The sequence below is a fragment of the Patella vulgata genome, chromosome 1 (assembly GCF_932274485.2).
Source record: "Patella vulgata chromosome 1, xgPatVulg1.2, whole genome shotgun sequence".
Taxonomy (NCBI): domain Eukaryota; kingdom Metazoa; phylum Mollusca; class Gastropoda; family Patellidae; genus Patella; species Patella vulgata.
Genome location: NC_065879.2, coordinates 36,609,401 through 36,731,296, shown reverse-complemented (window position 1 = coordinate 36,731,296; position 121,896 = coordinate 36,609,401). Strand labels below are relative to the sequence as shown.

General features: G+C 36.2%; 10 protein-coding genes and 1 long non-coding RNA gene across 12 annotated transcripts; 2 read left to right on the top strand and 9 right to left on the bottom strand.

Annotated features, from left to right (window-relative positions):
* Positions 1 to 18,624: 18,624 nt before the first annotated feature.
* LOC126832032 (tubulin beta chain) lies at positions 18,625 to 39,867 on the top strand. Of its 2 annotated transcripts, XM_056103562.1 has the most exons (4): positions 18,625 to 18,715; positions 37,887 to 37,976; positions 38,231 to 38,695; positions 38,944 to 39,867. In XM_056103562.1, the coding sequence occupies exons 2-4, from the start codon at positions 37,920 to 37,922 to the stop codon at positions 39,760 to 39,762; spliced, it is 1,341 nt and encodes a 446-aa protein (XP_055959537.1). In that variant the 5' UTR covers positions 18,625 to 18,715; positions 37,887 to 37,919; the 3' UTR covers positions 39,763 to 39,867. The 2 variants fall into 2 exon arrangements, with proteins under 2 accessions (XP_055959537.1, XP_050418684.1); XM_050562727.1 differs by lacking the exon at positions 18,625 to 18,715 and having other exon boundaries at positions 37,812 to 37,976.
* Positions 39,868 to 46,509: 6,642 nt separating this feature from the next.
* Positions 46,510 to 48,417, top strand: LOC130013689 (tubulin beta chain-like). The gene is made up of 3 exons (XM_056102595.1): positions 46,510 to 46,566; positions 46,804 to 47,268; positions 47,599 to 48,417. Exons 1-3 carry the CDS (start codon positions 46,510 to 46,512, stop codon positions 48,415 to 48,417), a joined length of 1,341 nt encoding a protein of 446 aa, XP_055958570.1.
* Positions 48,418 to 51,370: 2,953 nt separating this feature from the next.
* On the bottom strand, positions 51,371 to 53,290 carry LOC126832090 (tubulin beta chain-like). The gene is made up of 3 exons (XM_050562779.1): positions 53,234 to 53,290; positions 52,401 to 52,865; positions 51,371 to 52,189 (listed from the first exon to the last, which is right to left on the bottom strand). The coding sequence occupies exons 1-3, from the start codon at positions 53,288 to 53,290 to the stop codon at positions 51,371 to 51,373; spliced, it is 1,341 nt and encodes a 446-aa protein (XP_050418736.1).
* Positions 53,291 to 57,903: 4,613 nt separating this feature from the next.
* LOC126832052 (tubulin beta chain-like) lies at positions 57,904 to 59,706 on the bottom strand. Its single transcript, XM_050562746.1, has 3 exons — positions 59,650 to 59,706; positions 58,939 to 59,403; positions 57,904 to 58,722 (listed from the first exon to the last, which is right to left on the bottom strand). The coding sequence occupies exons 1-3, from the start codon at positions 59,704 to 59,706 to the stop codon at positions 57,904 to 57,906; spliced, it is 1,341 nt and encodes a 446-aa protein (XP_050418703.1).
* A 4,857-nt stretch (positions 59,707 to 64,563) lies between these two features.
* Positions 64,564 to 66,412, bottom strand: LOC126832076 (tubulin beta chain-like). Its single transcript, XM_050562754.1, has 3 exons — positions 66,356 to 66,412; positions 65,643 to 66,107; positions 64,564 to 65,382 (listed from the first exon to the last, which is right to left on the bottom strand). The coding sequence occupies exons 1-3, from the start codon at positions 66,410 to 66,412 to the stop codon at positions 64,564 to 64,566; spliced, it is 1,341 nt and encodes a 446-aa protein (XP_050418711.1).
* Positions 66,413 to 71,063: 4,651 nt separating this feature from the next.
* LOC126832082 (tubulin beta chain-like) lies at positions 71,064 to 73,418 on the bottom strand. The gene is made up of 3 exons (XM_050562767.1): positions 73,362 to 73,418; positions 72,164 to 72,628; positions 71,064 to 71,882 (listed from the first exon to the last, which is right to left on the bottom strand). The coding sequence occupies exons 1-3, from the start codon at positions 73,416 to 73,418 to the stop codon at positions 71,064 to 71,066; spliced, it is 1,341 nt and encodes a 446-aa protein (XP_050418724.1).
* Positions 73,419 to 74,961: 1,543 nt separating this feature from the next.
* Positions 74,962 to 81,682, bottom strand: LOC126832151 (uncharacterized). Its single transcript, XR_007684566.2, has 8 exons — positions 81,525 to 81,682; positions 80,613 to 80,714; positions 79,131 to 79,217; positions 78,034 to 78,135; positions 77,491 to 77,574; positions 76,516 to 76,596; positions 75,823 to 75,906; positions 74,962 to 75,033 (listed from the first exon to the last, which is right to left on the bottom strand). It is a non-coding gene; the product is annotated as an uncharacterized LOC126832151 (long non-coding RNA).
* Positions 81,683 to 85,934: 4,252 nt separating this feature from the next.
* LOC126832100 (tubulin beta chain-like) lies at positions 85,935 to 87,903 on the bottom strand. The gene is made up of 4 exons (XM_050562789.1): positions 87,847 to 87,903; positions 87,457 to 87,563; positions 87,099 to 87,345; positions 85,935 to 86,753 (listed from the first exon to the last, which is right to left on the bottom strand). The coding sequence occupies exons 1-4, from the start codon at positions 87,901 to 87,903 to the stop codon at positions 85,935 to 85,937; spliced, it is 1,230 nt and encodes a 409-aa protein (XP_050418746.1).
* Positions 87,904 to 94,258: 6,355 nt separating this feature from the next.
* On the bottom strand, positions 94,259 to 96,496 carry LOC126810056 (tubulin beta chain-like). Its single transcript, XM_050535006.1, has 4 exons — positions 96,440 to 96,496; positions 96,018 to 96,124; positions 95,660 to 95,906; positions 94,259 to 95,077 (listed from the first exon to the last, which is right to left on the bottom strand). The coding sequence occupies exons 1-4, from the start codon at positions 96,494 to 96,496 to the stop codon at positions 94,259 to 94,261; spliced, it is 1,230 nt and encodes a 409-aa protein (XP_050390963.1).
* A 5,334-nt stretch (positions 96,497 to 101,830) lies between these two features.
* Positions 101,831 to 103,717, bottom strand: LOC126832061 (tubulin beta chain-like). Its single transcript, XM_050562747.2, has 3 exons — positions 103,661 to 103,717; positions 102,991 to 103,455; positions 101,831 to 102,649 (listed from the first exon to the last, which is right to left on the bottom strand). Exons 1-3 carry the CDS (start codon positions 103,715 to 103,717, stop codon positions 101,831 to 101,833), a joined length of 1,341 nt encoding a protein of 446 aa, XP_050418704.1.
* A 6,847-nt stretch (positions 103,718 to 110,564) lies between these two features.
* On the bottom strand, positions 110,565 to 112,545 carry LOC126832043 (tubulin beta chain-like). The gene is made up of 3 exons (XM_050562744.1): positions 112,489 to 112,545; positions 111,722 to 112,186; positions 110,565 to 111,383 (listed from the first exon to the last, which is right to left on the bottom strand). Exons 1-3 carry the CDS (start codon positions 112,543 to 112,545, stop codon positions 110,565 to 110,567), a joined length of 1,341 nt encoding a protein of 446 aa, XP_050418701.1.
* Positions 112,546 to 121,896: the final 9,351 nt, after the last annotated feature.

Below are 121,896 nucleotides of genomic sequence, written 5' to 3'. Positions count from 1 at the left end.
CAGCGCGTGCTATCGTTGCACGTTTCGTATTAACCAGTCTTACAATTGGAATGGCACCTGTGTTAATGTGATTTTGTATTTTGAAGTATCCCTCACAATATAATGTATAAAAGAACAGATATCTTTTTCTAGGTAGTGTACATTAATTTTCCAATGAATAGTTAGGTACCTAAGATATCGATTGTCCAACAAATGTACCAAATGAAATACATGTAGCAGCAGGCACGTACTACCTGTTGTGTATATTTTCTCTTAATCCGATTGGTTTCAATATCTGACCAATCACAGCTGGTAACCTTATCGGTATTTATATTGTTCGAATAATACATATACATATATTCAAATCGAAGTCCATAAATTTATAATAGTGAGTGCATCCGGGGAATGAGACATGAGTATGTCATGTACGCTATACTTCACACGTGATAATAGACCTACTATTTATAAAGTTCATGCGTTGTTAAACAGCCACGTTCTCTGTACGAATGAATGGCAGGTTGGGTTACTTGCTTCATATTTTAAAGGGTGTATGGCTCTATTCTTTGAAACCTTAAAATAGACGAAAATGGGTCTAAAAGCACATTTTAATGTAATTATCTGTGTAAATAATGTGTTTACATTTAATTTCTACAACATTTATTGTAATTTCTGATCAATTATGTTCGATGGAATACTTGAACAGCCCAAATTGAACGACAGTCGTTTAAGCCGGCTTTGTCAATTCTATACATTTTTTATTACTATTTTGTAGTTTGTAAATCAGTCTTTTTTTTAAATTACTTCTGCATTGTCTTGTTGGGTATGGTTTTCTTTGTTCTTTATAAATGACGCTCGAAATCATACAGTGCACGACGTCGTCTACTGATTTTAAATTTTTTACAGTGACTTAAATATTTCATGTTAGGGTAACATATTTTCACGGAATAGCAACATCAATATTGACTGAAATGGACCAATATTGAATTCTAATTCCTATTTTCAATTCAAAATATTATGGATCCCATTGAGTAGATTAAAGACGCTGTTAATAGTAACAGTAAAGTCTCACTGCGTCATTTTATTTTGTGCAATAGGAATATCGGTTCAAAAAAGATTCAGTACCATTCACTATTGAAATATCATCGATCTTTGTTGCTCGCCGCCAGAATCGATAGTTCTAATTAAGCGAGAGTGATGAAATTTGGTGTACAGTTTCATTACATACCTTGACTAAATTCAATAATGAGCATTTTCTGCTCAAAGTAAGCAAAGTGATAAAACAATTTGATTGGTCGAGACCTTGTAACACAATAACTGTCATTGAACTGAAGTCCAGAGTTTATTTAGCGCTGGTGTTTTTATTTTGTTTTCTGAATTAAATGTTAAATAATCCATCTCGTATTAGGTGGTTTAAGCCGCGAAAATTGTAAATGGCTTATCTTTAATAATTAAAATACAACCATAAATTGTAAATGTGATTTTGATAGCCATTAAATGGTAATATTACAGCCCCTACTCCACCCATCCCGCGCCCAATAAAGATAAATACAAAAGGAATTCAGTATTTTTAGCCATCGAATTTTAATGGAACTAAGGATATTCCCAGTGTGAATTTAATGTATGAGCGGAAAGAATTTAAAATCAGACCATTTCGATTTAATAATTTTTCTAGTGTAACAAGGCTCCATTATTTGGGGTTCACTATTCTTAATCTGCTCTAATGAATTAAAAGACAATGAATTTAGCCATTGAAGACATTGAAGATTTGAATTTTATTTTCTGCATTCTGCAAATAATTATTTTACTTAGGTGCGTTTTCATTTATATAAAAAAAAAAGTATTAATGGGCGGGATAGGTTCATCGGATAACCATATACCCACCTGCACTTTGCACAGTCACTGAAAGTACACAAAACAAATAGACTATGTTTTACATAACACGCCTTTTAGATCCTTTGCGTCTAAAATGGTAATGAAACATACAAACCGGATTTCTCAAACAACCGTTTTTCTTCGCCCAGTATTGACGTCACTATTTGTCACGCTGTATCGTTTGTATTGCCCTAAATTCCTTAGTGTTCCCCGCTTTTGTCCTATCTGTGTAAATACGTTAATCCTCGTCACCACCTTAAATGCATTTGTAAGTAAATAAAAATTGACAGAATTCTAACAATGTCCACTGGACACTTTCCACGTTGTATGAGGGGACCACGGTGTCTAAGTTGGTAAGACGCTGACTTGCTAACCTGGAGGTCGCGTGTTCGATCCCTACATTGGCCGAGAAAGTTCATCGGGATTTTCCGACGTAGTTTCCCCTTGTTAATGGTGCAGGATAAAGGGTCTGACAGGGACAGTTGTCTAGTCGTTCCGATTGGACGAAAAACCGAGGTCCCGTGCATACATTGGCGTGCACGTAAAAGATCCATTGGCAGATGGAAGTCGATAGGCCATAGTGCCGCTGAACGTGCAAAATTTCCCCCATAGCACACTATATGGCGTATGCCCGTCTTCATTATCCAAGTCGTAGCAGAACAGTAGGACGTTAAACCAAACCCCATTTCATTTCATTTTGTATGAATAGAAGACTTATATTTAGTGCAGAATACGCCTATTCTTTTCTTGTGAGTATTTCTTTCCAATATGTGGCCGAATATACATGCTGCATGGCAAATTCTCACTGAAAGAACCCCACATGGTTATCAAGAGATAAGAAGTTAATTAATCAAATGCCATTCTTGAAACGTATGTTGGAAAATTGGTGGTACAGCATAAATGGAGTATGTATCTATGCATCTTTCCGTGAAAATACGTGATCCTAACATCAAATATTTAAGACACAATGAACATTTTAAAATCAGTAGACGATGTCGTGCACTGTATGATCTCGAGTGCCATTTGTAATGAACAAAATGTTTGCATCATTTATTTTGAACAAGACCTACTGACCTACAATTTACCATTTTCTCAGGATATAAGTAACCAAAAGAACGAAACATTGAAATGCGCAAATTGTATTACCCCTACCCCATGAAAAATACAGGGTTCATCGATAAAAAGGAGAAAGCTAAATTTAACAACAGAAACTTTTTTACAAAAAAATTCAGACTCATTTTTTTAAAGTACTGTAATTTCTAAAAGATTACAGTGGCTAGATTACCATAGGCGTAGGAGCTCAAAGTAATTCAGGGGGGCATAAGAGAAAATTGCCCGAAATCAATAACGTTTTTTCGGGCATACATATCATAAGAGAGCTTCGGGCATATTTTCGGGCATGCAGCGGACAAGAAAAAGACGAGAAAATACTTTTCGGGCAGTGTGGATCTCATAGAAATAAGTTAGTTATATTTTTTCTCTAAACGTTAGTAGAAAAAAAAGGTCGCCGAATTTTTCATTGCCCGAAAATAAATTTTTTGGGGGGCGGGGGGCAAATGCCCCCCCTGCCCCCCCCTCCCGATTTCTACGCCTATGTAGATTACAACATTTTGTGGCCTGGATTTTTGGCTGGCCCAAAGGCACGTGCCTTATTTGCCTAATTGTTAATCCGGCACCACGTTAATAAACATTCGTCAATATTTATTATGATTATTGTAATTATCTCAAGCCTTCGTATCGTAATTGCGTTAAAGAGCACGTAAGACGAAAAACCATAATTGCGTGTACTTATAGCCAGTGGTTACTATGTGCACTTAACGGCCAGTTAACATCAATCTGATTAAAATTAAATCAGCAAATATAGACCTGCCCTAAAAACGACTTTGCCAATTATCGAAAACACTCTTAATCCCCCTAGACGCCAGTGACGTCACAGTGACCACATGCATATTAGGGATCTTTATTCCTTAATTATCTATATCGACCGGCGTGTGTATTCCTTAATCCCCCGATTAAATAACACAAATGACTACGTAATAATTTGATTTGTAACTTATTTCAATTTAATTTAAGATCCAATTTTGAATTTGTTTTATTATGTCCAGCCCTCTCTTCTCACGACAGCGATTTTAAAACTGTGTTATATGTTGCTTGGGCTGCAAAACCAATGATCGAAAAAGATGGCCATGCGATACAAGGCTTGAATGAAGATTTACAATGTGAATAGGTTTATGAAGCATATCCAAAGGATATATGCGAGCTGTTGATAAGTCATCAAGAAGATATGTATCCCGTTCATATTATGAACTTTGATTTTGAATCTTCTGATGAAGAAATAGGAATAAATTAACTTTTAAACATGTCTCTTGTTTTGTGTTTTATTTACATTTCCAGATCTCTTCAAAAGTACCATTATAATTTAATATTTTGAATGACTAAATTGGTACTGAACGAAAAAGCTAACGAGAAGCCACTTTTCAGGTCAATTTTCAACCAAGTCGTTTTTGTCCCCAAAAATACATTTTGCTCCGCCCCCAACCCAGCCCCTCACACCTCATACAATGGGAATCTTATACACATATTTAGAGATGTGCAGCGGAATAAAAAAGTAATGTTTTTACCAAGCTCTAAGAAAATCATCATTTAAATCAACGTGAACTCATTTCCCGCCAATTTTACCCACCCCACCCCCTTCCACACATGTAACCCCCACTCCACCCCACCTCCCCAAAAAATCAAAACATTCACTAGTATTTATAATACGTATTATAATTGCGTTAAACATTCGCCAGATACGTATTGTAATCACATTGACCATTCTCTAGTATTTATTAAACTGATAGTTAGCGGGGAATCGAAACCATGCCACTTGACTCAATGACAGACCTTCTGATTCAACGCGCGCACGTTAAACATTCGGCCACCCAACCCTCGGAAAAAAATAGGGGTGGGGGTTGTAAAGTTTACACAGCATAAACTGTGGAAGTTCATTTATATTCTTTAGCCGGGAGAGGAAACCGGATGACCTGGAGAGAACCAACGAGGTTAGGTAGACGACCTTACGCATGCCACCACACGACTTGACTCAATGACCTAACTTATTATCGAAATCAAACGCTTTAGATTAGTCAATGCCCCCCAACCCCCCGCCCGCACCGCCCTTCACCGACACCAACACCCCTAATTACTTAGGAGCCAGTTTGTCTTTTCATATCCCCCTTTATAGTAGATCTAAACTGTGAATTAATTTTTTTTTATGTTTGCTTTATGTGAATATGTGATATGTATGATATGTAGTGTAGTATTATTTATGAGTATACGTTTTAATTTATTCGCAATTTCCTGGTAGGTCCTGTCACGGCGGTAAACTAACTTAAAGTGTCCATATTGTCGTGAAATAAAGGGACTTTCTATTTATGATTTGGTGACGTTTCAAATTAGAAAATCCAATACCAATGTAGTAATTTAAACTGGGAAGGGAAAAGTTCCTTCTGTGTATTGTTCAGGATACTTTAATTTGTGTGTTAATTGTTCTACGTAGTTAAAATACAAATAATTTTAATCATCGATGTAAGTTATATTCTCCGTGAATTTTTGGACATTTCTAAAGATCTTTATTTTAACTCTTAAGAAAATACCATTTTAATTCATATTAACAAATTAAGTGAATCAATAAATGTATAATAATAGCACGAATGCGACAAGTGGAAATAAAAAATTTAAAATAGAAATAAGTATAACAGTTAAAAATTCATATCAGTAATTGAATACTAATAAACTGGAACCTTAATTAGAACAAATCAAGGGGGGGGGGGGTGTATGGCTGAATGGTTAGCGTGCGCGCGCTGTATCATAAAGTCTGTCATTGAGTCGACTGGCGTGGTTTCGAATCCCCGGTTGTACGTGGCAAGGAGTAGGGTCGCCTGTCCAACCTCGTGGGTTTTCTCCGGGTCCTCCGGTTTCCTTCCACTGCTAAAGACCCCTACGCGCAAGCGAATTATGTAAATGAAATTAAACCAAATGTTAGTCCCGAAATGACCTAGTTTGTGTCGAGTGGACGTTAAAAACCATTTCTAAAGAACAAATCAAAGGAAATCAAAGCACATAAATAGAAAATTAGAAGATTAGAAAATTTGTTGATTTCATTTATAAATATATTTAGTCAAAATACTATTCAAAAAAAGTGTGTATAATAAATGCTTCCAATTATGAGGTCCAATGTTTATGAATTTCATACTAAAGATCGATTGTAAGCCTGAATGAATACACAGACACGGAAGTAAGAAGTTGTTTTAATAATTCAAACAGCTTGACCGACTTTAAAAACAAAACTGCTAACTCCGATTGGTCGCTTAAGTCTTATCAATAATTCTCATTGCTATTATGGTAGCTTAATATAAAATTATGGAACAGGTGTGCAAGAAATGCGTAAATACTAAATAGTATTTATATTTTAAAAATCAAAATGGCATGACAAGAATTAATAAAACAATCATGATCTGTTTTGAATCGAATCGTGGGAAAAACTGTTTAATAATAATAATAATAATAATAATAACGAATTTATATTGCGCAACAATTCATCCCACTTGGGATGCTCTAGGCACATGAAAGTGTTCACATGGGTTAATTATAGTGCCTAAACAGCCAGGTTTTCACACTTAATTTGAAGATAGACAATGTTTCACATTTTTGAATGGAAGGTGGTAGCGAATTCCATAGAATTGATGCATTATACTGAAAAGTCCTTGAACCAAATTTCTTCATCTTATAAACCGGTATATCTAACAGTAATTGATTCTCAGATCTCAGTGACATTTTTGGTTGGTAGTGTGTCAAGAGATTCTGAAGATATCTCGGTGCTATTTTATTTAATGTTTTGTATGTCAGAGTTAAAATTTTAAAGTTAATTCTCTCGCGCACTCGTAGCCAGTGAATATTATTTAAGATGGGAGTGATGTGTGATTTTGATCTAGCTTTAGGCACAATTCGTGCAGCACGATTTTGGGTCATTTACAATTTGGAAATTTATTCATTAGTTAGTCCAGAAAGTACGGCATTACAGTAGTCAATTCTGGACAGCACGAATAATCGAGCCAGTGCAACGGCTGCACTTTCAGGTATAAAATGACGGACTGATCCTATTCTTCGAAGATGAAAATGGCAAATTTTGCAGATATTGTTTATGAGAGAGTTAAAACTAAGGTTTGAATCTTAGAAAACGCCAAGATTTTTCACAACATATCTGAATTTCCTGAGATTTCACAATGCAGGTATTAAGTCTCAGACCAGGTCCAATAAGGAGAAGCTCGCGATGTTTATCGTGATGTAGATACTTAAATACAATGCTAAATTTCCTTATTAATTACAACTACACATATGTATTTAAATTTATTCAGTAGGCTTAAATGTAAGATAATTAGCATATCTAAATGCAAGGGACTGGAAAAAATCACTAGATATTCTGTTTGTAAATTTACTGATCGATTTACTGATGAATTCACTTGTACATCAATAAGGAAAAGATGCATAATTTATTATTTTTAATTATTACATTCACTTCTCACTCTTCCATCAATAAATTTACTCACATACCCTTTACCATTTATTGAACCTTTTTGGGGTAAATTAAATTAAGGATGTGTCATTTGCATTTTTCGCAAAAATATCAAATATCTCACGGCTTAATCCGCGCTAATATGCACCCAAAACTATTATTTAACATTCAAGTAAAAAAACAAAATCGAAATACCCGGGTTGATTCAAATGAATTAACACAGACCTATTTTGTTCGCCCATAACAAAATGGCGGCGGGCTTATTACAAAGCGAGCAGCATAGATCGATGAAATTTCAATTCAATATATCTTTGTAAATACTGAACGGAATCGAATCATTTTCGGACCGATATTCCTATTAGAGACCCAACTTTCACAATATTATAGTTTTCCAGGGATTTCTATTACGTTAAAATGACGCAATGCGACTGTAACTAGTGACCCCGGCTTCAATAATTGCCTGGTACACCTGCTAGATCTGCTAGTATACTTACAGGTAAATTTCTGGGTATATTTTATATAAAGTAGTAAATTAATGGGTAAACTATAATTTAGTAACTTCAGTTTTACATAAATTAGTAACTTCAGTTTTACATAAATTAGTAACTCCAGTTTTACTTCAATTAGTAACTCGTGTTTTACTTCAATTAGTAACTCGTGTTTTACATAAATTAGTAACTTCAGTTTTATATAAATTAGTAACTTCTGTTTTATATAAATTAGTAAATTCTCTTTTATACCAATATTCGTAAATTTACCACGGCCCTAATATATTGACATCCCTCTACATTTCGTTAATTCAAGTTTCTAGTGATTACTAAATTATTATCAGGCGTGTCCCGTCAATAAGTAAACATACTGTTATATTTTCATCGGCATATCAGGGATTACTAAGTAAACATATTGATACGTAAATTATATTTATTCACGAATATTTCTCCGTTTCATGGAACAATTTTAAAAAAAAAAATATGTTCACAATGATTGGAAAGTACGATAATTCTATTTCATTGATTCGGAAATACATTGATCCGGCCTTAAATGCTAATACATGTTACTCTTAATAGTTCCGTTAATTAAAATGCATACCAAATTCAGGAATGGTGGATAAATTGAGTGAATATGAATTTATAATTTTCATTTGAAAATATCAAATGTGATCAATTTAGGACCAGCTTTGTGCCACAGACGAAGATCAAATAATAGGTTCAAGGATGTAGTATTCTATAATCTATAACAGGTATAAAGATGTAGTATTCTATTTTCTACAGCTATAATGATATAGTATTCTATAATAATGTTCAGAACTCTATTTTATATTTGTATTCGGTGTTTTGCAAAGGTTAAATTTTCTCAAAAATAAATGTCGGAGTACGTGTGAAATTTAAGCGCCAAAATATAGAGGAATGGTGTATTCACCTTGTCTCAAAATTCCAGCTCAAAATAATTAGTCGTTTGGTCGTGAACATCAAAACTGCTTATCCGAACACGTAACCCTTTTCAGATTTCGGGTAAATTTTTTTGTTGGGTGACCTAATAATCGATTCCCGTTCCTTGAAAGGTATATACAGTGCATGACCGATGTGCTGTACTTGATAACGAAAGATAAATTTTACCTACACATTATTTTTATAAAATAAAAGTATGGTTTTATCCAGACACCGCATAATATAGCTTGGGACACCGGTCTTCCATTTTCAGATGAAGGTAAATGAGTGCATGTATAACTGAGTCATAGCCTTACGTACTCGAGCTATACAAATCGAATTGGTGTTTATAATTAAGTGTAAATGACCTAATGGTCATGTGTAGTACGAGGTGGGTCATTTTCCAGGACTAAGCCCACTCTTTTTCGAAATTTTCTTTTAATGCGCGACAATGTATACAGTGGTGGACCCCATTTGTTCGTCCCATATTAGTGACTAATCAAATTTCCTTGTCATCACCCTGACCAATGAAAATCGGGCACGAAAAAGCGGTTCCCTCGAACCGGTAGAGAGATCCATTTCTGAAGGATATTCTCACAGTTACATACATCATCGTTGATAAATTATTAACTGCGTGTAATTACTTGTACCAACTTGTAATTCTGCTTAGCATATATATAATATTTTAACGAAGTAATCATTAATAATAATAATAAGTCCACATATAGTCGTGCTCATCGCGCTACAAAACACAAAAAAACAACACACAATCATTGTATTAATTGTTTTATTAGTTTGCTTAGTTTGTTTATTTATATCAAACGACAGCTTGTTTGTTCCAATCCAGAACCGAGCCAAAAGCGTTTTGTTTGATGTTTTATTTATTTGAACAGTTTCATATAACCCGTTGCTTTCATACAGGCAATGATTCAGGAAGCCACCATTCCGAATGTTTCATGGATCCTATGATGAGAATTACGATTGCCAAGAAATGGAACCAGGAAACGATTGAATACTTAAATAATAGTGGGTTTCTATGATTAATCATGTTAAATATTAAGTGTTTTTGTTCATTTCTCTGACAAAAATAATTATGGAAGCAGGAATGGGACCGGTGATATTATTTCCCCAACATACATACGAACATGAAAGACGGACGAAGCAATTAATTATTTATACCCTGTTTAAACGGGGAAAGTTTAATGAGTGTCATTGCGAATTCAAGTGTTATTGGATACATTAATTTGATATACAAATCAATAAAAAATTTAATTTCCCAGAACGGTTCTTTATGTTTTAATTGCAAAATGAATCATTATTATTACTAAGATTTACCTTTCACTTGGTTACTTTACTTTCTGCCGTTTTTTTTATTATTCCATATGTTGTGTGTGTGTGGAAGGGGGGGGGGGTCAAGAGGTGTACCGCGCTCGCTTTAGATCATAATGTCTGATATTGAGTCAAGTAGCGTAGTTGCGGCCCCAAGCTCGTACGTGACATGAAGTAAATTCGCCTACACAACCTTGTGTGTTGTTCAAGAGAAAAGCAATATGATTGTACAATAGGTCGCAATGTGGGTAGATGGGTAGGTAGACAGGATAGGAGATAATATGATATTTTAAAGAAAATATAATTCTTTTTTAAAAAAAACTTCTATCTGTGTCACATCAGACATAGTTGAGCTCACCCCAGATCCCTGACCCTTTTATTGTCTTGTGTGTCCGTATGTTTGTATCCTGTTTTGAATGGTTAATGGGTTGGGGTAAACATCCTCTTAATCTCTTTGACACTCACCTAATTGAATTAGACTGACCCTCTAAGGTGAGAATTTGCATTATCGATGGAATTAAAAAGAAAAGCGCTTTAGATTTAACTATACTGATTACCATGTGGTCTACAGACGAACGTGATTTGTTTATGTGACATGAGGTCATTTTGTCAGGTATTGCATGTCACACCAAATCCGTTTGGCTCTTTTGGGATTGATGACCGGGAGATTGAGAGAAAACATTAACCGGTAAAAAGAGAATCATTACACTCATGGTTAAACATATTCACATTTCAGCCTGGCATAGTGTTTGTTTACAGAAATAAAGCATACATTAAAATGAAATGGGGTTTAGCGCCCTACTGTTCTGCTCTGACTGGGTTAATGAAGACGGGCATACGCTATACAATACAGTGTCCTATGAGTGAGTGAAATTTTACCCGTACAGCGGCGCTATGGCCTACTCCAACTCCCAGGGAGTCTTTTCGTGCACGCCTATGTGTACACGGGACCTTGGTTTTTCGTCCCATCCGAACTGCACCATTGACAATGGGAAACCACGCCGGAAAAATCCCGATGAACTTTCTCGTTGAACACCGGGAGCGAAACCGCGGCCATCAAGGTTAGCTCACTTAGCCACATTGGCTCAATAAATTACATATTAACCCGAGCACGCACCTCTTCAAGCAGATAGTAAAATTACAATCGCACAAACTTTTACCGATCTATATTTCTCCCCAACCGTCCGCACTATATAACTCTTTTCTTGTAGCATTTAATCACGCAGTCCAAGCTGGGGGATTTATTATTTTGAATTTATTCATTAGTAATTTATTTATCATCATATATTGATATTGCCTGAAAAGTGAATTTATATTATTCATTTATAACATCGATTATCGTCAGCTATCAAATTCCCAAACAAAGTGAGATTATATTTTCTAGAAAGCTTAGACATCACTTCATCATGCACAACACTGGTTACTATATATAGCTAATGTGAACGACAGTATGAAATCAGGCTTCATTGAAGACCACTCAGCTAAATAGCTGGCCGATCATCATTTTTGATTTTGATTGATTTTGCTCATTCGGGATTGTTATAATTGTATTGCGTGCAAATGTTTGAAATAAATCTTCCAATACAGTGCTGAGATTTTTCAAATTACCATTTTTGGTTTTTAAGGATTTTATCTAATCTTCGTTCAAAATACTTTGCTCCCCACTGATTGAATTTCCGATAATTATGTAAGATTAGGGTTATTTTGAATATGAAATTATGCAACATTACTTGGATATCCACATGTATTTTCTAAGTAAGTAGTAAAACATTTAAAGCATATGGTCTAATGATTTAACACGTGCGCTTTAGATCTGTCATTGAGTAACGCCGTCCTGTTAGATTAGAATGCCTTGACCCAATCGATAAAATCAAAGATTAAGGATTCTGAAATCATTTAGCTAATCATTTAATACATATTTATTGCAGTCTGTTCCGGTATCGTTCCCGAGGGCAACCTAATAAATAACAGATAATACTTGTCTCATATTATACTTAATATTTGCTATTGTTACCTGATTATTGATATGATTCAGGAAAGTCCGTATACATTAAAGGTCGTTATAACCTTCATTAGGAATGTTTTTTTTTCATAATAGCTTACTTCAACCTGATTTAAAATACAATAAAAGTTCCAAACCAAAATCACATTTAGAGCTGGGTTAAATATTTGTTATTTCGAAAATATCACGGTACGCATATCACACATTCCGATTTAAGTTTTTTAAACGCGTGTACTAAATTCCTCACGCTCTGTTGATAATATTACAGCGCAATATATGATCCGTGTCCAAATAATTCTATTATTAGCTTTATTCATCCCATAGTATATACAAAGTCATGTTTGACATAAATTCCCGAGGTCTAAACACGCAATTAACAAGTTAGTCGTCTTTACATGTCTATGGACGAATAGCCACTATAGGTACATGTACATTATAAAAATACAAGGAAGTGAATTGTATTCATTCTGTTTACTGCTTTTTGAAGAAAAAAATGGGTCGCTGAATGTAGTTCAATCAAATGCGTATCCTGTATGACGTTAAGAGGTGGATTTTGATTGGCTGTGTTGTAAACACAAATAGAATAGTTTTCTCTCATTCACTGTTATCGTATATAAGATACTAGATTCGCTGTACGTTTCATTTTGTGACATTGAATACGTATTGTAAAAACACTCATGGCATATTCACTTATAGAAGCCATACGTAGAGGGGATACGGCTGAGGCCATAGCTCTCATACGAAGTAGTAGTAAAAGTGGCAATATTGACATACAAACTGTTAAGCGCGATGGAACTGCATTATTTTGGGCCTGTTGGAGGGGGGACATGGAACTTGTTTTACTTTTACTACAGTATGGCGCTGATGTTAATGCCAGGAATTGTTGGAATTCGACACCACTTCATGCAGCATGTGATAGTAACCATCCTGAAATTGCAAGGTATATATTATGCATTATTATAGTTTTCGAGCATTATTTACTTTTTTTGTTATTCGAGTATTGTCCCAATGAAATAATCTTTGGTTAAAAGATATTTAAATAATCAAACAAATCAGCTATATCGATATTGCTCTTTTAAGAAAGTAGACGAATAAATATGGCGGCACAGACTCCATAGAAAGTAATAATAGACTTCAAATGACCAACTTACCGTCAAATGTATATTTTAATAGTGGTGCCTCTGATAAGGTATGATCTAATAGTGGTACCTCTTATTCTGGAAGGTCGTACCTTTCACTGAAATAGAAGACATGTTCGCCCACAGAATAATTATATTATTTTGTGTTATTTTCAAAATAAGAATTCTAATTTTTTTCTTTTACAGACATCTTCTTCTTCACGGAGCAAATGCAGATTCCCAAACATTAACCGGTGACACACCGTGTCATTTGGCAGCATACAGAGGTTATGCTGCTGTTGTACAAGTATTAATAGAAAATGGCGCCAGTCTTTCAGTTTTAAATAGAAATCGAAGAACCAGTTTAGATGAAGCAACTTTAAGTGGAAATACAAATTTAGTCAATTATATAGAAGCTGTATGTGATATAAGTAAGTAAATTTTTTTGAAATGTGACATTTCTCCTTTCTATACCTTTCTTAGAATGTAAATAAACGGATGGGGACATGTACGTGATTCAGTGTACACATTGCTTGATTCAAATTACACGAAAGAATTCCTTTTTATTGCGATTCCTGTAGAAATGCTATGTCCAATTTGTTTTTGTTGAACGTTCGATATTTGATATTTTAAGATTGATGCATATGACATGAACCGTATATACGATACTGTATTACGACTTTATTTACATATAAATCTTACACCTGCTGAACTATAATATAAATACTATATCACCAGAACTATTTGAATTATACACTAGCCAGGCGATTGGGCTCGTAAACAAACTCAGTTGTTGTCAACTACTTGAATATGAAAAAAATATTTAAATATCGAGAATTATCGAAATATGTAATGTGTCTGGGTTTTATTTATTTTTCAAAATAACAGACACCGTTCTGGCGGTTCTTGTGAATCAAAGCCCACTTTGTCGAAATTCGGGCGTTTTTTGATAAGGAAGTTCTTAATCGATTGAATTTGAACCAATATTGACATATGTACGACAAATTTGTTAATTCAATAAGTGTCTATATACAGGCCCGCGTGAACGGCGTGATAAACAATAGCTATCAAATAACTTAACATTTTAGATTTTAAACCAGCACAGTACTAATTTTCATTGACGTAATTTTTCATTGACCCTATGCTGTCTTCCCACACCCATGCCTTCCTCCCACACCCATACCTTCCTCCCACACCCATGCGCACTCATACACATCTCTTTCAAAAATACCACTCTGTATAAGTTTGTATTTAACATATATAAGGGTTCGACTATCTCTTACTATACATGATAATTTAAAATGACACATTATTTGTTTATTTGAAAAAAAAAATCATTCTATGTGCACTGTAAAAATTAGCCATTTTGTATGTGGCCAAATTCCGTAGTTTAACTCCGTTTTTCTGTTAATCGATGGTTTATTGTGGAGAAAATGTGTTAAAAGTATGAATTGTTTCTTCAAATTACGCGTTTTATGTATTTCTATGGACCATTCAGTATTAAACAAGAAATTTCCGTGATATTTAGGGATGAAATGTTTTATTCCATTCTATAATAGACCTAATACTGTTACAGTTAAAATACGGAATTCGGTCACATAATAAATGGATAATTTTTACGGTGTATATGCATAGCAAGAGGGCGATTTTGATTCGTAACCCGGGCCTTATTCTTCCTAAGCTAAGTTTATACACAAATCAAATTCGTTGTCAAATTAGGTATACACATGTACTGGTTTTTGGCGAATAAAAATACAAAGGATATGGTTAAGTGGGAATATCATTTTTTTTCTTCAAATATCGTAGTATATAATAAGGAAGCTGTCATAATATTTGTGACCTATCTCAAGGACGCCATATTCTTCTTATGTGATAAAAACGTCATTTTGGCGTGACAAATATATTAATTAGTGTGACTATACAATACAAGTTATTGACCTCAGATTATTATCTCAGCTAATTTTGTTGTATTTTTAGACTTTGTTTATATCGTTTCTGCCTGACGGTTTTTATGAGCACCGAATTAAGCAAATAGAACAGAATAAGTATTCGGACATTGGTCAATCAAATTGCGACAATCATACCATTGACGCTCTTCAGACGGAAATGGGGTGGGTGGTGGCAGTGACTGAATGATTTAACGTGTCGCTTTAGATCGCAAGGTCTGTCATTGAGTCAAGTGGCGTGGTTTCGAGTCCTTGCTTGTGACAAGGTGGAGGGTCGCCTGTCCAACCTAGTGGGCTTTCTCCGGATCCTTCTTTTATTGAAATACATTTGAACCCTATGTTAGTCCCGAAATGGCCTAGTTTGTGTCGGGTGGACGTTAAACCTCATTTCTCTCCATCTATCTCTTTTATCGAATGTGGCGATAACAGGTTTGTTTTTATGCATAGTTTTATTCGCACAGGGAAATTTTGAGTATTTATTACTTTTCTGGGTCATAGGTCGTGATTATATTGTCATGATAATGTTACATACATAACCGAGTTTTTTTTATAATATAATAAATTGAAACCAACACGGATACATCCGTTTAATAGATTGTACGGATACATCCGTTTAATACATTGTGTTTTCCCGCATTAGGAAGAATTGGCATAATAAAGAATAAATAATAACGAACAAAAAGAACAGGCGTATTAAATAATAACCCACAATCACTCTTTTGTGACTGTCTATGAAAGATATAAAATAAATCTTGAAAATAAATACACAAATGAATAAATGCATAAACTGAAACATGTTGAAATATTTAAATAAATTTAAAATGATAATTCAAATGTAGTAATCTTTCGTGGAGAACTGGATGCATAACGTAAAACATGTTGATTTATTTTAATAGAATAAGGAATATACACAATAATGAAATGATGCAAATGCTCATCAATGTTATATGTATGTTGTTACTTTTATAATTATGGTGTTCATTTTATAAGACGTTCATTTTATATTTATGGTGTTCTTTTTATATTTATGGTGTTCTTTTTATATTTTCAGTTTCTTCTAAAGACCCGGTTACAGATACGAAGACGGTAACAGATGCAATAACATGCAGCCCCATAAGAACAATAAACAAATTTTCACCAGACGTGCGGTTTGAAAATCAGTTTATATATAACTCTTCAAATAATACATCACTTTATAATAATTTATCCATGGATACCACAAGCAATGTCTCCCAAAGTATACACTGGAATATAAGAGAATAGATTGAAATATAAGAGAATAGACTGGCGTATCAGAGAATAGACTGGAGTATCAGAGAATAGAATGGAATTATACCTGTAAATTATTTTCGAATTGAAACAGTGTTTGCTGTGAACATTTAAGCTTTCAGTAGTTTCCACGAAAGAAGATGTTTTTTTGATTGTTGTATATTAAAACCCCAAAACAATCAGCTTTAATGTAGAACTCAGTTTTAATGAATCACTGTTTTGAGCAGAGAACTCAATAATTTTGTAAAAACAATGTATATTCCTGAGGACGTTTTATATTGTTTTGGTAGCTATTATCACTCAAAAAGCACAAACACGAGTGCTAAAATGAATTACAAATAAAAAAAGATAAAAATAAATATTATTTATTATGAGGAAGTTGTGAAGATAAGATCTGTTAATCTAAGAATAAATACGGGTGCTAATATAATATTATAACTGGACTATGTATACTTCATAAAACAAAACAAAAAAACAACGCTGTGCAATAAATTATTTCTGTTAAAAACAAAATAATTCTAATTTGTAAAATAACACATATTCCAAAGCTGTGAATTTGATATTTTTACAGTAAATTGTAATATGATATTTGTAAAATAACATATATTTCAAAGCTGGGAATGTGATATTTTTGCAATAAATTGTAATTATGATATATATGCTATCGTATTATGTAATATTTCGATGTATAATATAATTAGTGACATGACAACTGGGTTTAGATATCATGAAAATACTGTGATAATGACATTGTTTATTTTTAAATTCTTGAAGGTTTTCTGTGATAAAGTTTGTTATTAAATTATTAAATATTATATGCTGTGTTTGTTATGATGACACTTCCTTGAGTAACTGAAGTTAACTATTTGATCTTCAAACTTAAACATACATTATGCAAGAGCTAAATCTGCCTATTGCAGGCCTTTCTTTAGGCTTGAAATGTTATCTAAATTATTCATCAGACATTTATGAACTTATCCAGGCCATAATCAACTCTTGATGGCATCGCTAGCCTGCCATGTTAATTGGATTAGATTCCGATTTGCTGTTCGACTTCCATTCATAATTAAATCAAAAAATGGATAATCGAGACTATGTTTTTATCCTACCGACTTTAGTAATGATGAATAAGACTAGCGCCAATATTCAATCGCTAAAATCTCGGTTCAGAGTGGATTCAATTTGACTGAAATTTTCAGCAACCCCCTTTACATTATGTAGTTTTTAACTATTATAGTGAGAACTGCCAGCTCTTTATCTAATCTTCCATAATGTATCTTTAAAGGTACTTGAAGAAAAAAGGGAGAGAGACGGTTAAATTTCCAATAACTGTATTCTGTAAAGAGGCATATATATATGTTTTTTGTATGAAAAAAAAGAGAGAGTTACAGTTCCAAAAAGTTCGACCAATCATGTGTATTTAAAGACAGATTATGGATTAACTGATTGGGGTGTGTGTGTTTGCGGGCGGGGGGGGGGGGGGGGGTCTGAATGTTGCGCTTTGACCTTTAGCTGGCCGGTCACCTCCGGCTTGCGCCGTGGTTTCAATCCCTTATGTGACGTGGTGTATTCTCAATCTCGTGCGATTTCTCCGTATACTCCAGCGCGTGCTAAAATAATAATGATAAATAGAATAAGACAACTTGTCTGCGACATCTCCCTTGGCAATCTGTTTCACAGAATATCACTGCGGATCAATGTGCTCCCGTGGTGGAAGCGGACGTTAGACACCACGAACAACATTCACTGATTAAGTCAAACTTAAAGACAGTCACATGCTTTTAGCGGAGTCTATGTGACTACTGTACCTATAATACTTTTAACCCCTATATAATATTTAAATGACATTTTTCGTGTGAACGACATTCTGCCTTCTCTTATTTCCAATACCAACCGCCAGGGGTTGTTTTGCCTGCACACCAACGGGTTATCCCCCCACCTGAACGACTAGACACTGTTACTTGTAAGTTCCTCTCCATCGGGACACAACCCCGAACAATCCAGATTCCTCTCATTGCTAAAGACCCATATGCGCAAGTGAATTATTGAATGAAACTGGAACCATATGTTAATTCCGGAATGATCTAAACCCTACAACAGATTTCTATGACATGTTCAGTAAATAACAAATAGATGACAAATTTACCGCGTTCATCACCAAGACTCTTTCTCATGTACAACGGAAAGTAAACGGAAAAGCATATTATTCACACCAGGTAAGATTTACGTAAAAAAAATAGAAGGGGGATATTATTATTATTATATAAAATATATTTTAAAGTTTACCTTGTCGACGGGTTTATATAGATAGAACCGAGTGTCAAACATAAACGATCTTCATAGATTAGATTATCTTTGAAGTGAATCAAAATTGTTTTTATCTTCACAAAAACATAAATCTACTGCAGGGACTTGGTGCCACCACCCTCCTCCCCTTCCCCCCGTAAAAAATAAAAGATGATAAATAAAAAAAAAATCATTAGATAGACAAGGATTTAATTATCATTAAAACCCGGAATTTAAATGACTTATCTAAATATACGAATTGGATTGGTAAGTATGTTTATACCACTTAAACGTCACTGCACGGAATCCACCATAGGTACGTTTTTTAAATTTGGAGGTTCCCAATGGAATTATAAAATGCCACTTCCTAGTCCAGGTTAGATACAATTTTGGGTTGACGAAATAGCGCAAAAATTCTTCCGTCAGTAGAACGGGTATGAACAGATGACATAAACTTGAGCAAACGACAATGTCAGATAAATTATGAATATCGTACCATTGTGCCTTGAAACATCTGACATCGGATGTTTGTCGTATATATTTTAAGCTGATTCTTGTCCCGGAACTGGGATTATAAGCGCTGGTGCAGAGGCGGCAACTTATTAAATCTTACATAAAAAGAGTAAATTGTTTGCGTCTCATCGAGGATGTGAAAATCAAAACTTGGGAAAGTCGTAAAATTATCTTGGCCCATTTCATAAATGTACTCAGTGACCGTATTATTGTTATTGTTACATACCCTAGAGTTACATATTTATTATGATAACAAGTTCATCCGTTTCATCGGCCAATCACCTACATTTTATAGACAAGCCCAGAAACCGAAGGTTGTATATGGGTCAGCGCTAGACAGCAACAGAAAAAGCATGTGATTAACATCACGTATTTTAGAATAATATCAGACGGGTTTAATATAGGCGATGCCTGTTCCCCAATCCCTATTCGGATAAAAATCTGAATAAGAATACTGCTTTATAAAACAAATTAAAAAAAACCCAACCAACAAACAATCGCTCCCAGGCATCTGATATCGTGAGAACCTTTTATAGAGTTACTAGGTACAGTTAAATAAGAGGTTCATGATCGAATACATGAGAAGGAATTAAGTCAGAGTTAATGTCAGTTGTTGATGATTGAACTATTATAAAAGGTCACTGATGTATGGAAGCCTATAACTACCATTCATAATTTCTACTTTTCGCCTTTTCAGAACAAGAAAGTCGAAAAGTCGAAAAGTAGAAGTTACGACAAAATGTGAGGCGACAATACGGTATACAAGCCAAAATCAACTCGAAAATAGGAAATTAAGAAATAACACACCGCGATAATAGCGCCCCCCGTTTTTTCTTAATTTCTACTTTTCGACTTGCATTTTGACTTGTATACCGTCTTGTCGACTTTCGACTTAGTCATATTTTTGTATTTATTGATGTCAGTAAGAAGGCGCCAACACGCTATACAAGCCAAAATGTAACTCGAAAAGTAGAAATTAGGAAATTAACACACTGCGCTATTAGCGACCTATGATCTGTCGTACTGTCGACTTTTCGACTTTTCGCCTAGGAAGTTGTTGTAGTCTCTGCCTTCCAGGTCACATTTGAATACGCGCATACAGACATTTTTGTTAACGGGAATTGCGCGTATTCAAATGTGACCTGGAAGGCAGAGACTACAACAACTTAACTATTAACACACTGCGCTATTAGCGACCTATGATCTGTCGTACTGTCGACTTTTCGACTTTTCTACTTTTCGCCTAGGAAGTTGTTGTAGTCTCTGCCTTCCAGGTCACATTTGAATACGCGCATACAGACATTTTTGTTAACGGGAATTGCGCGTATTCAAACGTGACCTGGAAGGCAGAGACTACAACAACTTCCTAGGCGAAAAGTAGAAAAGTCGAAAAGTCGACAGTACGACAGATCATAGGTCGCTAATAGCGCAGTGTGTTAATTTCCTAATTTCTACTTTTCGAGTTACATTTTGGCTTGTATAGCGTGTTGGCGCCTTCTTACTGACATCAATAAATACAAAAATATGACTAAGTTGAAAGTCGACAAGACGGTATACAAGCCAAAATGCAAGCCGGAAAGTAGAAATTAAGAAAAAACGGGGGGCGCTATTATCGCGGTGTGTTATTTCTTAATTTCCTATTTTCGAGTTGATTTTGGCTTGTATACCGTCTTGTCGCCTCACATTTTGTCGTAACTTTTACTTTTCGACTTTTCGACTTTCGTGTTCTGAAGAGGCGAAAAGTAGAAATTATGAATGGTAGTTATAGGCTTCCATACTGATGCAACTGGCAGATATATGATGAAAACAAACTTCGTAGATAAAATGTCACAGATGTTAATGTCAAATGTATGATGGAAATAAACTATCACTGGTGTTGCTGTCAGATAGCGTGATGATCGCGGATTTTGCTTGAAGGACAAGATCCGCTAGGTGGGCACAAAAACCCGATATGTATATCGTTGTGGGTGACCCAGTGGGATGGGTGGGGGTTATTAGTGGCTGATGCAATAATGAAAAACAGAATACCAATAGCGTTGAAAACTGTTGGGGATCCAACGGGATTGTTTTTTTTCTTTTCGATAGGGGTGTAAGAACTCAAAGGACATCATTGCGCCCCCTTCACTTAGCCTCTTGGGTAGTTAAATTGTCACTATATATATTAATGCATGCTAAATACAAACTGGATAAATAAACTGCCAGTAATTGACTGTCTGGCGTTCTGCATAATGGTTTAGATACTCCTGTCCACATATCTAACATTACAGTTCATTTTACACCAATGTATAGATTATGAATAAAAACCAATGCCTCGGATGGACGTCTTATCGAAATTTATTTGAATGAGTGAATGCAATAAATTGGGTTTAACGTCCTACTTTTCTGCACACTCCGGGATAATGAAGACGGACATAACTCCATACATTTTTGCCCGGACAGTAATTGAATTCCAACTGTCAATGGTTCTTTTACGTGCACACTGACAAGGGACACCACGCTGGATACCCCGAGGACTTTTCTCGACCAACACCGGGTTCGAACCCCGGAATCCTGGTAACGCGTGATTCAGCGCCTTACCCACTGAGCCACCTTGGCACTCGTTTGACATTTGAACATAAGAGCAGAGACAATGACTGTCAAGAAACAGTATCCCATATAAATACGTTAATACATAACAGATACTTAGAGATTTAGCAACTGTATTATTTTCACCCTCAATCCGATTAATCATTGTTGATAGCTATACTAATATGACGTCAAAGGGGATCAATAACGAGGTGAACTATAGGTCATCAGACGGTATGTTAATAACTTATATTAATCAATAAACGTTGAGCAGGAAGTAGTATAGTTTTATAGTATAGGTTTATTCCCACGAAGGCGCAGTTGACCGTAACGGATTCGTGGGAATCCAGCTCCTAGGGATTAAAAAAGAATTAAAATCATAACAATGGTGTTATAGATTGTTATGATAAAAATTTACACTTTCATAATCCCCAATGTAACTAACTAACCAACATTTTAGCATCATTCTTGGCATAAGAAATCAAAACATAACTACACTATGACAAAATTTAATTTAATTTCGCCAAATAAGACACCCTGTCTAAATACTCGACTTAAGTCAATTTCTTTTCCTCGTGTCTTCCTTTTAATTCCTTGAGCTGGCTTAGGATTTGAGCATATTTATATCTCTTCCTTGGTGGTTAATATTTTGTTTTTGTAAAAATGTGATCATTTCAAAAACATTCGGATGGGCTTTTCCAACTAGCTTCTTGATTCTTGCATGCTATCCTTCCAAAGTGTTGTTGGTTCAGAGTGAACATAAATTCATAAAATCTTTAACACCGTTACTTGGGTCCGAATAGCAACATACCTCTCTTCAAACGAAAGCCCACAAGTCGATATCTGCGCCTTGGTTTAAACAATATTTTATTTCTTTTCTATCATGATTAGATAAATATATAAATAAATGAATCATCTTCATGGTCATCATCATCGTCATCATCATTATCACCATCTAACATCAGTCATCGTCGCCAGCCAATTACCTTATCTATTCAAAGCGTTTGGTTAGTTTTAAATACTTGTGAACATTACTAAAAATCACTTCGTTGTACGAGTTACTTTCGTTGGGATCGCCATATAGGAACGTTTTTGTATTTATGGATTTAAATGGGAGGGTATTTAATGTTGAGATACGCCGAGACGAATAATTTGGGCAGTACAGAAAATAATGGTCGCTGTCTTCTTGAGTATGGCCACATCTGCATGTCGGGTTATGTGAAATAGGCATTAAAAATCTATGGACGTTTAGAGCACTTTTACAATTACGAAGTCTGGAATGTATAATCTGAAATTTACGTTCTCCATAGTAATAATATTTGGGTATTTTATGATCGTTCACGCTTATCTTAATTTTAAAATTTTGTATAGTGGAGGCGTTTTGCGTATCGTAAGAAAGGCTGTTCCAAAGGTCAACTGTTGGAGGCAAAAATGAGTTTTTATAATAATTAGTGTTAGAAGCTATATTTTTCAATTCATTCTTATTACGAACAGGGTAAGGATTTACTTCAGAAATTTTAGGTGGTACTAGAAGCCTTAAGAAAGGGGGAATCAATTTATTGACCATTTTATACAAGAATAAGCTTGTGCCTTATGCGTCTTGTTGATAGTGGGTTATATCCAGATTCATAGTAAAGTGCATTATGGGAAGTGCCTCGAACAAGATCTGTAATCATTCTCAATGCATCTAGATGGAGATTTTCTAATTTTAGGGACTCAAATTTGTTAAAGTTGTCTCAAATTTGTTAAAGTCGAATAAGGGCAAAATAAATGCATTGTAAATACTCTCTAAAGACTTACGAGAAATACGATATTTTAATCCACGGAGACAGTCAATAGAGCGTTTAACTTTAGATATTACATATTCAATGGTTATCCCACTGATAATTACTTTGTAAAATAAGACCAAGGTGTTTGTGGTACAGTGGACTCTGTCACATCCGACATCGTACGGGATCGTTACAATAATTCGGATCACACAGCGTTTCGGAATACCGAGCTTTCTCCAAAACCGGAAATACTGTAACTTCGAAAACCGGAAGTATTTTTATATTGTAGCTTCGAATCACCAGAATGCTATTCCCTTTATGAATGATAAACTTTTCTGTACGTTCAAAATTTTACTATATTAAATAATTAACAATAACAATGCATGCGTACAATATATTCATAAAATCGTTTACATGTAATATCAATGCATGCGTACAATATATTTATAAATATCAATGCATGTAATCGTTTAAAGTAGTTTGCTTAAGATTACCGGAAGCATATCGTAAGGCGGAGTCCTGGGCAACATCTTCTAACAAATGAATTGTTGCGATCATCTTTTCGTCCTTAATCTGTGCGAAGTGTTTAATGTCGTTGAGCATGCGTAGGAATTTTGAATAGGTCAAGTCTGTCGTTAATGTATATTCTTCATCGTCCCCGTCTTCAGTCAATTGTCCACTCTGTTACGTGTTCATTTATAATATGTCGTTCTATGTCCAGTTTTTCAAGCCAATCAAAGTAAACGGCACCTGTCATCCAAGCTTTGCGATTGGCCGACCAATTGACTGGCAGGTTTATCTTGTCCACTGCCTTAAAACATCTCGGGTTAACTGCTTTACCGATCAAAGTAATCAACACAGACCGGCTCTTGCGAGTTTTAATCTCACCGATAATTGATTGGTGATTACTTGTTAATCTTTTCTGGCTTCACACCCATTGTGTTTTAATATCACCGATAATTGGATGCTTCACACCCACCGTTTGAAGTACGGATTATACGGTGTCGATATACGGTGTATATCGATTCCTTAATTCTTACATTGTTAATATTTAATTCAAAAGAGGTTTGGAATTGTTTTCTAGAGAATGTCATGGAAACTGTTTTTAGGGGGTTAAATCTTACTTTCCATTTGGTCGACCAGCTGTTAATCAAATTCAGATCTAAATTTATTACATTTTCACATTCGCCTGGGTTTTCAATAGTTAGATACAACGACGTATCGTCTGCAAATAAACGTATATTAGAATTGATATTGTCAGTAATGTCATTGATATAAATAAGGAAAAGAAGTGGGCCCAAAACTGATCCTTGGGGAACACCTGCAGCTATATTATTTAAATTAGAGCTTTCACCTTTAATAACTACTGATTGTTTTCTATTCGTCAAATAATCTAATATAAGAGTAAAAGTTTACCTCGGATACCGATACAACTCAGTTTATGAATCAGTTTATGCCACACACGGTCGAACGCTTTACTAATATCACAAAATATGGCTTTTACTTCTTTACCGTTATCGAGAGCTGACGAAATATAATCATAAATGTCAATTAATTGATAAATAGTACAGTCATTTATTCTGAATCCCGATTGGAGAGGGCTTAATAAATGATTGGTTAATAGAAATATCTGCGCCTTCGTGGGAATACACCTTATAGTAGTCAATAACACCCCGCTTCTTTCTCACTACGTATAATGAAAACTTGAACAAATTCAAGCGATCGTTCCATTTCGGTGTCAGTATATATAATATCTTTATTTCCTCCAATTCTGAAGATTTTCAAAAATAATTACATAATAAATACATAATAAATACATACATACGATTATAGATATAAAAGATACGATTACAATTGAACAAAAATAAGTTAAACATGGTTTAATAATGTATTCAGATTATTAATTTGAATCACAAAAAATACTGGTCATTATTTAAAGGAGGGAATCTAACCTTCCGTAAAGCACCGAATACAAAGTGTAAAATACATTTCTGAACAGGGATCCACGGTGGCTAGGTGGGTAAGGCGCTGGCTCGCTAGCCCGGAGGTCGGGTGTTCGATCCCTGCATTGGCCGAGAAAGTTCATCCCGATTTTCCGACGTGGTTTCCCCTTGTCAGTGATGCAGGACGGAGGGCCTGACAAGGACAGCTGTTTAGTCCTTCGGATGAGACGAAAAACCGAGGTCCCGTGTAAACATTGGAATGCACGTAAAAGATCCCTTGGCAGTTGGAATTCGATATAAGAGTAGGCGATAGTGCCGCTGCCCGGGCAAAATTTCCCCCATAGCACACTGTATGGCGTATGTCCGTCTTCTTTAGCCCAGTATAGGAGCAGAACAGTAGGACGTTAAACCCCATTTCATTTCATTTCATTTCATTTCATTTCTGAACAAGAAGATATGCGTCTGATTTAAGTATCGTTTTGTACGGATCAAGGCTGAATATGAAAGACAAAAATTCTAGTTCATTTGCTAATAGTGATTCTAATTTCAAAAAGAATATCTTTTTTATGTTTTCAAACCAGTTGCAGAACATTAATGCGTGAACGACAATACAATAAAATACCTGACCACATCACAACAGTACCTGGCGATTATAACAGCTTATCCGGACAATAGAATGAACTTTATTGAATATAAGGCAACTGTGTTTATATTGGGGATGGGAACGCCAGAATGAAAATATCAGATGGGGAGAAAATTCTATTTGGACACATCGGAATAAGTCAAACGTTGGATCTTACTTTAGGCGAATATTCCACTGATCTATTTCGAATTGTTTAATAGCATTTTTAACGATTTTTGACAAACACATACGAATCTAGGAAGTTACTGATATACGGTAGTAAATTATATTTCTTGAGTGTACGGAATATATCAGGAATAAATCCTATATTAGTGGACTTGCAGGAGTACTAGTATTCAAGGATTCTGGTGATGACAAGGTGACGCGCTAAGTATCTAAGATCAAGATTTAGCAATTGACCAAAGAATAGCAACTTCTGGCGGTCGATATATGTATGACTCAATGGAGAACCAGCAGACTAAAACAAATATCAGTTCGTGTTCTACTATGAAGGTTTTGGATTCTTTGGGCGCGTTTACAGGCATATCTTTGATTTAGTTTAATGAATGTAGAACACCTACCATTAATCATCAAGTTATTAATCAATGTTAGACGTAAATAGTGGTCTAAACCGACAATTTGCAGTATATCAAATATAATTCCTCCATGATTAGTTATTACTACGTCACACAGTCACTCAGTAACTTTAAGACATTGGTTGAAATTATCCAACACCCACAATTCCTTTTGGCGAATCAAATGTATTTCGATCTTTTTAGTAAATGCTTGGCGTTTCGTTCTTAAGTATTTTAGGCACTCGATGATCTAAATGATCCTCCATAACGTTTTGTCCCTATGATTTTACAATTGAGAGAGAGAGAGAGAGAGAGAGAGAGAGATGGGTTTAACGTCCACTCCATACAAACTAGGTCATTCAAGGCTTACATATGGTTCAATTGTATTTCAATAATTCTCTTAGCAGTGAGAGGAAACCAGAAGACCCAGAGAAAACACACGAGGTTGTACTTGTCACGTACAACGGGGGAATTGAAACCACATCATTTGACTCAATGACAGACTTCATGATCCAATGCACACGCGTTAACCATTCGGCCACCCAAAAGTTTGACAGATTCGTGATATATTGTAGAAATTACTATACTGTTTATGGTCAAGAACAATATTTTCAGTCATAGCATTGGTTAACATAAATAGTTCATAGTTTTGACTATGAACCAGTACAACACGCAGAAAAGGAACCTACACCCGTACCTATTTTTCACGTGTGACCATAGCGCAGCTTCCTATATATGGATACTGTTGATATATTTGGGAATATGAATAAAATAAACATATAATAAGCATACAAGGATGCCAGAGAATACGTGCCCTACTTCATGCCCCCAGCACTAGGAAGTATTTACTCTGTGAAAATATAATTCTTACACGGATGGTGAATATATAACACGCAGGATTATTTACCCTGTTTTCATTTGAAAAAAATCAGGATCTTTTACCCAATTCTCCTTACAAAAATACCCAAGCGCACCAGGCTCTCTTACATAATGAAAACTATTTATAAAAGTGTTATTGTCCAACAAGATTTTTTATCCAATAGATTTGAAGAAAAACACATTATTCAGAAATATAAAATGTTTAATATAACACCTACTATGTAAGTCCTTGACATTGTTATCATTATACACAGAGAGATATTCGTTATTGAAAAAGTGTGTCATGATGGTGACGTCAGATCGACGGGTATTTCCCTACTGGTGTGCGTCATAAAATTAAAAGTCGTACACTAAACCTACTTGTCAACAAAATAATGTACTTTTGGGCGTTGCTAGTTTTGAATGTAAACATTATTGTTACATACACGTAGGGGGCTTTATTAAATATTCAAATAGCAAACTTTTGAAGAAAAAAAAAATATCTTATCGCCTTGTTTGATTATTTGAGTTCAACCAGTTTGCAGATCCACCAATGGATATCATATCGAGACGTTTATTGGTCCGACACTTTGTATAGCCTTCACCTTATTGGCCCGGTGCTTGATTCCGTCCTGTTCCAATCTCATCCTATCATCTATAACTATCTACTTTTACCAATATGTCATCATATTCTTCATCACACGTATGTCCATTCAAAACAATTCAGGTCAGTGAAAAATCCGCAACGGCTATATTTTAATATACCATGCACAACCGTGGATCTAACTGACCTTTTTATCTTTCTCGGAAGACGGATCTGATACCACTTGCCTTCGGGCTTATCTGAAAAGGAAGAGGGACTGGGGTGGGGGTGGGGGGTGTCGATCCCGTCAGTAACAGCACATATGCCCATTATCTCATTATCTAAGCTTACCAACTGAAAGACGCCGGTTCATATTTTGTATGATAAATTACACCTTATTTTTTTACATCATCGGTAGCCTATATATATATCAGAACTTTTGTTTTGTCAAATTTGAAGATAGATTCTGTTGTCGCGCCATCTAGAGTCCTTTGGGAGGTCTACTATTTTCAATTTAAATAATAACATACCACAAATTAATTTTACTATTTTGAGTTAACCAGCATGGCATTACAGGCCTCAATCGTTATAGGTAAAATGTCCGTCATGCCGTCTCCCGTTTATTAAAACTTTTTGGTAAATCAGATTTTAGCCTGACATCGTCCAATCAGGCGGGCGGCGTAATCTTAAAAGCTATCGTCTCGTTTCCCTAAAACCATGAAGTACACTGCATTCGTCTTTAGCTCCGCACAATTAAAGATGCATTATGTAAGAGCTAAATCTGCCTATTGCAGGTCGTTTTTCTGACTTTAAATCTTTTCTAAATTATCATTTAGACATTTATTTGTATGACAAGCCTAAATCAACCCTCTAGGACATCGGTTGACCGACATTTAAGTGGATTTAAAGACCCACACTAAACTGGATAATCAAGTCTTATTCTCGGTTATCCAGTACAGTTGCTATGATAATAAAAGATCTACGCTACATCTTCAAACAGTCATCTTCGCCAAGAATAAAGTAATTTGAATGAATATTTATATTTATTTTTCATTGTCCATTTTGAACTATTATAGCAAGAACGACAAGTTCTTTATCTAAACCTTAAATAATGTACCTTTACAAAATCTCGTATTAACCATACATTAATTAATAAGTTTTCAGTACTTTTGTGGTCTTCGATTCCAGATTGACCATACAGTTGCATCTGAGATGGGATGTTCAGATTAGATCCAATAGAAAACTGGAAACATGTCAGCCAGTATCGCTGACAAATAAATATAAACCTTAAATAATACACCTTTACAAAATCTTGTATTAACCATACATTGATTAATAAGTTTTCAGTACTTTTGAGTTCTTCAATTCCCTATTGAAAATACAGTTGCATCTGAGATGGGATGTTCAGATTAGATCCAATAGAAAACTGGAAACATGTCAGCCAGTATCGCTGACAAATAAATATATATTTTGTATAGTGCTTCACAAGTCGCTTAGTGAATGCTCACATGAAAAAAAAACCTAGCTGCACCTCACCTACCCACAGCCATCTCAGGTTAGATCAATTTGAAAAGGCCAACTAGATCACGAGATGTAAACAGGGCTAGCCCTAATCCCAACCCTAATCCTAACCCTGGATCTAGCCCTAGCCCTAAAGCTTACCCTAACCTTAATCTACAATCTCACCAACAATCACGTGTGCTAAACTTTCAACGACCTTGAGCAAAATTGAGATTAGCCTTAACAAATAGATCTAGCCCTACGTGTTAATTAACGGGGTATTTAAAACTAATTACAGTTTCGTCTTGTTGAGAATGATAACGTCTTCTCAAAATATTTTTAAAAGACGAATATGCAACACCCTTTCCCTATTGATGAGTGCATTATATTACAATTCTTAGCAAAAAATGTGTTTACGGTTTACGTGCATTTTCTGTTAGCCATTGATAATTATATTTTAAAAAAAACATTAAAAAAAACGTCCTTTACGCAAACTGCCTGACCTCTTACCACCGAGTGCATGTTCGTTACGCAATCGACAGACGTCAATAGAGTAATTTCATCCAATGAGATAACATGACAATGAACACACGCGTGCGACCGCAACCGTTACGGATGAATGTAGTACAGTAGTACCCATTTGTATAATAAGGTGGTAATAACCGAATCAACTATGTGACTAATGTGAGGTTTCTGCTTAAGCCAGTCCTTATACACACTCGACACAAACTAGGTCAATTATTCAAGACTAACATATTATAATTTCATAATTTGCTTGCGCGTAGGGGCCTGTAGCAGTGGGGCGAGGAACACCGGAGAAAACCCACGAGACTGGACAGGCTACCATACTCCTTGGCATCTAAACCATACGATTTGATTCAATGACAGACCTTGGTCTAACGCCCACGTGTCAAACGCTTTAGATCACATGAAAAAAACGGCTTACACAAAAAAAAAAAAAAAAAATCAAATGGCGGTCAACGTCTACTGTTCTGCTCCTACTTAGTCGAGGAGGCTGACTCCATATGGCCTGCTTAGCGGGAAAAAATTCCCACTAAAATGATTCCTGATTTTTCTGAAACTATAGGATGGGTAGTGTTCCAGAAAAATTCCCCCCGTTACAGCCATTTCTAGGTTTGGTATCCGAACTTTTGTGAAATTTCAGTTTTTCGGTCCCTGATTGGTCAATGGTACTATGTATGGTGTCGATATATAGGTTTTCGAGGTCGGAGAATGCGAAAATGGTGTTTATTTTGTCGTACGGTTACCATGGTAACCATATTTTCAGGTTTGATATCCGATTTTTGTGATTTTTTCATAATTATTTTGTAGTACATGTGAGGTGTCAAAATATAGGTTTTTAGGGGCACTGAGTCCGATTCTAAGGGTATTCTGTAGATAAGATGGCCCAATAGCCCATATTTGCCTTAATTTGGCCCAAAACTAGTAGAATGGAATCTAGTTATTGAATAGCTAAGACACTAATATGGACCTACTACCACTGGAAGATTACATAGGCCAAATTACAAAATAAAAATACAAAAAATACTCGCACCCAATTTATTCCTCCAAATCAATCTGTTCTGCATTTTTACAACTTTCCCCGTGGTAGCCCCCACACGCAGCAACACATTTCATCCCGTTCTTCTTACAAGTACAGTGATTTGTACCGCATAAATTTTTGGTCGATTTACATTTGCATCGAATAAAATTTAAAACATTATCTGGTGCAGGGGGAAGGTCAGTTGACACTGGCCTAAATTGGCCATCAACCACCTTCCATCCCCATAACAAAGGATCTAAGATAGTCTCGTTTAGTTTCTCCCAAACAATATTTTGCTGATGAACTCTCAGTGTATGATACTTAGCTGCACGTTCAGTAGGTGGCAAGCGGGCCGCATCGATAGTATTTTTATCACACATCATCTGATTGAATTTCATATGACGCTGAGAGTTCATCAGCAAATTATTGTTTGGGAGAAACTAAACGAGACTATCTTAGATCCTTTGTTTTTGGGATGGAAGGTGGTTGAAGGCCAATTTAGGCCAGTGCCAACTGACCTTCCCCCTGCACCAGATAATGTTTTAAATTTTATTCGATGCAAATGTAAATCGACCAAAAATTTATGCGGTACAAATCACTGTACTTGTAAGAAGAAAGGGATGAAATGTGTTGCTGCGTGTGGGGGCTGCCACGGGGAAAGTTGTAAAAATGCAGAACAGATTGATTTGGAGGAATAAATTGGATGCAAGTATTTTTTGTATTTTTATTTTGTAATTTGGCCTATGTAATCTTCCAGTGGTAGTAGGTCCATATTAGTGTCTTAGCTATTCAATAACTAGATTCCATTCTACTAGTTTTGGGCCAAATTAAGGCAAATATGGGCTATTGGGCCATCTTATCTACAGAATACCCTTAGAATCGGACTCAGTGCCCCTAAAAACCTATATTTTGACACCTCACATGTACTACAAAATAATTATGAAAAAAATCACAAAAATCGGATACCAAACCTGAAAATATGGTTACCATGGTAACTGTACGACAAAATAAACACCATTTTCGCATTCTCCGACCCCGAAAACCTATATATCGACACCATACAAAGTACCATTGACCAATCAGGGGCCCAAAAACTGAAATTTTACAAAAGTTCGGATACCAAACCTAAAAATGGCTGTAAATTTTTTTCCCCAAGGCCGATTAACGGGGGGAATTTTATTGGAACACTACCCATCCTATAGTTTCAGAAAAATCAGGAATCATTTTAGTGGGAATTTTTTCCCACAAAATATGCCATTCTCTCCGACTAACTGGGTTAATGAAGACGTGCATACGTATTTCAGGAGGTAAAGGGTTCGATAGAGTAGGGGCATATTGACCAAATATTCTATCACCATAAAATTTATTTTTAGTTGATAAAGTAGGCGTTTCACCGATACAAGTTCGTTTATTGTGTATGATTTTAGATTGGTTTTAAGTATAATTAATGGTGACGCGTAAGACTTTTCAAACAATACGCTGGGATTAACTGGAGGCAACATAATTACTCAATATGACACTTGAAGGATTGGGTTAGGCAAGATTGTTTTTATACGCCCACATTTTCATGTGGACGTATATTGTCGTCGTCCCTGTCCGTCCGTCCGTCCGTCCACAATTGTTTGTGAACAGTCTACAGGTCACAATTTTTATCCGATTTCAATGAAACTTGAAATATAGGTTTGTCGCCCTAAGATCTCGGTTCCTTTGGATATTGGCATCTATCGGACCGTAACTTCATGGATTATGGCCCCTGATTGTACGAAAAATCACGTTTTTGACTTTTTTTGGCTTGTGGACCCTATAGAGGTCATAATTTTTATACGATTTAAAAAAACCGTGTTAATATATCACCGTTACACCCTAAGGACGGCTGAGTTCGAATTTCGTGGAAATCGGCCCAAAACTGACAGACAAAATGGCCGCCGTTCGTTCTCAAATAGCGTAAAAATATGGTATATCAAGGTTGTGGACCCTATAGAGGTCACAATTTTTATCCGATTTTGTTGAAACTTGCAATGTAAGTTTATAACCAAAAGATCTCGGTTCCTTTCGATATTCGCGCATATCGGACGGTAACTTCCTGAATTATGGCCCCTGATTGTACGTAAAAACGCGTTTTTTGGCTTGTGGACCCTATAGAGGTCATAATTTTTATCCGATTTAAAAAACCGTATTATTGTATCACCGTTAAACCCTAAGGACGGTTGAGTTCGAATTTCGTGAAAATCGGCCCAAAACTGACAGACAAAATGGCCGCCGTTCGTTCTCAAATAGCGTAAGAATATGGTATATCAAGGTTGTGGACCCTATAGAGGTCACAATTTTTATCCGATTTTGTTGAAACTTGAAATGTAAGTTTATAACACAAAGATCTTGATTCCTTTCGATATTCGCGCATATCGGACTGTAACTTAATGAATTATGGCCCCTGATTGTACGCAAAAACGCGTTTTTTGGCTTGTGGACCCTATAGAGGTCATAATTTTTATCCGATTTAAAAAACCGTGTTAATATATCACCGTAACACCCTAAGGACGACTGAGTTCGAATTTCGTGAAAATCGGCCAAAAACTGACAGATAAAATGGCCGCCCTTCGTTCTCAAATAGCGTAAAAATATGGTATATCACAGGTTACAATTTTTATCCGATTTTGTTGAAACTTGAAATGTAAGTTTATAACCCAAAGATCTTGGTTCCTTTCGATATTCGTGCTTATAGGACCGTAACTTACTGAATTATGGCCCCTGATTGTACGAAAAATTGCGTTTTTAGCTTGTGGATCCTATAGAGGTCATAGTTTTTATCCGATTTAAAAAAAAACGTATTATTATATCACCCTAAGGACGACTGAGTTCAAATTTCGTGAAAATCGGCCCAAAACTGACAGACAAAATGGCGCCCCTCGTTCTCAAATTGCGTAAAAATATGGTATATCAAGGTTGTGGACCCTATAGAGGTCACAATTTTTATCCGATTTTGTTGAAACTTGAAATGTAAGTTTATAACTCAAAGATCTTGGTTCCTTTCGATATTTGCGCATATCGAATTGTAATTTCCTGAATTATGGCCCTTGATTGTAGGAAAAATCACTTTCGTTTTAGCTTGTTTTCTATCCATCTCTCGAAAATGTGGGCGTATCCTGCCTGGCAGCCGCTGATTAACCAATCAATGACCAAGCCTCTGGTTTTCTCTGGATGTTTTAAACATCCACCAATTGAATTCCTACAAAATAACTGGGCGTATTATTCGGAAATTCAAGCCTTTAAATTCGTGGACAATCGTTAAGTCTTCACTTGAATAAATTATACTTTTAACCCCAATATTGGAACTCTGATTTCTTTTCAAAGGGACAAAATCGCACGTTTATAATACTGTAGGACACAGGCTGCGCTTATTGACATCAGTATTTATGAGCCGACCATTGTATAGAAACATTTGTAAATTTTCATGGAGAGGTATTGAAAATCAGTATATTAAATGCCTCTCCATGAACACGGTAAATTTTTCTTCTTATATGAGCATGTGGATAATAAACAAATAAAATTTATGATAGTCATGGCAGCCCATAAATCTATACGATGATCTGCTCCTAAATAATATTATCTTTATAACCGTGGTCAGATCCCTGCAAAATTATACACGGCATATGACCGATCGTAAAAGTCCGATTTTGTCACAAAACGAAACATATAATGGATATGATCAGTGGTCATTTGAAGATAATCGTTGGTCATTGGTGGAAAGCCTCTGCCTTGGTTAGATTCTACTGATTTATAAACCTGTAAAGGTAAATCTCTTTGATCTTTGGGGTATATTCTATGCCCGGAATAACTTGCGGTCTGAAAGTCGGGCGGCTTTGGATATATACAGGGAAATTTGGGGTTATTCTTCTGAAAGTTTTTCTTTAAACCTGTACCGGGTTATTCTTCCAGGGTAGGTTTTTTTCCATAAAAAAACATGATATAAGGTTTTTCTTACGGGAATTCTGGTATATTCTCATCTTGCGTACATGTAAACATAGACGGTTTATAAGCAAGATAAAGTGCTGGGGAAGAAAGACTTCAGAAAAAAAACCTCGACAGAAAAACCTCGTCCTGCAAAATTATACACCAGTTACCCCCCTTCCCAAGGATGACTGTGAACGTGTCTTTTTACACATTTTCAGAGTACTAAGGCACCCTAGTGGATTGAATTCCAGTCAGTTTGTTTGTTCTGACATATAATTAGTGGAATGCCCTCCACAACCCCACCAAGCAATTCTATGTCAGACCTGCAAAGACGTAGCTACACACGTTTTAGGGTGGTGTAGTTTTAAACATTATGTAAAATGACCACTTTAAGATCACTCACAAGCTCCACGCGATTCATTCATTCCCTAACGAATGCAGGATTTTAAGTCGACCACTAGGCCTTGACCAATATCAAATAAGGTCACAACATTTTGAGCGTTTTCAAATTAGGGTAAAACAATTTGTCGAAATATGACAAATTTTGCCCCGAAACAACAATATTGTTTTCACTACACCGGGAGACTTCTGTCGCCTAGGTGTCCTCATAGACAAAATATAATTGAAAATTACTGACACCCACTCTTCACTATTTATGACAGAATTACGTATTCCAATTCAAACTGTTATGCTATGAGTTGAGAATTGTGAGTTTGAAGCTATGTTTACTTGCGCAAAGCCTCGAAGACGTATCAGTCGGGGCTGTGGACAAGACAGACGATCGCTAGAATATTACAGCTAGATTTCTGCGAGAGTTTCCGGTGTAGTTTCCCCTTGTCGGTGATGCAGAGAGGAGGGCCTAGTCGTTGGGATGGAACGAAAAAAAGAAGTCACGTGTTCATGTAACAGAACCCTTGAAAATTGGTTTCCCCTTAACAGAGGGCCTGAGAAGGAACTACATCTAGTCATTCGAATGGGACGAAAACAGAAGCACATTAAAGAACCCATGACAGTATTCGAAATAAGAGTCCGGGCAAAATTTCCCTCATAACACACTGCATGGCGGTATGCCCGTCGTCATTAGCCCGTTTGGCATTATCATATACTTTTTTCAAAGTTGATTCAAATTTGTAACTTATGGTCTTCGACCGATATTATTGCTATACACTTATTCTGCGGTGCATAAAAATTAGACTGTAAACCCCATTTCATTTCATTTCAGTAAAGGAATTAATTTAAAATGGTTTAGAAAATTATTAGTAGCCGCATTCCATCTAGCCATAAAATTGAAACGGCTACGAGTTGCTCCCCTTTGTCTCTTATTTCCCTTTTCATTCAAATACATAGAAAATAATTTCCCAGCCAATGCTTATTCAGATTTCCAGCCCGCCCTCCAGTTGATCGGATTGCTAAAATATCAGTGCACGTTAAAAATCCCTTTGCAGCTAGAATTCCGGGTAAAATTCTTCTCATATACACTGTATAGAAAAAAACCATAACCGTACACAAGCATCAGAATGACCCCAGTTAAAATTAAAATGTTGATGAGACGTAAAACCCCAGTCTTATATATTTGTTTATATTTTTTATTGTGTTATTGTGAATCTATGGTAATTAATTTTCTGACTGAAAATACAATTTGAAAGATAATGATAAATAATCTTGAAAAATAAAGAAATAAAACAAAAATCCCGACAAATCTGTCATTTAAGTAAATTATGAATGAGAATATATTTTTTTTTGGTTTTATTCGTTGCATAGGTCCTAAATCCCGATCGATTTACATCCTAAAATAACTGACGAAATATAACTGATTATTTATTACAAATCTTAGTTAATTAGTATTGACAGTTTGCTACGCGTGAACACAACTAACTACAACGGATATACATACGGGGTTTTCCCACTTAGCCGGCAGGCTTTGATGTCAAATTTTGCCGCTAATCCAGAGTTAATCCTAGAACAATGGTGTTATAAACTATAGTCCATATCTTTTTTAAGACTAAATATTTATTAAATAACATTAAATGATTTACACATATAAAAATGCATTACAATTTACACATTTAACTTTTATTAAATAGCATTATATAATTTATAAATAAATGCTTTATAACATAACAATCATTTTACAGCCCCACTATTTGTTCCCTACCGATTTACACTTAAAGAGCCATTTAATAACTGTGTTTTCAAATGTTCAATTCTTGTATCAAGTTGTCGATATTTCTTAACTCGAGGCCATTTGGTACCACCAAATAATATCTGTGAAATGGTGATTTCAACATAGGATTGTTCTTGTTTTATTAAGTTAATGAACTTGTAAATATTAGGATGGCATGCTGTCATTTTATTCAACTTAGAATGCCTACCTTCTACGTGGTTCTTGAGTGACTACTTTTAAACAGACTATAGTTCTAAGATCAATCAAAGGATTAACAGTCTGCCGGCTAAGTTGGAACACACCATACATACATGTATTTAGAATGTAAGCCTATTACAAATAATACGATTATCTCATTAGATTTGGTATTAATTACACAACGTATTATCACATTAATCGTTAGTTTTAACAACCGGCCAGTTTGTGTATGTTTACATAGAGACGGGTGACATGTTGTATATAAGTTAATACTGTACCTATCATTAACATTGACTTTCTGTCATCTATTCCTACAGTTTTCTTCACTGTTAACCCTTTAACTTTACATCATGAGAGAAATCGTTCATATGCAAACTGGCCAATGTGGCAACCAGATCGGAGCAAAGGTAAGTTAATAAGCGAATCTGTATGATAATTTCTTACCAAAGGTTAACTATAGGAATGGATTTTTGTAATACTAATATACAATGGAGTTCACAGAAATAATATATAAGAAGTGGAAAGAAGTGGAATCAGGTGTTTGAGTATATCCTGCCTGGTGCACGACATCTTCAAAATTTAACATTATTATTTGTAAAGATGTCGTAAGCGAATTGTTTTACACACACCTTTACATGTATGGTCCTTTTCTTTTTTTCAGTTCTGGGAAGTAATCTCTGATGAACATGGTATTGACCCAACTGGAACTTACCACGGTGATTCTGATCTTCAGTTGGAGAGAATCAATGTTTATTATAATGAAGCTACAGGAGGAAAATATGTACCCAGAGCTGTTCTCGTCGATTTGGAACCTGGTACCATGGATTCTGTACGATCAGGACCATTTGGTCAAATCTTCCGTCCAGATAATTTTGTCTTTGGTCAATCTGGTGCTGGTAACAACTGGGCTAAAGGTCATTATACCGAGGGAGCTGAACTGGTTGACTCCGTTCTAGATGTGGTTCGTAAAGAGGCCGAAAGCTGTGATTGTCTACAGGGATTTCAACTTACCCATTCCCTTGGTGGTGGAACTGGTTCTGGTATGGGAACCCTCCTGATCAGTAAAATCCGTGAAGAATATCCAGATAGAATCATGAACACCTTCTCTGTCTGTCCTTCACCTAAGGTAAGAATATCCTTAATTTCACATCCTTTATAACTTCATGTTTCTTTGAAGGTAAGAAGGTTAGTTCATTTTTAAACGTTTTAGTGAATTGTAATAAAATGCAAAAGGTACAAGATAAATTTGAGAAATATCGTTGTATCAGATCAGTTAAATGTGATATAATATAAAATATATTTCGAACATGTAAAATGTATAGAATGCCAGATCCATTTGAGAAACATTAAGATTGTTTTGCTCTGTAATTTCAGGTATCAGATACAGTTGTTGAACCATACAACGCTACACTCTCAGTTCATCAACTAGTAGAAAATACAGATGAGACCTACTGTATTGATAACGAGGCTCTCTATGATATCTGTTTCCGAACCTTGAAACTGACAACACCCACTTACGGTGACCTCAATCATTTGGTGTCAGCTACCATGTCTGGTGTGACCACCTGTCTACGATTCCCTGGTCAACTGAATGCTGATCTTCGTAAACTGGCTGTCAACATGGTACCATTCCCACGTCTACATTTCTTTATGCCAGGTTTCGCCCCACTCACATCTCGTGGTTCCCAACAGTACCGAGCTCTAACTGTACCAGAACTAACCCAACAGATGTTTGATGCCAAGAACATGATGGCTGCATGTGATCCTCGTCATGGTCGTTACCTGACAGTAGCCACAATGTTCAGAGGTCGTATGTCCATGAAAGAGGTCGATGAACAGATGTTGAACGTTCAAAATAAAAACAGCAGTTACTTTGTTGAATGGATTCCCAACAATATCAAAACAGCTGTTTGTGATATTCCACCAAGAGGCCTGAAGATGTCAGGAACATTTATTGGTAACAGTACAGCCATCCAGGAACTGTTTAAGAGAATATCGGAACAATTTACAGCCATGTTCAGAAGAAAAGCTTTCCTCCATTGGTATACTGGTGAAGGTATGGATGAGATGGAATTTACAGAAGCTGAATCTAACATGAATGATCTGGTATCTGAATATCAACAATACCAGGATGCTACAGCTGAAGAGGAAGGGGAATTTGATGAAGAAGAGGGCGAAGGAGAAGAAGCGTAAAGAAAACATTAACGAAATACTAATAATTTATTAAATTTTGTTATCAATCCTTTATTTTTGTTCTTCATGACATATACATATTACATGTATGTACATTATTGAATAAAACGGTATATACTTTGCTATATCACTCTTTGTATCAAAACCCTAAGATGTGTTCTATGGCATACCAATTTCTCACAAAACAGGTTTTGTTGAATGTTTGTTTTTGTCTCCCGTTACATCAGATTTCGAACGTATCAGCACAAATGTCAGATCACACTAGTATTTTGTTTTGTCATATTTTCGAACTGTTATAAACATTCGGGAATTGTCGTATGTTTTATGAACTCCTCCGCATTTTGGATGTCTGGTACGGACATTGTGCTAAGATATTTGCATAAAGGCATTTTGATTGGTCAAACGAATGTTAGGCGGTTTCAGATTGTTCACCTTGATAATCGAAGCTACATTATCGTGGAATCACCATATTGAAAGCCATACACAAGATCTTCATATGGGTGGTATATGATTACAGATATATGATTAGCAATCATTTCCCTTTTCGTACGTCAGGTTTTCTCCCACTGCTAAAGACCCCTACGCGCAAGCGAATTAATGAAATAAAATTGAACCAATGTTAGTCCCGAAATAACCTAGTTTGTGTCAAGTGGACGTTAAACCCCATCTCTCTCTCTCTCTCTCCTTTTCGGACGGGGAGGGGCGGTGGATGGTCGAATGGTTTGTGCCCGCGCGCTGTATCATAAGGTCTGTGTTTTCGATTTCCCGACTGTACGTGACAAGGAGTAGGGTCGCCTGTCCAATCTCGTGGATTTTCTCCGGGTCCTCCGGTTTCTTGCTACTGCTAAAGACCCCTACGTGGTAGCAGATTACTGAAATAAAATTGAACCAATGTTAGTCCCGAAATGACCTAGTTCGAGTAAACGTTAAACCCATCTGTCTCTCTCTCTCTCTCCCTCTCTCTCTTCAGACCTTTTGTTGACCGTTTTGTCTAGAACCGAAGAAGTGAGTTTACATTTTTGGGCAAGTTTTGGAGAATATTCATAATTTTGAGACAGCAGGAGTCGAAGGTAGAGACAACATTTAAGCTATCTCAAATAGATTTTAAAAAAAAATCGAAATATCAAGGTAAAACAATGCTACAAAGAACTTGCATGATATTAACACTAAAGTGAATGGTAGAAGAATTCCCAAATATCGAACTTGATATTCAGTGACAAAAAATTGCTGAGTATGTTTCGTGTGGCGCATGTTTATCAAGCTAAAATATCACATGATCTTGTGGCATTAACTTAACCGTCGCTTGTAAATTGGTTGTTTGCGCACACACACGTTTTTTGATGTGGCGGCTAATAATTGCCATGCACTAGAACCGTTCACGTCTTGAGAAAAGCATAAAACTTTGGACAGGAGTAGTATGATACCTACAGTACATACAAATTTCCAAAATGGTCACCAAAATAACCTACATGTATTTTCGTTCAATTGTCCAATTTCTCTGCATTTCGCACAGGAAATCAAGTGTCTATACCCACAGGTTCGGTTAAATTACAACCGCCATATCTGACTTTTCGATGACCGCCACGTTTTAGATCACAATTACCATTTTCTAAAGATGACAAACAGGAAATACAAGGGAAGACATCTATTTTTTTCACGGACCTGCGTCGATATTCTATTTTTTTAAAAAAAATTGTTCGGGTTCTAAATAATATTACTTGTTCCGTTCTATGTCCAAATTATATTTTTTCATACATGCCTGAAATGTTTCGTTGAATCAGTCTAAAAGGTAGATTTAAAAATGTTTTCCCAACTAAAAACTGTGTGATATGAAACTAATTCATCTCTCAAAAATTAGCTTGAAATTCCCTTCAAAACATTTTAATCGCAAGGAACTACCGTGACTTGATTGAGAGAGGGTCCATTTGCTCACATTTGACATAAAAATCGAAACCTAAGTAGATTCACGGATTATCATCTACCATTTTCTTTGTCTACCGTTTAATCACCGAATCTGCTTTAGATTAAAGTCTCTCACTGTTACCCAAACCGTTAGCCATTCGATTAACAAGCCGACACACAGTTACATTTTTGTCGCGGGCGCGTCCCATAAGGGTTTTTAAGTATTTTTCTAGTAAGGTTGAATGCTTATATACTTTTATTGGAAATAACTACCCTGCACGTACTTTTGTGGGAATGCAGCTTTAAAGGAGCTAAATCTCTAACTCAATATTTTCACTAATATTTGAAATTTTTCAATATTGGTCCATTTCAATCAATATTGATGTTGTTATGTTGCTGTGAAAGTATTGAAGACACTATCTAAAAGTCGGTACACGGTGCCATTCGTAATGAAAAAAGAAAGCATATCCTACATTGCAATGCCGACGTCTGATTTACAAGTGAATAATTCATTAGAAATTTCAATAATTTCTTTTTAAAATGAATGTAAATCACTTGATATACACTCATATTGCATAGAGCCGTGTGTCCTTAAAATACAAATCAAAGTATTGGGTTAATGAACGCCATCTCAAATCGTTCAAATGTGTCAAAAATGAAAAATATATACTATTTAATGTAATGACTATTGTTATTTGTGTAATTAAGCTAAGTATAAAGGATATCCACGAACAATGGACTGACTTGTATCAAAAAGACAGAAGAACTATTATTACTTTATTTATAACTTTAATGTAAACTTCAATGACATGTAGTTATAACTTAAAGATACATTATGCGAGATTTATTGAAAATTTCAGTCAAATTACTTTATTCTGAACAAAGTTATCACCATTGTAATTTTTGACTAGAAATAGGAGTCAACTCCCTCTTCACCGTCACCGAGAATGGCCGATCGTTTGATTGACAGGCGTTAACTCCACCTACATAATCTCGATTATCAAGTAACGTTTTCAATGGTTGTTGTACCGTTAGCCTATTCGGTTTGAGACGGGGTTGCAATTCAATTCGTAACATGAAAACTACAAATTAAAAAATAAGACTTTTAATATATATATAAGAAGCAAAAGTTTGAAAGGAATGGACCAAATCAATGACGCACAATACACCCGACTTCTTGTTAGTCTACGTGTACTCTTGTACTGTAACTGGTAGGCCTACGTAACTCCGAAGCAGACAAATACTACTAGGAAACACTGATCCAATGGGGCTGCAATTCAACCGGGGTGATGCTAGCAGCGATGTTTATCAATTTCCATAATTTTTCTGTAAACGCAAGTGACAAAAGAGCGTATAATACCGACATCCAAACTCTCATTTTAACCACAACTAAACATAATATCAAGGCCGTATATATCGAACTTTCAATCAAATTGACTGACATGCGGCCTCGCTTCGTACACTCTATCATTTAGCCTCGATCTAAAATTTCCGGGAGTGTGACTTCAACGTAACGGTGAATCTCCGCTTACGACGCCATTTAAAAATTTAATCAATCAATGAAATCCTGTTTAAATCCAAGCCGAATCCAAGCCATCCGTGGGTCTACAGAGTTGATTTTGTGCTTGTTGTGTAAATAAAGATCTAATTTATAATGTCAATGACATCTGAAGCCTAAATAAAGACTTGCAATAATCAGATTTAGCTCTTGCATAATGTACGTTTAACTAGGAACAATTATCGGACCAAGTGCTAATTGGTGTCATTTTGATCGTATATGACCATTGTACTCGATAGCTATCTTTTATTCTGACATGTTGCGGCTGCAACACAAAATAATTGCTATTTCTACTTGCCAAATAATAAATTTGATATGTACCAGGAAAGTGTATAAGTCTGTAGACTTATAGCGTGTATAGATCTATGCAGGTTCAGATTAAACTTGCATAGAGCCCTTGGTTAAAAATGTCATTGGGGCCTTGCATCAACAGTGAAAAGGGAGGCATATGGCATATTCTGGTTATTATGTCACACTCACACAAATGCAATCTGTAGGTCAAAACAGATAGATTTATTTGGCACAAACAATATACAAAATAATAAATGACAAAACATAATATATACAGCATAATAAATGAAAAAAAACCCAAACATATATGACAAAACATATTATACAAAACATAATAAATGACATACAGTTATGGTACACATCAATTTTTAGAACTTATCGGGGGGAAGAGGGGGGGGGGGCGTGTCCGGGGGCTTTAATGTTTGGGGCTCCTGGCTGCAGCCATGTCCCCCCTTTAATCAAGCCCAGAATCAATGTATACAGTTTATTTTAAATTGAAAGAATGCTGCATTTGATATTATAGTAGGTTAGAAATTTAATAATTTTGACTATGGGCTACTATAATGAGATCAGCTTGTTATTTAATTTTGGTAATTGATTTAAACAATATTTTATTCAAATAAGATAAGTGTTGTATACATATACAATTCTGAAGGTAAGGATTCAAAAACAAGCCAAGGCTTATATTAATTCGTCTCCTTATATATTAAGTATACTACAAATACAACTGTGATATATACACTTCTCATACAAATACATTTAACGGTACAATATTTAATATTCACACTAATCGTGCATGCAAGTAATTTAACAGTTAGTGTCACTTACATTGCCTTACTATTTCATAATACGCTTGCCTTGCATCATGTTTTGTGGACGTCAGATGTATATTAACCGAAAAGTAATTAATTTAGATGGTATTTTACGATGGTTATTGTAGTCTTTTAGATAAATGTATAAATGTGTGGACTGTATTGAAAATGTGCGTATTTATTTATAAGGTATTATTGCTATCACCATTGGTTAACGTTTGTAAGTTAATAAAAATATTTGGTAATGTATTTATAGTTTGGAATCTAACATTGGTAAATTTTGGACAATATAATAAATAATGTTCCGTATCCTCTATGTAGTGGCCACATGAACATGCTGGGTTGTCCGTTAAGTGCATGACGAATTTATGGTAGTTTAAGTTACTTTTATTGTGACGCAGTTTTGTATGGATTATTTGAGAAGAACGCTTTCCGGTGTAAAAATATTTAGGTACTAATTTATCATCATTGGTTAACTGTGCTTTAAAAAGTTTTATACTAGGGCATGCTTTCATATGCTCGGGTAAATTATTCCAGTCTTTTATTACGGACGGTAAAAAGGAGTTTTTATAAAACTTTGGTAATATAATTTTGGTAATTATATATATGTGGGAGCAAAATTAATATGAGCACTTGCTTTGAAAATAATATTTCAGTCTTAGGTCCCGGAACTTTACATTCTAATTCATCAACTCCAGGAAAAGGAAAATTAAAAATATTTAGTCTATAATTCCGGAAGTTACTTTTGATATAATTTCAGATATTTTCTGAGATTGCTAAACATAACTTCAAAACTACACATACTTGGATACGTGATTTCACATTTTAGTTGGTAATGAAATGGGGTGTAACGACCCCTTTTCTGCAACAAACGGGCTAATTGGGGGAGCCACGGTGGCTAAGTGGATAAGACGCTGGCTCGGTAGTCTGGAGGTCGCGGGTTCGCTCTCGTTGTTGGCCGAGAGAGTTTATCGGGACTATCCGGTGTAGTTTCCCCTTGCAGGACGGAGGGCCTGGCAAGGACAGCTGTCTAGTCGTTCGGGTGTTACGAAAAACCGAGGTCACAGGAACACATTGGCGTACACGTAAAAGATCCCTTGGCAGTTAAAATTCGATATAAGAATAGGTCGTAGCCCCGCTGCCCGGGAAAAATTTCCTTCACAGTACACTGTATGGCACAAACCCGTCTTCATTATACCAGTCGGAGCGGAACAGTCGGAGGTTAAAACCCATTCCATTTCACAATCGGGCTAATGAAGGCGGACAGATGCCATACACTGTGCTATCCGGGAATATTTTTTATAGACAGCTGTGGTAACACCTACCTTTCATCGAATTCCATCATTTAATAGTTTTTTTACGTGTAACGCAACATGTAAGCTCGCCGCTCTGCACCACTGACAGGGAAACCATACATCCTGTACAATTTGTGTGAGTTTATTTGATTTGATCTGGATTTATTTATATCGTGACGTTAATTTCCAACTTCTAAATTGCCAAAGGGCAACAAAACAACCATAGAGATGCATTGTGTAAGATTAAGAGAAAGTGCTAGCCAGTCTTGCTGTAATAGTTTAAAAACAAAAAATGAAAAAAAAAATTAGCGTATATATTTCAGTCGAATTACTTTATAAATGTTTCAAGTTTTGACAAGAAATACAGCCTAGATTGTCAAGTAACAATTATATGACAATACACGAAGTCTAAATTTTCCATTTCAACGTTAAACAAAGACATGACAGACATTGTCTAATTATAATCAATTAAATATCCCAGTCACCCTATGATTTAAAGAGTTGGTTATGGGCTTGTCATGTGAATATATGTCTCAATAATAATTTATATAACATTTGAAACCAGCAAAAAGACCTGGAATAGGAAGATTTAGTTTTAACATGATACATCTTTAATATTATAAATTATTACAACAAGAACAGTTTTCGTCGTATTTTCAAACACCGATCAATGGATTATCTGATTATTTGTGGCGAATACTCTGATTACATAATCACTTGATCGTTCATAAACTAGTATAATCAACGTGCTTGGTCACATAGCGGCGAGTCGCCATAGAGACGAGTGTTATATTGTATATGTATATAAGTTAATACCGTACCTATCATTAACATTCACTTTCTGTCATCTACTTCTACAGTTGTGTCTTTAACCCTTTAACCTTACAACATGAGAGAAATCGTTCATATGCAAACAGGGCAATGTGGCAACCAGATCGGAGCTAAAGTGAGTATCAAGTTTTATTTTGCAAGTACTTATATATTTATGTTCCACATGTATGTTAAGTGGACAACGTGAAAACATTTCAGCGACCTCTAGACATTTAATTTCATAATTATGTGAACAGATTGATTTAGTAACGACTTTACACAAGTGGTATCAGGTGTTCTAGAATAGCCAGAATACCCTATACAGAGGCGTAAAGAAAAATATTTAACACATACTCTTTTTACTTCTTTTCAGTTCTGGGAAGTAATCTCTGATGAGCATGGTATTGACCCAACTGGAACATATCACGGTGATTCTGATCTTCAGTTGGAGAGAATCAACGTTTATTATAATGAAGCTACAGGAGGAAAATATGTACCAAGAGCTGTTCTCGTTGATTTGGAACCCGGTACCATGGATTCTGTACGATCAGGACCATTTGGTCAGATCTTCCGCCCAGATAATTTTGTCTTCGGTCAAAGTGGTGCTGGTAACAACTGGGCTAAAGGTCATTATACCGAGGGAGCTGAATTGGTCGACTCTGTTCTAGATGTGGTTCGTAAAGAAGCTGAAAGCTGTGATTGTCTACAGGGATTCCAACTGACCCATTCCCTGGGTGGTGGAACTGGTTCTGGTATGGGAACTCTGCTCATCAGTAAAATCCGTGAAGAATATCCAGATAGAATCATGAACACCTTCTCTGTTTGTCCTTCGCCCAAGGTAAGTTATGTTTTTGAGTTTATACATCATTGTCAAGATCATTTGATGAATCTTAATATTATAACAATTTAGTAGTCGAGGTAATTTTATATAATTCCAATCAAGATACATGAACCAACATTATAAAATCCTTTTAGTGAATTTTTTTTAATGACCAATTATCAATTACACACCCTTAAATTATTTATGTTTCTTTCCACTGAATATAATTATAATTCTATAGTGTGTGTGCTAAACCATTGTTAGATGTCTAATATGTACTGCATTATGTCCTGATGTATTACTGTTACTCCAAGTTTAATGGGTATTTGTTTTATTCTGTCATTTCAGGTATCAGATACAGTTGTTGAACCATACAACGCTACACTCTCAGTTCATCAACTAGTAGAAAATACAGATGAGACCTACTGTATTGATAACGAAGCTCTCTATGATATCTGCTTCAGAACCTTGAAGCTGACCACACCCACTTACGGTGACCTCAACCATTTGGTGTCAGCTACCATGTCTGGAGTGACCACCTGTCTACGATTCCCTGGTCAACTGAATGCCGATCTCCGTAAACTGGCTGTCAACATGGTACCATTCCCACGTCTACATTTCTTTATGCCGGGATTCGCCCCTCTTACATCCCGTGGTTCCCAACAGTACCGAGCTCTAACTGTCCCAGAACTCACCCAGCAAATGTTTGATGCCAAGAACATGATGGCTGCCTGTGATCCTCGCCATGGTCGTTACCTGACTGTAGCGACCATGTTCAGAGGTCGTATGTCCATGAAGGAAGTGGACGAACAGATGCTGAACGTTCAGAATAAAAACAGCAGTTACTTTGTTGAATGGATTCCCAACAATGTCAAAACAGCTGTCTGTGATATTCCACCAAGAGGTCTGAAGATGTCAGGAACATTTATTGGTAACAGTACCGCCATCCAGGAACTGTTTAAGAGAATATCGGAACAGTTTACAGCCATGTTCAGAAGAAAAGCTTTCCTCCATTGGTACACTGGTGAAGGTATGGATGAGATGGAATTTACAGAAGCTGAATCTAACATGAATGATCTGGTATCTGAATATCAACAATACCAGGACGCTACAGCTGAAGAGGAAGGAGAATTTGATGAAGAAGAAGGAGAAGGAGAAGAGGCATAAATGCAATATTTAAATACAAACAAATAATTTATTTTTAAAGATTTAATGACATCTATTGTACACATAATATATTTATTTATCTGTTATGTTTGTTATTAATTAAATATATTATGTACGTTATTGAATAAATAAATGTTGATATATACATAGCTATCTACATCAATTGGTGGTGTCATAACTTATATAGGGTATATTATAAGACATGGAAAGATCTTTACGAATACGCATAATCAGCTTACTATTTTCATGTAAAGGCATAAATCACATCGGTGTCAAAACTGTTGAAGTGGTGGGGTGTCGTCTGTTAATAAACCTCTCGCGGGGGGTGGGAAGGGATAGGGGGTTGCGGGAGGTGAAAGGTGTTGACAGAAACTCAATTGGTTCCACCTTAACTCAAAGCATCAATCTCTTCTTTTAAACAAATGGACAAGGAGACGACCCTAGTCCTTATCAAATACAGGATTGGGATCGAAACCGCGGCATTTGATTCAATGAGAGAGAGAGAGAGAAATGGGGTTTAACGTCCACTCGACACAAACCAGGTCATTTCAGGACTAACATATGGTTTAATTTTATTTACATAATTCGCTTGCGCGTAGGGGTCTTTAGCAGTGAGAGGAAACCGGATTGATTCAATGACAAACCCTATGATCTAAAGCGCACGCGCTATATCACTAAACCAGTTGTGGTTTAACACGTGCGCTTTAGATCATCTCTCTCTCTCTCTATCTCTCTCTCTCTCTCTCTCTCTCTTAAAATACGTAGTGAAACCAATTTGGGTATCAAATTATGGATACTTTGGACTAAAGATCAGTTGTTGTGGCGAATGGCACAACTGATCCAACCCCACCCTCTACCCTAGGGCGGACAGTTGCATGTTTACTTTTATGCTACATCCAGTTTGGGTATCTCAAGATTTCCATTGTGAACCTCATACCTGCTTTTAAGCGAGAGGTTGCCACATGTTGCTCCATCTGTGGTAGAAAGCGCCGAACCTTACGAAAACTTGGCAAGGCGGTCAAAGAGACGAGAATTAACATTAAGTCAATATTAATCGTGATCTGTGTCCATATCCATAGAACCTAAAGCTATTAAAGTTAGTCAATAGTGAAAGGAACCCCTGGCAAAGCGACTCGGGAGAATAAATTGATATTTCAAGAATTTAACATCCCATTTGAATGAATTAGAATTACTAATTCCACAAGAAGAAAATGATTGGGATGTTATATAGGTACTTAAATTTCTCTCTTCGTCATCCGATGGGGTTTAACGTCCTCTCAACGCCACTATGTCGTTTTGGGACTAACATAATGTACAAGTTGAGTTCAATAACTTCTTTGCGTGTAGAGTTCTTTGGAAGTGGGAAACTAGTGGAGCCTGCGAAAACCCACATTTGTTAGGCAAGCATCTCTACTCCTTCTCACGTACAGGGTCGAAACCACCGCCACTTGACATACCTTAGGATCTAAAGCGCACACGCTAGACCACTCGCCCCCCTCCCTACCTCCCCCGCGCCCCCGTCCTCTTACAGAATGGGTTCAAGCCAAAGGCAAAATTCCACTATTTGAGCTCCGAATCCAAAAAGGGTATATGTCATGCACATAAGATAGGTTGTCAATTCTCACTTTACATTACTTTTATATTTGAACCGCTGACATGGTAAACTTTTTCCCGTGATTAACTTCTATTCAGGAGCCCCCGTCTTGTGAAATGTATATGCCTATGTCATTCTTTTAGTTTGTGCTTGCCAGCTGGTGTGCATAATTTTACATTACATTTCCCGAATAACATTATAGCTCTCTCATCGGAGGGTCTGTTGAATAGATGCGCCTTAAAGATACATTATATACGATTTAGATAAAGAACTGTCAGTTCTCGCGCTAATATATTTAAAACAATGTTGAATATTTCAATCAAATTACTTCATTTTTGGCGGTATTATGGTGGTTTAAAAAAGGTGTAGTCTCTTGGCAAAGTCTGAATTATCCATTTTTTAAATTTAATTATTAACTGACAATGGTGTTTAAATTCGATGAAAAACAAAATCACCCGATGATCTAGAGAGTCGATTATAGGCTTGGCATGTGAGTAATGTCTGATAATTATTAATTATTTATGTAACATTTGATGCCAAACGAATCATCTTGGTTAGGCAGGTTTAGCTCTTACATAATACATCTTTAAGTAATTGCATTATGCAAACACCAAGAACTTATGCTAAATCAGTTCATTTTCTTAAAACAGATAATTCCTTCATTCAAAGATAATATGAACACTACAAAACTTCCTTAAGATTTTCTTAGATCAAATTGCTTTTTTCCATGAGTAATCGTCTATATGGCTTATTAGATGCACATCATCTTAAACATTAATTGGAATATACTTATGTCGTTTGGATCGGCGTACCATTCTTGATGAATGATCTAACAATCCCTTAAACATCACTCCACTGTAGAATGTGTATTGTGAAAGGGTCGTATTTAACAATCGCTATCGATGATATTCCACGATATTCACGTTATATCACACATTGTAATTACATATAGGTGTAAATAATTAGAGCATCAATTATAGATTAATTGAACACCAGGCACACACCTGCCATCACATTATATAATATATGTCACGAAGACAATGATAATAACACCCATTAATAATTTAATCTTTTTTTTCATTAACGACTGTACGTAGCATTCAATGAATCACATATCTTAAACGCCCCCTCCCCCACCCTATGCATGGTGTCGTCCCGAGGCAAATTATACTTTTCTTTGGAACAACGGATGTCAAATCTTATTTGTTTAGAAGCCAATAGACCAAACAATTTCTGTGATGATTCTATACAGAAAAGATGTATTTTATATTAACATGTATTTATTCAATAATTTAAATATGAATAAGATAATAACAAATCTATATAAATAAATTAATAATATTTCGTTAAATATTGCATTTACGCTTCTTCTCCTTCACCTTCTTCTTCATCAAATTCTCCTTCTTCTTCAGCTGTAGCATCCTGGTATTGTTGATATTCAGATACCAGATCATTCATGTTAGATTCAGCTTCTGTAAATTCCATCTCATCCATACCTTCACCAGTATACCAATGGAGGAAAGCTTTTCTTCTGAACATGGCTGTAAACTGTTCCGATATTCTCTTAAACAGTTCCTGGATGGCTGTACTGTTACCAATAAATGTTCCTGACATCTTCAGGCCTCTTGGTGGAATATCACAGACAGCTGTTTTGACATTGTTGGGAATCCATTCAACAAAGTAACTGCTGTTTTTATTTTGAACGTTCAACATCTGTTCATCGACCTCCTTCATGGACATACGACCTCTGAACATGGTGGCTACTGTAAGGTAACGACCATGACGAGGATCACATGCAGCCATCATGTTCTTGGCATCAAACATCTGTTGGGTGAGTTCTGGGACCGTTAGAGCTCGGTACTGCTGTGAACCACGAGAAGTGAGTGGAGCGAAACCTGGCATAAAGAAATGTAGACGTGGGAATGGTACCATATTGACAGCCAGTTTACGGAGATCAGCATTCAGTTGACCAGGGAATCGTAGACATGTGGTCACCCCAGACATGGTAGCTGATACAAGATGATTGAGGTCACCGTAAGTGGGTGTGGTCAGTTTCAAGGTTCTGAAGCAGATATCATAGAGAGCCTCGTTATCAATACAGTAGGTCTCGTCTGTATTTTCTACTAGTTGATGAACTGAGAGTGTAGCGTTGTATGGTTCAACAACTGTATCTGATACCTGAAATGACAGAATAAAACAAACACTCATTAAAACATTCAACAATTAATTTTTTTAATACAGTGATATTTTTCAATTTTATTGATGAGTTACCTTTCACTAAACATTTAGAAATCTTGTAACAATCCTACCTTACTTCTAAATGTCACTCAAGAATATTATCCATCAAATGGTTTCGATAATAATTAGCAATTTCATTAGCATAACTTACCTTAGGTGAAGGACAGACGGAGAAGGTGTTCATAATTCTATCTGGATATTCCTCACGGATTTTACTGATCAGGAGAGTTCCCATGCCAGATCCAGTTCCTCCACCCAGGGAATGGGTCAACTGGAATCCCTGTAGACAATCACAGCTTTCAGCCTCTTTACGGACCACATCTAAGACGGAGTCAACCAATTCAGCTCCTTCGGTATAATGACCTTTAGCCCAGTTGTTACCAGCACCAGATTGACCAAAGACAAAATTATCTGGACGGAAGATTTGACCAAATGGCCCTGATCGTACAGAATCCATGGTGCCGGGTTCCAAATCGACGAGAACAGCTCTGGGTACATATTTTCCTCCTGTAGCTTCATTATAATAAACATTGATTCTCTCCAACTGAAGATCAGAATCACCGTGGTAAGTTCCAGTTGGGTCAATACCATGTTCATCAGAGATTACTTCCCAGAACTGAAAGATAATGAATGAATTTGTGAATATTGCTATCTGTATGGCACTATGAATTGAATACTGACAATATAAATTATCTTAAATAGTCAATATTTAGTTTAACTCTGCAGAACAATGTATGTGTAAAATGCTTTTAAAAAAAAAATCAATGCATAAACAGTACCTTTGTTTAAAAGATTGTCATGTTCTTGTGTTTTTATATTATGTATACTCGTGTATTTTTTCTGGTGAAGATTCTGAATAAAGATTATTATTATTATAGACAATTTATTTGAGTCCAGGAAGCTAATTACCTCTCGAGTTTTTGATAATAGATTTGCTTTATAAACTACCATTCTAAGTATGTAATATAGATTGTTTAAACTTACCTTAGCTCCGATCTGGTTGCCACATTGGCCAGTTTGCATATGAACGATTTCTCTCATGTTGTAAGGTTAAAGGGTTAACAATGAAGATAACTGTAGAAGTAGATGACAGAAAGTGAATGTTAATGATAGGTACAGTATTAACTTATATACATATACAATATAACACTCGTCTCTATGTAAACATATACAAACTGACCTGTTGCTAAAACTAATCGATTAATGTGATAATAGGTTGTGTAATTAATATCAAATCTAATGAGATAATCTTATTATTTATTGTAATAAGCTTACGTTCTAAATACATGTTCCTGGTTAGTGGTTTTCGGGCAAAGAAAGAAAGACGTGGCCAGCTAATAGTACTAATTAACTATGTCTTTTAGTTAATAATCCCTTCTATTTCGTTAGTTAATTTAGAACTAGAACTCCAAAGAATAACAAGTTACTTGTCCAATCAAAACCAAATCTTCTTGTGGTTAGAGATCTTTGCTTACGCTGCACGCTGTCGTGTTGTGATGATTTTTGAAACATGAATGTCTGAATATCTGCCACCTATTAAAAAACTGTTAAAACACGTCTATTTAAGCAAAGTTGTGTGTCGTGATTGTGATTATGATTATAATTCCTTTTTACTTATTGTGCATCTGGTAACTTTACAAAATGTAACAATGCCGCGGATCAGTAATCTTTACTGGAATGAAGGCCCTGTATAAATTCATTATTTTATTCATTGAGGACATGGTACTTTAAGACCGAGGGTAGTGGTGGCTCAGTGCGTGAGATACTGGGTTTCTAACCGAGCGGTCTTGGTTGGCTCTTAATGTTGGCCGAGAAAAAAATGTCCATAGCATCAAGCCAGAAAGCTTTTGGATTTTTGTTTTAATTTTCCTTTTTTTTTAAAGAGTATTATTATTATCCTTCAAATTGTATTTTTAGTCAGGAAATTAATTAACATTGATCCTCAATAATAAATATAAACAAATATATGAATGGGGTTTAACGTTAACATTTTATTTTTACTTGAGTCAGTTTAAAGTTGATATATGGCCAAAGAATTTTTACTAAAACCTATCGATTAATATTGTGTTATGTTAAAACATTATGTAAGTAGTATTAGGGCTTACTGAAAAGAAAGTCCTAGTATGTTTTACGACATAGCGTACAATATAAATACGATAGCAATGCCTGTGTGTGTCATAAGGTAGATATTTATGTTCAATCAATCATAGAATGATATGATATATTTAAAGGCCAATAGTGATTAATATATTTGTTTTTCTATTTATTTTGTCCAATTGCATCGATCATACAACAACAAGTAACTTCCAATTATGATATATGTTAGAGATTGGCAAAATCAAACAGCGGCGTAGTCGTCGTTCTGTTTCCCATTTTAATTGTATAATGTGAAAGCGGTTAGTTATGTTAAGTTTCCATATTAATAAGAAGTTGTAAGCATATGTGTTTGTGCACGACACCCATCACTGCATGGAGTGACATGAGTTTTAGAAGTCGAAGCTACTTGTTAATGGCTAACATTGGCTGCATAGTCATTTTTTTGGAGCTAAAGGAAGCGGACGTTAAGCCACACGAACGAATGAACCATGAAATAAGTGCCGTTGGTGGAGAGATAATCCCGATTCAATCACATAATATCTATATACAGACATACTATAAAATTAATTCTTTGGGGTGGGTGGGGGGGGGGGGCGGCGAATGGTTAACGCGTGCACGTTGCATCATAAGGTCTGTCATTGAAACAAGTGACGTGGTAGGTGACAAAGAGTAGGACCGCCTGTCCAACCTTGTGGGTTTTCAGCGGGTCCTCCGTTTTCCCCACACTGCTAAAGACCCCCTACACACAAGCGAATTATTAAAATAAATTAAGCCATATGTCAGTCCCGAAATGACATAGTTTGTGTCGACTGGACATTAAATGAAAGAATGAAATGAAATGGGGTTTAACGTCCTACTTTTCTGTACCGTCCTGACTAATAAAGACAATTGAATTACAACCGCCAAGACATCTTTTACGTGCACATCGGCTTGTGAACGGGGTTTCGATATTTTGTCACATCCGAAAGACTAGACGTTTTTCCTAGCTAGGCCTTCCGCCTTGCGCCACTGACGGGGAAACCACACTGAAAAATCCCCGGGGGAATTTCCTGCACGTTTTCAATACATGTATTTATACTATAAACATTGGCGAACTGTTCTGTTCAATACTCTTCCAACTATGCCAAGGTTCGGTGAGGAGTTATAGACCCTGTTATCCAGACCTGGCCGATTTCGACAAACATGAGGAGGCCAGTGTGGTTCATTGAGTTATACGTTGGCTCGCTATCCTGGAGCTTCCGTGTCCGATCATTGTGTTGATAAAGAAAGTTCATCCGGATTTTCCGGCGTGGTTCCACCTTGTCAGTGGCGCAAGGCGGGGGTTCTGGCATTGGCAAGGCACAACGTATAATTGTTCGGATGGGACGAAAAATCGAGATCTCGTGTACACATTGGCGTGAACGTAAAAGAATCCATAGAAATTCGAATTCGATATAAGAGTAGGCCATAGCGCCGCTGTCCAGGTAAAATTTAGTGATGAAACAACTCGTTATCTAATGGAGTGTCTACAAATATACTAAACAGCAAAAAAAACCCCCCCAAAAACCGTCACTACGATTTCAAAATCAGAAAGGCACTTTAATCAAATCATTCTAGAAAACGACTTACTGAATGGATCAAAGCAATTTTTTGTGGACAGTGTGTTGACACATTAGTGATTAATTCATCACAATTCCAAGACATTACGAGAAGGTTTAGAGTCTGTACACAGTCTATACATCAGTATCTGGTGTGTTCACCGGGAGTATCAATAACAGCAGCGCATCGTCTGTACACCATTGGCACCTGGAACCACTCAGAAAAGCCTGTGTTTGGTCTCCTCTGAATTTCATCCAAAAATGCTCAATCGGGTTAAAGTCCGGACTAAGGGCTGGCCAGTGCATAGCGTTGACACCTTTCTGGTGTAGAAAGTCCCGAGTAACTCTGGCGGTGTGGGCATGGGCGTTGTCATGCTGAAAAACGTTGTTTCGATGACGTGCGAAATGTGGTATGACGTGGGGTCTGAGAGCTTGTTCGATGTAGCGCACTGCTGTGATGCCGCCTCCTCTCCCTGGGCCGAGATTTTGGAACACCACAGGACCCACTCTCTGGTTCAGGCCGATTCCATCCCAAACCATTATGCTTGGACCTCCCCATGAGTCTCGTTCCATGACACATTGGTCAGAATAACGCTGGCCACGTCGATGCCATATTCTGTTCCTGCCATCTGCAGTTGATACGCAATACGGACTCTCATCTCTGAACAGAACAGTACTCCATTGCCTTTGTCGTCGCCAGTTCTGGTGTTGTTGGGCAAACTATAGACGTTCACGTCGATGGCGAGGGGTGAGGATCGGTCCACGGTAAGGTCTACGGCAATGGATGTTCTCTCTGGTGAGACTTCGGCGCACTGTATCGGTACTGATGGGTCTTCTGTGTGGTAACCCTTGGTCTGTCAGTTCGGGGGCGATCATCCGTGGTGTTGATGGCCCGAAAGCGTTGTTGAAGCCTGTAGATGGTCGGAACATTGACCTGGGAGTGATTGGCAACGGCTTGGGCAGTGTGGCCAGCGTCGAGTCTTCCAAGCGCCTGGTTCCTCTGAGCTGTCCTAAGTCGTGACATGCTGCTGACGTTGTAGTGTGAATGATTCAACCAAGTATGGGGGTGCATTTTATAGGACTGGTCCCGGTGAACAGCACACTAGGTTCAATTCTGTGTTTGGGAAGGAGCCTTATTGCTAAGGTAAAGTTGGAGATGTGGTCACAAATATACAATAAAAACATTTAGCAAGTTTTATGCAATGTGTCTATTCAGAGTAACATACCAGCTGGATGTTTCTTTTGCTGCTTAGTATATTATCATAAAACGGGAGTATTGTATTGTAGTATATGCACTTAAAAAACAGATGTGACGGCACCCATTGATGTTGGCGCGTACCATTATTTCAAATAATCGTACGGGCAACTTGCCAATCGTACATTATTTATACTAGTGAAATATTGGACACGCGTGACGTATTTCACTGTAAAAGCACGTGCGGAGTGTCTGTATTTTAAGTGGTTTAATGGCCTCGACCATGAAACAATACATAATGTCAAAAGATAACTCAATATATGCGACGCTGGGAGAAGACTACTAATTGTTTCTGAACTGCTTGTACTTTCTTTCATTTTGAAAATCGACCTTTAAGACCCGATAGAGCCTATACTTTATTTCAGCAAAAAGTCTCATCCGGTACCCGTATCTTTGATTTATTGGGGAAAGTGTACATATTACCCCCCCCCACACACACACACACACACACACACACACGCCCCACACACACACCAACACCACCATTTAATTGAAGCCTCCTAAAACACCCAGTCCAAAAACCATTTCTTCTTCTCTCACATCTGTTGCCACTTCGTATTTTCTTAGAAGCCAACAGACCAAATAATGTATATGGTAATTTTGTATAGAAAAGATACAATTTATATTAACATGTATTTATTCAATAATTTCTTAGACTATAAATATGAATAAAATAATAACAAATCTATATAAATAAATTAATAATATTTCGTTAAATATTGCATTTAAGCTTCTTCTCCTTCACCTTCTTCTTCATCAAATTCCCCTTCCTCTTCAGCTGTAGCATCCTGGTATTGTTGATATTCAGATACCAGATCATTCATGTTAGATTCAGCTTCTGTAAATTCCATCTCATCCATACCTTCACCAGTATACCAATGGAGGAAAGCTTTTCTTCTGAACATAGCTGTAAATTGTTCCGATATTCTCTTAAACAGTTCCTGGATGGCTGTACTGTTACCAATAAATGTTCCTGACATCTTCAGACCTCTTGGTGGAATATCACAGACAGCTGTTTTGACATTGTTGGGAATCCATTCCACAAAGTAACTGCTGTTTTTATTTTGAACGTTCAACATCTGTTCATCGACCTCTTTCATGGACATACGACCTCTGAACATGGTGGCTACTGTCAGGTAACGACCATGACGGGGGTCGCATGCAGCCATCATGTTCTTTGCATCAAACATCTGTTGTGTGAGTTCTGGGACAGTTAGAGCTCGGTACTGCTGTGAACCACGAGAAGTCAGAGGAGCGAAACCTGGCATAAAGAAATGTAAACGTGGGAACGGTACCATATTGACAGCCAGTTTACGGAGATCAGCATTCAATTGACCAGGAAATCGTAGACAGGTGGTCACCCCGGACATAGTAGCTGATACCAAATGGTTGAGGTCACCGTAAGTCGGTGTAGTCAGTTTCAAGGTTCGGAAACAGATATCATAGAGAGCCTCGTTATCAATACAGTAGGTCTCATCTGTATTTTCTACTAGTTGATGAACTGAGAGTGTAGCATTGTATGGTTCAACAACTGTATCTGATACCTGAAATTACAGAGCAAATAAACAACCATTAAGACATTCATCATTAAAAAAAACTATTTCGGTGTTTCATCAAATTTCAGTAGACCAATCATGTACGATATGTTACTAAAAAAAGGATCTGTAATTTAAATCACTATGGATATTGAGTTATACAAATGGATAATTGATTTAATCATATTCATTATTTCCAAAATACGTGAAGTAAAATCTTCTTACCTTAGGTGAAGGACAGACCGAGAAAGTGTTCATGATTCTATCTGGGTATTCTTCACGGATTTTACTGATGAGTAAAGTTCCCATACCAGATCCAGTTCCACCACCAAGAGAATGGGTCAGTTGGAATCCCTGTAGACAATCACAGCTTTCAGCTTCTTTGCGAACCACATCTAGAACGGAGTCAACCAATTCAGCTCCCTCGGTATAATGACCTTTAGCCCAATTGTTACCAGCACCACTTTGACCGAAGACAAAATTATCGGGACGGAAGATTTGACCAAATGGTCCTGATCGTACAGAATCCATGGTACCTGGTTCCAAATCAACGAGAACAGCTCTGGGTACATATTTTCCTCCTGTAGCTTCATTATAATAAACATTGATTCTCTCCAACTGAAGATCAGAATCACCGTGGTAAGTTCCAGTTGGGTCGATACCATGTTCATCAGAGATAACCTCCCAAAACTGAAAAAAAGGAAAAGGTTTGTGTAAAATGCTCTGTCACTGTATAAACACCAATGTCAAGTTATCAATATGTGTCGAGCACCAGATGGAGTAGGCTGGATGGTTACTGGTTTCTTGTTTGCACATGGCGATCAAAAAACCACCTAGTTTAATCATTCTTGGTAATAGTTATCACTTACTTAATTTTCCTCTCAGAATTAAAATGCATTTGGTAATAATTGAACACCAGAATGTGTATAAACTCACCTTAGCTCCGATCTGGTTGCCACATTGGCCAGTTTGCATATGAACGATTTCTCTCATGTTGTAAGGTTAAAGGGTTAACAGTGAAGACAACTGTAGTAGTAGATGACAGAAAGTGAATGTTAATGATAGGTACAGTATTAACTTATATACAAATACAACATGTCACTCGTCTCCATGTAAACATACACAAACTAACAAACTAATCGATTAATGAGCTAAAGGGATTATGTAATCACAGTATCCATACTTAATTAGCTAATCTCACTGGATTGAATTAGTCACTGGCCACGTATAATAAATGCTTTGATACAATTCATGATTGATAGATAATGCAGAATGAATATATATTGAAAATTTCATTTAAATTTTTTTAGACTTGCTCCTCCATTTTAAAAAATAAAATCATTAAATGGCGAACTGTTCTAATCTAGTGAAAATCTCGAGCAACCGATGGCACTGAGTGTTGATTATGGTCTTGTCATGTTAATGTCTAATTAATAATTTATATAACATTTAAGGCCTAAAGAAAGACGGGCAATAGGCAGATTTATTTCTTGAATAATTCATCTTTAATCAACGTGTAAAGGCTGGTGCCGAGTAGGACTTTCGTGTAGTTTTCTGGTTGGTTCTCATCTGTTGGGGTTTCAGTTAAGCTTGAGGTGTTGACATGAAATGTAGTCATTTAGATGGGCGATATAACATGGGTCCCATGATCAATTAAAGAATGCACGGTAAAGACTCCTCGACAATAGACTAATCTAAGTATTTTAGTGACGTTAAACAGCGTTTCACCTATTTGTTCAGTACTACATGTATTTAACAAACACTTTAACCCAAGATGACACCATATTATAATAATCTTGTAAATTACCTCGGTTTTTCTTCCCATCCGAACGACTATACCTTGTCCCTTGCCAGACCCTCCGTCCCGCACTACTGACAAGTTGGAACCAAGCCGGAAAATCGCGGTGAATATTTTCGGCCAACGCAGGGATCGAACACGGGACCTCCAGGTTAGCGAGCCAACGTCTTCCTCAATGAGTCACCGCGGCTCCCTCGTCTAGGCAGAGGCTACGGGAATGAAGAGAACTCAACACAACTAAGCTACCTCGCGAGTAACAATTCTTTATCCAAAAATAGTTGAAGGAGGAGATTACTTTTTGTCCCGTTTCTATCGCTGGAACGAATTGTGGTCCACAACGTAGATGCCATACGTCTGTTCCCAACATATAGTCAATCCCACATTAACAACCATTCATATTTAACTTCTTGCTGAAATGATACCATTCATTTATCTAAAATCAGTAAATCTAAACATATAGAACATACATTTGACATAAAAGTCAATGCAAATATATGGTCTAACTCTCTTTTCGTACTGTGAAACGTGGGAGATGTGGAAAATATTGAAGAGATTCGGTGTTAGGATTCTTAATTCGAATAGGAAATTAGTAGCGGTAGCATTTTGATTTTCTAGAACACCTTATACTACTTATTTATTGGTGAAATGCGCATAGCTCACATTTTCTGTTGCACATCTGTTACTATTCTCCTCAAAATATCAGAGACAATTCGATTTTAAACTGAGTAATCTCCAATACCGGTACGATTAGTTTTTAGGTTTTCACTTAGCGCAGCGAGGCACAAAATATTTATGTCTTTTTTTATTCAGCGGGATTCGGGAACTTTTACTTTAATAGGTTTTAGTTTCTCAAATAGCGCAACGAGACGCAAAATATTTATATTTTACGCATTATTTACTATTATGTGAATACCGAATCCTAACCTTACTCCACAATTTTAATACAAACAATAAATGAACTCGATTCAATTATTAGAAGTGAAGACAAACTCGGAATTTCATAATGTATACATGTAATGTACATTTATCTTTCATGTACATCTTCGCTGCAGTCAACACGGGGTTCAGGTTTTCAGATATTCGTGATTTTAATATATTGAACGCGTGGACATAAACAAAATTTATGTCTAGTTATCTTTGACTATCTTCAAAGTTAAGAAAATATTCAATAGAACGGTCCGATTCAGGGTTCAAAAAATGAATTAGGTGATTAATAACAGACTATAATATTGCTACTGTTATGTATACACAGTAAATGTCGATTCTGTCTTCACACGGCCCATTTTTCATCATATTTTTACTTGAGCGGGATTGTTGTTTCCATAAATTTTATTTGTTTTTAATATCATCATGTAAGGATAAAAGAAATTCATTTTAAATAGAGTGTTACTAATTGTGTCTGGTCATACTTGTTACTGAAATTTGTTTTCACCTGTTTGCCACCAGACACACTTTGCAAGCTTTTCACATGAAACCCGAATCTAAGGCCTTTAAAATCCCGGGGTTCTCGGTTTCAAAATCAGTTGCATATGTAAACACTCAACGAGCCAAGTGGTGCCACATCTGAACGAAGAGCAACGCAACAACGCTATTGGTCGGTTACAAGCAGGTGAATCCCAGACAGATGTAGCCATGCTGCTGGATGTTTCCCAGAGTACCATTTCTCGCCTTTGGGATAAGTACCGATAGCCAAGTTCAACACGTGACCGCCCAAATGCAAGCCAAACAAGAGTGAACCCACCTTCCCTGGATCGTCACATCCGGTTATGTCATTCGCGGAAACGGTTCACATCAGCGACCTCTACTGCAGCAGCAATTCCTGGACGGCGTAGGATCTCAGACTAATGCAGTCCATAGACGCCTACGTGAAACTGGATTACGAGCTGTTGTTTTGAAAATTGCCGACACCGTTAAATCCGACTTCAATGGGTTCGGACACACAGGAAAACAGTTTGGTTCAGCGACGAGTCGCGGTTTCTGTTGCAACGAGGCGATGGTAGCGCGAAGATTTACTGACGACAAAATGTCATTATGCGTTTCTTTTTTGAAGAGTATATAATGTTATACGGACAGGCTTTGTGCCACTATAGCATTTTAGTGGTCGCTTGAGCAAACACCCCACGCAACACTAACGGATGTGGCCAGCTTAAATGCTAAAACCATTATGATATTAAAAACATTTTAAAAAAAACAACAAAAAAACAAAAACGGATTTCAATTGTGATATAGCTTATGACATATGACAGTTTACTCAACAATAATTATTGTGGGGCCCCCATCTAAAAAAAAACAATTGTGATAGCTTATGACATATGACAGTTGACTCCACAATAATTATGGTGGGCCCCCCATCTAAAAAATTCTTTCACCAAAGTAGAATATTTGGCATTGCTTTCTATACAAGCAACAGATGGGGTAACATCATGGGTAATTATAATATTATGCAGTTGTCAGTCTAGCAGCAGAAGTATGCAGTTTTTAAAGTTTATTTAATATTGTAATCGGGATACCTGATAATAGAGAATTGAAATTATCTAATCGATAATTGTCTGGTAGCATCAGTAGTCTACATCATAGATTCGAAACTGGTTTGGTAAATATATCACGGCATCTGAATGCACCTCCATGTCGAGATTGGTGTCGATACTGTCTCATTACTAAAGATCGATCAAACAATTTGGGAGGCAAATATCTCTCTCCAACAGGGGCTAAGTCAGGGACGCAATGACGAGCTTTGCGTCATGGTGTTTTGAGTTTGTGCGCCCCCTAGAGGTTTTGTGCCCCCCTTGCAAATGGCAAAAAATCACGCGATTCCAATGCGGTTTTCAACATTATAATCATAATCATAATGCTTCACCAGTGTCAAACGTATACCGTGGGACTGATATGCTACAAATCGACTCTAGCATGTTCCACACAACCACATATTACCCGGCGGCACTGAAAAGGACTCGCACACACATATAGATATTGTTTTGGGTGGGGGGGGGGTGGGGGGCGGACGGGATCTTGTTCCTCAAGCAAAATCATGAGTCATCACGCCCCTGTTCGCCAAACATCTTCATAATCCCAGTTCGTGCAGCCAAATAGGACGTTAAACCCGACAAGTCACGAAATGAAGGCGACGATCGACGGTTTATTTTGTCGTGTTGGCGGGTTGATTTCGTCGACTTGTCGACTTGTCGGCTCCTTCATAAGGCGACGATTTAGATGACATTTGAATGGCCGCTAATAGCCACCATACAATTGAGCACATTGGTGTCTCCAGATAAGTGAAGTAGCGTAATAAAAAACATGCTACTATCCGGCGTACATCCAGCCAATTAACTCTGTAATTCTTCCGGCTCTAAATCATGAATATTTACCAAAACCTGACAGAAAATGTTAACTCTATTCTTCCATTCTAGTCCGATTAATCAACATAAATGGCCATGCGAAAGGGGGACAGGGAAGGAGAGAGCGACTGTGTAGATACAGACCACCATTAATTTCCTTTGCAGGTATCAAAATTGGACCCCAAATCTGACAGAATATATGAATGCAAAGCTTCTTCAGAATAGTAGGTATACATATTATCACCCCCTCCATTATGCATGCATGGTCTTAACCCCGAACCACCCACATTTAATCATAAAAATTTACCAATCCCTGGCAAAACCCTTTTGTAGTAATAATTTCATTTATACCTGTACCCCAAAACTATTTTCATGTTCATTAATCTAGCCATATGCAATAAATACCCCACCACCCTGTCCCATACGCCAGCGCTCTATACATCGTTTGCCATAACATGTCGTAACACCACCATGTACTCCATCGCGAATAGTCTTTTCTTTGAATCTTTCTGGAACACCTGATCTAACTACTCACATGTATGTGTATAGAAGCCAACAGACCAAACAATATTTGTGAAAATTCTATGTAGAAAATATATCCAACAGTTTAGTATCAACAAGCATTTATTCAATAATTTACAAGATTGTAAATAAGAATAGAATAATAACAATAAAATGATTAAAAATAAATTAATAGATTTTTATTAGATATTGTATCTACGCTTCTTCTCCTTCGCCTTCTTCTTCATCAAATTCTCCTTCTTCTTCAGCTGTAGCATCCTGGTATTGTTGATATTCAGATACCAGATCATTCATGTTAGATTCAGCTTCTGTAAATTCCATCTCATCCATACCTTCACCAGTATACCAATGGAGAAAAGCTTTCCTTCTGAACATGGCTGTAAATTGTTCAGATATTCTCTTAAACAGTTCCTGGATGGCTGTACTGTTACCAATAAATGTTCCTGACATCTTCAGACCTCTTGGTGGAATATCACAGACAGCTGTTTTGACATTGTTGGGAATCCATTCCACAAAGTAACTGCTGTTTTTATTCTGAACATTCAACATCTGTTCATCGACCTCCTTCATGGACATACGACCTCTGAACATGGTGGCTACTGTTAGGTAACGTCCATGACGAGGATCACAGGCAGCCATCATGTTCTTAGCATCAAACATCTGCTGGGTGAGTTCTGGGACAGTTAAAGCTCGGTACTGTTGGGAACCACGAGATGTGAGAGGAGCGAAACCTGGCATAAAGAAATGTAGACGTGGGAATGGTACCATGTTGACAGCCAGTTTACGAAGATCAGCATTCAGTTGACCAGGGAATCGTAGACATGTGGTCACACCAGACATGGTAGCTGACACCAAATGATTGAGGTCACCGTAAGTGGGTGTAGTCAGTTTCAAGGTTCGGAAACAGATATCATAGAGAGCCTCGTTATCAATACAGTAGGTCTCATCTGTATTTTCTACTAGTTGATGAACTGAGAGTGTAGCGTTGTATGGTTCAACAACTGTATCTGATACCTGAAATTACAGAGTAAAACAAAAGCTGATCTTAATGTTTCTCAAATAGATCTGGTATTCTATACATTTTAATGCCTTTCGAATTATATTTTATATTATATCACATTCAACAACTGATCTGATACAGTGATATTTCTCGAATTTATCTTGTATCTTTTGCATTTTAATACATTTCACTAAAACGTTTAGAAATGAACCTATCTTTTTACCTTCAATGAAACATTATGGTATAAAGGATGTGAAATTAAAGATATTCTTACCTTAGGTGAAGGACAGACAGAGAAGGTGTTCATGATTCTATCTGGGTATTCTTCACGGATTTTACTGATGAGGAGGGTTCCCATACCAGAACCAGTTCCACCACCCAGGGAATGAGTAAGTTGAAATCCCTGTAGGCAATCACAGCTTTCGGCCTCTTTACGAACCACATCTAGGACGGAGTCAACCAGTTCAGCTCCTTCGGTATAATGACCTTTAGCCCAGTTGTTACCAGCACCAGATTGGCCAAAGACAAAATTATCTGGACGGAAGATTTGACCAAATGGTCCTGATCGTACAGAATCCATGGTACCAGGTTCCAAATCAACGAGAACAGCTCTGGGTACATATTTGCCTCCTGTAGCTTCATTATAATAAACATTGATTCTCTCCAACTGGAGATCAGAATCACCGTGGTAAGTTCCAGTTGGGTCAATACCATGCTCATCAGAGATTACTTCCCAAAACTGAAAAAAAGAAAATGAACATAAAGGTGTGTGTAAAACAATTCGCTTAGGACATCTTTACAAATATTAATGTTAAATTTTGAAGATGTCGTGCACCAGGCAGAATATACTTAATAGTAAAACACATGATTCCACTTCTTTCCACATATTATTTTTGTGAACTCCATTGTATATTAGTATTACAAAAATCCATTCCTATAGTTAACCTTTGGTAAGAAATTATCATACAGATTCGCTTATTAACTTACCTTTGCTCCGATCTGGTTGCCACATTGGCCAGTTTGCATATGAACGATTTCTCTCATGTTGTAAGGTTAAAGGGTTAAAGACACACCGGTGGAAGTAGATGACAGAAAGTGAATGTTAATAATATGTAAAGTATTAACTTATATACCTTTACAATATAACACTCGTCTCCATGTAAACATACACAAACTAACAAACTAATCGATTAATGAGCTAAAGGGATTATGTAATCACAGTATACATACTTAATTAGCTAATCTCACTGGATTGAATTAGTCACTGGCCACGTATAATAAATGCTTCGATACAATTCGTGATTGAAATTGACTACTATATTTTGTCAAAACTTAACTTAAAACAATCAGTATTAATTTCCGAGTATAATAATAATATGCTTGCGTAAACCCTGTGTCTGTCGCATAGAACCTTCCCAGTTGTCAGGGTTTTTGACTGCGCTGCTGACAAGGACAGTAGTCGTGTTGATGGAACAAAACACAAGGCCCCACTTGTACAAATTAAATATTCACGGAAATATAAATATTGCATTCACGAGAAGTTAAAGATACATTATGGTCGTTCTTGCTATATTAATAAAAAAAATAGATAATGCAGAATAAATATATTGAAAATTTCATTTAAATTACTTTATTCTGAGCCAAGTTATCACTGATTGTAGTTTTGACAAGATGTGTGCATTGCTTGTTTAATCACAGAGTGTTGATTATGATCTTGTCATGTTGATAAATGTCTAATTAAACATACATTATGTAAGAGCTAAATCTGTCTATTGCAGGTCTTTCTTTAGGCCTGAAATGTTATCTAAATTATTAGTTAGACATTAATTAACCTATCCAGACCATAATCAACTTTAGATGGTTATGCTAGCCTGCGATCTTTACTGGATTATGAGCCGATTTATAGCATAACTTTCCTTCTCGATTTAACGATTAAATGGATTATCGAGACTATGCTGTTTATCGTACTGACTTTAGTAATGATGATCGAAGCTAGGCGGAAATTCCAACCGCTTAGTTCTTGGTTCATAGTGGAACAATTTGAATGAAATTTTCAGGAAATTGCCTTTACATTTTCTAGTTTTTAACTATATATTATAGTGAGAACTGCCAAATCGTTATCGAATCTCCCATAATGTATCTTTAATAATTTATATAACATTTAAGGCCTAAAGAAAGACTGGCAATAGTCATATTCAGCTCTTGATTAAAGTATCTTTAATCAACGTGTAAAGGCTTTGGCCGAGTTGGACTTTTGTGTAGTTTTCTGGTTGGTTCCCATTTGTTGGGGTTTAAGTTAAGCTTAAGGTGTAGTCATTTAGATGGGCGAAATAACACGAGTCCCATGATCAATTAAAGAATGCACGGTAAAGACTCCTCGACAATAGACTAAGCTAAGTATTGTAGGACGTTAAACAGCGTTTCACCTATTTGTTCAGTACTATTTAACAAACATTTTAACCCAAGATGGCACCGGGTACAAGTATATTATATTTTTAGCTAGATATTAAGTATACTTTTGAGTGGGTTTGATCTTTCAGCGTGTTTGATCTTATTAAGCGTGTCGGGGAGGGGGGCGGGGCGGTTACTTCTTGAGTTGAGACAGATGTTCTGTCGATGCCCCTTAATCCACCTTTATGAAAACCAGAACGATTCTATTACTTCCAATCTTTTGGGGACAGCTTCGCCATGTTATAATCATCTTGTAAATTACCTCGGTTTTTCTTCCCATCCGAACGACTATACATTGTCCCTGTCTTCAATTTCAATTTCTGAATCACAAATACCTGAAGAATCAGGAATCTCGGACCCTTCCGCAATTATAAACGTGATTAGCAGAAAACACATTTAAAATGATTATCGATACTTAATACAGATAGGACGAAATGAAGAATTAATAGTTAATTATATACTCTCTATAACCCCCCCCCCCCCCCCAAAAAAAAAAAAACCAAAAAAAAAAACGCACAGGCCATTTTTCATCATTTTTTTACTTGAGCAGGATCGTTGTTTCCATAAATTTTACTTGTTTTTAATATCATCATGTAAGGATAAAAGAACTTCATTATTGGTTTTAAATGGAGGGTTACTAATTGTGTCTGGTCATACTTTTTACCGAAATTTGTTTTCGCTTGTTTGCCACAAGACAAATGAGTTTAACAACTTCGCAAGATTTTCGCATGAAACCCAAATCTAAGGCCTTTAAAATCCCGAGGGTCTCGGTTTCAAAATCAGTTGCAACGAAACAAGCAGGTGAATCCCAGACAGATGTAGCCAGGCTGCTGGATGTTTCCCAGGGTACCATTTCTCGCCTTTGGGATAAGTACCGATAGCGAAGTTTAACACGACGTGACCGCCCAAGCCCAGGCCAAACAAGAGTGAACCCACCTGCCCTGGATCGTCACATCCAGTTATGTCATTTGCGGAAACGATTCACAACAGCGATCTCTACTGCATCAACAATTCCTGGACGGCATAGGATCTCAGACTAGACAGTCCGTAGACGCCTACGTGAAACTGGATTACGAGCTGTTGTTTTGAAAATTGCCAACACCGTTAAATCCGACTTCAATGGGTTCAGACACACAGGGTATGACCACAACAACGCTGGAGAACAGTTTGGTTCAGCGACGAGTCGCGGTTTTTGTTGCAACGAGGTGATGGTAGAGCGAAGACTTACTGACGACGAAATGTCAATATGCGTTTCTTTTTTGAAGAGTGTATAATGTTATACGGACAGGCTTTGTGCCACTATAGCATTTTGAGTGGTCGCTTGAGCGAACACCCCACGCAACACTAACGGATGTGGCCAGCTATAATGCTAAAACCATTATATTAAAAACATTTAAAAAAAAACCAATTGTGATAGCTTATGACATATGACAGTTGACTCCACAATAATTATGGTGGGCCCCCCACGCAACACTAACGGATGTGGCCAGCTATAATGCTAAAACCATTATATTAAAAACATTTAAAAAAAAAAACAATTGTGATAGCTTATGACATATGACAGTTGACTCCACAATAATTATGGTGGGCCCCCCATCTAAAAAATTCTTTCACCAAAGTAGAATATTTGGCATTACTTTCTATACAAGCAACAGATGGGGTAACATCATGGTTAATCATAATATTATGCAGTTGTCAGTCTAGCAGCAGAAGTATGCAGATTTTAAAGTTTAATTAATATTGTAATCGGGATACCTGATAATAGAGAATTGAAATTATCCAATCGATAATTGTCTGGTAGCATCAGTAGCCTACATCATAGATTCGAAACTGGTTTGGTAAATATATCACGGCATCTGAATGCACCTCCATGTCGAGATTGGTGTCGATACTGTCTCATTACTAAAGATCGATCAAACAATTAGGGAGGCAAATATGTCTCTCCAACAGGGGCTAAGTCAGGGACGGAATGGCGAGCTTTGCGTCATCGTTTTGAGTTTGTGCACCCCCTAGAGTTTTTGTGCCCCCCACGCAAATGGCAAAAAATCACGCGATTCCAATGCGGTTTTATAATCATAATCATAACGCTTCACCATTGTCAAACATATACCGTGGGACAGATATGCTTCAAATCGACACTAGCATGTTCCACACAACCACATATTACCCGACGGCACTGCAAGGGACCCCGCCCCCCCCCCCGTCCCGCCCTCGTACACTCATATATATAGTGGGGTTTTTTTTTGGGGGGGGGGGGACAGGATCTTGTTCCTCAAGCAAAACCATGGGTCATCACGCCCCTGTTCGCCAACCATCTTTATTATCCCGGTTCGTGCAGCCAAATAGGACGTTAAACCCCATTTAATTGTTACATGTTTGGCTAGTTAGAATTATCACTTGGTTGGCAGCAATTCTGTCAATTCTTAAGATTCCGAACTCACAATTCAGCACATTGGTGTCTTGCGAGAAAACATTTAATGTAAGGGAGATAACTCCAGATAAGTGAAGTAGCGTAATAAAAAACATGCTACTATCCGGCGTACATCCAGCCAATTAACTCTGTAATTCTTCCGGCTCTAAATCATGAATATTTACCAAAACCTGACAGAAAATGTTAACTCTATTCTTCCACTCTAGTCCAATTAATCAACATAAATGGCCATGCGAAAGGGGGACAGGGAAAGAGAGAGCGACTGTGTAGATACAGACCACCATTAATTTCCTTTGCAGGTATCAAAATTGGACCCCAAATCTGACAGGATATATGAATGCAAAGCTTCTTCAGAATATAAAGTGTACATATTATCACCCCCTCCATTATGCATGCATGGTCTCCACCCCCGAACCACCCACATTTAATCATAAAAATTTACCAATCCCTGGTAAAAGACCCAAAACTATTTCCATGTTCATTAATTTAGCTATATTCAATAAATACCCCACCACCCTGTCCCAAACACCAGTGCTCTATACATCGTTTGCCATAACATATCGTAACACCACCCTCTACTCCATCGCGAGTAGTCTTTTCTTTGAATCTTTCTGGAACACCTGATCCATCTACGTATGTGTATAGAAGCCAAAAGACCAAACAATATTTGTGAAAATTCTATGTAGAAAATATATCCAACAATTTAGTATCAACAACCATTTATTCAATATTTTACAAGATTGTAAATAAGAATAGAATAATAACAATAAAATGATTAATAATAAATTAATAGATTTGTATTAGATATTGTATCTACGCTTCTTCTCCTTCGCCTTCTTCTTCATCAAATTCTCCTTCTTCTTCAGCTGTAGCATCCTGGTATTGTTGATATTCAGATACCAGATCATTCATGTTAGATTCAGCTTCTGTAAATTCCATCTCATCCATACCTTCACCAGTATACCAATGGAGAAAAGCTTTCCTTCTGAACATGGCTGTAAATTGTTCAGATATTCTCTTAAACAGTTCCTGGATGGCGGTACTGTTACCAATAAATGTTCCTGACATCTTCAGACCTCTTGGTGGAATATCACAGACAGCTGTTTTGACATTGTTGGGAATCCATTCAACAAAGTAACTGCTGTTTTTATTCTGAACGTTCAGCATCTGTTCATCGACCTCCTTCATGGACATACGACCTCTGAACATGGTGGCTACTGTTAGGTAACGACCATGACGAGGATCACAGGCAGCCATCATGTTCTTGGCATCAAACATCTGTTGTGTGAGTTCTGGGACAGTTAGAGCTCGGTACTGTTGGGAACCACGAGAAGTGAGTGGAGCGAAACCTGGCATAAAGAAATGTAGACGTGGGAATGGTACCATGTTGACAGCCAGTTTACGGAGATCAGCATTCAGTTGACCAGGGAATCGTAGACAGGTTGTCACTCCAGACATGGTAGCTGATACAAGATGATTGAGGTCACCGTAAGTGGGTGTAGTCAGTTTCAAGGTTCGGAAACAGATATCATAGAGAGCCTCATTGTCAATACAGTAGGTCTCATCTGTATTTTCTACTAGTTGATGAACAGAGAGTGTAGCGTTGTATGGTTCAACAACTGTATCTGATACCTGAAATTACAGAATAAAACAAAAACTGATCTTAATGTTTCTCAAATAGGAATGGTATTCTTACATTTTAATGCCTTTCACTAAAACTTTCACATGTTCGAATTATATTTTATATTATATCACATTCAACAACTGATCTGATACACAGTGATATTTCTCAAATTTATCTTGTACCTTTTGCATTTTAATACATTTCACTAAAATGTTTAGAAATGAACCAATCTTCTTACCTTCAATGAAACATGAAGTTGTAAAGGATGTGAAATTAAAGATATTCTTACCTTAGGTGATGGACAGACGGAGAAGGTGTTCATAATTCTATCTGGATATTCTTCACGGATTTTACTGATGAGGAGAGTTCCCATACCAGATCCGGTTCCACCACCCAAAGAATGGGTCAGTTGGAAACCCTGTAGACAATCACAGCTTTCAGCTTCTTTGCGAACCACATCTAGGACGGAGTCGACCAATTCAGCTCCCTCGGTATAATGACCTTTGGCCCAGTTGTTACCGGCACCACTTTGACCGAAGACAAAATTATCTGGGCGGAATATCTGACCAAATGGTCCTGATCGTACAGAATCCATGGTACCAGGTTCCAAATCGACGAGAACAGCCCTGGGTACATATTTTCCTCCTGTAGCTTCATTATAATAAACGTTAATTCTCTCCAATTGAAGATCAGAATCACCGTGGTATGTTCCTGTTGGGTCAATACCATGTTCATCAGAGATTACTTCCCAGAACTGAAAAGAGGAAAATATATGTTTAAAATCTTTTGTCACTGTATAAACACCAATGTTACAGGGCGCATAGTGCTTTTGTATGGAACCTTAAAATAGACGAGTATGGGTCAAAAGGCACGCATTAGTGTACTATGAATTTATATAAACAGATTTAAATTAATTTTTTTTAAATATGTACGGTAATTTCTAATCAATTATGTTCGGTTAAATACGCAAACATCCCAACTTGAATGGTGGTCGCCTACGCTTGATTAATCTGGTCTACAAGTTTATCACTTTTTTCTTGTTTGTGGGATATGTTTTCATTTTTTCACCAAGTTCTTTTATTACAAGACCATAAAGAACGTGACGTAGAGAACTGTTTTAAAAAGTTCATTGCGACTTAAATATTGCATATCAGGATCTACGACAAGATAACAACATCGCCATTGACTGAAATAGACCAATATTTGATTCTATTCCGTGTCTTTAATGTAGAATATTATGTATAATAATAGATTAGAGGTGACATGTGTGGAATACCAGTAAGGGTATACTGACTTTTATAGAACAACTGATACTACTGTCACTGTATAAATAACACTGTTACATCATTTGCTTTTTTCATGCACCGGGTAGACTATGCTGACTTTTCTAGAACAACCGACACAATTTTTCTTTTAACCGTGAAATTCAAATGATGATTTCTATGCTCACTTGACAATTCTTCGTATTAGGAATTATTTAATCTTACCTTGGCTCCGATCTGGTTGCCACATTGGCCAGTTTGCATGTGAACGATTTCTCTCATGTTGTAAGGATAAAGGGTTAACAGTGAAGAAGACAACTGTAGAAGTAGATGACAGAAAGTGAATATTAATGATAGGTACAGTGTTGACTTATATACATATACAACATGTCACCGGTCTCCATGTAAACATACAGAATCTATCGGGTTGCTAAAACTAATCTATTATTAATGAGATAAAGGGATTATGTAATTAATAGCAGTTAGTCCATACTTAATTAGATAAACCCACCAGATTGAACTAATCACTGTCTATACCATACGTGATTCAAATGATCCCTTTTTCGAAATCTTTATTAAGAGAGAGAGAGATAGAGAGAGAGAGAGAGAGAGAGAGAGAGAGAGACTACCGAATACCGCATGACTCAATGTTTTTACACGTACGGGTGTTTAGCAGTGGAGGGGGGGGGGGTTCTAAGGTACCACGAGGTTGGAGATATGTGACCCCACTCTTTGTGCAAGCTGGGAATTGTACATGACTCAATTACAGATCTTATGATCTAAGCGCACGCGTTAGACCATTCGCCCAACCCCAATTAATTTCTGTGTTTAGAGTGGTAAAATATTTCAAGCCATTCATTTGGTTTATAAGATTCTATTAATTTGAATTGTATGTGGATATAGTAACGTGGCCACGGTCATTATGCGCTAGGGACACGAGAACTAGAATTTCCCATGATCGACGCCCGGTGTGGGCTGAGTAGGACCTTCGAGTATTTCTCATGGTTGGTTCCCATTTGTTTCAGCTATTAAGCCTATTAAGTACTGTTGTTTAACACACACTTTAACCCAATATGGCGCTACTAACACATTAAAAAACGATAAGAGAACACATGTCAAAATGTCGTGATGTATGTGTACAAACCAATAATAGTTTTCCATATAAATTGTCTTGTGTTTTTCTGAGTGGGTTTGATCCTTTAACGTCTTCTGACTTTTATGCAAATCAGAAAAAATCCCATTTAGGCGCTTGTTCGCTAACCAGGGGGTCCCAGGTACGATCGCGGATTCGATCTCGGCGTATTTACCCATGTCAGTGTAGCAGGACCGAAGGCCTGCCAAGGAATAGCGTCTTTTCGGTCGAATGAGGCGGAAAACAGAGGCCCCGTGTACACATTGGCGTGCACCTAATATAACCGTTGTCTAATGGGAATCAAAACAAGAGAAGACAGTAATGCCACTGTTAGGACAAAATTTCCCTCGTCGATGCGGAACAATTGGACGCTAAACCCCAGCTCATTAAATTTCATTTCCTTTAGACAGGAATTGAATATAGCATAAATTCCGCTCCATTTGAATTCACTCTTAGATTATCAGTAAATCACGATCAAAATTAATGATCATAACCTTCCAGTGTTGATTGTAGAACCTAAGCAGCATGTCAGAATATATCTAAATATGTAATTGTATATTTAGATTTCAACTACCCAATATAGATGGACTGCGAGTATTTCCCTGCCAAACCCTTCCTCGTTACCAAAATAAAAGCAAATCGCAAAACCATAAAAACAATGAACAAACAACCAACAAACCAAAAACCCAAAAATAAAGCAATATATGCAGTTTATTTAGTTAATCAAATTTTATAATCAAAGAAAACATTGTTGCGTGTTTTAATCTGAAACATAAAATAATAATTGAATAGATTTTAGGTCATTAGTAAACTTAAAACATGGCGTGGACCCAATCTCAAATGTTGTTTGTAGCGAAAACAATCGAACAGATAAGAAAACATGAAGTATTTTATATTCAGTAATTCTGAATATTTAGAAAATATATTTTACCACAAAAGTCAAGCACAAATGTTACTTTTCCGCACTCCTTCCGCAAAGTACAATACATAAAACATCTGATTTTCTGTACATGATCCACACAGTAATTTGTGTATATTTCATTGATATTAATCATATAATAACATAATTCAGACAATTGATATTGATAGGCCTACAATAAAACACTGTCTCTTATCTATGTGAACAATAAATACGTCCTGCCATGTGCATAAAATCCCTGACCATCTAGTCTAATGTTCAATTGACTTATTAATCCATTATATTTAATGGTTTTGTGATATTAAATATTCAAGTTCAAATATTCATTGTCGCGTATTCAAACTCTATTTATCATTTCCTGTGTTCATCTTGTTTGGAACCTCCAAGCGTCGATCATAATGATTACCAAGCGTAGATCATAATGTTACTGTTTGAAACGTGACGAAGCTAGAGAATTATATTCCCGTTCCTTTAGAGGTCTATACAGTAAATGGCCCATGTGCTGTACTTGATAACGAAAGGTTAATTGCTCGGTCTTCGGGTAGAGGATTTTTAGGGATTTTAACACAAAATTAAGCAGTTTTATTCTCCAAAATATTATCGGGATTGGCCCTTTAAGAAATGATTTGTCTTACCTTTACACTGACAAGAAGGACAACCGTTAGATCCAATCTCTCTACCATTTGGACAATTATTTTTACATCGCGACTCTTCACAGCCTGTCATTTTAAAATTAAAATAATTTTTTGAATCATATGTAACATAAATGTCTGGCTAAAATTAGCCCCGCTTCAGGACAGACACGAAGCTAGTTGACCGACATCGACGAATTTAGTTGAAACCACTAAGCATTCTTTGAGAATTTTGTGAAGTATTTTTTCTGCTTTCCTTTGTATAATGAGTAAAACGGATTAGTACATAAAATAGTACACTAATTTTTCAACATGGCGACCATTCTCAAAGGATATAGTTCTCTGTGTGCAGAATGCTTAGCCACCAACCCAAAATAAATTGAAATTTTGTAAGCGTCGTATCTCTACATTTTAAAAGCCTTAATCAGAAGTTTCAACTGTCCACAATTTACTTCAACACGTATAAACGTACCGTGGATAAGGAACCGAGCATGACGTCATCTCCATTCGATGTGCAATTATCCAAAGAACAAACATGTCAAGCTCCATGTCGACCATACTTAAATTGGAGGAGTCTTACGCTTTTACGGAGAGGGTCACCCCAAGAAGAAGAAGAACAACAATATGAGTAGCGCTTGGGACCCAGTTCCTGGTCCAAAAATGTATAGCTCTTATTTGATCTAAACAGATACTTACATTCACAAGTAGAACAGTTGTTTTCATCCTTAACTCGGCCGAGTGGACATAACTGTAATTGACATGCCCTTAGAGGACACTCTGGAATATAAATTTGATAAATTAAAAAAAAACCAAACAAAAAACACAAAGGATTATTGAATTTTGTAAGTGTATCTGCACTTAAAAGTTTTAAGTAGAAGTTTCAACAAATAAATAACTATATAGCACTTAGTATCTCCGCACATGGTCTGATCTAATCGAATTGGTTGGTTGTCATTTGCTAGAAATTACGTGAGATTATACTACAAAGCTTAAAACTTCTCTAAGAAGCGTCGATATCAATTATAATATGAAATCTACTGATATGTTTTGAAGCGTGAAAAATCTGAAGAGTTATACTTGATTTAAATACTATAGTATAATTATCTATAAAAGAGAGAGAGAGAGAGAGCGAGAGAGAGAGAGAGAGAGAGGGGGGGGTAACGTCCACTCGACACAAACTAGGTCATTTCGGGAGTAACACATGGTTGAATTTCATTTCAATAATTCGCTTGCGCGTAGGGTCTTTAGCAGTGGGGAGGGGGGTGGAAGCGGAGGACCCGGAGAAAACCCACGAGGTTGGACAGGCGACCCTACTTCTTATCACGTACAACCGTGGAATCGAAACCACGCCAGTTGACTCATTGGGGATACTCGATTGAACGTTCCGGAATTAAATTCTCTCAATTCCCAAAAAAGTGTCAATCGAGGGAAAAGGAGAATTTCGGAGTGCAACGCATGTACCGACTGCATTGAAAATATTTCAACCAAACATGACAGCTGAAAATTTGTTACTTGAATACGTCACGATTCTACTCACACTACCACAGCTGTTGAGACTGGCAGTACTGTGACATGGCTGAATTCCGTATCACTTGATTGCAATGATACAGCGCGCACGTGCTAACCATTCGGCCATCCACTCCTCTTATATTAAGAAATGATTTGTCTTACCTTTACACTGACAAGAAGGACAACCGTCAGATCCAATCTCTCTACCATTTTCACAATAATTTCTACATTGCGAATCTTCACAACCTGTGATTTTAAAAGTAAAATCATTTTTTGGGTCATGCGTAACACAATTAGATATTGGTTTATTTAGGTAGGAAACGTAGCGGCACAATTGGGTGCTCACTTAGACCCAAAATGCGCCACTTCCTAGAAAATCTTGTATTTTATAACAGTATCTCTACATTTTGAAATCGTCGACAGTTTACAAGCACGGGCGTACTATGGATCAGACAGCAAGCATGACGCCATCCCTGTCATCAAAAATCGATGCGCGACTGTTAAAAAACCCAAACATGCCAAGTTTCGTGCCGACTGTACATGAAACGGCCTTGCCTTATGCTTTCTTCGAAGAGCATCGCCCCCGAGAAGAATAATAAAAACAACAGGATGAGAGCTAGCTTGCTTGTGGTCCAGTTGAGGCTTGTGCAAAAAGAAAATGTATTACACTTTGTATCTTGGGGCCAGATCTAAACAAATACTTACATTCGCAAGTAGTACAGTTATTTTCATCCTTAACTCTACCAAATGGACATAAATCTAATTGACAGTGTCTTAAAGGACACGCGACCTGTCCAGAACCAAATCCTGAAATATGAATTTGTTAATTAAAAAAACACAAAAAAAACCCAAATAAACTACAGGATACTGAATTTTGTAAGACGATCTCTACGTTTTAAAAAGTTTTATGTAGAAGTTTCAAAAACAAAATAAAAAGATATATATATATATATATTCTACTCTCAGGTAAAAGTAGGCCTATATAGAAAAGTGAGATTTTTAGAAAGAAAAAACTAATTTCATCTTAGCTAGCGCTTTCACCCACTACGGGGATCATCAGCTAAAACCTCTAATCGAAAAGGTTGGTTGCCATTTGCTTGAAATAACGTGAGATTACACTACAACAATGTTATTTTGTGTGTGGGCCGATGACGCGATGACTCACTAAACAGTAGTCTCAGTCACCCAAGTACCTAATTAAAGTGGAATTATGTAAGATTTAGCTAAAGAGCAGGCTGTTTTCGCTATGATATTTCAAAAATAGATAATGCAAAATGAATATGTTGAAAGTTTCAGTCAAATTACTTTATTTTGAGCGAAGTTATCAACAGTTGTAGTTTTGACCAAATGTGTACATTGATCGTAACCACCGTACTGGTCATTCAAGTGTTAACCTCGCTTCTCCATTTTTAAATTAAATCATTAATTGGCTGAGCCGTTCTAATCTACTTAAAATCGCATCGAGCGTTGATTATGGTCTTGTCATGTAGTGTCTAGTCCTTCGGATGGTAAACCATTTTCAGCAAGTTAAAGTGCCCCTGACAGTTGGAAATGGAAATAAGAGTAATCGGTATTAAATAATCAAATTATTTATGTTGATCGATATTGAAACTATATTTGGTATCAATAAACTCTTATGATGAACAATATGGTTATATTTAAAATTTCACGTCAATGTGTATTATAATATGGAATTTGCTGTTTGAAATGTGAAACAGTTGAAGAGATATTCTTAATTTGAATAATATAGTATAATTATCTATACAGACGAATGTTTTTTTGCAAGAAACAATTTGTCTTACCTTTACAATCACAAGTACGACAACCGTTGGAACCTATATGTCTACCAAAGGGACAATAATTACTACAAATCTGCGTTGCAGGACAACCTGTCATTTTAAAAAAAAAAATCATTTTTTTTTTGTCAGTCACGTGTGACAAAAATATTACATATATATCATTTAGGCAAGAAACGTACAGTTCTAAGGCCTCCACCCCCCCCCTCCCCACCTAAAAGATGCGCCATCTTCTGAAATATGCAGAAGTCACATAATCAAATAATAATTAGTAAATGAAAAGTTCTAGTTAATTAAGGATTCATGTGTGACACAAATATTAGATATTGGTTTATTTAGGCAGAAACGTATCGACACAGTTAGGTGCCCACTTAGTTCCACATCCCACCCACCAAAAATGGCCGAATCTCCTGAAATATCTGGACGTCACGCATGGAAATTAAATCATATTGGTTTAAGATTATATAAGATTTAAATAAAGAGCTGAGAGTTTTTGCTATAATAGTTCAAAAATAGATAATGCAAAATGAATATTAAAGATACATTATGGGAGATTCGATAACGATTTGACATTTCTCACTATAATAGTTAAAAACTAGATAATTTAAAGGCAGTTTGCTGAAAATTTCATTCAAATTGATCCACTATGGACCGAGAACTAAGCGATTGAAATTTCCGCCTAGCCTCGATCATCATTACTAAAGTCAGTACGATAAACAGCATAGTCTCGATTATCCATTTAATCGTTAAATCGTGAAGGAAAGTTATGCAGTAAATTGGCTCATAATCCACTAAAGATCGCGGGCTAGCGATGTCATCTAGAGTTGATTATGGTCTGGATAGGTTAATTAATGTCTAATTAATAATTTAGATAACATTTTATGCCTAAAGTAAGACCTGTAATAGGCAGATTTAGCTCTTACATAATGTATGTTTAATCAAAATACTTTATTCTGATCCAAGCTCGTGGGTTTTCTCTGGGTCCTCCGGTTTCCTTCCACTGCTAAAGACACCTACGCGCAAGCGAATTATTGAAATACAATTAAACCATATGTTAGTCCCGAAATGACCTAGTTTGTGTCGAGTGGACGTTAAACTCCATTTCTCACTCTCTCACTTTATTCTAAGCGAAGTAATAAGTGTTTAAATTCTTGACAAGTTAGTCTCGATTGTCCAATTGCTACGGTAACAAACAAAGTCTCGATTATCTATTTTAACGACAAAATATTAAATGACGCGATGGTTCTATCTGACTCAATATCTAAGCCAACCGATGGTCAAGATAATTGATTTGGTTGCGAATAAATGTCTACATAATAATTTATATAACATTTGAGGCCGGAAAAAGACCTGCAATAGGCAGATTTAGCCTTTACAGAATGGTGTATCTTTATGTAGAGTTTCCCTTTAAATTTTTCAAAAATATATAACATTTAGTGTATTGGCGATCTTGTTAGTTGTAGTTTGCTTGAATTAATAAATACATACAGTCGCAAGTAGGACAGCCATTTTCGTCATTAACTCGACCATTAAAACACAGCCCTAGTTGACAGCCCCTAACAGGACATGCCTCTTTGGCAGACGCCAATGCTGAAAAACAAAAATAAAGTAAATAAGTAAATAAACAATGTATTAACATACGTCATTTTGAAAACAAGCCTTGGCTATTTGAACTCCAAGTTTACTTCAGTCGTATATTGTGTGATTAAGACGTTGACTCGCTAAGTCGGGGTCCTGTTTTCGATCCAGGTGTTGGCCGAGAAGGTTCATTGGTATATTCGGGCGTGCCCCCACCCCTTTTCAGTGATGCACTACAGAGGACCTGGCAATGGACAATGTATCGTCATTCGGATGGGACAGAAATGGGGGTCCCGTGTTCACAATAGTGTGCACTTAAAAGAATCCCTGGCAGTTGGATTTTGATAAGAGTAGGCAGTAGTGCCGCAGTGCTACTGTTCGGGGCGGGGGGGGGGGGGGGTAGCACGTGCGCTGTATCATAAGGTCTGTCATTGAGTCAGCTGGCGGGGTTTCAATTCCCCGGCTGTAGGTGATAAGGAGTAGGGTCGCCGATCCAACCTCGTGGGTTTTCTCCGGGTCCTCCAGTTTCCTCCCACTGCTAAAGATCTGTACGTGCAAGCGAAATATTGAAATAAAATTAAACCATGTGTTAGTCCCGAAATAACTTAGTTTGTGTCGAGTGGACGTTAAACCCATTTCTTTCTCTCTCTATCTCTCTCTCTCTCTCTCTCTTTCTCGCTACTGTTCGGGCAAAATTTCTCTCATAGCAAATTATATGGCATATGCACGTCTTCATTTCCTTTTTATAGAAATGAGCGAACCGCTTTAAATTTAAATGAAATTAATTTACACAGATTTTAAGAAATTAGTGTACAAACTAACCTGCAATGGAAGCAACCAACACAACGATCATAACATTCATCTTTGTATGCTCAAAATTTTGTTCATACTAAAACCGAAAAACTGATGCCCTTTTATATGGGATAAAGTTCGTGACAAATATCTAGTAAATTGGGTAGATATCCTAATTTTCATATGTGAAAATTATGATTGTCCATTCAAAATTGGTACAGTTTCCGTACTTGGTGGTTTATTAATTGTTCAATGGGTCTATCACGGATGTATGGATGTTAGTGAATACATCCCCTTAATTCCGCTAACAATTATTGTACGTTGTCAAGTAGCCTGCCGTATGACATCACCAATGTCTATTTATCCTTGTAATACGATTAAGCCTTTCCTTGCAATCATTGTTTTATGATAAGTTAAATCTCACACACAAGTCAACCAGTACAGCCCTCGTATAATATTCCAATATAACAAAAACTCACTTGATCAGAATTTGATTCACAATATTAAATAAAATAGCTTTCATGACAACCAACCTATTCTAAACAGATATATGCAGTAGTAGTGAAATATACGAAGACCTATTTCACAAGTAAAACAGGGAGAGAGAGAATGGGGTTTAACGTCATTCACGGACTAATATGTTTAATTTTATTTCAATAATTCGCTTACGCGTACTGGTCTTTATCAGCCGTGGGAGGATTCCGAGTAAACCCACACAGATCTACAGGCGAGTTTACTTCAGTAATTGGATTATGCGTCGGGGTCTTAATATTAGCGGGGGCAGAGAATCCGGAGAAAACACACAAGGTTGTGTAGGCGATCTTACTCCTTGTCATGTGCAAGTCGGACATAGAAACCCCGCCATTTGACTCGATGAAAGACTATGATCCAAAACGCACGCGTTTAATCTTTTGCACCCCCCCCCCATATTTTACAAGTTAAAGGAGCTAAACCTCTAACTCAATATTGTCCACAATATTCGACATTAAAAACACAAATGAAAATTCAATATTGTTCCATTTCAATCAATATCGATGGTGTTATCTTACCGTGAAAATATGGGACCAAATCCAATATTTAAGACCCAATTAACATTCTAAAATAGGTACACGACGACATCGTGTACGCTATGGACGAAATAGTTTCGGGCGCAATTTGTAATGAACAAAGAAAAACATATCCCAGACGACAGTGAGGAAATAAATGTAAATGACAAAATAATAATAATAATAAAAAAAAACCTATCAATTTTGACTGTTCGCGTATTCCATCGAACGCAGTAGATTAGAAATTATCATTTGTTTAAAATTAATGTAAATCACTTTATAATTATATACATTCATATTATATTAGCATTAATTTTAGATCCATTTTCGTCTATTTCATAGTTCTAAAGAATAGAGGTATACGCCCTTTAACTGTACACGGGGCAACCATGACTAGATCTATTTCATTTAGGCCAACTCAAGATTTCGTCAAGGTCGCTGAGATGTAAATAAGGTTAGGGCACGTGATTATTGGCAAGATTGTAGGTTAGGGCTAGGGTAAACGTTAGGGCTAGGTCCAGGGTTAGGGTTAGGCTTTACATCTCGTGACCTTTGACCAAACTTAAAGTTGCCCTTATGAAATAGGTCTAACCGGACAACCATACATGTACTTTATTATTATTCACTGTTTATCGGAACATATAGTATTATGTATGGGGTTTATTCATTGACAATTTACACTGAACTATAGTAGCAAATGTTTTTTTTCATGTATACCTGGGATTCGTGGCTCGAGATTCAGCGGTTCACAATGCCGAGATGTTCACATTAAGTTTATTGTGCTGAATAAATCTTAACACAATCTCCTATAATATTTTTTTTTATGAACGAAATAATACTTGTGTTAATAAAAAAGTTTGGTTTGACACCGAGTACATTGATTTTGCTGTAGCACTCAGTATTCTGTTATCGATGATTTCGAGCACGGACTTTGTATTCGATTGTTTATAATTCGAGGGTATTCACTTTTCAGGCCTTTCCTTGGTCTCGTACCATTTATCACCATTAGTTTTAGGGATTACTCCTTTCTTAATCGCAGTTGCACTCCTCAACCTTTTTATCAAATCTTGTTTATTTTCAGTTTGTTTTACACCGATACATATAGTTTTAATTAGCTCTGATATTCTGCACTTCAATATATTTATCAGGCGATTTCGGGGCCTATTTTAGGAATTTTATTGGCGATGCAATGTTTATTTTATGGGTATCCCCTCCCACACCTTGGGTTCCGACAAAATTTCACGATTTCCCACACATAATTTGATAGACTAAATTTAGCTTCTTCCATCACCTTTATCAGCTCTACTATGTTAGAATAAACATTCTGAAATCTTGACCAATTAGTCGTGACCAAAACAAAGGCTTTTATAACCAAACAAGCGGTCGCCATACACGAAACAACTAGATTTTGAAAGAGATCTACAGGGAATTGGGAAAATCGATAGGGCTCACCCTCTCATTGTCCAAATACCTCACATCGAATATGAACCTGTAGCCTATAACGCATTCACAAAGTTTTTGGACAAGTTTGGTAACACAAGAACGGAAAGTCACGAACGCTGAATATCGATGGGGTTTGTCGCCTTGTGGGCCGAATGCTTCACACCAAATTTAAAAAAAAAAAAAAAAAAAAAAACATGATTAAAACGGCAGCCTCTATCGCTTCCACAAGTTTTTTTTAGGGGGATTTACTCACGAATTGAAGGCGCGGAATGCTGATTATCGATAGGATTCGTGCTCCCGTGTTCTCAATTCATCACACTAGAAAACTCACAAACTTTGTTACGCTTTGTGTATATAAGGCCATAACCCAGATGCACCTAAATCGAATTCAACCAAGATCTTTTGATCCTCAACATCTAAAACGGGCAAAAATTGAGGCACAAATTAAAGTGAAACTGTGGCTGTATAAAAACTTACACAATTTTCAAATTTGTATTTATAGCTGCGCATCGGTATAATTGACAGTCCAAAGAAACGCCCAAAAGCAGGTGAGCCGTTACAGGTAACCTGCGGCTGACTACTTGCGTCATCAACAGCTTTAGTTTTAGACATTTAAATACAAAACACGAAATTTAAACGAAATCAAACGCAGTGACTGATAATCACAATGATTGCTCATGTCACAGTCACTTGCTAAATATCCTCATACAATATTTTCAGATTCACAAGGATATGTACAATCTTTTCAAAGCACAGATTTACGATTCTCGCGTCCGTACGAGAAGCCGATTTAGACATGTTCAACCCTTTGTAGTTATAAAGACTAGGTTATCGGAGTGTTTGAAAGTCGATTAGCAAAATAATTACTTGTTTTAGTGCTGCGAATGTCTCATATTGGGATGTGGACAACTAATCGATTTATAGTCACAATTTTACTTCGGCTTCTTCGGTGATTGGGAACTAAAAAAGCAAAATGACAAATGGTAAGAAAGGGAGTGAGGGTGAGGGTTTGGAGAAAATTTATATATAAATAGTTGAAGCAAAGCTCGGAATTTGGATAACGTTAATGTGGTCTACAGTATGGAGAGCTTTACCCGCAATACATAGTTAAAGATCTGGAAAAACAATATCTACAGGCGCATTCAAACTACATGTGAATCATTTCCCCTTGAAGAAAAGCGAAAAATGACATATGCCACTCCTGTCAGACCAATAGAAATATTATTATTATTTATCATTAACTACATATTCCTATCGCTGAGATCTTGTTTCCTGTGTTTAATATACCTCGTACACTTCGTAAACGTTCATTCAGATTAGCCTTGTGACAATGGCCTCTTTACTAGAATTTCTTACATTTGGGTTTCCAAAATGTAATTCTATTGTTATATAATCAAGACATTTTCATGCACACATTTGTTTCTTATAACCTTATAAATTTTACGTGCATCTGTCACATGTGCCGTGTGACAATAGCCTCTTTACTTGAATGTTCCGTGTTCGAATCAAGGCGATAACCAAGATGAACCTTTGAGATTTTTCAAGCCTTAAAGTCAGGGGTCTCACCTTTAGGGTTGTCAAGGAAAAGGTGCCTAGACGTTTAGACGGGATGGCAAAAAGAAGTCCACCCGTGCAGACATTCGCCCAAACAAAATTCCACTCCTCGCACCGAACACGTATTTATATAGATTACTATATGTTAGTCTCCAAATGACCCAATTGTTTTATATGGGACATGTTAAAACCTTTCGTTATGCAATGTATTAAAAACGGTGTATCAAAAGGAAACAGAATAGGATATTAACATATCTGATTGTTCTTGTATTTTAGTATAGAAAAGATAAGTTTTGTATTAACATGTATTTATTCAATAATTTACACAAAAATATAATTCAGAATAAATATAACAGATTAAAATAAATTAGTATCATGCCATTTAAACATATTGTATTTACGCTTCTTCTCCTTCACCTTCTTCTTCGTCAAATTCTCCTTCTTCTTCAGCTGTAGCATCCTGGTATTGTTGATATTCAGATACCAGATCATTCATGTTAGATTCGGCTTCTGTAAATTCCATCTCATCCATACCTTCACCAGTATACCAATGGAGGAAAGCTTTTCTTCTGAACATAGCTGTAAATTGTTCAGATATTCTCTTAAACAGTTCCTGGATGGCTGTACTGTTACCAATAAATGTTCCTGACATCTTTAGACCTCTTGGTGGAATATCACAGACAGCTGTTTTGACATTGTTGGGAATCCATTCAACAAAGTAACTGCTGTTTTTATTCTGAACATTCAACATCTGTTCATCGACCTCCTTCATGGACATACGACCCCTGAACATGGTCGCTACTGTCAGATAACGACCATGACGAGGGTCACATGCAGCCATCATGTTCTTGGCATCAAACATCTGTTGTGTGAGTTCTGGGACAGTTAGGGCTCGGTACTGCTGTGAACCACGAGAAGTGAGTGGGGCGAAACCTGGCATAAAGAAATGTAAACGTGGGAATGGTACCATGTTGACAGCTAGTTTACGGAGATCAGCATTCAGTTGACCAGGGAATCGTAGACAGGTGGTCACTCCAGACATGGTAGCGGACACCAGATGGTTGAGGTCACCGTATGTGGGTGTGGTCAGCTTCAATGTTCTGAAGCAGATATCATAGAGAGCCTCATTGTCAATACAGTAGGTCTCGTCTGTATTTTCTACTAGTTGATGAACTGAGAGTGTAGCGTTGTATGGTTCAACAACTGTATCTGATACCTGAAATTACAGAGTAATAATAACCCAAACATTAAAACATTTAATAAAAAGGATATAGGCCTACCCGTAGTATGTGCGTGGCTGGAATATTGTATACCCTATTTAAAGCAATGGCGGGGGATGGGTGAGATTAATCCAATTTACACAAGTTCTAGATAGAGGTCCCGATTAACGAACTCTCTTTGTACACGCACTTCAGTTGAACCTTTCAAAGATTTTTATAATGTTGGTTCGTATATCTTGATTATAATTATATAAAAATTACCTCGGCTATTAAATTGTTATAATATTAAGATTTATCAAATGATCTTGACAATGATGTATAAACTCAAAAACATAACTTACCTTAGGCGAAGGACAAACAGAGAAAGTGTTCATGATTCTATCTGGATATTCCTCACGGATTTTACTGATGAGGAGTGTTCCCATACCAGAACCAGTTCCACCACCCAGGGAATGGGTCAGTTGGAATCCCTGTAGGCAATCACAGCTTTCGGCCTCTTTACGAACCACATCTAGGACGGAGTCAACCAATTCAGCTCCCTCTGTATAATGACCTTTAGCCCAGTTGTTACCAGCACCAGATTGACCAAAGACAAAGTTATCTGGACGGAAGATTTGACCAAATGGTCCTGATCGTACAGAATCCATGGTACCAGGTTCCAAATCGACGAGAACAGCCCTGGGTACATATTTTCCTCCTGTAGCTTCATTATAATAAACGTTGATTCTCTCCAACTGAAGATCAGAATCACCGTGATAAGTTCCAGTCGGGTCAATGCCATGTTCATCAGAGATTACTTCCCAGAACTGAAAGATAATGAATGAATTTGTGAATATTTCTGCATGGTAAGTGAATACTGGCAATATAATTGTTTACAAGTTATTTTTTCTATATTTGATTCTTTCTTTTTTTAAAATACAAATTATCGTAAAAAACATTCTGTGAAATATGTCAGCAACAATGGTGGGATATGGTTACATCTGACATTTACTTTTTTACTCTGGAAGAGTAGCTGTCCGGCACTTTTGTTCCTCTTAGATTTAAAATAAATTTGTTAATAATTTATCATCAGAATGTGTATAAACTCACCTTAGCTCCGATCTGGTTGCCACATTGGCCAGTTTGCATGTGAACGATTTCTCTCATGTTGTAAGGTTAAAAGGTTAAAAACACAACGGTGGAAGTAGATGACAGAAAGTGAATGTTAATGATAGGTTCAGTATTAACTTATATACTTATACAATGTCACGCGTCTCCATGTAAACATATACCAACTAATCTGTTGCTAAAACTAATCGATTACTGAGATAAAGGGATTAAGTAATTAATAACAGTTAGTAGCCATAATTAATTAGATAATCCCACTGAATGAAGAACTGAATGTCCGAATGTTTATATTAAGATTTATAATAATAATAATAATAATAATTTTTTTTATTAAAGTATCACAAATCAGTTGAATATTTACAGAGATTATACAACATAATACATGTACAAATGGTTCCTGACCAACATAGGCCTATGAGGCACTACAGATAAAACATTAAAATAATATAATATAAGGCAATAAATACCGGTAAAACATTTAATTACGTATTGACATGTATATAAAATATCTATTCAAATCATAAAAGTTCATACTATATCCAAAACTATAAGGCAATAAATAGAGGTAAAACAAAGTTATTGTGTAACCATATGTATATAGACTACCTATTCTAATAATAAAATTCCGTCCGATATATTAAAATCCAATCATAACAAATTCTAAAAATAAACGTGTTGAACCAATCACAGAATTTCAATGTTTCGTCTATTATTCAGTTTGTCTAAGAACATTCTAAATTGACATTCACTGGGATTTATTAAAATATATAGAAAGTCATCATATGTGGCTAGAAGATTGAAATCTTGATTTTGTAACATTAATCTTAGGTCATTGTAACAGGGGCATTGCGATGTAAAATGGAATTCAACTTCAACCTGGTTACTGTCATAGAGTTTTCATAATCTTTGCTCTCGGAGGGGGGGTGGTGTATATCGGACAGTCTCTATTGCTATTGGGAATGAACCACTTCTCAGCTGACATATTAATCTCCTTTATCGATATCTGGGTATATTTAGCTCAGCGACATAAGCCTCACGTGATAAGCACGATTTAAACCTCCTGTATGGTCGCAGCTTGTTACCGTTAACATTGTTACATTCATTGAGAACCTCTGATATCAACATTTGATACATATTTTACACTAATATTACCATTCAAGACAATACTGTTGACATTAATAGATTTTATAAACTTATAAACACTATTTATCCACCCCCTTTTCAGTTTAGAACGACATAAAATATGAACAAATCTTAAATAGTAAGCGGTTGTTATCAAGAAGATACAGTTTATTGAGCTGTCTGATACATTCTAATTATATTAGTGAAGTAACTTGTCCTGTCCAGCCCATATCACCTGTAACCGATAAGTTGGCAGTGGACCTATGCACACCCAAGAAAATTTTTTTATTGCTTTATTTTGTACTGCATGAATTTATACATGAATAAGATCGTGTTCCCGAAATGGCAGCACAATTATACAATATTGGTTCTACTAAAGCCTCATATATAGAGTCGTAAATACTTTAGAGGACATTCCACAAGGATATTAAAATTTAGTGCATAGAAGAAACCCTAAAGCTCTACTAGCTGATTTTTACGAGTTCTTTTGCTGTTTTTGACATGTCTAAATGCTCATTAAACCACAACCCTAAATAACGATAGGTATCGCTATATACAATCCCATGTTTACCGCATTTAAAAACATGACAGGATCTTGTTTTAGAGGATACTCGATAGTGAACGATTTTGGTTTTAGTCGTATTAAGGTTCATTTTCCATTTGTGACACCAGTTTGAAAGCACCTGTAAGAGCTTTTCCATTGATTGTTCGTCTGGGGCTATCAAGGCTATATCATCAGCATATAACAATATTGAAACATTAGTGTCTCCTATTTGGATACCAAAGTTTATTTTTGTAATATCCCTTGCCAAATCATTAATGTATACAGAAAATATAGTTGGTGATATCAAACAGCCCTGTTATGCATCTGACTTGATACCTAATCATGGCGTGAGTTGGTTGTTAACCTGGACAGCACATTTTGTATTTTCATATAGTGATTTAAGAGCTTTAAGCATCTTTCCACTTATACAATACATTGCAGTTTATACCACAAATAAGGGCGAGTCAGACCGTAAAATACTGATTTGAAGTCGACATGTTGATTTTTTGCTCGATTTTCTATCATCAATTATGCTATTTTAATGAATAAATGTGGTCTGAACATCCTTGACGTTTCCTGAAACCATTCTAACAATCGGATATCAAATTATAAGATTCTAACCATTTATTTAATCTAGTTTATATCATCACAATTTGGTTTCATGATTGGGTGAATAACACTTGTAGTCCACTGGTCGGGTACTACACCAGAAGATAAACAAACAGAACACAGTTCATGGAGAATTCTTACAGCAGTCTCATTTTTCAAAATATCTGCTGGTATTAGGTCATAGCCGGAAGCTTTTCCATGTTTCAGTTCATTCGCTGGATTCCGGACCTCTTTCTTGGATATCTCAAGATTAAGCACATCACAATTAGGTTGGTCAACATTAACCAATTCTTAAACTTTCATCTTCAGTTTTAATTTTATGTGGTATTCGTCGTGTGCGTTCATTAGCTATACCAATCTTGCCCATGACTTTCAAAAAATCTGAGGAATTTGAATCGCAAAGTTAACTTAATTCCAATTGTTTTAGCTTCTGATACTTTCGTTTATACTTTATAAGTAGAGTATTAAAGTTTTTTCTATCAGCACAATAGTTTATTTGTCTTAAAACCTTTCTTTGGCTGTGTCTATTTTCTCCGATTGTTTTACTCTATTCCACAAAATAGTTAATTCCTCAATCCAATATGGCTTGAATTTAGACATTTTATTTTGTCTATGCTCCGATTTTACGTAAAAATCTTTGTAAGGAACATTGGATTCCATTTCACTAATTAAGAACTTATGAAATTCATTGTAAGCAGATTGCATAAATTGTTTTGATACAGATTAGTTTTCAAGTTGATTTATTTTTTCCAATACATTACTTAATATTTCTGAATTCAATAAAAAAGTCTTCCGGGATAATTGATAAATCATATTTCCTTATTACACGATTATCCAAGTATGATACGTTTGTTGACTGGGTTGGGTCAATGTCTACCTCCCATATAAGTAGCGAATGACCCGGCGTAGAGTCTGGGTGTATATTCAGTTTGTCTATAACATCTGACATTTTCAGTACAGAAAATGTTTTTACACGTTCCACATTTTCATGTGGTGTACATACATAATCAACAACGGATTTTCCACTTGGGCTGATACATGTAAAATCCTGTGTGATTGACATAGATAATCTTATTATTTCTAAATGATGTACGACTAGCCAACCATTTGGTAAGAATGGGGAAATTTGATTGTGATTTGTATATCTACTTTTTCAAAAATCGTACTTATAAATGAAATTGGGTTATGTCTGTACTACTTTTGATTAATATTTAGATGTCTAGTTTCTCATTAATTGTACTTATAAATGAAATTGGTTATGTCTGTTATACTTTTCGCAAGAATGGGAGAAAATGTTCAAGATTTGGATATCTAATTTTTCACTAATCGTACTTATAAATGAGATTGGTTATTTCTGTTATACTTTTAGTAAGAATGGGAGAATTTGATTAATATTTAGATATAATTGTTTTAATGGCTGTACTTATGGTTGAGATTGATTATATTCATTGATTGTAACATTTATGTTATTCTTTATTAGTGAATTTTTGACAATGAAACCAAACGAACTTGTCTTTTGCAATAATTCTTGGATTAGTTTATTGTCAACTGGTCGTTTGAAGCATGCGACATTTTCTTTGCATTATATATATATATATATTAGTAAGTGCAGGGGGACTGCACCACACAGAATTTGCACAAAAACAAATACACGGACAAGACATCATACTAAGGAAAACACAAACAGACAAACAATTAAAAAAAAGTGAATGGATCCGGGGGACTAGCCGTAAGCGTCCACTACGCTGTACAGTCCAGTTCATCAATATGTATAAAGTTTCTTAAATGTGACTTATTTGGTCGAATAAATAACCACGCGTGGCAAAGTTCTATGACAAGTGTTGCTTTAAAGAGGAATTAAGGGGGTTGGTTGGTCTAGCGGTCTATTGCATGCCCTTTAGATCATAAGATTTGTCATTGAGTCAAGTGTCGTGGTTGTACCTGACAAGGAATAGTGTCGCCTGTCCAAACTCGTGGAATTTCACCGGGTCGTCCGCTTTCCTCCCACTGCTAAGACCCCTACGCGCAAGCGAATTATTGATCAAATAGAACAATATGTTATTTCCGAAATGATCTAGTTTGTATGGAGTGGACGTTAAACCCCATGTGTGTATGTGTCTATGTGTGGGCGTCTCTCTCCCTCTCCCTCCCCCCTTCTCTCTCTCTCTCTGGTTTAAAGGGTGCAGAGTGAACATAGCATTTGTCATTGAGTCATTGAGTCAAGAGGCGTGGTTTCTATCCTGGGCTTGCAGCTAACAGTTAAGGAGTCCTCTCCCATCAGGGGTGTTGCTTGTGCCTAATTACCTTAGTTCGAACATTGTCGTGCACGTAATTAATCCAAACAGTTGGCATTCGAAGAAAAGTAGGCGGAAACACCGAGGTATCAGCTAAATTTCCTTCCATTGCATTTGAATGAAAAATATCATATTTTAGTCTCAACATGACCGAGTACCGTGTTGACAAGACGCTGAACCAAATTCAATCCTATCACTTAAAAAATTTATGTAAGGGATAAGTAGAATTGGATTATAACTAGTGTGTCGGGCGAATGAATTTCTCTATTCATAACACTTCTCTATTTTACCCTCTTTTTGCATCTCAATGTTAGCAAGGTGGTCAACCCCCTTCAATATATTCATTTGGTGATTGTAGCATGTTGAACTCCTGGTGGTTATAGAAATATCTTATATACCAAGAAAATGTTGAAGAGAGAATTATTTGTCTCAGTGCTACTAGTCTCTCACATAAGAGTAAATAAGCATTAATCATTAGTAATACTAATTCACTGAAGTTATACAAGTTGTAGCTCATTCCCTAAATTGCGTTGAAATTTCCCCTTCATAATGCAACAATCATGATCATCAAGAAGACAAACCTGTATGAGATTGAATGTCATAATCTCAATTTGGTCTTTTTCCTCCATATTTATAGTCCCAATTTTACTCCAATCGAGAGAGAGAGAGAGAGAGAGAGAGAGAGAGAGAGAGTTTAACATCCACTCAACTTGAACTAAGTCATTTCGGGACTTACATATCGTACAATACGAGGCTAGACAGGCGAACCTACACGTTATCACGTATAAGCTTCGCATCGAAACCACGCCACTTGACTCAATGACAGACCTTATGGTCACTCGGCCACCCAAACCCCCGTTTTGCACTAGAGAGACAGATATGGGTTTAATGTCCACTTCCCATGTATCTCAATAATTGGATATTGCGCAAGGGTCTGTAGATGTGCAAGGAAACCGCAGTCTCCCAGAATATACAAACTAAATCTGGAATAAATGCTTAAAAACGGTATACACGATATCGTTGAATAGTCTGTATAATTCGATCGGTATTTTAAGACAACACGAACTATTTTGATTTATCAGGGTTCATTTCACGCAATGATATAACTAGCACGTATATAGTTAGTGTCTGTCCGTCAACAAATGGCGTGTGGGCGTATTAAGAATTGCAATTTTAACGGACTTTATTTCAAGTTTGGTGTGCAACATTGGGATCATGAGACCTTCCGTTACGGACCCTTTCCGTAGAGGCTACAGTTTTCAATGGATTTGTTTTCAAATTTGGTGACAAGAAAGGGTGCGAAGCATTTTAGATGGGAGATAACGGAGTTACCAAAACCCCATCCCTAAATCTTTCTCGAAAACCTTGGTGTGGAACATTTCGCTCATGAGTGAACGAACCCTTTCATTGTTCAAAATTAGGCAACCTTCCGTTCCGAAGCCCCCTCTCCCACCTTTCCGAAAACCACGTGATAGTGTGCTTATAGTCATTTGGATATGACAAAACAGAGGCGTGAACGTAGATATCAATCATTTGGCACTGATAGTCATTGCATTCAACATGTAACCATATAAATTACAATAATATGTTAGTTTCAAAACAATCGAAATATTGCATTGACGAGATATTAAACACGGCCCGTCAAGTAAAGGTGTGATACATGAAACAGAACAGGCAATTAACATACTTGAATTTCTTGTATTTTAGTATAGAAAAGATCAGTTTTGTATTAACAGGTATTTATTCAATTACTTACAAAAATATAATTCAGAATAAATATAACAGATTAAAAATAAATTAATATCTCGTCATCTAAAGATTGTCTTTACGCTTCGTCTCCTTCACCTTCTTCTTCATCAAATTCTCCTTCCTCTTCAGCTGTAGCATCCTGGTATTGTTGATATTCAGATACCAGATCATTCATGTTAGATTCGGCTTCTGTAAATTCCATCTCATCCATACCTTCACCAGTGTACCAATGGAGGAAAGCTTTTCTTCTGAACATGGCTGTAAATTGTTCAGATATTCTCTTAAACAATTCCTGAATGGCTGTACTATTACCAATAAATGTTCCTGACATCTTCAGACCTCTTGGTGGAATATCACAGACAGCTGTTTTGACATTGTTGGGAATCCATTCCACAAAGTAACTACTGTTTTTATTTTGAACGTTCAACATCTGTTCATCGACCTCCTTCATGGACATACGACCTCTGAACATGGTGGCTACTGTTAGGTAACGTCCATGGCGAGGATCACAGGCAGCCATCATGTTCTTGGCATCAAACATTTGCTGGGTGAGTTCTGGTACAGTCAGAGCTCGGTACTGCTGTGAACCACGAGAAGTGAGTGGAGCAAAACCTGGCATAAAGAAATGTAGACGTGGGAATGGTACCATATTGACAGCCAGTTTACGGAGATCGGCATTCAGTTGACCAGGGAATCGTAGACATGTGGTCACTCCAGACATAGTAGCTGACACCAGATGGTTCAGATCACCGTAAGTGGGTGTGGTCAGCTTCAATGTTCTGAAGCAGATATCATAGAGAGCCTCGTTATCAATACAGTAGGTCTCGTCTGTATTTTCTACTAGTTGATGAACGGAGAGTGTAGCGTTGTATGGTTCAACAACTGTATCTGATACCTGAAATTACAGATTGAAACAAATATATGGGTGGATGACAAATTGTATACCCAATTCAAAGGAGTGGAGGGGATGGGTGTGGTGGGATTTGATCCAGTTTTCACCAGTTCTAGAAAGAGTTTCGTACTAACGAAATCTCTCTGTATAGACACATAAATTGAACTCTTCAAATGGGTTTATAATGTTGGTTCATTTTTCTTGATTAAAATTATGTAAACCTTACTTCAACAATTAAATTGTTAAAATATTCAGATTGATGAAATGTTCTTGACGATAATTTATAATTCAATGATGTGAAATTAAAGAAATGAAATGAAATGAAATGAAATGGAGTTTAACGTCCTACTTTTCTGCTCCTAACCTGGGCTAATGAAGACGGGCATACGCCATACAGTGTGCTATGAGGGAAATTTTGCCCGGACAGCGGCACTACGGCCTACTCTTATATCGAATTCCAACTGCCAAGGGATCTTTTACGTGCACGCCAATGTGTACACGGGACCTCGGTTTTTCGTACCATCCGAACGACTAGACAGCTTTCCTTGTCAGCCCCTCCGTCCTTGAAATTAAAGATATTCTTACCTTAGGTGAAGGACAGACAGAGAACGTGTTCATGATTCTATCTGGGTATTCTTCGCGGATTTTACTAATGAGTAGAGTTCCCATACCAGAACCAGTTCCACCTCCCAGGGAATGGGTCAGCTGGAATCCCTGTAGACAATCACAGCTTTCAGCTTCTTTACGAACCACATCTAGAACAGAGTCGACCAATTCAGCTCCCTCGGTATAATGACCTTTAGCCCAGTTGTTACCAGCACCACTTTGACCGAAGACAAAATTATCTGGACGGAAAATTTGACCAAATGGTCCTGATCGTACAGAATCCATGGTACCAGGTTCCAAATCGACGAGAACAGCTCTGGGTACATATTTTCCTCCTGTAGCTTCATTATAATAAACGTTGATTCTCTCTAACTGGAGATCAGAATCGCCGTGGTAAGTTCCAGTTGGGTCAATACCATGTTCATCAGATATTACTTCCCAGAACTGAAAGATAATGAATGAATTTGTGAATATTTCTATCTGTATGGCACTATAAATTGAATACTGACAATATAAATTATCTTAAATAGTCAATTGTTTACTTTAACTCTGCAGTTAGCCTAATGAGCTAGACAAAATATTGCTTCTATATATTTAAAAAAAAACCACATATTGTGAAAAGCATTCAGTAAAATTTGACAATGGCAGGATATGCTTACACCTGGCATATACATCTACTAATTTGCTCTGGCAGAAAAAAACTCGTAGAATTAACATGCATTGGGTAGTAATCTAGCACCAGAGTGTGTATAAATTTACCTTAGCTCCGATCTGGTTGCCACATTGGCCAGTTTGCATATGAACGATTTCTCTCATGTTGTAAGGTTAAAGGGTTAAAGACACAACTGTGGAAGTAGATGACAGAAAGTGAATGTTGACGATAGGTACAGTATTAACTTATATACAACATGTCACACGTATCCATGTAAATATACACAAACTGGCCGGTTGCTAAAACTAATCGAATAACGGGATAAAGGGATTATTTAACCAATAGCCGATTAGATAATCCCACTGGATTAAATGAAGAACTGTATGGCCGAATGATTCTATTATGATTTAGATACATAATCGTATTATTTCTAAATGATGTACGACTAGCCAACCTTTTGGTAAGATTATGGGCAAAATTGATCAAGGTTTAGATATATTTTTGTTTCATTAATCGTACTTATAAATGAGATTGTTTTGGTTTTTTTTATACTTTTAGTAAGAATGGGAGAATTTGATTAATATTTAGATATAATTGTTTTAATAGCTGTACTTATGTTTGAGATTGATTATATTCAATGATTGTAAAATATATGTGTATATGTTTTATTCTTTATTAGTGAATTTTTGACAATGAAACCACTAGGACTAGTCTTCCATAGTCTTCAGCAATAAGTCCTGGATTAGGTTATTAATTTGCTACCGTTCGCATGAAGCCCACTGTATTTTCTTTGCGCTTTTTAAATTTTTTACATGTATCTAAAGTTTATGAAATGTGATCGAATAAATAAACAAATCTGCGGGGCTGTAAAAGGAACCAGCCATTCAGATCTGTATAGTGAAACAGGTTTCGTTACCCGTCGTGAGAGACGCAGGCGACATAAGCTAATTTTGATGTACAAAATTATAAATAATTTAACCCCAGACTATCTCTCTGCTCTTATTCCATCTAGATCTATTTCCTATAATCTTCGTAATAACAATATCCCTAAATTTTATTGCCGAACTTCTCTCTTCTATAACTCTTTCTTTCCCTCTGCAGTCAGACTCTGGAATTCTCTACCTGATACGGTTAAACATTTACCCTCCCTTAGTTCTTTCAAAACATATCTCTCTAAATCTGATACTTTACCTCCAAACTATTTTGATCACGGCTCTAGAAAACATCAAATAATTCATTCCAAACTCCGCCTTAATATGAGCGATTTAAACGGTCACAAATTCCTCAGACATGTTCATCAAAATCCTACTTGTAATTGTGGACATCAATTTGAAGACAGCTATCATTACCTACTAGTTTGCCCCTTGTATTTGGATGAACGACGGATAACAATTGAGACTCTCCCAACACAGCAGAGAAACATAAAAATACTACTTTCTGGATCCTCCGAACTTACCAATGGTACCAACTACTCCATATTTTCAATAGTTCATAATTTCATAGAAATTACAAAACGATTTTAATTTTTAATAGGTTTAATATTATTTCTATGTATGTATGTGTGCATATATATGTATGTATCTGTATATATATATATATTAAAGTAGATAAAGTACAAATACTTCTTTGTTTACGGTGGATATATGTATATGTGTGTGTGTATATAGATATACATATGTAAGTGTGCGTGTGTATGTATATATAATTATTATTGTTATTATTTAAATACCAATATTATTAGCTAACTTTGAATGCATGTGCAATTGACTGATTGATTGAATATAGTTATATTTATGTATTATATTGTAAATAGTGTACATATTTCCTTTGTTTTATTACTTTACATGTTAAGATTTTGGGGAGAGGGATTATATAGGCTTTGCCTGTTTCCTAAAAAAAAAAAAAAAACAAATGTGGCAAACTTTTATGATAATTGTTGCTTAAGGGAGTTGTGTGGTTAAGTGGTCTAATGCGTGCGCTTTAAACTATAAGATCTGTCATCGGGTCAAGTCTCTCTATCTTTCTGTCTCTGCCTGTCTGTCTCTCATGGTCTAATACGTGCGCTTTAGACCATAAGATCTGTCAACGAGTCAAGTGACGTGGCTGTGATAGTGTCGCCCCTCTCTCTCTCTCTCTCTCTCTCTCTCTCGTGTAAATGGGAAGTTTAGAATGTCGGCACAAAATAATAGTGCAGATCGGGCATGTTTACTCAAATTTACAAAGTGTTGTATTCAAATCATTGTTTGATTCCTGCATTGGCCGAGAAAGTTTACCCAGATTTTCGGGCGTGGTTCCCCCTTGTCAGTGATGCAGGACGGAGGGCCTGACAATCACAGCTGTCTAGTCATTCGGATGAGAAGAAAACCCGAGGTTCCGTGTACACATTGGCGTGCACGTAAAAGATCCCTTGACAGTTAAAATTCGATATATCAGTAGGCCGTAGTGCCGCTGTCCGGGCAAAATTTCCCTCATAGCACACTGTATGGCGTATGCCCGTCTTCATTAGCCCAGTTCGGAGCAAAACAGTAGGACGTTAAACCCCATTTCATTTCATTTCAAATCATTGTTGTTTCTACATTAATATATATATTGGTTAATTTGATGTAGCATTAAATAAAATAAATTGAAAGTAGTCTATTTTCAGAAATTAAATTTTGTTTGATAGCGACATATTTCTTTAGACAAACGACAGAGGGCTTTATCTCTTCTAACTTCTAAATCATGTAATCATGAATGTGCCAGTAAAATAGCTAATACTCGTATATTCGAAGAGAGATAGACAAATACTTTCCGGTGAAGCATTATACGATAACTGGAATTTCGTATTAAGACGCGTATTTTGACTTTTAAATACCCCACCTCACTATATAGAGTTCAGACAATCCAAATTATATCTGCTTTAACAAGACACGTAAATATGAATATGTCAAAAAATATTTTACAGTTTGGAAAATGTATTCGAACCTTTTAATGGTATGCATCCCGATATCTTGTATTTTGTTTTATGGCCCGTAGTTTGACGTTAAAGCCCACCCCACCCAATCCCCACCCCTCTTCATTTAGTGCCATTTCAAAATTGTTCTTTTTCAAGGTATGTAAATACAAATGTGCAAGAAAATAATTTACAGTTTGTAGCAAACAATAAACATACTTTCCAGCTGTATATGAACAGATATCGAGAATTTCTTATTAAGATCGTTGGTTTTTTTACTTTGAATACACCCCCCCCCCCCACTTGATCTTTTCTCAAGGTATGGAATATGCCAGAAAATAACTTGAAAAGTTGTACGCTATTAAACTCTATTAATTGATTGGGGGGGGGGGGGGGGGTTCTTAAATGTCAAAAGTTAAAATACGAGTTATCGTGTATTGCATGAGCGGAAAGTATTTATTTCTTTATCCCTCTTTCAATATATTACTTATTCCCTGGCACATTCATGATTACGTGATTTAGAAGAGAAAAAACACCCCTTCGTTTGAGCAAAGAAATATGTCGCTATCAGACAAAGCCTAATTTATTTTATTTCTCGAAGGCCCGGCGATTAGCCATACCGCGCACGTGGTTTCACTAGAGTCGCGGTCATCGAGCGATTTTTCATATTGTATATATGCTTGCTCGAGTCTCCTTTATTGTATGGTGACTTATTGTATCAAGGTTGATTTCCGTTCATGTCGTCATAATATTCCGGTTCAATGGATTTCGAGAAATGTTTTTTGGAGAAATCTTATTGAAGAAATGTTTTTGGAGAAATGTTTTGCTTGTATTTAGAGATTTGTATTTAGAAATTTGTTGTTTCAGATTTGTTTTTAGTAAATGTAGGCAAATTGTTGATTTTCTAAAATAAATTTTATCTTTATATTGAAATACAATTAAATTACATTTTACAAATCTGTTACGACAAATGTCTTATTTGTAAAACAAAATATTGATTTGAAGATACAAATGTTAATTTTAGTATACAAATGTCGAAATACGGCAACAAATGAAGAAATAAAAATTAAGGACTATGAATTAAGAAATAAGGACTAAGAACACTGAATAAAGAGCTGTTTGGTCTTCCATAAGCTTCTAAATCCAACAAATGACAATCCAGTTCCTTCATAGCCATATATAAAAGCCACAGTGAGCCTTGGGTATTGGAAGGGGGGTTTTGTCACCCAGAAAAAGCGTTTGAGTTTTCTTTTGTTACTCTTCCCACTTTTATAAACCCATGCACCCCCTCCCCCAACTCCCCCCTCTCTCTCTCCCTCTCTCTCTCTCTCTCTCTTGCAAAAAGGGAGTTTTGGGTGCAGGTTCTATTCCACCTGACAATTAAGGAGTCCTCCCTCATCAGGGGTGGTGCTTTTGGGACTTATAAGAAAAGTGTGTCTAATAGTAATTGCCTTATTGTTCATTCGTGTACGCGTGCACGTAAATTAATCCTTGGCATTTGGCATTCGAATAAAAGTATGTGGAAACGCTGAGGTATCAGCTAAATTCGTTTTCCTCGTATTGTACAAGTGAGCATTGGAATGATAATTATTTCAGTCTAGAAATGAACATAAAGTATTGTGTTGACGAGACGATGAACTGGGTGAACCCAATGCTATCCTATTGCGTCTAAGAGTTTATGTAAGGGGGATAACCCCAGACAAGTAAAATTGGATTAAGACGAGCGAATGTATTTTTGTATTCATTTCTTTTGCCTTTCTCCCACTTTTTGCATGTTATAGTTAGCCAAGATAGTCAACTCCCTTCAATATATTTATCTGGTGACTGTAACATGTTTTACTTGTTGTGGTTATAAAGATTAAGATAAAACTATGTTATAGACCAATAAGACATTGAGGAAGGAGAGAATTTCTTGATAATTAATCGTTAATAATGCTAATTCAAGGAAGCTATTAAATTTGTAGCACATTCACTAAATGGTATTGAAATGCAACAATTTAAATGCACTTGACCTCTTTCCCCATGCATTTGTAGTCCCAATGATACCCAAAATGAAATAGAGAGATACAAATGTGGTTTAGCGTCCACTTGACAAAACTTGATCATTTCGGGACTAACATATAGTATAATTTTAATTCAATAATTCGCATGCAGCTAGAGTCTTTTAGCCAAGAGAGGAAAATGAAGAACACACGGCGTTTTTTGCAGGAGAAAACGTAAGCATATAAATTACAATATGTTAGTCTCAAAATGACTGAAATATTGTTTTGACGAGATATTAATCCCTATTACTTTCATTTTCGATATGCCTTGTATATTTTCGGTTCTATACTTTCGTTATACAATGTATTAAACGCGGTGTATCAACACCGTCCTTCAAGTAAAGGCGTATCAACTCCGTCCGTCAAGTAAAGGTGTAGTACATGAAACAAAAAAACAGGATATTAACAAACTTGATTATTCTTGTATTATTAACAAATATTTATTCAATAACTTACAAAAATATAATTCAGAATAAATATAACAGATTAAAACATAATAATATCTCGTCATCTAAATATTGTCTTTACGCTTCTTCACCTTCGCCTTCTTCTTCATCAAATTCTCCTTCCTCCTCGGCTGTAGCATCCTGGTATTGTTGATATTCAGATACCAGATCATTCATGTTAGATTCAGCTTCTGTAAATTCCATCTCATCCATACCTTCACCAGTATACCAATGGAGGAAAGCTTTTCTTCTGAACATGGCTGTAAACTGTTCCGATATTCTCTTAAACAGTTCCTGGATGGCTGTACTGTTACCAATAAATGTTCCTGACATCTTTAGACCTCTTGGTGGAATATCACAGACAGCTGTTTTGACATTGTTGGGAATCCATTCAACAAAGTAACTACTGTTTTTGTTTTGAACGTTCAGCATCTGTTCATCAACCTCCTTCATGGACATACGACCTCTGAACATGGTGGCTACTGTAAGGTAACGACCATGACGAGGATCACAGGCAGCCATCATGTTCTTGGCATCAAACATCTGTTGGGTGAGTTCTGGGACAGTTAGAGCTCGGTACTGCTGTGAACCACGAGAAGTCAGAGGAGCGAAACCTGGCATAAAGAAATGTAGACGTGGGAATGGTACCATGTTGACAGCCAGTTTACGGAGATCAGCATTCAGTTGACCAGGGAATCGTAGACATGTGGTCACCCCAGACATTGTAGCTGACACCAGATGGTTGAGGTCACCGTAAGTGGGTGTGGTCAGTTTTAAGGTTCTGAAGCAGATATCATAGAGAGCTTCGTTATCAATACAGTAGGTCTCATCTGTATTTTCTACTAGTTGATGAACTGAGAGTGTAGCGTTGTACGGTTCAACAACTGTATCTGATACCTGAAATTACAGAGCAAAACAAACAACTATCAAAACTGTCAATAGTACTTATTTTATAGAAAGGGGTGTCCCATTATCCCATACAAAGAGTGGACAGAGGTGGGTAGGGTCTTTTGGAAAACAGAAGCATGGTCCAGCATACTCAAACAGCTGAAAATGTTTTAGAAATAGGTCCTGACTAACGAAACCTCTCTGTATATGAACTCAAATTCAAGGATTATAGAATGTTGATTATTACTTTGTAACTAAAATTTTATAAATCTTACTTTGACGTTCTGGTAACTAGATATAAAATAGTTAAAATATCAACAATAATTTACAAACTGAATATCATTTCTTACCTTAGGCGAAGGGCAGACAGAGAATGTGTTCATGATTCTATCTGGATATTCTTCGCGGATTTTACTGATGAGGAGAGTGCCCATACCAGATCCAGTTCCTCCACCCAGTGAATGGGTCAACTGGAATCCCTGTAGACAATCACAGCTTTCAGCTTCTTTACGAACCACATCAAGAACGGAGTCAACCAATTCAGCTCCCTCGGTATAATGACCTTTAGCCCAGTTGTTACCAGCACCACTTTGACCGAAGACAAAATTATCTGGGCGGAAGATTTGACCAAATGGCCCTGATCGTACAGAATCCATGGTACCGGGTTCCAAATCAACGAGAACAGCTCTGGGTACATATTTTCCTCCTGTAGCTTCATTATAATAAACGTTGATTCTCTCCAATTGAAGATCAGAATCACCGTGGTAAGTTCCAGTTGGGTCAATACCGTGTTCATCAGATATAACTTCCCAGAACTGAAAGATAATGAAATGAATGAATTTGTGAATATTTCTGCATGGTGGTAAGTGGATAATTATCTTAAATACTCAATTTCTAAATGGTACTGTGGAGTGTATATTAGCATTATTTTTTATTTTTAAAAGATAAATTTTGACTTTTGATTGTACTTTGTCTAATGAGTTAGTAATAATTTATCGCTAACAATTTGTTCATATTTACCTTAGCTCCGATCTGGTTGCCACATTGGCCAGTTTGCATGTGAACGATTTCTCTCATGTTGTAAAGTTAAAGTGTTAACAGTGAAGACAACTGTAGGAGTAGATGACAGAAAGTGAATGTTAATGATAGGTACAGTATTAACTTATATACCTATACAATATAACACTCGTATCCATGTAAACATACACAAACTGACCTGTTGCTAAAAAATAATCGATTAATAAGATAAAGGGATTATGTAATTAATAGCAGTTAGTAGCCGGTTAGATAATCCCACTGGATTAAATGGAGAACTGTATGGCCGAATGATTCTTTTAAACTTTCTTATTTCTAAACGACGTACGCTTAGCCAACTTTTTAGTAAGAGAAATTGATCAATATTTAGATATAATTGGTTTAGTAAACGTACTGTTGATTCTATTCTTGGCAGATAAACTATATTATTATCCATTTTGTTCGGGGGGGGGGGGTGTCGAATGATAAAAATGCGCTTTACAGCATAAGGTCTGACATTGATTCGGGTGACACGGTTTCGACCCTAAGCTTGTACTTGACAAGATGTAGGATATCTTGACAAACCACGAGAGCTTTCCGCGGTTTCTCAGCCCCCTACCATAATATCTTTGTCCCAAAACATCGCATTTCCCCCTTCCCCTCTCCGCCCCCACTGCATAATACGACCCTTTGAACTTTAACAAATCCTACCAATTATATATGTGTTTATGTGTGGTAGATTTCAACGACTTACTATGGTAAAATATTTTGGATTGTATTTGGTGCGCATTTTTGTTCTTAAAATTAATTAAAATCTGATGACGTAGGCCAATTAAAGTAAGTAAATCTGAATCGATTTTATAAGAATGTTAATATTGTTTCGACTTTGAAATGTAAAGAGTTTAACGTCCTGTTGTTCTGTACCGACTGGACTAATGGAGACCGGAATACGTCATGCAGTTTGCTATGAGGAAAGTTTTGCCAGGACAGCGGCACTACTGTTTACCTTAATACTGTTAATGGGTCTTTTAAGTTTATGCTACCCATCCGAAGGACTAGACACTGCCCTTAACAGGCCTTTTGTTCTGGACCCACTGACAAGGGGAAGGCACATTTACAAATTCCGAGGGGAAATTTCGCGATGAACACCAGGTCGACCACCCCATCTCCTGGTTAGTGACTCAGTGCCTTACTCACTGAGCCTACACCTGCCATATTTTTCAACATCTTGGAAAGTAATCAAATACAGCAACATTTAAAGATATAACACGGTTTAATTTTGTCAGGAATATTTATTTTAGGACATAGCGATACAACTACTTATATACAATAAATGTTAAATATAACAAGATTATACACTAATAAATATAACAAAATAACAAATGATAAGCACTTCAAAATATTAGTTATCTCAACTGAGAAAACATGTAAGGATAAGTATAGGGATTATTGTGTGCAGGATATAAGTGACTTGGTTTGGATACCAATGGTAAATTATTAACAGATTTAGAAATTGGTTCAGATGCTGCAATAGATGACATCAGTGAAGACGGAGACATCATATTGTAGGGTGATACTGTCGGGTAACAGGGATAGACAGTTGGAAATGCTGGTTTGTTATTCTGGACTCTTTTCCTCCATCTTGCTCGTTTATTTTGGAACCATATCTGTAAAAAAAAAGACAAGTTTTACGATCATACTCAACACAAGACCACTAAGAATCAACAATTACAATAATTTTTTCTCGATGGGCAAATTTAAAATCAATGTATTATTAATATGCTCACCTTTAAATTCTTCTCTGGAATACTCAGATCTGTTGACAACTGCTCAATAACTTCAATTTCAGGATAGGGAGTTTCCAGGAATATTTTCTCTAATGTTCTGATTTGTTGTGGACTGTAGTTGGTTCTGCTATTCTTTTTTACACCAATATCTCCAGGAATTGGATAAGATTTGGGAGAAACTGGAGGAGAGATTGTGGGATTCGACATAGATGTTTTAGATGACGGAGATGAATCTGATGAAAGACCTGAAGAATTACCACTATCATCTGTCTTGTTTGTTTCTTTACCTGGTTTTGTCATATTGTGCTTTGTTTCTTTAAAGCTTGGTGTATTGATATCAAACTGACATGGGTAGATGTGAGTACTAATTGGTGTTGATGTATTTATAATTCTGTTATTATAGTTTTGAACTGCAGATGCGAATGGCGAAGTACAACTGTTAGCTGGTGACGGAATCATGTCTGTGGAGGATGGTGTAGGACTCTGGGAATAATTCGATGAAGGATACGATCTGGCACTTGATTCGGGCGATGTTACAGAAGATGGTGAATGTTCTGTATGATTAGTATTCGACGGTGGTGTGGTAAAATGGTAACTGTTCCAGGGTTGGTAATATAAAGTAGATGGAACGTATGAATGTACATTAGAGGTCAATTCTATGGATCGAGAAATCTGGTTTGCTCTGTTGAAAGGGGAAGAAACCATCGTATTCTTCAATTCCTGAAATATACAAATTGATCAGAATTAGAAATTAAATATGTATCTATGGACATAACTAAATTATAGATAAATACATTAGGAATATAATTATATAATTGGTGTTGTTCTGGACGTTAATAAATACATAAATCTATTATGGCTATTGTAAATGAATATAACTATGTTAAATCTGTAATTATTGATGTTGTTCTGAACTTAAATAAATACATAATGAATATAATTATCTCAAATCAATAATGGCTGTTGTTCTGGACTGAAATAAATACATAGTTAAAGATACATCATGGGAGATTAGATAACGAGCTGGCAGTTCTCACTATAATAGTTAAGAACTAAATAATCTGAAGGGAATTTGCTGAATATTTCAGTCAAATTGATTCACTCTGAACCGCGAATTCAGCGATTGAATTTGGGGCCTAGCCTCGGTCATTATTACCAAAGTCCGTACGATAAAGTACATAGTCTCGATTATCCATTTTTTGATTTAATCCTGAATGAGCGTAGAACAGCAGATCGGATCCTAATCCAGTAAATATCGCAGGCTAGCGATGACATCAAGAGTTGATTATGGTCTGAATAAGTTAATTCATGTCTAATTAATAATTTAGATAACATTTCAGGCCTTACGAAAGACCTACAATAGGTTGATTTAGCTCTTGCACAATGTATGTTTAATGTAATTATGTTAAATGTATAATGGTTGTTGTTCTGGACTTACCATTTCTCTGGATATTGAATTACTTTTATAAAGATATTTGAAGACTTGGACAAAGATTAGTAAATGATCAATTGATATTAGGTTTCTCGCTTTTTTTAATTTTTATACATTTAATATTTTGGCATTCCGAGTAAATTCTGTCTGTTTAATATTATTGTATATGATTTGTTGACATGGTAGCCTAATCGATTTAATCAGTGATTAATCAATCGACTATCACGGATTTAATCAATAGTTAATTACTTCTCACAACCATCCTTAAATAAACTCAGATTGATTAACATTTTAGATATATTGATTTGGTGTCATGCCACTTGAATTTGGGCTCAACGAAGTGACACTGAGAAGCTTGTCAAAAAATGAACACGAATTCTTGTTTTTTTTTCATGACAAAGAGACCACGATTTAAAATGACATTCTGATATACAAGAATTTAATCATTTTCCTTTTCATTACAATACGCCTTGATTTGTAAATAACTGAATTAAATCTGTAGATAATTTGTAATAAACAAAACAACAGTTGTTTTTAAAATAAATGTTACATCGTAGACTCAACCGTTCGGTCAAAGAGCAATTGATCTGGTGTTACATTATCAAGATCCATGGACTTGTATATTGTATTGTTAAAACTAGAATTTAAACAGAATCGAAATATTAGTTATCAACAAGCCTTTAAATAGACAGGTCAGAATTTTAGATATATTTATTGATTTGGTTTCAACCATTGTTATTTCTTTCACAACTTATACAGTTATTACAATATATTATATAGATCGCAATAATGAATATATTTGAGCCGATGGTTCCTTACAGTCATCAAAAAATAATCTCTATTACTTATGATATCTGCATGCACCGTTTACAAAGAAATCAATCAGAAAAGAGCTGAAGCGTTTACAAAGAAATCAATTAGAAAAGGCTGCTTTGCTTTCTCAGAAAGCCTTTAATTACACATGATTGATCAGTGAATAAAGTAGTAGATTATATATGTCCATCCGCAATGTTTACTTTTGTTTAAAATCGTGCATTTACTTAACTTAAACATACACTTTGATATATCTGTTACTGCTTTTAGTATCGACAGATATCCATACAGAGTGTCGAAATTTGCCCACACCGCAGGAATGTCTCGAAATCTCAAGATACCTATAGACAGCAGCTTATCCAAAGGAAAACCTGAATGTTGTCCTGAACTTAAATAAATGCATAATGAATCTAATTATGTTAAATCTGTAATTGTTGTTGTTCTGGACTTAAATAAATACATAGTGAATCTAATTATGTTAAATCTGTAAGTGTTGTTTTTCTGTATTTCAATAAATACATAACGAATATAATTATGTGAAATCTATAATGGTTGTTGTTCTAGACTTACCATTCCTCGGAAGATTGCGATACTTTTATAAAGATATTTGAAGACTTTAACAAAGATTACCAAATTATTTACAGCTTCAAAAGATCAATTGATATTAGTTTTCTCGCACTGTCAATTTTTATTCAAATATTTTGACATACAGAGTAAATTCTGTCTGACTAATGTGATTCTATATCTATATTATTTGTTGACATGATAATTGATTTAATTAGTGATTAGTGATTAATCCATTGGCTATCACGGATTTAATCAATAGTTTATTACTAATCACAACGATCCTTAAATAAACTCAAATTGGTTATCACTTTAGATGTATTGATGTTTTTGGTGTCATGCCACATGTATTGTTGCCACAAACTGACACTGAAATACTCGTCTAAGATTCAAAAGTGCACAAAATCAACATGAATTCGTTTTTAAAAAGAAATGCTAAATCGTCGACTCAACCGTTTAGTCAAAGAGAAAATGAACTGGTCTGGCATTATCAAGTTCTATGGACTTTCGCAAGACGTAAGAATTAAAATATAGAGTCCAGGGAGAATTAATTGAATTGTTAAAGCCAAGATTAAAATAGAAATGAAATATGAATTTTTAATAATCCTTTAAATGAATTCAGACATGTCAACATTATAGACATATTTATTGATTTGGTTTTTCTTTCACAATTTATACAATTCTTACGACAGATGGTAACGTTACTATAGAACGTCATAATGAACATGATAAAGTCAATATTTCCTTACTAATAGCTGAAGAAAGAGCTAAATCGCTATTCTTTGGCACATTCGATCGTTTCTGTTTTTTCTAAATTTTTGATCAGTTATGTACGGCGGAATATGCGAAGAGTCCCAATTGAATGGCAGTCTTTGGCGTCTAGTTGTTCTAGACTACATTGGTTGTATCCTCCTACATGGGATACGTTTAGCCACGTTCGTCTATTCGCTTCATACAAATGGCGCTCGAAAGCATTCTGGCAGCCGATTCGTGTGCCACTTTGAAATTTAATCAATGAATAAGCCGTAAATCATATGTGTCCATCCGCAAATTTTGTTTTTGTTTAATATAGTGAATGTTCGTCACGCTTCTTTACCCGTACTTTAAGAAAATGAAGGCTGATAAATTAAATAGACATCTGAGTATATCTGCTACTCCATGTAGTATCAACAGATATCAATACAAAATGTCGAAATTTGTCCACACAGCAGCAATGTCTCGAAATCTCAAGATGTCCAAAGACAGTGGCTTATCCGAATGGCTGTAGGGGCGTGGGTGGGAATCACGGTGGCTAAATGTGTAAAAGGCTGGCTCGCTAGCCTGGAGGTCGGCTGTTCGATCCCTGCGTTGGCCGAGAAAGTTCATCCAGATTGTCAGAGATGCAGGACGGAGGGCCTGACAAGGACAGCTGTCTAGTCGTTCGGGTGTGACGGAAAACCGAGGTTGCGTGTACACATTGGCGTGCACGTAAAAGATCCCTTGTCAGTTGGAATTCGATATAAGTGCTGCTGTCCGGGCAAAATTTCACTCATCGCACACTGTATGGCGTATGCCTGTCTTCATTAGCCCAGTTCGAAGCAAAATAGTAGGACGTTAAACCCCATTTCATTTCATCTGATTTCTTATCCGAAAGGAAAATGCGAATGTTGACCAAGTTGGATACGGATCCTATCATTTTTGCCTTCAGGAAATCTATCCAATCGCTGAAAACGGTCGGTTAAAACGTACAACCTCTATTATGTTCACAAGGGGGTGCAGGTTGAAACATTAAAACGAATGGTTGTTGAATTGTCAAAAATGTTAGTGTTCAACAATGCTTCACACGAAAAACAGTCTGTTAATAACTGTAGCCTTTAATGCGTTTACAAATATTTTGGAAACTCCAGGAAAATCCTGTCATGGCCCCAAAATTTAAAATAAAGCTGTTCTAGCGTGTGTGCACGTAAAACAACAGCCCCACATTCTGGGAAAATTGCACACGTTTGATAGTCTCCAAATATTATGTTGACGAGAATTTAAAACCCCATTGCTATCTTTTTCAATACACCATGTATATTATCGTTTGTATGCATGAAAGTAATTTACCATATATTAAACATGGTATACCAATGCAGTACACCAAGTGATGGTGTGGAACAGTAGACAAAACGGGAACCAATTTGTATTTGATTATATCTGATTATTCGTGTATCTTTATAAAGGAAAGATAAGTTTTGTATTAACAAGTATTTATTCATTAACTTACAAAACCATAACTCAGAATAAATATAACAAATTAAATATAAATTAATATCTCGTCATCTAAATGTTTTCTTTAAGCTTCGTCTCCTTCGCCTTCGTCTTCATCAAATTCTCCTTCCTCTTCAGCTGTAGCATCCTGGTATTGTTGATATTCAGATACCAGATCATTCATGTTAGATTCAGCTTCTGTAAATTCCATCTCATCCATACCTTCACCAGTATACCAATGGAGGAAAGCTTTTCTTCTGAACATGGCTGTAAACTGTTCCGATATTCTCTTAAATAGTTCCTGTATGGCTGTACTGTTACCAATAAATGTTCCTGACATCTTCAGACCTCTTGGTGGAATATCACAGACAGCTGTTTTGACATTATTGGGAATCCATTCCACAAAGTAACTGCTGTTTTTATTTTGAACGTTCAACATCTGTTCATCGACCTCCTTCATGGACATACGACCTCTGAACATGGTCGCTACTGTCAGGTAACGACCATGACGGGGGTCGCAGGCAGCCATCATGTTCTTGGCATCAAACATCTGCTGTGTGAGTTCTGGGACAGTTAGAGCCCGGTACTGCTGTGAACCACGGGATGTAAGCGGGGCGAAGCCTGGCATAAAGAAATGCAGACGTGGGAAAGGTACCATGTTGACAGCCAGTTTACGGAGATCGGCATTCAGTTGACCAGGGAATCGTAGACAGGTGGTCACTCCAGACATTGTAGCTGACACCAAATGGTTAAGGTCGCCGTAAGTGGGCGTTGTCAGTTTCAATGTTCTGAAGCAGATATCATACAGAGCCTCGTTATCAATACAGTAGGTCTCGTCTGTATTTTCTACCAGTTGATGAACTGAGAGTGTAGCGTTGTACGGTTCAACAACTGTATCTGATACCTGAAATTACAGAGCAAAACAAACAACTATCAAAACTGTCAACAGTACTTATTTTATAGAAAGAGGTGTCCCTATAATGTGTGGTTACATCAATTATTGTCTATCCCATACAAAAAGTGGTAAGAGGTTGGTGGGGTCATTTGGAAAAGAAAAGCAAGATCCAGCATACTCAAACAGCTGAAATGTTTTTAGAAATAGGCCCTGGCGAAGGATTTTAGAATGTTGATTATCATTTTGGAAATAAAATGTTGTAAAACTTGCTTTGACTTTCTAGTAACTAGATATAAAAGAGTTAAAATACATCAACAATAATTTACAAACTTAATATCATTTCTTACCTTAGGTGAAGGGCAGACAGAGAATGTGTTCATGATTCTATCTGGATATTCTTCGCGGATTTTACTGATTAGGAGAGTCCCCATACCAGAACCAGTTCCTCCACCCAGGGAATGGGTCAACTGGAATCCCTGTAGACAATCACAGCTTTCAGCTTCTTTACGAACCACATCTAGGACGGAATCAACTAATTCAGCTCCCTCAGTATAATGACCCTTTGCCCAGTTGTTACCAGCACCACTTTGACCGAAGACAAAATTATCTGGACGGAAGATTTGACCAAATGGTCCTGATCGTACAGAATCCATGGTACCGGGTTCCAAATCAACGAGAACAGCTCTGGGTACATATTTTCCTCCTGTAGCTTCGTTATAATAAACGTTGATTCTCTCCAACTGAAGATCAGAATCACCGTGGTAAGTTCCAGTTGGGTCAATACCATGTTCATCAGATATTACTTCCCAGAACTGAAAGATAATGAATGAATTTGTGAATACTTGTATTTCTAAATGGTACTGTGAAGTGAATATTGGCAATATTAATTATTCTTAATACATAAAGTGTTTGCTTCTAGATTTATCAATTTTGTGTCTTTTTTGGGTTTTTTGAAAATATCTTGAAAACCATTCTGTAAATATTTTAGTGACAATGGAAGGATATGCGTACACCTGACCTATACCGCCTGGAAGGCGTGTTGCTCGTGACAATAAAATACATTCTTATTTTACAGTTAGTAATAATTTATCGCTAACAATTTGTTCATATTTACCTTAGCTCCGATCTGGTTGCCACATTGGCCAGTTTGCATGTGGACGATTTCTCGCATGTTGTAAGGTTAAAGGGTTAACAATGAAGACAACTGTAGGAGTAGATGGCAGAAAGTGAATGTTAATGATAGGTACAGTATTAACTGATATACATATACAACATGTCACACGTATCCATGTAAACATATACAAACTGACCTGTTGCAAAAACTAATCGATTAAGAAGATAAAGGGATTATGTAATTAATAGCAGTTAGTAGCCGATTAGATAATCCCACTGGATTAAATGGAGAACTGTATAGCCGAATGATTCTATTAAACCTTCAAATCAAATCTTTCAAATCTTAATTAACCTTTAACCACTGGTTCATCGGTAAACATAGTAACATAAGAATACAATTATATACAATATATACAGTGAATAGAGAGCAAACAAACGAATTAAACATTACAGTATTACTATAATATGATATTAACTACAATCTATTAAGGGTATTGTCTCTTAACTTATTAGCGAAGTATAGATATTTACCTAGTTTTAAAAGTTCTAAACAATTTTTGCTTTTTAGTAGTTCTATTAATTTTTCAATATTTGGTCTAGTATAGTAATATATCTTTATAAATTTTGACATACAAGTACAAAGTGATATTCATCTTCAATTTCATCACTTTCACAGAGTGTACAAATTCTTATTATTTCTAAACGACGTATGCCTAAGCCAATTTTTAGTAAGAGAAATTTATCAATATTTAGATATAATTGGTTTAGTAAAGGTACTGTTGATTCTATTCTTGGCAGATAAACTATGATATTATCCATTTTGTTCAGGGGGAGGGAGGGTTGGTCGAATGACAAAAATGCGCTTTACAGCATAAGGTCTGACATTGAATCGGGTGACACGGTTTCGACCCTAAGCTTGTACTTGGCATGATGTAAGATATCTTGACAAACCCCGAGAGCTTTCCGCGGGTTCTCAGCCCCCAACCATATCTTTGTCCAAAACAGTCTAGACTTTAAACCTAGTACCCCCCCCAACCCTCCACGCCCCCATTGGATAATACGACCCTTTGAACTTTAACAAATCCTACCAATCATATATGTGTTTATGTGTGGTAGATTTCAACGACTATGCTAAAATATTTTGGATTGTATTTGGTGGGCGTTCTTGTCCTCAAAATTAATTAAAATCTGATGTCGTAGGCCAATTTAAGTAAGTAAATCTGAATCGATTTTATAAGAATGTTAATATTGTTTTGACATTGAAATGTAAAGAGGTTTAACGTCCTACTTTTTTGCACCGACTGGGCTAATGAAGACTGGAATACACCATGCAGTGTGCTATGAGGAAACTTTTGCCCGGACAGCGGCACTACGGCTCTCCCTAATACTGTTAAGGGATCTTTTACGTTTATCGTGTCCATCCGAAGGACTAGACACTATCCTTATTATGCCTTCTGTCCTGGACCCACTGACAAGTGGAAAGTATGTTTAAAACTTCCAGGCGAACTTTCGCGAAGAACATAGAGTCGAACCCCCGATCTCCTGGTTAGTGAGTCAGCGACTTACTCACTGAGCCTACCCTACACATGCCATATTATTCAACATCTTGGAAAGTAATCAAATACAGCAACATTTAAAAATATAACACGGGTTAATTTTGTCAGGAAGATTTATTTTAGGACATAGCGATACAACTACTTATATACAATACATGCTAAATATAACAAGATTATACACTCATAAACATAACAAAATAACAAATGATAAGCACTTCAAACTATTAGTTATCTCGACTGAGAGAACATGTAAGGATAAGTATAGGGATTAATCTGTGCAGGATATAAGTGACTTGGTTTTGATACTACGGGTAGTGTTTTTAATGGCAGATTATAAACAGATCTAGAAATTGGTTCAGATGCTGCAATAGAAGACATCAGTGAAGACGGAGACATCATATTGTAGGGTGATACTGTCGATGGAACCGATGCAGGGTAACAGGGATAAACAGGGGGAAATGTTGGTTTGTTATTCTGTACTCTTTTCCTCCATCTTGCTCGTTTATTTTGGAACCATATCTGTAAAAAGAAAAACAATTTTTATTATCATACTCCACACAAGACCACTAACAAGAATCAACAATTAAAATAAATTTTTCTCGTTAGGCTAACTTAAAATCAATTTATAATTAAGATGCTCACCTTTACATTTTTCTCTGGAATACTCAGATCTGTTGACAACTGCTCAATAACTTCAATTTCAGGATAGGGAGTTTCCAGGAATATTTTCTCTAATGTTCTGATTTGTTGTGGACTGTAGTTGGTTCTGCTATTCTTTCTTACACTAATATCTCCAGTAACTGGGTAAGATTTGGGAGAAACAGGAGGAGAGATTGTGGGATAGGACATAGATGTTTTAGATGACGGAGATGAATCTGATGAAAGACCTGAAGAATTACCACTATCATCTGTCTTGTTGGTTTCTCTACCTGGTTTTGTCATACTGTGGTTTGTTTCTTTAAAGCTGGGTGTATTGATATCAAACTGACATGGGTAGATGTGAGTACTAATTGGTGTTGATGTATTTATAATTCGGTTATCATAGTTTGCAACTGTAGATGCAAACGGTGAAGTACAACTGATAGCTGGTGACGGAATCGTGTCTGTGGAGGATGGTGTTGGACTCTGGGAATGATGCGGTGAAGGATACGAGCTGGCACTTGATTCGGACGATGTTACAGAAGATGGTGAATGTTCAGTATGATTAGTATTCGACGGTGGTGTGGTAAAATGGTAACTGTTCCAAGGTTGGTAATATAAAGTAGGGGGAACGTATGAATGTACATTAGAGGTCAATTCTGTGGATCGAGAAATCTGGTTTGCTCTGTTGAAAGGTGTAGAAACCATCGTATTCTTCAATTCCTGAAATATACAAATTGATCAGAATTAGAAATTAAATATGTATCTATGGACATAAATGAGGAATATGATTATATAATTGGTGTTGTTCTGAACTTATAAATACATAAATCTATAATACATAATGAAAATAATTATGTTAATACTGTAATTGTTGTTCTTCTGGACTTAAATAAATACATAATGTATATAATTATGTCAAATCTATAATGGTTGTTGTTCTTGACTTACCATTTCGCTGGATATTGAATTACTTTTATAAAGATATTTGAAGACTTCAACAAAGATTAGTAAATGATGTACAACTTTACAAGATCAATTGATAATAGGTTTCTCGCATTCTCAATTTTTATACAAATATTTTGACATACCGAGTAAATTCTGTCTAATATTTTTGTATATGATTTGTTGACAGAATAATCGATTTAATTAGTGACTAATCGATCGACTATCACGGATTTAATCAACAGTTAATTACTAATCACAACAATCCTTAAATAAACTCAGATTGATTAACATTTTAGATATAGTGATTGATTTAGTATCATGCCCTTTGAATTTGGGCGCAACAAACTGACACTGAGATATTGGTCTAAGATGTAATATCTTGAGGTCAGTTGTTCAACTATTAAATGCACAAAATCAACACGAATTCTTGTTTTATCATGACGAGGGAAGAAGATGACCCGCCCTTTCTTCTCATCTTAAGACCATGTTATAAAGTGACATTCTGATATATAAGAACTTTTTATGTTTTTACTCAATATTTTCTTTTTTATTACAATACGCATTGATATTTACATAACTTAAATAAATCAGCCTGTACATAAATATCATATTATAATGTATTGGACTTTAAATTTGTAATAAACAAAACAACAGTTGTTTTTAAAAGAAATGTTAAATCGTAAACTCAACCGTTCGGTCAAAGAGCAAATGATCTGGTGTTGCATTATCAAGGTTCATGGACATTCGCGAGACCTAAGATTTAAAATATAGAGTCCGGGGATTTAATTGTACATTGTATTGTTAAAACTAGAATTTAAACAGAATCGAAATATCAGTTATCAACAAGCCTTTAAAGGACAATATTGGTGTCAGTCATTATCACATATGTGATAGAACTCGTTAAACACGTTCCAAATAAAAATTTCAACACAGACATCATTACTACGATAGGTCTCGCGAAAGTCCACGAAGCTTGATAATACAACTCCAGATCATTTGCTCTTTTACCGAACGGTTAATTTTACGATTTAACATTTCTTTTAAAAACAACTGTTGTTTTGTTTATTACAAATTCAAAATCCAATACATTATAATATAATATTTATGTACAGGTTGATTTATTTAAGTTATTTACATATCAATGCGTATTGTAATAAAAAGGAAAATGAGTAAAAACATAAAAAATTCTTGTATATCAGAATGTCACTTTATAACATGGTCTTAAAATGAGAAGAAAGGGTGGGTCAGCTCCCCATTCGTCATGATAAAACAAGAATTCGTGTTGATTTTATGCATTTAATAGTTGAACAACTGACCTCAAGATATTACATCTTAGACCAATATCTCAGTGTCAGTTTGTTGCGCCCAAATTCAAAGGGCATGATACTAAATCAATCACTATATCTAAAATGTTAATCAATCTGAGTTTATTTAAGGATTGTTGTGATTAGTAATTAACTATTGATTAAATCCGTGATTGCCGATTGATTAATCACTAATTAAATCAATTATTATGTCAACAAATAATATAGATATAGAATAACATTAGTCAGACAGAATTTACTCTGTATGTCTAAATATTTGTATAAAAATTGACAGTGCGAGAAAACTAATATCAATTGATCTTTTGAAGCTGTACATAATTTGGTAATCTTTGTTGAAGTCTTCAAATATCTTTATAAAAGTAATTCGATATCCAGAGAAATGGTAAGTCCAGAACAACCATTCTAGATGTGACATAATTATATTCATTATGTATTTATTTAAGTCTAGCAGAACAACAATTACAGTTTTAACATAATTATATTCATTATGTTTTATAGATTTATAAGTCCAGAACAACACCAATTATATAATCATATTCCTAGTGTATTTGTCTATAGCTTATTTATGTCCACAGATAATTGTTTAATTTCTAATTCTGATCAATTTGTATATTTCAGTAATTGAAGAATACGATGGCTTCTACACCTTTCAACAGAGCAAACCAGATTTCTCGATCCATAGAATTTACCTCTAATGTACATTCATACGTTCCATCTACTTTATATTACCAACCCTGGAACAGTTACCATTTTACCACACCACCGTCGACTACTAATCATACAGAACATTCACCATCTTCTGTAACATCGTCCGAATTAAGTGCCAGATCGTACCCTTCACCGCATCATTTCCAGGGTCCTACACCATCCTCCACAGACATGATTCCGTCACCAGCTATCAGTTGTACTTCACCGTTCGCATCTTCAGTTCCAAACTATGATAACAGAATGATAAATACATCAACACCAATTAGTACTCCCATCTACCCATGTCAGTTTGATATCAATACACCCAGCTTTAAAGAAACAAAGCACCATATGATAAAACCAGGTAAAGAAACAAACAAGACAGATGATAGTGGTAATTGTTCAAGTCTTTCATCAGATTCATCTCCATCATCTAAAACATCTATGTCCTATCCCACATTCTCTCCTCCAGTTTCTCCCAAATCTTACCCAGTTACTGGAGATATTGGTGTAAGAAAGAATAGCAGAACCAACTACAGTCCACAACAAATCAGAACACTAGAGAAGATATTCCTGGAAACTCCCTATCCTGAAATTGAAGTTATTGAGCAGTTGTCAACAGATCTGAGTATTCCAGAGAAAAATGTAAAGGTGAGCATCTTAATTATAAATTGATTTTAAGTTAGCCTAACGAGAAAAATTTATTTTAATTGTTGATTCTTGTTAGTGGTCTTGTGTGGAGTATGATAATAAAAATTGTCTTTCTTTTTACAGATATGGTTTCAAAATAAACGAGCAAGATGGAGGAAAAGAGTCCAGAATAACAAACCAACATTTCCTCCTGTTTATACTTGTTACCCGGCATCGGTTCCATCGACAGTTTCACCCTACAATATGATGTCTCCGTATCACTGATGTCTTCTATTGCAGCATCTGAACCAATTTCTAAATCTGTTAATAATTTACCATTGGTATCCAAACCAAGTCACTTATATCCTGCACACATTAACCCCTATACTTATCCTTACATGTTTTCTCAGTTGAGATAAATAATATTTTCAAGTGCTGATAATTTTGTTACTTTGTTATGTTAATGAGTGTATAATCTTGTTATAGTTTTCATTTATTGTATATAAATAGTTGTGAGATAGTTTCTAGTTAGTTGTTATGTACTAAAATAAATGTACCTGACAAATATTATGTTTTCTCAATCTTCTTTATTGTTGAAATTTATATGGCTCAGTCAGTACTAACACAGTAAGAATGAGGTCGGGTTCGAATAGTACCCATTCGTTCGGATGGTTTGCAGTTTTGGGGTCCCGTTTAGTGGGTAGCCTATAAGTTAGCGTGCACGTAGAATACCCCTGCCAAATGGAAGCGCCTCTGTTCAGGCAACATATTTCTCAACAATTTCAATTTATTTTCTTATTTTTTTGTGCCATATGATGGCTTCTTTAGTTGATTCCTTTGCTGGTTTTTGTTCATATCTATTTTTACAGTTTACCTTAATCAAAAATATTTAGCTTAAATTTAAGGCCAGTAAATTAATTAAGTCATGTGTTATTCTACATACATATTTAATATTGGAAATCTCGAAATGGCCAATTTGAACGATTATTGAACAGTGTCAACTAGTCGGGAGTATCAACGCACTTAAAAAGAATTATGACATCATTAATATTATTAACCATGTCCTTCGATCAGTAGTTTAACAACCTTTTTGTGTCCACGCTTAGAGAGATAAGAAACACGACCACGTGTTCAAAAAGTAAAACAATTATCATGGTATCATTCGTGTTTACTTAAACACATAATTTGAGGTTATTTCGGCCAATTAGTTCAAATATATTTAGTTTATTGTGAATCTCAAAACGCATAGGTGCATTCCCACAAAAGTATTGTTACAGGGAGTTACTTTCAAAAAAAGTATGGCAAGTACTTTTTTCACCCACAAGACGTGCACAGTACAACCATTGAAAGGGATTACTAACTGGCAACCCGTTAGCTTGTTGTCTGCCAACATAGGGATATGTTGTAAGAATATCGAGAGACTCAAAGGTACTTTAGACGGAAATAAAGCTGCCAGACAATAATTCTAGCAAATTACTTAGGTTAAATGGACAAGAAATGACGACAAATAAAATCAAAAATGAGGAAATGAAATGAAATGGGGTTTAACATCCTACTGATTTGCTCCGACCGGGATAATGAAGACGGGCATACAGTCTGCTATGAGGAACATTTTGCCCGGGCAGCGGCACTATGACCTACTCTTATATCGAATTCCAACTGCCAAGCGATCTTTTACGTGCACGCCAATGTATATACGGGAACCCAGTTTTTCGTAGTATCCGAACGACTAGACATTTTTCCTTGTAAGGCGCTACGTCCAGCACCACTGACAAGTGAAACCACGTCGGAAAACTTTCTCGGCCAATGCAGGGATCGAACACGCAACCTCCAGGCCAGCGAGCCAATGTCTTACCCATTTAGCCACAAAAAGAATGCCACCCTTAAAACAGATTTGTACAGATTTGAATAGTTTCTTGTGATTGAGAGAAAGATTAGTACAAATATATTACATCGAATCACACAGTTTCTACGTGAGAAGCCATCTTTAACACTCGCTATTGAACCCAACCATTTCTATCTACCAAATGTAGATCAACACATAAAGTCAATATTATAGTGTTTTCTCTCATTAGGTCAGTTACATTAACCAGTTGTTGCTATTCAGGTCATCAAGTAAATAATTTTAAATACAAACTCCAAAATTCGGGTATGGGGTGCAGCACTTATTTTTCAAATTACCAAAGTAGAATAGTGCCGCTGTCCGGGCAAAATTTCCCTCATAGCACACTGTATGGCGTATGCCCGTCTTCATTAGCCCAGGTTAGGAGCAGAACAGTAGGACGTTAAACTCCATTTCCTTTCATTTCATTTCACCAAAGTAGAAACATAAACGTTTTGGGTAATATAGTGTTATTTCAGCATACTATCAATTGTAATGTATATAACTGGCCGTCCACGTAAAAATAACATCCTACGTAACAGTATAAAATTAATATGTACGTAGTTGGTTTCTATGCAAAACTTAATGTAAGGTACTTTTAATTTGCTATTCTAGGTGATGAGAGATAAACGTTGGACTTGATAGAGAAATTAATCTTAATAAAAACGTTGAAGTTTATTTTTTTTTTTGCTACAAAATTAACTGTATTACAGGCCTCAAGATGACACCGGTCATTTGTACCCTATGAGAACCACCTGGTGTTATAAACTGGTCTCTAGACCTGTTATCTGAAACAGAAACAAATTATATAATTTGGAAGCCCACCGAAGAGTATTTAAAGGTGAATTAAACATGACCATTAGACTTCTGTGAAACGAACCGATCATGTTTCAGGTCGTATTGGTTGCTCTAGCACTAACACTTGTAAACGCAACCCCAAAGAAAGGCTTTGGATTGTGTGGTGCTGCTTATAAATGTGGTGATACGTATGCTTTAAGTGATAATTCGTGGTGGTAAGAAAAATCATATATATCTGTTGTCATAGGAATAACATATTCACAACCATGTTCTAAGATGTAACCCAATTTCTACCTTTTGAACATGTGTTAATGATAACATTAATCATTAAATTTAATGGTGGTGGCTTATAAATCCGGGACATACAAAATACTAATAGTGCGTAATTTCATTTTTGTTTCACAAGTGGTTTTGATAACCTTCATCTTACATTTAGGTCATACCTGAGAAACGATATCATTAACATACAATCGTGTCTCTTACCCCTAAGTTCTACACCTAGTCCTGGTTGTATAAAGTCTATACTGCAGCACAAGTAACCATGAATACCATTCATGCTGTTGTCTACAGAGTGGATTTTGATAGCACTTCTCTTTTGACGAAAATGTGATTGCTCGATTTTAAAGAAGGGTGTTGAGATTATAGTTTGCCCGTTAAATACAACCGCACAATAAATTATAAAATCTTGCAAGTGGTTATAAACGATGTGTATATCCCGTCCTATGCATAAACCAGACCGCCACCGCTAATAGATAAATGGAGAGATATTACATTGAATCTGGAACACGGTAAAAAAAATCCACTTTACTTCATTCTGACATACATAATTAAATCATATAAGCTAGCTGTCTGCCCTCTAGAGGCGTCTTCAGATATTAATAATATATACAAAACGTATATATTTTTTAGGTATAACTGGCATTACAGTATGCAAGAATACCATG

What these genes read in the sequence shown, in the direction of transcription:
- LOC126810056 (XM_050535006.1), bottom strand. Translation starts at nt 96,496, where the DNA reads ATGAGAGAAATCGTTCATATGCAAACTGGCCAATGTGGCAACCAGATC. An exon ending in GCAACCAGATCGGAGCTAAG is followed by an intron (nt 96,125 to 96,439) that starts GTAAATTTATAC and finishes ATTATCTTTCAG; the next exon opens with TTCTGGGAAGTAATATCTGA. An exon ending in GTTTATTATAATGAAGCTAC is followed by an intron (nt 95,907 to 96,017) that starts AGGAGGAAAATA and finishes TAATTTTGTCTT; the next exon opens with CGGTCAAAGTGGTGCTGGTA.
- LOC126832061 (XM_050562747.2), bottom strand. Translation starts at nt 103,717, where the DNA reads ATGAGAGAAATCGTTCACATGCAAACTGGCCAATGTGGCAACCAGATC. An exon ending in GCAACCAGATCGGAGCTAAG is followed by an intron (nt 103,456 to 103,660) that starts GTAAATATGAAC and finishes ATTATCTTTCAG; the next exon opens with TTCTGGGAAGTTATATCTGA. An exon ending in CTGTCTGCCCTTCGCCTAAG is followed by an intron (nt 102,650 to 102,990) that starts GTAAGAAATGAT and finishes CTGTAATTTCAG; the next exon opens with GTATCAGATACAGTTGTTGA.
- LOC126832076 (XM_050562754.1), bottom strand. Translation starts at nt 66,412, where the DNA reads ATGAGAGAAATCGTTCATATGCAAACTGGCCAATGTGGCAACCAGATC. An exon ending in GCAACCAGATCGGAGCAAAG is followed by an intron (nt 66,108 to 66,355) that starts GTAAGTTAATAA and finishes TCTTTTTTTCAG; the next exon opens with TTTTGGGAAGTAATCTCTGA. An exon ending in CTGTCTGTCCTTCACCTAAG is followed by an intron (nt 65,383 to 65,642) that starts GTAAGAATATCT and finishes CTGTAATTTCAG; the next exon opens with GTATCAGATACAGTTGTTGA.
- LOC130013689 (XM_056102595.1), top strand. Translation starts at nt 46,510, where the DNA reads ATGAGAGAAATCGTTCATATGCAAACAGGGCAATGTGGCAACCAGATC. An exon ending in GCAACCAGATCGGAGCTAAA is followed by an intron (nt 46,567 to 46,803) that starts GTGAGTATCAAG and finishes ACTTCTTTTCAG; the next exon opens with TTCTGGGAAGTAATCTCTGA. An exon ending in CTGTTTGTCCTTCGCCCAAG is followed by an intron (nt 47,269 to 47,598) that starts GTAAGTTATGTT and finishes CTGTCATTTCAG; the next exon opens with GTATCAGATACAGTTGTTGA.
- LOC126832032 (XM_056103562.1), top strand. Translation starts at nt 37,920, where the DNA reads ATGAGAGAAATCGTTCATATGCAAACTGGCCAATGTGGCAACCAGATC. An exon ending in GCAACCAGATCGGAGCAAAG is followed by an intron (nt 37,977 to 38,230) that starts GTAAGTTAATAA and finishes TCTTTTTTTCAG; the next exon opens with TTCTGGGAAGTAATCTCTGA. An exon ending in CTGTCTGTCCTTCACCTAAG is followed by an intron (nt 38,696 to 38,943) that starts GTAAGAATATCC and finishes CTGTAATTTCAG; the next exon opens with GTATCAGATACAGTTGTTGA.
- LOC126832090 (XM_050562779.1), bottom strand. Translation starts at nt 53,290, where the DNA reads ATGAGAGAAATCGTTCATATGCAAACTGGCCAATGTGGCAACCAGATC. An exon ending in GCAACCAGATCGGAGCTAAG is followed by an intron (nt 52,866 to 53,233) that starts GTAAGTTTAAAC and finishes ATTATCTTTCAG; the next exon opens with TTCTGGGAAGTAATCTCTGA. An exon ending in CCGTCTGTCCTTCACCTAAG is followed by an intron (nt 52,190 to 52,400) that starts GTAAGTTATGCT and finishes CTGTCATTTCAG; the next exon opens with GTATCAGATACAGTTGTTGA.
- LOC126832100 (XM_050562789.1), bottom strand. Translation starts at nt 87,903, where the DNA reads ATGAGAGAAATCGTTCACATGCAAACTGGCCAATGTGGCAACCAGATC. An exon ending in GCAACCAGATCGGAGCTAAG is followed by an intron (nt 87,564 to 87,846) that starts GTGAGTTTATAC and finishes ATTATCTTTCAG; the next exon opens with TTCTGGGAAGTAATCTCTGA. An exon ending in CTGTTTGTCCTTCGCCTAAG is followed by an intron (nt 86,754 to 87,098) that starts GTAAGTTATGTT and finishes CTGTAATTTCAG; the next exon opens with GTATCAGATACAGTTGTTGA.
- LOC126832052 (XM_050562746.1), bottom strand. Translation starts at nt 59,706, where the DNA reads ATGAGAGAAATCGTTCATATGCAAACTGGCCAATGTGGCAACCAGATC. An exon ending in GCAACCAGATCGGAGCTAAG is followed by an intron (nt 59,404 to 59,649) that starts GTGAGTTTATAC and finishes CCTTTTTTTCAG; the next exon opens with TTTTGGGAGGTTATCTCTGA. An exon ending in CGGTCTGTCCTTCACCTAAG is followed by an intron (nt 58,723 to 58,938) that starts GTAAGAAGATTT and finishes CTGTAATTTCAG; the next exon opens with GTATCAGATACAGTTGTTGA.
- LOC126832082 (XM_050562767.1), bottom strand. Translation starts at nt 73,418, where the DNA reads ATGAGAGAAATCGTTCACATGCAAACTGGCCAATGTGGCAACCAGATC. An exon ending in GCAACCAGATCGGAGCCAAG is followed by an intron (nt 72,629 to 73,361) that starts GTAAGATTAAAT and finishes TCCTCTTTTCAG; the next exon opens with TTCTGGGAAGTAATCTCTGA. An exon ending in CCGTCTGTCCATCACCTAAG is followed by an intron (nt 71,883 to 72,163) that starts GTAAGAATATCT and finishes CTGTAATTTCAG; the next exon opens with GTATCAGATACAGTTGTTGA.
- LOC126832043 (XM_050562744.1), bottom strand. Translation starts at nt 112,545, where the DNA reads ATGCGAGAAATCGTCCACATGCAAACTGGCCAATGTGGCAACCAGATC. An exon ending in GCAACCAGATCGGAGCTAAG is followed by an intron (nt 112,187 to 112,488) that starts GTAAATATGAAC and finishes ATTATCTTTCAG; the next exon opens with TTCTGGGAAGTAATATCTGA. An exon ending in CTGTCTGCCCTTCACCTAAG is followed by an intron (nt 111,384 to 111,721) that starts GTAAGAAATGAT and finishes CTGTAATTTCAG; the next exon opens with GTATCAGATACAGTTGTTGA.